Raw genomic sequence first — 127,297 nt, forward strand, 5'->3', positions numbered from 1 at the left:
ATCCACTGGAACAAAAGCAACATCTGCTATTGAATGACAGCTAAATCCTTTCTTAACAAAACCACACTCTTCCTGTAGGATGTTTTGAGCCAGGAAAACAAGATTGACAGAGACAGACAAGACTTGAATTGTAGAGGGCATGTCTGATATTGTGATAAAGTAGGGCGATGCGTGCCACTGTCCACACTGACTCACCAGCTACTCGAGGGTTTTATAGGTAAATGTGTTTCTGGGAATCAAATGCATGAATTACTTGACACCATTCTTTTCCTGCTTGTCGATGACACGTAAAAAAAAAAAAAAAAAAAAAAAATCCTGTCCTCTAAGATTTTTTTTTTATCCTCAGAATTGCAAAAAAAAGTTGCACTTGATTAAAAGTTGCAATTACCTTTTTACCTTTCCCTTACGTTTCGCAATTGCAAATCTCACAAGTATGACTTTTTCCTTGAGATTTTGAGTTTATATCATGCAATTGTTTTTTCTTTCACAAAATAAATATGAAATGTAAAATTAATAAATGTATCTGAATTTTCTTGCTTGCAGTTCTGAGCTTTGTCAGAAATGTCAGTTATGACTTTTTATCTCTAAATTCTGAATTTGCATCTTGCAATTTTTTTTTCACAAAATTGAAAAAAAAAGTAACAAACAATTCTGAATTTATATTTTGCAATTCAGAGATAAAAGGTTAGAATTGCAGAATTTCAAGGAAAAGTCAGCAAAAGTTGCAATTATCTTTTTACCTTAACCTTACCTTTTCACTTTTTCTCTAAATTCTGAGTTTACATTTTGCAAAAAAAAAAAAAAAAAAAGTTTTTTTTTGGTTGCAAATAAAACTAAAAAGGTTTTTTTTTTTCTTTTTTTTTCTTTTAAGATTATCTGAATTTAAGGGAAAATATTATTGTGAGATACCTTACCTTTTTGCAATTGAAAATATCACAGTTATGCCTTTTTCTCAAAATTCTGAGTTTGGATCTTGCAATTGTGTTTTTTGTCACAAAAAAGTAAAAAAAATATATATATAAAAATTATAAAAAAATAAAACTTTTGATCTGGTCAAACTTGTATCTTGCAATTTAGTTTTTTTTTTTTTGTTGTCACAAAATAAAAATAAATATATTAAGTTACAATTACTTTTTTACCTTAACCTTTCACAGGTATTACTTTTTATGTCTAAATTCTGAGTTTGCATCTTGCAGTTGTGTTTTTTGTCACAAAATTAAAAAAATAAATAAATAAAAAATCAGAATTTTGCAATTCAGAGGAAAAAAAAAAGGTTAGAATTGCAAGACAATAATGCAGGATTTCAAGGAAAAAAAATCTGAATTGTGAGACAAAACGTTGGAATTACCTTTTTACATTTACCTTTTTGCAATTGCAAATCTTACAGTTATGACTTTTTATCTTTAAATTCTGAGTTTGCATTTTGCAATTTTTTTCATCACAAAATAAATCTGAAACTAAAAACAACAATCAGAATTTTCTGGATTGTAGTTCTGAGTTTTGTCTTGCAATTCTGACAAAAAAAAAAGGATTTGCGAGACATTAACGCAGGGGAAAAAATTCAGAATTGTGAGATAAAAAGTTGCAATTACCTTTTTATCTTTAAATCTCACAGTTATGTCTTTTTCATTACATTTGCAGTTTACATCTTGCAATAGTTTTTTTTTCCTGCCTCAAAATAATAATAATAATTTTTTAAATCTTAATTTTCTTGCTTTCAGTTCTGAGTTTTTAACTTGCAATTCTGAGGAAAAAAAGGTCTGAATTGCAAGACATTAATGCAAAATTTTAAAGAAAAAAAAATCTGAATTGTGAGATAAAAAAGTTGCAATTACCTTTCTACCCTTACATTTTTGCAATTGCAAATCTCATAGGTATGACATTTTTTTCTCTAAATTCTGAGTTTGCATCTTTTAATTGTTTTTTGTCACAAAATAAAATTTAAATAGTAAAAAAAAATGAATAAATGTATCTCTTTTTTTCTTGCTTGCAGTTCTTAGTTCATATCTAGCAAATCTGAGAAAAAGGTCAGAATTGCAAGACATTAATGCAAATTCTTTAAGTAAAAAAATCTGAATAGTTTTTTTCTGTCACAAAATAAAAATTTAAAAATGTTTTATTTGAATTTTCTGAAAAGTTTATATCTTCTAATTCTGAGAAAAAAAGAGAAATGCAAGATATTAATGCAGCATTTCAGGTAAAAAAAAAAATCAGAACTGTGAGATAAAAAGTTGCAATTACCTTTTCACCCTTACCTTTTTGCAATTGCAAAATTCAGAGTTTTCATCTTGCAATTGTTTTTGTTGTTGCAAAGTTTTAAAACATGTAAATACATAAATAAACGTATCTGAATTTTCTGGCTTGCAGTTCTAAGTTTGCAATTCTGAGAAAAAGGGTCAGTCATTAATGCAGAGAAAAAAGGAGGGCGGAGAGGAAACTTTGTATCTGAATTGTCTTGCTTGGAAAAAAAGGGGAAAATTTATTTATTTTTATTTTTTTTGAGTTTGTATTTTGTGATTTTAAAAAGGTCAGAAAAGACATTAACACAAAATTAAAAAAAAAAAAAATCAAAATCGTGAGATAAAAAGTTGCAATTACCTTTTCACCCTTACCTTATCTTTTTGAAATCACAGAATTCAGTTTTTATCTTGCAATTTTTTTTTCCCGCAAAATAAAAATGTCAATAAATAAATATATATATATAAATGCATCTGTTTTTATCTTGCAATTCCAAGAAAAACAGTCATACGTTAATGCAGAACTTTTAAGGGAAAAAAAGGAGGGGGAAGATGAAACTTTTATCTGAATTTTCTTGATTGGGAAAAAAAAGGAAGATTTTTTTATGTAATATTTGTTTGCAGTACTGATTTTATATTTTGCAATTAAAAAAAAGTCAGAAATGCAAGACATTAACACAGAATTTCAAGGAGAAAAAAAAAATCTGAATCCTGAGATAAAAAGTTGCAATTACCTTTTCACCCTTACCTTACCTTTTTGCAATCACAAAATTCAGTTTTTATTTTGCAAATTTTTTGTTTTTTTGTCGCAAAAATAAATAAATAAATGTATCTGATTTTATCTTGCAATTCCAAGAAAAACAGTCAGACATTAATGCAGAACTTTTAAGGGAAAAAACGGAGGGGGAAGAGGAAACCTTCATCTGAATTTTCTTCCTTGGAAAAAAATTTGGTTGCAGTACTGAGTTTATATTTTGCAATTAATAAAAGGTCAGAAATGCAAGACATTAACACAGAATTTCAAGGAAAAAATCAGACTGTGAGATAAAAAAATAACAACTACCTTTTTTTTTTTAATCCGTGGTGGAAAAAAAAGCTTTTACACATGTGAAAACAACTTAAGCGTTAATAAAACACATGTGCACGATATGAACTGAGCTGAATAACAACACTATTGTCTTTTAGTGAGTTGCTTATAACTAAAATTGAGGTTAGTTTATAATTGAAGAACTTGTAGCACTAAACTAAACATTAAATGGAAGTTGATATTAATAAAGTCCTAAATGCAATCTGATCAAGAAGAGCATCATATCAGGTTCCAGTAGTTGATTCTGACCTTCAGTGCTAGTGAGGATGATGATGGTGGTGACGCAGACGAGCAGCAGGACAGACGTGGCTTTGAGCTCCATGGTTGAACAGCAGTGAGTGTGAATGAACACAGAAGAGCTGATTTAAGCCCACGCATGCCAGTCCCGTTACGCCCTCGTCGCCCGACCTGCCCGGACTCATCGGCAATCACACCAAAGAAAACTTTTACAAATCAGTTATGAAATCTCTTTTATAGCAGATGAACTCTTCCCCGCAGCGCCTCATTCAATTGAATGCGAGTGTAATTGCAGTGAGCCATTCGCTGCAGGTTATGCGTGACACGAGCCGTATGATGTCAGAAGGAGCGTTTCTCAGGTGTGTGTTGATTTATGTGGTTCGTTACGGTCAGTTGCGTGTCGAAGGGTGTGTTCAGTAATTGCATTGGATGTTCGTGCTTGTCTGTTTTACTTTCTTTTTTAGGATAATGTTACAATGTTTCACCTTTGGCCTTACAAGAAATTATTTCTTCATTATTAGAATAAGATATTCATATTTAGTGCAGAAAATGGCTTTTGACATAAAAGAGTTTCATTGCACAGAATGCACACCAATAAATCTGAATTTTAATGTTTTTTAAAGGGGTCATTGGATGCAAAACTCTTTTCCATGTTGTTTGAACATTAATGTGTGTTGGCAGTTTGTGTACACAACCACCCTACAATGATAAAAATCCATCTAGTGGTAATTTAATCTTTAAAAGTAATATCCCCTTTTTAAAATCAGGTCATTCTGAGCTTCTCGTCAGTGTGACGACACACAGACAGAGGCCCCTCCCACGATAGTTGATTGACATGAGCGCCTTACCTTAGCCCCGCCCTCACCGAGCTCAAACAGTCCGACTCCGATCGCCTTTGTGTGACTCAGGTGCAGAGGAAGACTCTAATTGAGGTTGGATGTAATAATGAACATAGCAGTCGTCATTTACTCCCGACATCTGAGCCGCTGAAGACGCAGAGGATAACATTACTTTAGTTTTTTAAAAGAAAAGCGCAGATCCCGATCTACATGCAAGTACGATGTCAGACTCTGTAATATGCTCTGGTCCACTCCCTGCTTATCGTGGTGACAAGATACACAGTAGATTGTCATCGTTAAACGGCTGGATGTCAAAGTGGTGCCCGCGAAATAACATAGGTTTCATAGACAATTGGACAAGCTTTTGGGGCAGAACTGACCTGTTGAAAAGAGATGGTCTTCATCTTTTGGTCCTCCGGATGTGGAGTATCTCTCCTATCTAGAAATATGGCACATAGTCTTAGCGTTTGCACTTGTCTAACTGGGGCCCAGGTCAGGAAGCAGACAGACTGGCTAAACTGACCGTCTGCTTGCCGCCTCACGTCACAGAAATCAGTTCATTCTCAGCACATAGAGACCCTTTCATTTAGATATCACACTATAGAGACTGTGTCTGTTCCCTGAGCAAGAAAATACAAAAAACGCCTGAAACAAATAAAAAAAATATATAATGCAGAGAAACAATTGATTAAGCTTGGCTTTTTGAATATCAGGTCCCTCTCTACGAAAGCACTTTTTGCAAATGATATGATCCCTGATCATAAGCTAGATGTGCTCTGTGTGACAGAAACCTGGCTAAAACCAGACGATTACATTATTTTAAACGAGTCCACCCCCCAAGATTACTGTTATAAACATGAACCGCGTCTAAATAGTAAAGGGGGAGGTGTTTCTACTATTTATAGCAATATTCTCAATGTCTCTCAGAGAACAGTCTTCAAATATAACCCGTTTGAAGTAATGGTGCTTCATATAGCATTATCCAGAGAAACAAGTACTAACAGCATTTATCTGAAATAGAGATACTTTGTAACATGTTTATCATCACTTTTGATCACTTTATGTCTAGAATTTCTTTTCTAAAAAAAGAATCCTGAAAACATTTACTAAACTGTTTTAAATATTGATTATAATAATGACTAGATAAAAAAATGTTTGTCAAGACAAACTTTGATGTTGGCTTAAGAAAGCATGTTTCTAACATCATTAGCAAGTTACTAGCAGGTTTGCTAGCATGATTAGCATGTTAGCATCATTAGCATGTAGTTAGCATGTTTCTAACATGATTAGCAAGTTACTAGCAGGTTGCTAGCATGATTAGCATGTTGTTAGCATTATTAACATGTAGTTAGCATGTTTCTAACATGATTAGCAAGTTACTAGCAGGTTGCTAGCATGATTAGCATGTTAGCATCATTAGCATGTAGTTAGCATGTTTCTAACATGATTAGCAAGTTACTAGCAGGTTGCTAGCATGATTAGCATGTTGTTAGCATTATTAACATGTAGTTAACATGTTTCTAACATGATTAGCAAGTTACTAGCAGGTTTGCTAGCATGATTAGCATGTTAGCATTATTGACATGTAGTTAACATGTTTCTAGCATGATTAGCATTTTTCTAACATGATTAACAAGTTACTAGCAGGTTGCTAGCATGATTAGCATGTTAGCATTATTACCATGTAGTTAACATGTTTCTAGAATGTTTAGCATGTTTCTAACATTATTAGCAAGTTACTAGCATGCTACTAACATGATTAGTATGTTGCAGCATGTTTATATAATGATTAGCATGTCGCTAACATAATAAGCATGTTGTTAGTGTGTTTCTACCATTATTAACAAGTTACTAACATGTTTTTAGCATGATTAGCATGTTTCTAGCATGATTACCAAGTAATTATTAGCATTAGTATATTACTAACTTGTTGCTAACTTGTTGCTAACACGATTAGTATGTTACTAATGTGTTGCTAGCATGATTAGCATGTTGCTAGCGTGTTGCAAGCATTATTAGCATGTTGCTAGCATGTTGCTGGCATGATTAGCATGTTGTTGGCATGATTAGCATGTAGTTAACATGTTTCTAGCAGGATTATATATAGCACTCAGATATAACACTCGCTCGGATCAGTCTGAAGATAACTCTAGGAGGAGTAGCAGTCAGAAAATGTAGTCCCAGAAGAAGAATATTTTTAAATTTAAACAGCATTTTAGTAAATAAAAATTTAAAATACTCAATAAAAATGTTTCTTGAGCAGCAAACCAGTATATTAGAATGATTTCTGAAGGATCATGTGACACTGAAGACTGCAGCAATGATGCTGACAATTCAGCTTTGATCACAGAAATAAATTACATTTTAAAACATATTCAAATAGAAAACAGTTATTTTAAATAGTAAAAATATTTACATTTTTTTCTGTTTTTGCTGTACTTTAGATCAAATAAATGCAGGCTTGGTGAGCAGAAGAGACCCTTACTGTTCAAAAAATTTACTATTAGTGAATATATTTATAGAAGTTATTAATTAAAACAATTTGTGAAATTTATTATCAATTTTTGAGGGAAGATTCTACACCAGCTTTTCATTGTATCATTTAGTTTTAAATAGTTTTAATGTTATATAATAATAATAAAGTTAAATCAGAAATTATCTATTTAAAAAAAAAAGTAAAACATTTTTTCCTGTAGTAATAATATTTATCAATATTATCATTATTATTATTATAGTTGTTTGCAATGGACCTATATCCTATCAAAATAAACAGGCGGCACGTGTTTGGCTTCAATTCATTCACGTGCTTCTGTCACTTACTTTCCTTTTCTTTTGTATCCAACTCTTTATTCTCCTTTTCTGACATCTGTGGTCAATCATCTGAATGACTTCGGTTGCCAGATTTTACAATGCGCACTTGATTCACCTTTAACAAAAGCATTTGAAACCTGCTCTGCAGGATCTGTCAGACTCAGAAATACAGTTAAAGGTTCGACAGGAGCTCCCAGAAAATTACATGTTAGAGTAATGATTGCTCTCAGAAATCTCTACACTATCATCAGACAAAAGCAGAAACAGGTCACGCAGCTTCCAAGATAATGAACTCAAACCAAAGCGCTTGGGAATAAGTAACGAGCCAAACGTTTTGACTTTCACGTCCGTTTACTACATACAGTATTTACACAGTGCTGAGGCAAAAACACGTGTGAATCAATCAGATATACAGACATTAATCGCATCAGAAGGGTCTTTGTCTTCGAGTGGCCAGATTGAGCAAACGCAGAAACATTTCTCCAGAAACGCCCTTCAGGCCTACACCGTCTTCACTCTGATGAGATCCAGCGTCTTCAGAACAATCCGGATCCAGAACACAGCTCTCTGAGAGACAGAAAGCATGCATTATTACAGGAGAAGTTCACTTTCAGAACTAGAATAGACATCCAAGATGTTCAGATCTTTCTTTCTTCAGTCGTAAAGAAATTATGTTTTTTGAGGAAAACATTTCTGGATTTCTCTCCATATAGTGGACTTCTATGCAGCTTTAAAGGACTCTAGCTAACACTTTACAATAAGGTTCATTAGTTAAACATTAGTTAATGTATTAACTAACATGAACTGACCATGAGCAGTACATTAGTTACTGTATTTACTAATCTTCATTAACGTTAGTTAACGGAAATAGAGTTGTTCATTGTTTGTTCATGTTAGTTCACACTGCATTAATGTTAACAAGATTTTAATAATGCATTAGTAAATGTTAACAAAGATTAATAAATGCTGTATAAGTGCAGTTCATTATTAGTTCATGTTAACTAATGTGGTTAACCAATGAACCTTATTGTAAAGTGTTACCGGACTCTAAATGATCCCAGCTGAGGATCGTTTAGAAAAAACAATAATTTTTTTTTTTTTATTAGGATCTTATCTAGTGAAACCATTGGTTATTTTCTAAAAACATATAAAACAACCTCAATGTGATTTAAAAAGTATATAAGTTTTAAGTGTAATGTATTATTTTGTATTATTGTCAAATAGGCCAAATTAAACCAAAAAAACAGACAAAATTAGAATTTTGTTCACTTTTTTGTTTGAAACTTGTATCATTTAGATACTAATAGTTTTTCTTATTTTGAATTAGCTGTTATTATTAGTTTTTTATTTGGATCTTATTTACTAAAACATTGGCTATTTTCTAAAAACTTTTACAACTTATATACTTTTTAATCATATTAAGGTTGTTTTATGTGTAATTAATTTTTTTAATTGTATTATTGTTAGTTAATTGTCAAATGGGCGCTAAATTAAACCAAAAAAATGTACAAAATTAGAATGTTGTTCACTTTTTTGTTTGAAACTTGTATCATTTAGATACTAATAGTTTTTCTTATTGTGAATTAGCTGTTATATTTTTTTATTAGGGTCTTATCTACTGAAACCATCGGTTATTTTCTAAAAACATTTACAGCTTATATGCTTTTTAATCTTTTTAATGCCGAGCTTGACAAGACGTGCATTCCAGGTTAAAAAGTATATCAATTCTGAAACATTTGGAGCTGGAGAAAATCAGATGGACCCTCAAAAAGAAAGAAGAAAAATTCTATAAAATTTGGCAAGCGTTTATAGATTATTTTAATGATACAAATGCTATTGGAAATGGATAAATTGACCCCCTGAAACAAATAAACATTTAAACTAAGAAGAAGATTAGATTTGAGGAATCATTATAACTAACCAATAATGACTCATATTTCTGAACCTGCAATAAAAATCCATTCTGTTAGATTTTGAAATATGCAGGCTATAAGATAATTTCAAACCGTTGCAAGCTTTTGAGGAAAAAACAGTGAAACTAATTGAAGGTTAAATGTTTTTTTTTTTTTTTTTTTTTTTTTTTTTTTTTGTATGTGTATGTTATTGTCAACATTGTTTATTGGACAATGGTATGTGAGTGAATATGTGTTTGTGTATGTTTTGTAAGTTTTGAATATAAAGAAAAAATCTAATAAATAAAGTAAAATAAAAAGTATATCAATTCTAAGTTTTTTTTTTTTTTTAGAAAATAACACATCGTTTTGTTAAATAAGACCCTTTTTTCCTCGTCGGTGATCGTTTGGAGCCCTTTGAAGCTGTATTTTGGAAGTTCAAACACAATAGAAGTCCACTATATGGAGAGAAATCCTGAAATGTTTTCCTCAAAAAACATAATTTCTTATGACTGAAGAATGAAAGACATGAATCATGGATGACAAGGGCGTGAGTACATTATCTGTACATTTTTGTTCTGAAAGTGAACTACTCCTTTGAGATGTTAAGAACTTGAGATGAAGTTGTAGGATCGTATGAGACATGATGAGATGTTTTGCTCACCCGAGTCGCAGCAGACGCCTGGAGCGGCGCATTGGCCTCCTTGGGCCCCGCAGGACGTCCCGCCCGTCTCACAGGGGCCCGGCAGCAGATTCTCCTGCATGCAGCTCAGTGTCTCTGGAGATCCCAGCAGACAACCCAGACCGGCCCCACAGCAGATACTGGGGCCGAAACAACGGCCCTGATTTCCTGGACCACACACCGGACACTACACACACACACACACACACACACACACACACACACACACACACACACACACACACACACACACACACACACACACACACACACGTGATCAGTACAGTCTATTCATTAGCCTATAGAGATGATTCATAATCAAAAGTAGAACACAGCTCCAGTTGATAAAGTGAGCGCAACTGTAACAATTTTTAACAAACATCTATAAGATGTTTAATAGAATTAATATTTTAAATTAAAATCAATATATATACATACAAAATATATAAATAATGTGTAGTAATTTATAATTTAAATTTTATTATTGTTTGCTCAAGTAGTCGCTAAATTAAACTGAAAAACTGGCAAAATTAAAATCTTGTTCACTTTTTTCAATTCAGTGCTTTATTAGTGTCATATAGATAGTTGTTAGTTTTTACTAATGTTTGGAATTATCTGTTGTCTTTTTTAGTCTGGTTTTTATTAATTTTTATTTTATTTTTGGTTAATCTAGATATCTGAAATGTGAAATTGCATTATTTATTTTAAATTGTGTTTTAATTGTTTTAGTACATTCAAATGAAATATGTTAAACTAAATGAAAATTAAGTAAGTGTAAGTTGTTTATTTTTCACTTCACAATGTTTATTTTATCTCAAGTAAAGAAAATATTTTTAATTGTTTAAGTTTTTTTATATTTTTAAATATTTCGAATTTTGTTTTAGTGTTTTTATCATTTCTATTCGTTTTTTTGTATATGTATGTATATATAGCTTTTAAATATTTTTTTAGAGAGATGAGTCAAACAATTCATAATAAAAATGCGACAGTTGATAAAATGAGCACAACTGCAACAATTTTTAATAAACATCTACTAGATTTAATAAAATTAATATTTTAAATTAAAATCTATAATATATATATATATATATATATATATATATACACATACACACACATATATATACATAAATAATATCATATTGAGGTGATATTTTAATAGTTGTTTCATGTATAGTAATTTATTAATTTATTTTATTATTAGTTTATAGTCAAATAGTCGCTGAATTATACTGAAAACTCAACCAAATTTAGATACTAATAGTTTTTACTAATATTTGGAATTATCTGTTGTCTTTTTTAGTTTTTTTTTTGTCTAGTTTTATTAATTTTTATTTTATTTTTAGTTAATCTAGATATCTGAAAATGTAATTAAGTGTCAGTTTTTTTTATTTTTCACTTAATGTTTATTTATCTCGAGTAATAAAAATATTTTTAATGGTTTAATTTTTTTTTTCCAGTTTTAGTTTTTTAATTAGTTTTATTTAGTGTTTTTGTCATTTGTATTAGTTTTTTTTAAATATGAGATATCTATCTATCTATCTATCTATCTATCTATCTATCTATATATATATATATATATATATATATATATATATATATAGATAGATACTAATATCTAATAATTTTTACTAATATTTGGAATAATCTGTTGTCTTTTTTATTAATTTTTATTTCAGTTTTAGCTTTTGAATTACTTTTCATCTAAATATATATTACAGACAAATTTCACTATTTTTCAAAATATATTTGTATATTCACATATACAAAAGAACTAATAAAAATGATAAAAACACTAAATAAAAAACAATTAAAAAACTTAAACTGAAAAAATAAAAACAAATAAAAATATATATAAGACAAATTTCTAACTAAATATTAGAAATGTTCCCTGTGCAGCTAGCTGAAATACAAAAAGTTTAAGGCTTTATTATTTATTCTATTTCGGTTTACATTTATTTTATTTCAAAGAAACAAAATGTTATTTTTGTAGTTTCAGTTTTAGTTTAACATACACATGAACACAGTAAAACATGAAACTACAACAAAACACAGTGCAATACTGAATCAACATGAAAACTTGATAAATATTTTCTTTTATGCAGTGATGAATATTATGAAAAGAAATTCTGAATTCTATCAAACTACTTAAAAAGATGCAGTTAATGTCCACAGTATTGATGATGATGATGATGATGACAACGAAGATGATAGTGATGATGAAGATGATAATGATGGTGATGAAGATGAAGATAATGATGGTGATGAAGATGAAGATAATGACGGTGATGAAGATGATAGTGATGATGAAGATGATAATGATGGTGATGATGAAGATGATGGTGATGAAGATGATAATGACGGTGATGAAGATGATAATGATGGTGATGAAGATGATAATGACGGTGATGAAGATGATAATGATGGTGATGAAGATGATAATGACAGTGATGAAGATGATAATGATGGTGATGAAGATGATAGTGATGAAGATGATGATGATAATGATGGTGATGAAGATGATGGTGATGATGAAGATGATAATGACAGTGATGAAGATGATAATGACAGTGATGAAGATGATAATGATGGTGATGAAGATGATAGTGATGATGAAGATGATGATGATAATGATGGTGATGATGATGATGAAGATGATAATGACAGTGATGAAGATGATAATGATGGTGATGAAGATGATAGTGATGATGAAGATGATAGTGATGATGAAGATGAAGATGATAATGATGGTGATGAAGATGATGGTGATGATGAAGATGATAATGACAGTGATGAAGATGATAATGATGGTGATGAAGATGATAATGATGGTGATGAAGATGATAGTGATGATGAAGATGATAGTGATGATGAAGATGATAATGACAGTGATGAAGATGATAATGATGTTGATGAAGATGATAGTGATGATGATGATAATGATGATGAAGATGATAGTGATGATGATGATAATGATGATGAAGATGATAGTGTTGATGAAGATGATAATGATGGTGATGATGATGAAGATGATGATGATGAAGATGATGTTGATGAAGATGATAATGATGGTAAAGGTGTTGAAGCTGATGCTGGTGGTGTCTGTACCTGTCTGAGGGGCTCTGGCTGGGATCTCTTGCCTCCTCTTGGGCAGTTCTGGATGTAGCAGGCGGAGGAGAGCGCTGAGAGCGCCAGCAGACAGAGGACACACGCGGACAGCAGAGAGTCGGACATCTCGACACACACTGATGCTCTCATGCTCTCAGACGCTTATATACGGCCGCAGCATCAGGACCAGCAGAGCTCCTCCTCATCCTCTTCAATCTCATTCAGACGCTCTTATACTTCTCATAATACTTCCAGGTTGTTAAGTTACATTTTTCTTGAATTTAGATAAAAGTTAATATTTAAAATTTTATTATGATGTTTTTAGTTCTTTTTGTTTAAGGGGAAACACTGTTTTTTCATGCACCTGTCAAATCTAAGACTTTTTTTTTTTTTTTTTTTTTCTCAGACTAGTGGAAAGAAAACATCCAAAAGACACTGTTAGGTCTTTCTTTTATAGCACTTCATCTATTTGTGTCCATACAATTACAATACACATATTTAAAGGCCATAGATCTCCACTTCAGTAGCACTTACACCAAACTTTACATTTTTATTCTTGTTTATATTCTGAATGTTTTTACAGAGGGATTTGTTCAGATATCATTTGCTTGATTTTTTTACAACATTTTATTCTCCCCAAAAAACTGCAAAAATATATTGTTTGTTTATATGTGACCCTGGACCACAAAACCAGTCTTAAGTCGCTGGGGTATATTTGTGGCAATAGCCAAAAATACATTGTATGGGTCAAAATTATTGATTTTTCTTTTATGCCAAAAATCATTAGGATATTATGTAAAAATCATGTTCCATGAAGATTTTTTGTAAAATACCTACTGTAAATATATCGAAATGTAATTTTTGATTAGTAATATGCATTGTTAAGAACCTAATTTGGACAACTTTAAAGGTGATTTTCTCAGTATTTTTTGCACCCTTATTTTCCAGATTTTCAAATAGTTGTATCTCGGCCAAATATTGTCCTATCATAACAAACAATATATCAATAGAAAGTTTAATTATTGAACTTTCATATGATGTATACATCTCAGTTTTGTAAAATTTAACCTTATGACTGGTTTTGTGGTCCAGGGTCACATATTGTCTGTTCTAAGTATTTTCTGAATTATGGAGTTATTTTATTTCCTTAAGGCAAGACACTGCAGGTGAATAGGGTAAAAAATGAACTAATAGTTATGACCTTACTTACAGTTTATGCAAACATTTTTTTGCATTAGAAGTTTGCTCAAATTTTAGGTTTAATATGCAAATGAGTCATTATTTAATGAAATATGCGGCAAGTCAGAATCAAAATTCTTGTTGAATTTTTTTTTTGACATATTAGAGTCAAATGTTTTTACAGACGGAACTCATTTTGTCACTCCATAATACATAAAACAATATATTTTCAGCAGTTTTTGGGGAATAAAATATATAAAATCAAGCAAATTCTATATGAACAAATCCCTCTGTAAAAACCTTCAGGATATAGACAGGAATACAAATGTAAAGTGTGGTGTGCAAGTGCTGCTGAAGTGGAGATTATGGCCTTTAAATGTATGTGTTGTAATTGTATTGACACAAATAGATAAAGTGCTATAAAAGAAAGACTTAACAGTGTCTTTTGGATGGTTTCTTTCCACAAAAAAAAAAAAAAAAACACTTTATGAAACACCAAAAAGCCCAAAATCTCAAACTTGACATGTGCATTAAAAAAAGTGTTTTTGCCTGCATTGTCTCCCCTTAATATGTCTATACAGTTTTTATTCATTTTTATTTCAGTTTGAGCTATTTTAGCACATCAAATGAAAATGAAAGCATGGGTGTATTTGTAGCAATAGCCAAAAATACATTGCATGGGATTCCTTTATGCCAAAAATCATTAGGATATTAAGTAAAAATCATGTTCCATGAAGACATTTTGTAAAGATCCTACTGTAAATATATTAAAACTTATTTTTTGATTACTAATATGCATTAACTTCATTTGGACAACTTCAAAGGCAATATTTTCAATATTTAGATTTTTTTTCAACATCAGATATTAAATATTGTCCTATCGTAACAAACCATACTTCAATGGAAAGCTTATTTATTATTTGAGTTCGAGTGGTTTTTTTTAATAATATGTCACGTAACAATTAATTTACTTCATAAAAACTTTTATGAATTAAAAAAAAATTACAAATATTTTGTATTTTCCATTTTCATTTTAGTTAAAGTTGTTTTCACTTTGTTGTGCATTTTTGTTAGTAATAGTTTTTTTTCTTTTTAAATATGTCTATATTTTTCATTTATTTTAATACATTGAGGTAAAATATTTTGATTTTATTTCAGGTACTAAAAAAGTTTTAATGGTTTAATTTAAAAAAAGATTTTGTATTTTTCCTATTTCCATTTTAATTTTGGTTAAAATTGTTGTGTGTTGACATTTTGTAATAATTTTTACTTGACTTTTTTCTATGTCTGTACAGTTTTAGTTATTTTAGCACATCAAGTTAAACAAAATTAAAATAATAAATGACAACTAACTAAAATAAGTATAGTAAGTGTTTTTCATTTGATTTTACTCAACATTTATTTTAAAACATTTTAATGGTTTTGGTTTTTTCATATTATGAATTTTTGTGTTTTCATTTTTACAGTAATTTTGTTGGGTTTTTGTCATTTTTTATTAGCAGTTGTTTTGTAATATGTATGTGTAGTTTTCATTTATTTTAGTACATCAAGGTAAAATATTTATTTCAGGTACTAAAAGGGTTTTAATGGTTTAATTAAAAAAAGGGTTTGTATTTTGCATTTTAATTTTAGTTAAAGTTGTATTCATTTTGTTGTGTGTTTTTCATAGTTTTTACTTTACTTTTTTATGTGTCTGTATAGTTTTAGTAATTTTAGCACATCAAGTTAAACTAAATAATAAATAATAAATGACAACTAGCTAAAATAAAATAAGTATAGTACGTGTTTTTCATTTGATTTCACTCAACATTTTTAAAAAACATTTTTAATGGTTAATGGTTTAATTTTTTATATTTTGAATTTATTTTTACATTTTTCATTTTAATTTGAGTTAAAGATACAGTAATTCTGTTGTGTTTTTGTCATTTTTATTAGTCATTTGTTTTTTATTTCAGTACATCAAGGTAAAATAAATGAAATTGAGAAATATTTTATTCATTTATTTTATTTCTGATACTGAAAATTAAAAAAAAAAAATTTAAAAATCTGAGAAAAAAGTAATTTTAGCATTTAGTAATTAAAGTTTTAGTAATTTTGTTGTGTTTTTTGTAATTTTTATTAGTTGTTTTTTTATTTGTCTGTGTAGTTGTAGTTATATTAAGTATGTTAAGTTTAACTAAATGAAAAAGAGAAATGTAAAATAACTTTTTTTGTTTTTATGTTTATGTATAATATTTTATTTCAAGTGTCATTTTTTATGCTTTTAGTTTTACTTTTAGTTAGTATAATAACCCTGTTTAAAATATGTTTCTGCTTGAGAACTTATAAAGACTGACGTTTAATGAAAATTCATCTGAACACCATCATTTGACGAAAACTGATGCTGACAGAATAAATTCTCCTTCACCTTTAAAAACATGTTTCAGCAAATATACATCAACCTTTTGATGCACGAGTCATTAAATCATTAAGTAAGTCTTGAATCTGTATTATTATCCATTATTACCTCTTCGTAGTTTTGTGCCAAAATGAGTTACACATCCATTCTCTCAACAGAAGACATTTCTTTTCTTACATAATTATAGAAAAACACAATGACATGGGTAAAGGTCAAAGGTCATGGTACCGCTGCTGTGAAAACGTTGTTTAAATATATTGCTGTTTTGAGTTTAAAAGGAAAATATTAAATAAATTTAATTAAAATTATATACACTGCTGCTCAAAAGTTTAGGATCAGTAAGTCTCTTCTGCTCATCAAGGCTGTGTTTATTTGATCAAAAATACAGAAAAAAGCAGTAATATTGCAAAATGTTATTACAATACAAAATAATAGTTTTTATTTTAATATACTTTAAAATGTAATTTATTTCTGTGATGCAAAGCTGATTTTTAGCATCATTACTGCAGTCTTCAGTGTCACACGATCCTTCAGAAATCATTGCAACATGCTGGTTTATTACTTTTATTATCAATGTTGGAACCTGTGATATTTTTTCGGAATTCTTTGAATGAATAACAAGTTAAAAAGAAGAGCATTTATTCAAAATATATATCTTTTCTAACAATTTAAATCTATGCTATCACTTTTTATCAATTTAACACATCCTTGGTGAATGAAAGTATTAATTTCTTTCAAAAAAGAAAGAATAAAAACGCACTGACCCCAAACTATTTCTATTTCAAATAAATGCTTTTCTTTTTAACCTTTTATTGATCATAGAATCCTTAAAAAATATCACAGGTTAAAAAAAAATACTAATAAGAATGATTTCTGAAGGATCATGTGACACTAAAGACTGCAGTAATGATGCTGAAAATTCAGCTTTGCATCACAGAAATAAATTACATTTTGAAACATATTCACATAGAAAACAGCTATTTCCAATTAAAATAATATTTCACAATATTACAGTTTTAAATAAATAAATGCAGCCTTGATGAGTAGAGGAAACGTTTTAAAAAACATTTACAATTTACAGACCGCAAACTTTTGAACAGTATTGACTATTGTTACAAAACCTTTCTATTTTAAATAAACACTGTTCTTTTTAATCTTTTTAATCTTTTTTGATCACAGGATCCAACAAAATATATAAATAAATAAATAAATAAATAAGAATAATTTCTGAAGGATCATGTGACACTGAAGACTGCAGTAATGATGCTGAAAATTCAGCTTTGATCACAGAAATAAATTACATTTTAAAATCTATTCACGTAGAAAACAGTTATTTTAAATTAAAATTATATTTCACAATTTTACAGTTTTTTCTGTATTTATGATCACATTAATGCACTCTTGATAAGCATAATAAAACGTCTTTAAAAGCCATTAAAATGTACTTTTAAACTGTTAGAAAACCTTTGTAATTTAAATAAATGCTGTTCTTTTTAACCTTTTATTGATCAAAGAATCCTGAAAAAAGTATCACAGGATCCCAAAAAAATAACACTAATAATAAGAGTGATTGAATGATTTCTGAAGGATCATGTGACACTGAAGACTGCAGTAATGATGCTGAAAATTCAGCTTTGCATCACAGAAATAAATTACATTTTAAAACATATTCACATAGAAAACAGTTATTTCAAATTAAAATAATATTTCACAATTTTACAGTTTTTTCTGTATTTATGATCACATTAATGCACTCTTGATAAGCATAATAAAATGTCTTTAAAAGCCATTAAAATGTACTTTTAAACAGCAGTATATATTGTTAGAAAACCTCTGTATTTTAAATAAATGCTGTTCTTTTTAACCTTTTATTAATCAAAGAATCCTGAAAAAAGTATCACAGGATCCAAAAAAATAAAAATAAAAACACTAATAATAAATCAGTATATTAGAATGATTTCTGAAGGATCATGTGACACTGAAGATTGCAGTAATGATGCTGAAAATTCAGCTTTGATCACAGAAACAAATTACAATTTAAAACATATTCACATAGAAAACAGTTATTTTGCATTAAAATAATATTTCACAATATTACAGTTTTTTTCTGTATTCTTGCTCTCATAAATGCACTCATGAAGAGCATAAGAAAAAATGTACAGAAAATTTACAGACCCCAAACAGCAGTATTTATTGTTCGAAAACCTTTCTATTTTAAATAAATGATGTTCTTTTGAACCTTTTATTGATCAAAGAATCCTGAAAAAAAGTATCACAGGATCCCAAAAAAATATTAAGCATTATTTTAGAATGATTTCTGAAGGACGTGACACTGAAGACTGCAGCAATGATGCTGAATATTCAGCTTTGCATCACAGAAATAAATTACACTTTAAAACATATTCACATAGAAAACAGTTATTTCAAATTAAAATAATATTTCACAATTTTACATTTTTTTCTGTATTTTTTGATCAAATAAACGCAGTCTTGATAAGCATAATAAAACGTCTTTAAAAGCCATTAAAATGTACTTTTGAACAGTAGTGCATATTGTTAGAACACCTTTCTATTTGAAATAAAAGCCGTCTCGTAAGCGAAGGGGTTAACGTGTTTGAGAGTTAAAGTGAGTGACAGAAGCGAGTAGAAGGTCAAAGCTGTGAAATGACAGATATGAGATTCATCCGAACGCGGGACTAAACAGCGGAAATGCCTGCTCAGTATTCAGAGCTCACAAACATTAATCTAATCCAGCATTTCCATATTGTTTGTGCGCAAGCAGACCAACAAAAGAACAATTTCATCAAATAACACCAGGAGAACTCAGACGTGCTTTGAGGAACATCTCTCGCCTGCCAATCGGAGAATATGAGCGATAATAAACTCATCAGCGTCCCGACGCAAACGAGGCCTAATGAGCGAGTGCTGAGTTCGCTCACCTTATTTGTCAGCGGCACAGGGATAATTGTCATAATGAAATGCTGCACATACAGTAAATGGAAATGTTGTTGATCACTTCAATCAGAGAACATCGTGTGTTTAGATTTCCTTCTATATTTGCTTCCAAATACTTCATGCCTCCTCGGAGTACGTTAAAGGTCGTGGAAGACAGTGGGCTGGATTGAAGTTTAGTATTCAGTCTGTTATGGGCTGGTATCCATGACGACAGCGTCTGTTCACGAGCTGCGCATCTGCAGGCCTGTGTTTAATGACTTAACACGTCAAAACTAGATAAAAAAGTTTGTCAAGATAAACTTCAAGTTGGCTTGAGAAAGCCGGACCAGAACGTTTGAAAGCCTTAAAAGTTTAAAAGTTTTGAGTTTGACGTTTTTTGTCTGAGATAGTTTGAAGTTTAAAGTAGTTATAAAAGCTGATAGGAAAAGTTTATAGATAGATAGATTTGCAAGTTGCTAGCATGTTTCTAACATGATTAGCAAATTGTTAACATGTTCCTAGCATGATTAGAATGTTTCTAACATGATTAACAAATTGTTAACATGTTCCTAGCATGATTAGCATGTTGTTAGCATGATTTGCAAGTTCTAACATGTTTCTAGCATGATTAGAATGTTTCTAACATGATTAGCAAATTGTTAACATGTTCCTAGCATGATTAGCATGTTGTTAGCATGATTTGCAAGTTCTAACATGTTCCTAGCATGATTAGCATGTTGTTAGCATGAGTCGAAAGTTCTAACATGTTTCTAGCATGATTGACAAATTGCTAACATGTTTCTAGCATGATTAACAAATTGCTAGCATTATGTGTGGTTACCGAGTTGCTAGCATGTTTCTAGCATGAATAACATATTGATAACATGTTTCTAGCACGTTTCTAACATGATTAACATGTTCCTAGCATGTTTCTAGCATGATTGTAACATAATTAGCAAGTTCTAACATGTTTCTAGCAAGATTAGCAAGTTGCTAGCATAATTGTAGCAGGATTAGGAAGTTTTAACATGTTTATAGCATGATTTGCAAGTTGCTAGCATGTTTCTAGCATGAACAACATATTGCTAGCATGTTTCTAGCATGATTTGCAAGTTGCTAGCATAATTGTAACATGATTAGCAAGTTCTAACATGTTTCTAGCATGATTAGCAAGTTGCTAACATGATGCGTGGTTACCATGTTGCTTGTATGTTGCTAGCATGATTAGCAAGTCGCTAGCATGTTTCTAAAATGATTAGCAAGTTGCTAGCATGATATGTGGTTACCAAGTTGCTTGTATGTTTCTAGCATGATTAGCAAGTCGCTAGCATGTTTCTAACATGATTAGCAAATAGTTAGCATGTTTCTAGCATGATTAGCAAGTTCTAACATGTTTCTAGCATGATTAGCAAGTCGCTAGCATGTTGCTAGCATGATTAGCAAGTCGCTAGCATGTTCCTATCATGTTTCTAGCATGATTATGAAGTTGCTAGCATAATTGTAACATAATTAGCAAGTTCTAACATGTTTCTAGCATGATTAGCATGTTAAAATGTTTCTAACATGATTTGCAAGTTGCTAGCATGTTTCTAGCATAAACAACATATTGCTAACATGTTTCTAGCAAGATTAGCAAATTGCTAGCATAATTGTAGCAGGATTAGGAAGTTCTAACATGTTTCTAGCATGATTTGCAAGTTGCTAGCATGTTTCTAGCATGAACAACATATTGCTAGCATGTTTCTAGCATAATTGTAACATGATTAGCAAGTTCTAACATGTTTCTAGAATGATTAGCAAGTTGCTAGCATGATATGTGGTTACCAAGTTGCTTGTATGTTTCTAACATGATTAGCAAATTGTTAGCATGTTTCTAGCATGATTAGCAAGTTCTAACATGTTTCTAGCATGATTAGCAAGTGGCTAGCATGTTGCTAGCATGATTAGCAAATTGTTAGCATGTTTCTAGCATGATTAGCAAGTTCTAACATGTTTCTAGCATGATTAGCAAGTCGCTAGCATGTTTCTAACTAGCATGATTAGCCAGTTGTTAGCGTGTCATTAGCATGTTTCTTGCATTATTAGCCAGTTGTTAGCGTATCATTAGCATGTTTCTAGCATGTTTAGCTAGTTGTTAATGTGTCATTAGCATGTTTCTAGCATGATTAGCCAGTTGTTAGCATGTCATTAGCATGTTTCTAGTGTAATAGTTAAGTTGTTATATGCGTTAATGAGTTTAGGTTTTCTTCTATATTTGCTCCCAAATACTTCATGACTGCTCAGAATAGATTAGTGGGCTGGCATTAAAGTGTATTATTTAGTGTATTATGGGCTGGTATCCATGACGACAGCATCAGTTGATGATAGGCCTGTGTTTGAGGAGTTAACACGTCTACAGGAGTCCGATGAGGCTGCTGTGTGTGTCCTTGTGGAGAACTTGTGTTCAGCGGGACAATAGACAGCAGAGGTCAGAGCTGTTCAAACACACACAAAGAGAGTTCAGCCTTGTGCCGCTTCATCAACCTCCTGCCATTCAGCTCCAGCAAACACAACGAGCTCAAGGATCCTTCATTCACTCCTGCAGACAACAGCAGGAACCAACCGCTGGACCAAACAACAGCCGCTTCATATGGAAAATGATTTTTAAAATCATCAAATTGATCAAAAATGAGGTCAAAAATAAATGTAAAATTGTGAAATATTATTAGAATTTAGAATAGATGTTTTCTGTGTGAATATCTGTTTAACTGTAATTTATTTCTGTGATCAAAGCTGTATTTTCAGCATCATTCTTCAGTGTCACATGATCCTTCAGAAATCATTCTAATATGCTGATTATTATCAATGTTGGAAACAGTTCATATTTATGTGGATAAACTGATAAATAACCTTTCAAAAACCAATCAAGGATGCATTAAATGGATCAAAAGTGCCAGATTTATAATGTTACAAAAAATATTACTGAAAAAAGACTGTTTTTAACATTGAAAATAATCTGAAAGCTGTAAATCAGCATATTAGAATGATTTCTGAAGGATCACGTGACACTGAAGACTGCAGTAATGATGCTGAAAATCAGCTTTGCATCAAAGAAATAAATTACATTTATATAAATTCACACAGAAAACAGCTATTTTAAATAGTAATAATATTTCTCAATTTTACAGTATTTTTGATCAAATAAATGCAGCTTTGGTGACTTAAAAACCTTCATTCAAAAATATATTACCCCAGACTTTTAAACAATATACAAAGATGCAAGTAGTTTGATCCTAAATTGCTCAAAAGTGACAGTAAAGACATTTATAATGTAGAAAAAGATTTCTGTTTCAAATAAATGCTGTTCTTTTGAACTTTTTATTCATGAAAGATTCAAGAAAAACAATTGTATCAGTTTTTTTTTTTAGAAAACACCTATTTTAAATTGTAATATTATTTTTTTTTACAATTTTTACTTCATTTTTGAATTAATGTTTTTGAAAGAAATGTCTTCTGCTCACCAAGGTTGCTTTTATTTAATCCAAAATACATAAAAAATTGTGAAATATTATTAGAATTTAGAATAGCTGTTTTCCATGTGAATCCATGTTAAATTGTAATTTATTTCTGTGATCAAAGCTGTATTTTCAGCATCATTACTGCAGTCTTCAGTGTCACATGATCCTTCAGAAATCATTCTAATATACTGATTTGCTGCTCAAGAAACATTTCTGATTATTATCAGTGTTGTAAACAGTTGCGCTGCTTCATTTTTATGTTGAAACTGTAGGGTTGGTACTATTTAAAAAATAAATAAATAATAGTTTTATTCATCAAGGATGCATTAAATTGCAGTAAAGACAGTAAAGACTTTTATAATGTTACAAAAGATTTCGACTTCAAATAAATGCTGTTCTTTTGAACTTTCTATTCACCTGTGAATCCTGAAAAATAAAAAGCAGTATGGTTTCCACAAAAAATGTAGTTTTTAACACTGATAATCAGAAATGTTTCTTGAGCAGCAAATCAGTATATTAGAATGATTTCTGAAGGATCATGTGACACTGAAGACTGCAGTAATGATGCTGAAAATCCAGCTTTGATCACAGAAATAAATTACAGTTTAACAGATATCCACTTAGAAAAGTTATTTTAAATTCTAAAAATATTTCACATTTTTACAGTATTTTTGATCAAATAAATGCAGCGTTGACAAGCAGAAGAGATCTGCTAATTATTCCAGATTCTGACCAATGTATATGCTGCATGTTTATTCGAAAAAGAAATCTTTCGTATTTTTACTCTAGAATGCATATTAGAATGATTTCTGAAGGATCATGTGACACTGAAGACTGCAGTAATAATGCTGATAAAATAAAATTCATCTTTGTACACAGAAATAAATGACAGTTTAACAGATATTCACATATAAAATGGCTGTTTTAAATTCTAAAAATATTTAACAATTTTTACTATATTTTAGATCAAATAAATGCATCTTTGATGAGCAGAAACCATTAAAAAACTTTTGAAGAGTAGTGTATATAAACAAAATCTACAATGTTGTAAAATAAAGATTACTGAAGCATTTTAGTGTCACTTGCCAATTCTTTGTGATTCTTTTTGAAATTTGCAAGCAATTTCTAATCGAAAATAGTTTCTTTCAGTGTAATATAGAATATTAACATTTACCAGACAAGGCTTAAACCTAGTCCCAGACTAAAATGTAAGTGTGAGCTGTTTCATCTGAAAGAAATTTGCACTGACTGATCTTAAAATATATCAGTGCCGTTGTTTAGTCTCAAGATGCACACCAGTAATTACTTAAAAAAATGACTTAAATGTCCTAATATGACCTAATTCTGGCTTAGTCTAAGCCCTGTCTGTGAAACCAGACTAATAATGACAGTCGTTCTCAAGCTTTTTCAAGAAGTTTTAATGAAAATGACACACAAAATCTGCAAACAAGTGTTCAGTGATGCACTCGTGTGACGTCTTTGCTAGACGCAGTCGTGCCGCAGACGGGACATTTAATCTTCAGTTTCTGAGAATCTGACGGCTGTTTCTGTCTCAAACACGCTCCACACATGAGATGAGAGCAAGGCAGAGAGTACGACGGCACGCTTGAGGAGTAAACCGTCAAAGAACAAGAGCAAAACGCACACGTGTGCTGACCTGGAAAAGACACACAGTTCAAACAGATCAACAAAAACAAGGGTTCATGAAAACAAGTCTTCATATCTTCATTTTGCATCTCGATTTGAAAATGTATTTTCAAAAAATCTTTTTTGCATGACTTTTAAGACCTTTTAACTCCTTCATTTGTGGAAATGAGACTTTTTAAGACTGTCAAAAACTGATTTAACTGATTAAACTAGTGTTTCGTAACTCTGACCCTCAAGATCAATTTTTCATTTAAGGGGAGACTGTTTTTTCATGCACCTGACAAGTTTGACATTTTGGGCTTTTTGGTGTTTCATAAAGTGTTTTTTTCAGACTAGTGGAAAAGAAAACATCCAAAAGACACTGTTAAAGGATTAGTTCACTTTCATAACAACAATGCACAGATCATGTACTCACCCCCTTGTCATCCAAGATGTTCATGTCTTTCTTTCCTCAGTCGTAAAGAAATTGTGTTTTTGAGGAAAACATTTCAGGATTTCTCTCTTTATAATGGATATGGATGGAGCCACGAAGTTTGAACTTCCGAAATGCAGTTTAAATGCAGCTTCAAAACGCTCTAAACGATCCCAGCCGATGAGGAAGGGTCTTATCTAGCGAAACGATCGGTTATTTTCGAAACAAATTGACAATTTATATACTTTTTAACCTCAAATGCTCGTCTTGTCTCATCTCTGCGCAGCGTATGCAAACTCAGTGAGGTAAATGCAGTTAGGGTACGTCTAAAAACTCCCATCTCGTTTATGTCTTCAACGTCAAAATTGTCCTATAATGCTGTTTTTACCTTTTTTTTGTAAAGGAAGTTTGAGTTTCTTTGTATGTTCACTTTGTAAACACTATGTCGGTACTTTTGCAGCGATCTAAGGTGATTTTGAAGTTAGGGAAGAAAACGAGATGGGAGTTTTTAGACGTACCCTAACTGTATTTACCCCAATCACACAGACTTCGCACGCGCTGCGTAGAGATGAGACAAGACGAGCATTCGAGGTTAAAAAGTATATAAATTGTCAATTTGTTTCGAAAATAACTGATCGTTTCGCTAGATAAGACCCTTCCTCCTCGACTGGGATCGTTTAGAGTCTTTTGAAGCAGCATTTAAACCGCATTTCGGAAGTTCAGACTTCGGGGCGCCATCCATTTCCATTATAAAGAGAGAAATCCTGAAATGTTTTCCTCAAAAAAAACACAATTTCTTTACAACTGAGGAAAGAAAGACATGAACATCTTGGATGACAAGGAGGTGAGTACATTATCTGTGCATTGTTGTTATGAAAGTGAACTAATCCTTTAAGTCTTTCTTTTATAGGACTTTATCTATTTGTGTCAATGCATTTCAATTATAATATATATTTTTAAAAGCCAAGAGTTTTTTATCCTACACTGAGAAGAAAAAGACAAATACAGCAAATTCATGATTTCATATCTTCTTTATGCATCTTCAGTGAATGCATCTTGATTGGAGAATGTTTAGGTGTTTGTACTAGAAAACCAGACAAAAATACTGAGAAACAAAATCTTTATTTGTATGCCTTTTAAGACTTTTTAAGTCCTTAATTTGTGAAAATGTGACTTTTTAAGACTGTCAAAACCTGATTTAACTGATTAAACTAGTGTTTCGTAACTCTGACCCTCAAGATCCATTTTTCATTTAAGGGGAAACACTGCAGGCAAAAACTGTGTTTTTTCATGCACCTGACAAGTTTGAGATTTTGGGCTTTTTGGTGTTTCATAAAGTGTTTTTTTTTTCAGATTAGTGGAAAGAAAACACCCAAAAGACACTGTTAAGTCTTTCTTTTATAGCACTATCTATTTGTGTCGATAGATTTCAATTACAATACAGATTTTTAAAGGCCATGAGTTGTTTCTCCTACACTGAGCCATAAATCTCCACTTCAGCAGCACTTACACACACCACACTTTACATTTTTATTCCCGTCTATATCCTGAAGGTTTTAACAGAAGGATTCGTTCATATATGATTTGCTTGATTTTTAAATAACATTTTATTCCGCCAAAATAGTAAAAAATACATTGTATTTTGTCTGTTGTAAGTTTCTTCTGAATTATGGAGTGACAAAATGAGTAAAAACATTGGACTCTAATATGTCAAAAATATTAAACAAGAATTTTGAAACTGACTTCATTCAGTGTTTAGATTTTTGTACTAGAAATGTATGCAAATTAGCACATATTTCATTAAATAATGCCTTAATGCGAGACACAGCAGGTAAATAGGGTAAAAAATAAATGAACTAATAGTTATCACCTTACTTACCCAGTTGATTGATTACATTGATAATTGCAAACATTTTTTGTATGACAAGTTTTCTAAAATGTTAGGTTTTAGTATGCAAATGATCATTATTTAATAAAATATGCACTAATTTGCACATTTCTAGTACAAAAATCTAAACACTGGATGAAGTCAGTTTCAAAATTCTTATTTCATTTTTTGACATATGTGACCCTGGACCACAAAACCAGTCATAAGGTTAAATTTGACAAAACTGAGATGTATACATCATATAAAAGCTCAATAAATAAGCTTTCTATTGATGTATGGTTTGTTAGGATAGGACAATATTTGGCCGAGATACATCTATTTGAAAATCTGGAATCTGAGGATGCAAAAAAATCAAAATACTGAGAAAATCACCTTTAAAGTTGTCCAAATTAAGATCTTAACAATGCATATTACTAATCAAAAATTACATTTTGATATATTTATAGTAGGAATTTTACAAAAAATCTTAATGGAACATAATCTTTACTTAATTTCCTAAAGATTTTTGGCATAAAAGAAAAATCAATAATTTTGACCCATACAATGTATTTTTGGCTATTGCTACAAATATACCCCAGCGACTTAAGACTGGTTTTGTGGTCCAGGGTCACATATTAGAATCAAATTCTTTTACAGAGGGGATTCTCATTTTTGTCACTCCATAATTCAGAAAAAAATTAGAACAGGCAGAAAAATGTTATATAATATCAAGCTAATTATATATGAACAAATCCCTCTGGAAAAACCTTCCGAATATAGGAAGGAATAAAAACGTAAAGTGTGGTGAGTGTAAGTACTAAAGTGGAGATTTATGGCGTAGGAAAAAAAAACTCTTGGCCTTTAAAAATCTGTATTGTAATTGAAATCTATTGACACAAATAGATAAAGTGCTATAAAAGAAAGACTTAACAGTGTCTTTTGGATGATATCTTTCCACTAGTCTGAAAAAACACATGCAACTTGACTTTTGCTTGTCTTCCCTTAAATCCAGGTCTAATCAAACACACCTGAACAAGCCAATCAAGGACGACTAGAAAGTTACAGGTGAGTTGCAGGTGATTGAGATCAAGATGCTAGAGCTGATAAACACTAAACTAGACTAAAGGAAAAACATTCAAATGCAACTCCCAGTAACAAACAAAAATGGCCATGCTTTATTTGCATATACGTTGATTTTAGTCTCATACCAGCGGAGGCGTCCACACAGGAAGTGGTTTTGCTCGATGAGGTGAACACTGGTAACCCGTGAAGAGCAGCGTTCAGCGCCTGATCCAAACTGTCTGCTAAACGTCTCTCATGTGAGTCCGACTCTGAAACACAACAGACTTAAACGTGAGCAAGAAATACATCAGAAAACATGTATAGAGGGGATATAATACCATTTTTCTGGAGGGTATTAAAGGAATTATAATGCTCAAAACACATCTCTTCCATCTTTATTTGACCCTCTAACTCTACTTCTAGTCTTAAAAAATAAACTTGCCCTTTTAGACTTATATTGTATTCATTCAATGTTTCTTGAGCAGAAAATCAACATATTGGAAGGATCATGTGACACTGAAGACTGAAGTAATGATGCTGAAAATTCAGCTTTGATCACAGGAATAAATTACATTATAACAGATATTGACAGAGAAAATGGCTATTTTAAAATCGAATAATATTTCACATTTTTTACTGTATTTTTGATCAAATAAATACAAGCCTGGTGAGCATTAGAAACTTAAAAAAAAAAAAAAAGTGGGATCCAAAACTATTTTTCAGGAGGGGATTAAATGAATTATAATGTAAAAACACAAATTATAATGACAAAATAATTATAATGCTAAAAACACACCGCTTTCATTTTTATTTGACCCTCTAACTCTAGCACCCTCTAGCTTTTTTATTCTATCTATTTTCTTTTTATTTGTTATATAATTAAAAAAAAAAACTAGGCTAAATGAGACTTGTCATAGCATTGGATTATTGCTCTTTTGTTGATTTTGATTGCTTCCATAGCCCTCTTTTGTAAGTCGCTTTGGATAAAAGCGTCTACTAAATGTCTAAATGTAATAATGTTGGGAATTATAAATGTTTCTTAAACAGCAAATCAGCATATTAGAATGATTTCTGAAGGATCATGTGACATTGAAGACTGAAGTAATGATGCTGAAAATTCAGATAACAGCCATTTTAAATTCTAATATTTTCACATTTTTACTGTATTTTTGATCAAATAAATGCAGCCTTGATGAGCAGAAGAATTTTTTTTTTTTTTTTTTTTTTTTTTTTTAATTTGGGATCCAAAACTATTTTTCAGGAGGGGATTAAAGGAATTAGAATGTTGGGAATTATAAATGTTTCTTCAGCAGCAAATTAGCATATTGGAATAATTTCTGAAGGATCATGTGACACTGAAGACTGCAGTAATGATGCTGAAAATTCAGCTTTGCATCACAGGAATAAATAAAATTGTAAGAGATATTCACAATGAAAACAGCTATTTTAAATTCTAATAATATTTCACATTTTTACTGTATTTTTGATCAAATAAATGCAGCCTTGGTGAGCAGAAAAAACTTAGTTAAAAAAAAAAACATGTGGGATCCAAAACGGTTTTCCAGGAAGGGATTAAACGAACTAGAATTTATTGTAAAATAATCGACGGCAATAGCAAATACTTTTATAAAAATAAAAAAAAACACACATTCACTCGTAATCATGTGCTTTATATGTCAAAATTGCTTTCTCAACTAAAACACAACACTAGTTATGTAATTTATTGACCTTCTTTGGTAATTTCATGACTTACTAAGATAATTACGATTATTCAGATAATTACGATAATTCGCATGCTTATGATTTCATAACCATCACACAATTTTGTCAGTAAGTACTCCTACATATCCAGCAATGCTCTGGCTACTTAGTATTTATGTAATACTTTGGTAATTTCATGATGTATTGGCAAAGTATCTGCACTGTCATGCTAAAAAAAAAACAAAAAAACAATAGAAACCATTACAGAAATCTTATGGTTTCCATTACATCCATTACAAACTATTAACTATTAGTCATTAAACCATTAAAAATGGTTTCCTGTATAGTGTGTTTTAGGACATATTCCATTAGGATATAGTGGTTTTCACAGGCCACAAATTAAAGGTGACAAAAAAAAAAAAAAAAAAACATTATGTGAGCAAAATTATCTTTCTTTCATGCCAAAAATCATTAGGATATTACGTAAAGGTCATGCTCCAATATATTTTGTAAAATTTCTACAATAAATATATTAAAACTTAGTGTTTGATTAGTATGTGCATTGCTAAAAAGATCATTTGGACAACTTTAAAGGCGATTTTCTCAATATTTAGATTTTTTTGGCACCATCAGATTCCAGATTTTCAAATAGTTGTATGTCAGCCAAATATTGCCCTATTGTAACAAATCATACATCAATGGAAAGCTTATTTAGATTTTAATGTCAATTTTCTCAAAAAATAAATAAATAAATAAATTAAAAAATAAATTCACAAATCAGAAAATACAGATATGTTCTTTGTATGCGCGCCTTCATATTTGAGCGCGCAATTGACGTCTGACAGGACAGGAAAGTTCGTTTTTTTCTGAGGTGAGAGGCTTAATACTTTACAATAACTTTATAATAAATGTATAAAGTCTATGCAAAGAGTACTTTTTCCTTGTGACGCTAAAACTTTTGTATTATAGGCTACTGGTGGAGATTGAGAGCTGCTGTTTGTTTCTTGTCTCGTCATTTTCGGTTATAAACGGCGAAAATGAACTTGAATTTGACTTTTTGTCAAAGCTCTTGAAAATAGCAATATCCCTGAAGAGGCTACTTGAAAAGCTCTTGAATTATTAAAAGACAATGTATCTGTGAAATAAGTGTTTAATTTTTTCGATAAGCACTTATCTTGATAATATAGATCGGAAAGTCAAAAAGCTGCATCTCAGCCAAATCCTAACAAATCATACATCAATGAAAAGCTTATTTATTCAGGTTTTAGATGAATAAATCTCAATTTTTTAAAAAACTGACCTTTATGACTGGTTTTGTGGTCCAGTGTCACGTCACAAATAAAATTATATTAAATTAAAAAATCCCAAATTAGTATATACAGCATGTACCTCCACATTTGATTTAAATCTCCCTTGAGATAAAACGCTTTTCTTTTCACAAATCAGAAAATATATTTGAAAATATTCTTTGCATATAACTTGATATACAGCGCGCGCCTTCATTTTTGAGCGCGCAATTCAAGTTCGCACGCATATTAACGTCTGACCGGAAAGTTCTGCTGCGTCCCAATTCGCCTACTTATACTATGCCCTAAAAGTATGTACTCTTTTTGTGAAGAAAAAGTGAAAACCAGTCATAAAGGTCAATTTGTTAAATAAAATCTCTGAATAAATAAGCTTTCCATCGATGTATGGCTTGTTAGATACAACTATTTGAAAATCTGGAATCTGAGTGTGAAAAAAAAAAATCAAAATACTGAGAAGATCGCCTTTAAAGTTGTCCAAATGAAGTTCTTAGCAATGCATATTACTAATCAAAAATTATGTTTTGATATATTTACGGTAGGAAATTTATCAAATATCTTCAAGGAACATGATCTTTACTTAATATCCTAATGATTTTTGCCATAAAAGAAAAATGTATCATTTTGACCCATACAATGTATTTTTGGCTATTGCTACAAATATTACCCATGCTGCTTAAGACTGGTTTTGTGCTCCAGGGTCACATATTATGTAGATCTATTGTTTAAATCAAATTTAGGCGTTAAAAGTAACGTAATCATAGCAGTTTTCATCCGTGGTATGTCCGTTTAAACATCTGCGTTTTCAGGGAATGCAAGAAAAAAGGTCTGAATTGTTTGATTTTAAACTAGTAATTAAAAAAAAAGGTCAGAACTGATTAGAATCAAAGACTATAGAATACCCAAGACATGTCATTCGTGTAGTTTTGAATGGGGAAAAATGCAACGCTCATTATGGCCGCGAAGCCCCGCCTTCTTAATGAAATAGCCAATTATTGATGAGTAAAGTCGGCGCGTCACCGCAGCTGCCGTTAGAAGTCCTGGTTGCTATAGAAACAATCGGCGCTCTGAGACGTGCGCTCAGTACTGCGCATGCGCACTGGCTCATCTTGCCTGAAAAATAAGCGTTTTTTAACGCTATAGGAGCACAAGGAACCATATTTATGGGGCAGTTCTTGTTGGATTTATTTGGTGATTTTAAAATATGAAATTTAATCGTAAGCTTGGTGAACAGTTTTGGAGAATTTGATGTTTCCCCATTCAAACAGATCGGAGCTGCACTTGAATGGCAAGCGTTTCAAAGATGGCCGCCGAGTGACATGACTTGCCTTAAAAAGGGACTTTGTTAGAATGTTTTAATTCTGTAGCAGTTTCCATACAAACCTAAGGGAGCTTCCTGCGCTTTCCTCAAAGGAGAACGATCAGGATCAGCGCTGGTGGAGGGAAAACTGCATTCGTACTTTCTTTTGGTGGAACGGCTCTGCGTCTGTTCTATTTTCCAGGCATCTGATTCCGTTTTAGTGTCTGAAACTGATGCAAAAGACTGTGTTTGTAAAATATCTCGGTTTCTACTCGAGTCTGTGACGCTTTTGGCCTCTACTGTGAGTCTGGAAGGTTGTGGTTTAGTCAAGAGGTTATTCTTGTTTCTGACTCCTGTGCATCCCGTCTGCAGAGCCAAGCGGTCAATGCGGCTTTTGAGGAGAGGGTTTGGAATTGGCTTTGATTCCTGTGTAAACGGGACGCCTGTAAACGGGTCATTGGGTAAACGACCCCATGTGGCTTCTCTCTTCTGGTACTCCTCTAGCGTGCTGTTATCAATCACCATTCCACTTGGCAAGATCATTGGGAAAACCATGAGCTCTTGTGTTAACGGATCAAGGAACTCCTCCGGAATCGCATCTTCGGGTAACACAGGATCTAGTTTGGGAGGTACGACGATGGCTGGATGGTTGGTTCTTTTCAGATTGTTTAAGTGCGCTTCTCGAATAATTTCTAGTTCAGATGCAGGACAGCGGCGAGAAGGCAAAGCCCAGACGGCGAGGGATTTAATGCCGAGCGCAGATGCGGCGCCGCTGTAGGGAATACTGACTCTAAGCTGAGCGATCGATTCGAGCGACCCACGTTTCCAAAGCTCCTGCGTTTTCACTCCAGACGCCACCTGCGGTGGAGGATTGGCAAACGGCGCTCGAGGTTTGAAACCTTGGTGGAGGAAACACACCTGCAGCTCCTCTTGCAAACCACAACGAGACACGAGTTCGAACTGATCGCCGTCTCGCTCCGAACTGGTTAGGATCTCCAGCTTTCGGAAAGTTCGTCCCTGGTCCATTCCCCAAGGCCAAAGCTCAATATCCAGCCGACACAACTCCATCTTGACCTGGAAGCTCAGCGTGACGTGGACAGGAGGCCGGAGGAAGTATTCCAGCTTGAACCCCTTCCGGCGTGCAGTCGGGTCAGCGGAAAGAAGGTTGGAGACGTCGTAACCGTCGGCACACAGCTGTCAGGACGACAAGAAAAGATGTTGAAGGACCAATGACAACATCAAAACGCATATCGATAGTCACAGACGTGCGTTCACGGTAGAGAACATTGCAAGGTCGGCTCAGACGCACACAAGACACAATGTCAGAGCTGAACCCGCTGTTACTCACCATCTGCTTATTTAAAGGAATTTCAGAGAAGGGCTTTAAAGAAAAGGTTCACCGAAAACTGAGAATATAAAGAAACACGTTCAAAACCTTTATGACTTATTTTCTTTCTTCCATGAAACATTCTGTGCTCTTTTTAATGCAAATAACAAATTAAATGTAGTTCTGAAGGGTTGTTTCAGGAGCAGCCAGACTTCGTAAAGATAAAATCAAATGTTTAGTTAAAAAAAAAAAAGTCATGAGTTGCACAGATAACGTTATAGCAATAGCCAAACGTACATAGTATGGGTCAAAATGATCTTTTATGCCAAAAATCATTGGGATATTAAGATCATGTTCCATAAAGATATTTTATAAATTTCCTACTGTAAATAGCAAAACTTTAATCATTTTTAATTGGTAATATGCATTGCTAAGAACTTCATTTGGACAATTTTAAAGGTGATTTTCTCAATATTTTGGTAATTTTTGCACTCTCAGATTACAGATTCTCAAATAGTTCAGCCAAATATTGTCCTATCCTAACAGGTAATAAGAAAGCAGTTAATTGCCAAAATCCAAACCAACATTTAGTTTAACTTGATGAACTAAAATGCCTAAAACAAAATAAGCTAGAAGTAATAATTAAAAAATAAATAGCTGTATGCACATGTGAACCTGGACCACTAAACCAGTCATAAGGGTACATTTGTTTGTATAAATGTGAATAAAAGAGCTTTCCATTGATGTATGGTTTGTTAAGATACAACTATTTAAGAAATCTTGAATCTGAGTGAAAAAATATCAAAATATTAAGAAAATCGCCTTTAAAGTTGCCCACATGAAGTTCTTAGCAATGCATATTACTATAGTAGGAAATGTATAAAATATCTTTATGGAACATGATCTTAATATCCTAATGATTTTTGGCATAAAAGATCATTTTGACCCATACTATGTATTTTTGGCATTATCTGTGCTACTCATGACTGGTTTTGTGCTCCAGGGTCACAAATCTGTAGAAAAACAATAAACAAAAATAAAACCTTAACTAAAATTAAGGTAAAAACAATATATACAAATAAAATCGAGTTCAAAATATTAACTAAGATTAAAATAGTACATCAGTGCTACTAAAATAACACTGGTAGCAACCTGTGTTGTTTAATTGTCAGTTTTATTTATTTATACAATATATACACTATTATATTTTTATATCGTATAGTACTTTTTTCCTTGCTTTAGCAAGTTTAATCTCATGATTGTGAGGTTTCATGGAATATTTGTCTCCCGAATAAGAGATAGGAAGATATATCTCAATTTTTAAAAAAGGTTTATTGGGATTTTGTTGTGTAGCCGTTTAATATAACAATACATGTTGCAATGCATCTGTGATAGACATATGCAATTAATAATAATCAAGCAATTAAGATTTTTTAATAAACCCTGCCCATTCATCAGCACTTTGTCTCCTGCTTTCTGCTTATCTCTGGCTTTCTCTCTCAGGCTGACAGTTTTAGGTGCCAGATAAAATACTGTTTTTTTGAGATTAGACAAACAGATACAGCATGATCTGGATTGAGTACCATTTAGATTACAAAGTCATCATATACACTACCAGTCAAAAGTTTTTACACAGTAGGATTTTAATGTGCTTCAGAAATTATACTAATATTCTGATTTGCTGCTCAAAAAACAAAAATAAAACCGGTTTCTTAGATGAATAGAAAGTTCAGTAGAACAGTATTTATCTGAAATGGAAATCTTTTGTGACATTTTAAATGTCTTTATCATCACTTTTGATCAATTCAAAGCATCTTTGCTAAATAAAAATATTAATTTATTAATTTCTATAGTTTATTTTCCAATAAAGACTCCATTCTTTTTAGTGGTATAATGTATAATGTTACAAAAGCTTTTTATTTCAGATAAATTCAATCTTTGGATCTTTCCATTCATCAAATAATCCTGAAAAATGTACTCAACTGTGTTAAATAGTGATAATAAATATTTCTTCAACAGCAAATCGGCATATTAGAATGATTTCTGAAGGATCATGTGACACTGAAGACTGGTGTAATGATGGTGAAAATTCAGCTTTGATCACAGAAATAAATTACATTTTCAAATCTATTCAAATAGAAAGCAGATATATAAATAGAGAAAAATATTTCACAATAATACGGCTTTTGCTGTACTTTGGATCAAATAAATGCAGGCTTGTTGAGCAGAAAATAATTCTTTAAAAACCAAAAATCTTACTTTTTAGAGACTCTGAATGAATCACATATCATATGATGCTTTTTGCTCTTTATTATTAATTATCCCAGTGATCTCCTATTGTGTTCAATGGAAGAAAGAAAACAGTAAAGGGTTGGAATGACTAAATTCTAACAGGATTTCTCTTTCCTTTTCTCAAAAATGGCAATGTTGCTAAAAACAAACACCATATTCATTGCAGCCGAATCACAGTATTGATATTCAGAACCGCTCTTGTTGATGTGATATTGTTAAATAAATGTATTTCAACAAAGTTGTATGAGTGTAATTTTAACCTAAGGTCAAACTGCATGAAAAGCATAATGGCTGTTATTTGTATGGTACCTTGTTGCATTGAATGGAGGTCTGAAAGTGTGGCAAGCACAGGTTGAGCACCATGGCCACTGCATCTACAGCTCTGAAAGACAATCTATTAATATCTGTGAGTCAGAGACATTTCAGCACTAGAGACAATCACAAATCATAATAGAACTCTGTGGAGCTTTCAATAGAGATCCTGAAACTAACATTTAAAGTAAAGAGTATATATATATATATATATATATATATATATATAATACGCAATAATACTAATTAACATTGATATACTACATAATTTACGCGATAGCATTGCAAAAATCGCTAGCATTTCCAGATGTGCAAAAAGTGCACATGTATAAAAAGTACAGTAATAACATTGATTTTATAATGTTGTGTTTGTTGCTGATCAAACTGATCTCAAACATGCCGATAGCTCATACAGACGCGTAAATAAAGCATATAACATTTCAACATCTCACACCGATCAAAACAAAACTCACCCACAGCAGAAGAAACGGAGGCGCTGACGTCACCGCTACTTCCGGGATCAAATGCGCGTGCGGCTCACCGCTGCCACCTGCTGGCGGGAAACCTGTATTGTTAAAATAGCTGTTTCCTGTGTGAATATCTGTTAGAATGTAATTGAGTGCTGTGATCAACTCTGAATTGTCAGCATCATTACTGCAGTCTTCAGTGTCACATGGTCCTTCCTAAATCATTCTAATATACTGATTTGCTGAAAACCGTGATGGATTTAATTTTTCATGATTCACTGATGAATAGAAAGTTCAGAAGAACTGCATTTCTTTGAAATAGAAATCATTTGTAATATTATAAATGTAGCCTATTTACTGTCACTTTGGAACAGTTTAATAAATATTTGATTAATACAAGTATAGTCAGCGTTTGAAGTCATTTGGGTCAGTTCACCAATCATTTGATTAGTTTGAGTTCGCGAATCATTTGATTCAATTCGCGAATCATTTGATTCAGTTCGGGACATCAGAGGGAGTTCGCGAATCATTTGATTCAGTTTGGGACATCAGAGGGAGTTCGTGAATCATTTGATTCAGTTCGGGACATCAGAGGGAGATCGCGAATCATTTGATTCAGTTCGCGAATCATTTGATTCAGTTCGGGACATCAGAGGGAGTTCGCAAATCATTTGACTCAGTTTGGGACACAGAGGGAGTTCGCGAATCATTTGATTCAGTTCGCGAATCATTTGATTCAGTTCGCGAATCATTTGATTCAGTTCGCGAATCATTTGATTCAGTTCGGGACATCAGAGGGAGTTCGCGAATCATTTGATTCAGTTTGGGACATCAGAGGGAGTTCGCGAATCATTTGATTCAGTTCGGGACATCAGAGGGAGATCGCGAATCATTTGATTCAGTTCGCGAATCATTTGATTCAGTTCGGGACATCAGAGGGAGTTCGCGAATCATTTGATTCAGTTCGGGACATCAGAGGGAGTTCGCGAATCATTTGATTCAGTTTGGGACATCAGAGGGAGTTCGCGGATCATTTGATTCAGTTAGTGAATCTTTTTTTTTTTTAGTTCAGGACTTAAAGAAGTCAGGTGTGATATTGACCTAAAGTGTATTGAATCATGATACCGAGTGTGAACTTACCTTTCATAGCTCATCTCGGCTTGTCCCCTGCACTCCGAAATATGGCACTAGTTAGCCGATGCTAACAACAGGTTGACGTTGAGGGTGCCTCGGGCATCGGACTAGCCATGTAAATAAATCACTGTTTCAAACCATTTACGAGGCACACAGTAGCTCCACACTTCATTGGTAGACTTCCAAGGGCCCTGACATTTCAAACGAGACATTGAGAACTTTGAAAAAGCACTGGTAGTTTATTTACAAGAAGATTTATACAGACAGTACCTTCAGGACATTTACCGTTTGTCGCCATCTTGAATTTAGTCACGATAAGTCGAGTGACGAGCAGGAAGGAAACTAAACTACTACTTCATAAAACTCAGTAGCTTCATCGTCCGACATCCTTGCAATTGCCAACTGTCTGCACTAACTCCAGTCCAAAAGTAACGCGAGTACTCACGTGACTTATCAGTTTGTAGTTTCCTTCCTGCTGTAAATAAACTACCAGTGCTTTTTCAAAGTTCTCAATGTCTCGTTTGAAATGTCAGGGCCCTTGGAAGTCTACCAATGAAGTGTGGAGCTACTGTGTGCCTCGTAAATGGTGTAAAACAGTGATTTATTTACATGGCTAGTCCGATGCCCGAGGAACCCTCAATGACAACCTGTTGTTAGCATCGGCTAACTAGTGCCATATTTCGGAGTGCAGGGGACAAGCCGAGATGAGCTGTGAAAGGTAAGTTCACACTATCATGATTCATTACACTTTAGGTCAATATCACACCGAACTTCTCCTTTAAGAGGGAGTTCGTGAATCATTTGATTCCGTTTCGTACTTAAGAGGGAGTTTGCGAATCACTTGATTCGGTTCGGGACACTGGGGGAAGTTTGCGAATCATTTGATTCAGTTCGGGACTTAAGAGAGGGTTTGCGAATTATTTGATTCAGTTTGGGACGTCGGAGGGAATTTGCGAATCATTTGATTCCGTTCGGGACTTAAGAGGAAGTTTGTGAATCATTTGATTAAGTTCAGGACTTAAGAGGGAGTTTGTGAATCATTTGATTCCGTTCGGGACTTAAGAGGAAGTTTGTGAATCATTTGATTAAGTTCGGGACTTAAGAGGGAGTTTGTGAATCATTTGATTAAGTTCAGGACTTAAGAGGGAGTTTGTGAATCATTTGATTCCGTTCGGGACTTAAGAGGGAGTTCGCGAATCATTTGATTCAGTTTGGGACGTCGGAGGGAATTTGCGAATCATTTGATTCCGTTCGGGACTTAAGAGGAAGTTTGTGAATCATTTGATTAATTTTGGGACTTAAGAGGGAGTTTGTGAATCATTTGATTCCGTTCAGGACTTAAGAGGGAGTTCGCGAATCATTTGATTCAGTTCGCAATCATTTGATTCAGTTCAGGACTCAAGAGGGAGTTTGCGAATCATTTGAGTCAGTATGCAAATCATTTGATTCAGTTCAGGACTTAAGAGGGAGTTTGCGAATCATTTGATTCAGTTTGGGACGTCGGAGGGAATTTGCGAATCATTTGATTCCGTTCGGGACTTAAGAGGAAGTTTGTGAATCATTTGATTAAGTTCAGGACTTAAGAGGAAGTTTGTGAATCATTTGATTCCGTTCGGGACTTAAGAGGAAGTTTGTGAATCATTTGATTAAGTTCAGGACTTAAGAGGGAGTTTGTGAATCATTTGATTCCGTTCGGGACTTAAGAGGAAGTTTGTGAATCATTTGATTAAGTTCGGGACTTAAGAGGGAGTTTGTGAATCATTTGATTAAGTTCAGGACTTAAGAGGGAGTTTGTGAATCATTTGATTCCGTTCGGGACTTAAGAGGGAGTTCGCGAATCATTTGATTAAGTTCGGGACTTAAGAGGGAGTTTGTGAATCATTTGATTAAGTTCAGGACTTAAGAGGGAGTTTGTGAATCATTTGATTCCGTTCGGGACTTAAGAGGAAGTTTGTGAATCATTTGATTCCGTTCGGGACTTAAGAGGAAGTTTGTGAATCATTTGATTAAGTTCAGGACTTAAGAGGGAGTTTGCGAATCATTTGATTCCGTTCGGGACTTAAGAGGAAGTTTGTGAATCATTTGATTAAGTTCAGGACTTAAGAGGGAGTTTGTGAATCATTTGATTCCGTTCGGGACTTAAGAGGAAGTTTGTGAATCATTTGATTAAGTTCGGGACTTAAGAGGGAGTTTGTGAATCATTTGATTAAGTTCAGGACTTAAGAGGGAGTTTGTGAATCATTTGATTCCGTTCGGGACTTAAGAGGGAGTTCGCGAATCATTTGATTCAGTTTGGGACGTCGGAGGGAATTTGCGAATCATTTGATTCCGTTCGGGACTTAAGAGGAAGTTTGTGAATCATTTGATTAATTTTGGGACTTAAGAGGGAGTTTGTGAATCATTTGATTCCGTTCAGGACTTAAGAGGGAGTTCGCGAATCATTTGATTCAGTTCGCAATCATTTGATTCAGTTCAGGACTCAAGAGGGAGTTTGCGAATCATTTGAGTCAGTATGCAAATCATTTGATTCAGTTCAGGACTTAAGAGGGAGTTTGCGAATCATTTGATTCAGTTTGGGACGTCGGAGGGAATTTGCGAATCATTTGATTCCGTTCGGGGCTTAAGAGCGAGTTCGCGAATCATTTGATTCAGTTCAGGACTTCAGAGGGAGTTCGCGAATCATTTGATTCAGTTCGGGACTTCAGAGGGAGTTTGCGAATCATTTGATTAAGTGCACAAATCATTTGATTCAGTTCGGGACATCAGAGGAAGTTTGTGAATCATTTGATTAATTTTGGGACTTAAGAGGGAGTTCACGAATAATTTGATTCACTTAAGGACTTAAGAGGGAGCTCGCGAATCATTTGATTCAGTTCGCGGATCATTTGATTCACTTAGGGACTTAAGAGGGAGTTCGCGAATCATTTGATTCAGTTCGCGAATCATTTGATTCAGTTCAAGACTTAAGAGGGAGTTCGCAAATCATTTGATTCAGTTCAGGACTTAAAAGGGAGTTCGCAAATCATTTGATTCAGTTCGGGACTTCAGAGGGAGTTTGCGAATCATTTGATTAAGTGCACAAATCATTTGATTCAGTTCGGGACATCAGAGGAAGTTTGTGAATCATTTGATTAATTTTGGGACTTAAGAGGGAGTTCACGAATAATTTGATTCACTTAAGGACTTAAGAGGGAGCTCGCGAATCATTTGATTCAGTTCGCGGATCATTTGATTCACTTAGGGACTTAAGAGGGAGTTCGCGAATCATTTGATTCAGTTCGCGAATCATTTGATTCAGTTCAAGACTTAAGAGGGAGTTCGCAAATCATTTGATTCAGTTCAGGACTTAAAAGGGAGTTCGCAAATCATTTGATTCAGTTCGCGAATAATTTGATTCAGTTCGCGAATCACTTGATTGAGTTCGCGAATCATTTGATTCAGTTCGCGAATCACTTGATTCAGTTCGCGAATGATTCAGTTCGGGACGTCAGAGGGAGTTCGCGAATCACTTGATTCAGTTCGCGAATGATTCAGTTCGGGACATCGGAGGGAGTTCGCGAATCATTTGATTCAGTTCGTGAATGATTTGACTCAGTTCGCGAATCATTTGATTCAGTTCGTGAATTATTTGATTCACTTAGGGACTTAAGTGGGAGTTCGTGAATCATTTGATCCAGTTCGCAAATCATTTGATTCAGTTCGCGAGTCATTTGATTCAGTTGGGGACTTAAGAGGGAGTTCGTAAATCATTTGATTCAGTTCGCAAATCATTTGATTCAGTTCGCGAATCATTTGGTTCAGTTCAGCAACACTCTTGATACACAGAATGTTTTTTTTTTCTCAAACATCTCAAAGAGGACTGCGCTGTTTGATTTGTGTCTTTTATCATTTAATGTGTTTTTGATCGGATATGCTTTTACGCAAGTCATTACAGTAACATAAATACAAACAATAGTATAAAAACATAGCATTTGATCTCTAAATCAAGTACTTACATCATCAAATCAAATAATTACACCAGAACTACATCGAAAGGAACATGGTTTTGGAAACTGTTGATGCATGTCATGTTACAGGAAAAACAAAGCTAAAATATCGGCTTTATTCACAATAATCAGAACGATGAAATAACAATAATTTTTCATCTTTTTCAAAATATTCACACGTAATATGTTGGTATACTGGAAATAACGATTTCACATAAATAACCATCATATTCACAGCCTGCCTGTCTACCCACAACACACCGCGACGTCACATCAGAACATAGCAGCAACTCTCAGAGTCTCTCCAATGACCGCTAGAACTTTCCAGAAACATCAATATAGAATAAGGAAAGCAAGTTCGGTTCGGGTTTTAATTTCCGCCAAATTAAAAAACTCAGACAGAAACAGCTTCTCTTTTTTTCAAGTAATTGTACCTGCAGATAGGAGCCCTCTGTTTGTCGTCTAATGACCCCTGGTGTTCACATTTAGTCACTGCAGACCATCCCTGAAACATTAAAACATCACTGAACCAACACCAGATCCCTTCAGATACAAAACACACCCCTCTTTGATTCACTCCGCCGGTCAGAAGTAAGGAATAATTCAAATGTTTTAAAACAAGTCTCTTTTGCTCATCTAGGATGCATTTATTTGATCAAAAATACAGTAAAATGTGAAATATTATTAGAATTTACAGTAGCTGGTTTTCTATGTCAATATCTGTTCAAATGTAATTTATTTCTGCGATCAAAGCTGATTTTTCAATGTCACATGATCCTTCAGAAATCATTCTAATATGCTGATTTGCTGCTTAAGAAAAAAACTGTAATTATTCAAAATTAAAAATAAATTTCTAAATGGTTGTGCTGGCCAATATTTTTGTGGGAACTGTCTTACAATTGATTTTTCATGGTTCACAGATGAATAGAAAGTTCAAAAGAACAGCATTTAATTGAAATAGAAATCTTTTGTTACATTATAAATGCACTTTTGAGCACTTTAATTCATCCTTGATGAATAAAATATATTTAGATCAAATAAAGTTATGTTAAATTGTAATAATATTTCAGAATTTCTACTGTATTTACTGTTTTTATTAAATAAATGCAGCCTAACTGACTAAAAAGTACCATGTTTTTACAGTAAAAACAGACAATATAATATAACTAAAATTACATTTTTTTTCCAAAAGCTAATAAAAAATGATAGACCAAAATAACCTAATATAAATGACAAAAACACTACAAATTTATTTTCAGAATTCTGTGAAAATAATGCAATAGAAATATGTGTTGCCTTTGTAAAAAATAAATAAATAAATATTTTTATTTAGCAAGGGCACATTAAATTGGTCCAAAGTGACAGTAAAGACATTTATATAATGTTACAAAATATTTCTGTGTCACTTAAATGCTGTTCCTTTGAACTTTCTGTTAATCTGTGAATGTTTGTTGAGCAGCAAATCAGTATATTAGAATGATTTCTGAAGCATCATGTGACTGAAGACTGGAGTAAAGATGCTGAAAATTCAGCTTTGGTCACAAAAAATAAATTACATTTAAAAAAATAAATGCATAGAACATGTCTATTTAAAATTCTAAAAATATTTAATCTTTTTTGAAAAGATTGTATTTTTGATCAAAGAAATGCAGCCTTGGTGAGCAGAAGAGACTTCTTTTAAAAACATAAATTAAAAATTGTGAAATATTATTATAATTTAAAATATCTGTTCTATATGTGAATATCTGTTAAAATGTAATGTAATTTATTTCTGTGATCAAAGCTGAATTTTCAGCATCATTACCGCAGTCTTCAGTGTCACATGATGCTTCAAAAATCCTTCTAATATGCTGATTTGCTGCTCAAGAAACATTTCTGATTATTATCAATGTTAAAAACAGTTCATATTTGTGTAAAAACCACAAAGGACATTCAACTGATCAAAAGTGTCAGTAAAGACATTTGCAATGTTACAAAAGATTTCTATTACAAATAAATGCTGTCATTTTGAACTTTCTATTCATCTGTAAATCGTAAAAAATAAAATTGAACTGTTTTTAACATTGATAATTAGTAATGTTTCTTGAGGAGCAAATCAGCATATGTGACCCTGGACCACAAAACCAGCCATAAGGTTAAATTTTACAAAACTGAGATGTATACATCATATGAAAGCTCAATAAATAAGCTTTCTATTGATGTATAGTTTGTTAGGTTAGGACAATATTTGGCTGAGATACATCTATTTGAAAATCTGGAATCTGAGGATGCAAATAAATCAAAATACTGAGAAAATCACCTTTAAAGTTGTCCAAATTAAGTACTTAACAATGCATATTACTAATCAAAAATTACATTTTGATATATTTACAGCAGGAATTTTACAAAAAATCTTAATGGATCATCTTTACTTAATTTACTAATGATTTTTGGCATAAAAGAAAAATCTATCATTTTGACCCATACAATGTGTTTTTGGCTATTGCTACAAATATACCCCAGCGACTTAAGACTGGTTTTGTGGTCCAGGGTCACATATATGAATGATTTCTGAAGCATCATGTGACATTGAAGACTGCAGTAATGATGCTGAAAATTAAGGTTTGATCACAAAAATAAATTACATTTTAACATAGATTCACGTAGAAGACATTTTTTTTTTAATTCTAAAAATATTTCAGATTTTTACAGCATAATAAAACGATTCCAAACTTTTGACCATCACCATACGGCCAACACAGACCATAGAAGGTTTAAAAGCGGCAGAAATGTGCACCGCTTTTGATTCCTAACTGCATTTTCTTTCATCTGTTGCAGTGTCGCAGGCTCAGCCCTCTTCGGTGCATTTGCCTCTTCATCAGAACAGTCTCCTGTCGATTGTCTCACGTCTAAATCTCCGTGGACTCGATCCGCTCTAAGCGAGAAGGTCCCGGCCACGGAGGCGCCAGCTGATGCAGGCCGGGCGGTTTGGGATCGTCCGGGGGGGACAGAGTGACTGTCACAGGGACGGGGATGGAGAGGCTGATGGGCGGCGGCGATCCGGGCGTCGTGACCCGTTTGGCTCCCAGCTGGCCGACCCGCTCCTCCAGCGCCTGGTTCCTCTGCAGCGTCTCCACGTAGCTGAGCTGCAGCTGCGCCTGGTATTTCAGCACACGCTCTTTCTCGTCCTGCCAGGTGTGGCGCTCCTGAGCGAAGGTGAGCGCCTGCCGTTCTCTCTGCTGCCGCTCCAGGTGCAGCTCGCCCTGCAGTCGCTCCAGCTGCCGCCGCAGCTCTCCGGCCTCCTGCCGCTGCGCTTTGGCCTCGTCGCTCTGCAGGCTGAGGAAGCTGTCCACGGTGGCGCTGAGCGGCGTGAGGGCGCTCAGGGGTTCGGGCGTCCGGGGCGAGTGCAGACCGGCCCACGGTAGGCTGCTGCTGCCGCTGATGCCGCTCAGACACACGGTGTGATCGTTCCTGCAGCTCAGCTCGCTCAGAGCCCGCTTGAGACCCAGAACCTCGGCCTCGAACACCACCAGCTTGTCACGCAACATCGACACCTGCAGAAACAAACCAGTGCTGAAATAATTGTTTCTTGAGCGGCAAATCAGCATATTAGAATGATTTCTGAAATATCATGTGATACTTTTCTGATTGTGAGTGTTAAAAACCGTTGTGCTGCCTAATGTTTTTTTTTTTTAAACAATGTTTTACACAAATAAATTCATGCTTTTATTAATCGAGGATGCATTTTATCAATCAAAAGTGACAGTAAAGGCATTTTGAATTCTGAAAAATAAAATGCATCACGGTTTTCACAAAAATATTGTGCAGCACAATTGTTTTCAACATTGTTAATAATCAGACACATGTTTCTTGAGCAAATCAGCATATTAGAATGATTTCTGAAATATCATGTGATACTTTTCTGATTATCAGTGTTAAAAACCGTTGTGCTGCCTAATGTTTTTTTTAAACAATGTTTTACACAAAGAAATTCATGCTTTTATTAATCGAGGATGCATTATATCAATCAAAAGTGACAGTAAAGGCATTTTATGCTGCAAAAATATTGTGCAGCACAACTGTTTTCAACATTGTTAATAATCAGACACACGTTTCTTGAGCAAATCAGCATATTAGAATGATTTCTGAAATATCATGTGATACTTTTCTGATTGTGAGTGTTAAAAACCGTTGTGCTGCCTAATGTTTTTTTTTTTAAACAATGTTTTACACAAAGATATTCATGCTTTTATTAATCGAGGATGCATTTTATCAATCAAAAGAGACAGTAAAGGCATTTTATAATGTTCTAAAAGATTTCTGTTTCAAACAAATGCTCTTCTTTTGAACTTTCTATTCACCTATGAATCCTGAAAAATAAAACGCATCACGGTTTTCACAAAAAAAAACTGTTCCCCTTCAGTCGAATCACTTCGACGTTACATGGGAATTCGCTTAGAATCCAATCATCTCTGAGCCTTATACAAAAGGCCAATGAAAATTGGCGAGTGGCATTTGCATGACGCGCCACGCCCCGTACATACGGGTATAAATAGCGACGTCATGCGCCAGTCAGACAGCTTCTTCGCTTCAGATCCGGTCTGATGTTGAGCTTGTTGTCTCTCTACAAGAGCCGATTTTCTTCAAGAAATTCTTCCAGAATCTTCAAAGAGTTCCTGCTCTCTCTCCTGACGTGCTGCTTTACTAAAAGAGATTCTTTGGCAGCCGTCAGCGATCTCCTGCGGGCTGCCGTTTTCACGGCCATACAGCCGCTCTGCTTTCCAGCGATAAAAGTCCCGTTGAGTGCACAGCCGCCCCGCGGCTTTTTCCCTGGGCAGACCGGGAGCTAAAAGAGCAATTTCTCGCGGCCGTAAGACGTTCTTTTCAGAATGGCTTTTCGGCCGTGCGCTTCAGGATGCGGTAGTTTCCTCCCTCCTGCGGACGGACATGATCACTGCCTCACGTGTTTGGGGAGTGAGCACGCTGAGGCAGCGTTCATGGATGGTGAATGCATTCATTGCGAATGCATGACCATGACCATGCTGAAGTCCCGCCGCTCGTTCGCGAGGCGGCTCCCCCCGTCTTCCTCCCGTGGTCCGTCGTTAAGCCGCCAATGCTTTTCGGCCACCGCGGCGAGACGCGGGGGGGACTTAACAGTCACCGTGCAGAACGCACCGCCGGCCCAGAAAGCCCTGCGGTCTTCTGTCACACAGCATGGTCCCGTCGAGTTCCCGGAGCAGTACGCTTCCCCGCCCAGCGGGCTGAGCGTCTCCTTCGGTGCTCCTGCGGAGGATGAGATGTCGACCGCAGCATCAGAGGGAGAGTCGGTCGGTGAGGCGGACGCTTCGGCGGCGCGACCCCCTGCAGAGGTGGCCGCTCCGTCTGAGGTGGACGTCGAGCTGTCGACTATGCTTCTCCGGGCCGCCAGGGGGATCGGTTTGGAGGTGCCCCAGGCGCCCCCGGCCGATCCTTCTAGGCTGGATGATTGGTTCCTAGGGAGGGCCCCCGCGGCTCCACCTCGCCCTCCCTCGGTCCCATTCTTCCCGGAGGTGCACGAGGAGCTGACAAGATCTTGGCGGGCCCCTTTTTCATCACGGCCCCGCCCCAGCTCCTCTCCCCTCACCACCCTCGATGGCGGGGCGGCCAGGGGGTATGCAGCGATTCCCCGGGTCGAGCGCGCTGTAGCGGTGCACTTGTGCCCGCGCGGCGCTGCCACCTGGCGGGATCGTCCGCATCTCCCGTCCAGGGCGTGTGAGCGTTCGTCCGCTCTTGCGGGCCGCGTTTATCACGCCGCTGGACAGGCCGCCACCGCCCTGCACGCTATGGCGATCTTACAAGTGTATCAGGCCCAGGCCCTGAAACAGCTGCACGAGGGTGGTCCCGACCAGGGAGTTATGGAAGAACTCCGCGCCGCCACCGACTTCGCCCTACGGGCAACGAAGGTCACGGCGCGTTCCCTTGGTCAGGTGATGTCCACAGCCGTGGTCCAGGAGCGACACCTATGGCTCACTCTGGCCCAGATGGCAGACGTCGACAAGGCTCGCTTTCTTGACGCTCCTGTCTCCCAGAGTGGCCTGTTCGGCGACACTGTCGAGGACTTTGCCCAGCAGTTCTCGGCAGTCCAGAAGCAGAGGGAGGCCATCCAACACATCCTGCCCCGCCGCGAGTCCAAACCCATCCCGCCGCCGGTGGCTCAGCCTTCCTCCGCTCGTCGCCGAGGGCGCCCCCCCGCGGCCCCCACCAAACCTGCTCCGTCGCCTGCTGAACCCAAGAAGGAGACGGCCCGACGTCGAGCCGGCCGCGGGGGTGGGGCGCCGCCCGCCTCTCAGGGACCTGCAAAGAACACCCGCAAAAGAGCCGCGAAACGTCCCTGACGCGGGCAACCCGGAGGTGGAGAAGTTTGTTCTTCAGGGGACGAGAACATCTACGTCCCCGCTCCCGGTGGAGGGCCGGGGGTTGTTGTGCACTTTAACGCTGCCGCCGGCCCACGGGTCGGCGGTACCCACAACTTCAATAAAAGAGCAATTTCCTTCACCTCCGGGGCCTCGGCCCCGTGTTCCCGTTCCGGGCGGCACCAGGATGCCCTCTCGGAGCCGGACACGGAGCTGTCTGTCGCCAGCGCGGGAACCTGGGAAGAAGGTAGGCCCTGCTCAGAGCAGCTTGTCTCCCCTCCCCGTTCCCCCCCCAGGCTGCCCCACCACGGTCACGTCGGTCAACGTTCCCTTGACACCCCTGTCGAGGCGCTTGGGAGCTTGGCTTCAGCTTCCCAGCCCCTCGCGGTGGTTGATACGGACGGTACGTCTCGGCTATGCGATTCAGTTCGCCAAAGCTCCGCCCAGGTACAGAGGTGTCCTTCACACCCGTGTCCACTCAGACACCCACGCCGCTGTCCTGCGTGCAGAGGTCGCAGTCCTACTGGCGAAGGATGCGATCGAGCTTGTCCCTCCAGCCGAGATGAGGTCAGGGTTTTACAGTCCCTACTTCATCGTGCCCAAAAAGAGTGGTGGGTTAAGACCCATCCTGGATCTCAGAGTCCTGAATCGGTCCCTTCTCAGGCTGCCGTTCAAGATGCTTACGACGAAGCGCATGCTCTCATGCATTCGTCCCCAGGATTGGTTTGCAGCCATCGACCTGAAGGACGCGTACTTTCATGTCTCGATTCTTCCTCGCCACAGGCCCTTTCTTCGGTTTGCGTTCGAGGGTCGAGCATACCAGTACAAAGTTCTCCCATTCGGCCTGTCCCTCTCTCCTCGCGTTTTCACCAAAGTTGCAGAAGCGGCCCTGGCCCCTCTTTGGCTGTCAGGCTTCCGCATCCTCAACTATCTCGACGATTGGCTTCTTTTAGCCCACTCTCGAGAGGCGCTATGCGACCAGAGGGACCTGGTGCTTCAGCACCTCAGCCGCCTGGGCCTTCAGGTCAACCGAGAAAAGAGCAAACTCTCCCCAGTGCAGAGGATCTCTTTTCTCGGTGTGGAGCTGGACTCGGTCTCCATGACAGCCCGTCTCACCAACGAGCGCGCTCAATCAGTGCTGAGATGTCTAGATTTATTCAGGCACAAGACAGCGGTTCCTCTAAAAACTTTTCAGAGGCTCCTGGGGCATATGGCAGCTGCGGCCGCGGTCACGCCGCTGGGCTTGCTTCATATGAGACCGCTTCAGCACTGGCTACACGACCGAGTCCCGAGACGGGCATGGCACCGTGGCACACTCCGGATTGGCGTTTCCCCGCAGTGTCGCCGCCTATTCAGCCCGTGGTCAGACCCTGCCTTTCTCCAGGCCGGAGTACCCCTGGGGCAGGTGTCCAGGCACATCGTGGTTTACACGGATGCCTCCACCACGGGTTGGGGTGCTGTGTGCAACGGGCAAGCAGCTTCGGGCTCCTGGACAGGACCTCGACTGCAGTGGCACATCAATTGCCTCGAGTTGCTGGCTGTGCTTCTGGCCCTTCGTCGCTTCCGACCGACGTTGCGTCAGAAGCACGTACTTGTGCGTACCGACAGCACTGCGACTGTGGCTTATATCAACCACCAGGGCGGCCTCCGCTCCCGTCGCATGTCACAACTCGCCCGCCGTCTGCTCCTCTGGAGTCAAACGTGGCTGAAATCGCTACGAGCCATTCACATTCCGGGGGAACTCAACCGTGCAGCCGATCAGCTCTCACGGCAGTCCACCCTCCCTGGAGAATGGCGACTCCACCCCGAGACAGTCCAGCTGATTTGGAGGCATTTCGGGGAGGCCCAGATAGATCTGTTTGCCTCCCCCGAATCCTCCCACTGCCAGCAGTTCTTCTCCCTCAACGAGGTATCCCTCGGCAGGGACGCTCTGGCCCACAGCTGGCCTCCGGGGCCCAAGTACGCCTTTCCCCCAGTGAGCCTCCTTGCACAGACCCTGTGCAAGATCAGGGAGGACGAGGAGCAGGTTCTCCTGGTCGCCCCATACTGGCCTGCCAGGACCTGGTTCCCAGAACTCATTTCCCTCGCGGCAGCCCCTCCCTGGAAAATCCCCTTGAGGAAGGACCTTCTTTCTCAGGGGATGGGCACTATCTGGCACCCACGTCCCGATCTATGGAACTTGCACGTCTGGCTCCTGGACGGGACGCTTCAGACCTCGCCGGCCTTCCACAGGCCGTGGTAGAAACCATCACTCAGTCCCGAGCCCCCTCTACAAGGCAGGCGTACGCACTGAGGTGGGGTCTATTCGTCGACTGGTGTTCCTCACGAGAACAGGACCCACAGAGATGCACGATTGCTGTAGTGCTTTCCTTCCTGCAAGAGAAGTTGGAGCGCAGGCTGTCCCCTTCGACTCTCAAAGTGTATGTTGCCGCTATTGCCGCACATCACGATGCAGTGGATGGATCATCCCTAGGTAAGCACCCTCTGGTCGTGAGATTCCTCAGAGGCGCTAGGAGGATCAATCCTCCCAGACCGCGCCTCGTACCCTCTTGGGACCTCTCCGTCGCCCTCCAGGGCCTGCGGGGACCTCCCTTCGAGCCCCTCGCCTCAGTTGAGCTTAAGTTTCTGTCATTAAAGACAGCGCTCCTGACTGCGTTGGCCTCCATCAAGAGGGTGGGGGATCTGCAAGCTTTCTCTGTCGACGAAGCGTGCCTGGAGTTCGGGCCCGGCGATTCTCACGTCATCCTGAGACCCCGGCCCGGCTATGTGCCCAAGGTTCCCACCACGCCTTTCCGCGATCAGGTGGTGAGCCTGCAAGCTCTGCCCTTGGAGGAGGCAGACCCAGCTATTGCGTCTCTGTGCCCAGTCCGTGCTCTGCGCACTTACGTAGACCGCACTCGGCACTTCAGACGCACCGAGCAGCTCTTTGTCTGCTTCGGAGGTCAGCAGAAAGGGAATGCTGTCTCCAAACAGTGGTTGGCGCATTGGGTGGTAGAAGCCATCTCCCTGTCTTACTTATATCAGGGAGAGCCTTGCCCCTTAGGCTTGCATGCCCACTCCACACGGAGTGTTGCATCTTCCTACGCATTGGCACATGGCGCCTCATTAGCAGACATTTGCAGAGCTGCCGGCTGGGCGACACCGAATACCTTTGCCAGGTTTTACAACCTTCGCTTAGAGGCCGTCTCCTCCCGAGTTCTGACAGGTGACCGGGAGGACGGCTAGTGTCGGCTTGCTGCGCCATTCCCACGTGGATCCGTGCGCTATTTCCAGTTGTTCCCTCCGGCGAACCTGGGTCCTCCATGCCCCACAGTCCGGGCTAGACGCGGAGTAGTTCTTGACTGTGCTCCTGCCGGGTCTCCTTCGCCCCGCAGGTTGTGGCTATTTTTCTTTATATTTTTCCAGGGGTCAACCAGAAGGCCTCTGTTTTCCTCGTATATCCCTAAAACCCCTTATGGATATATTGAATTTCTTATTTTCACATGGACAGAATTCATGTCTCCGCCCCCCCCAACCCCTGCTTCAGTTTCTGGCATCCCTGGGGACCCCCCCTTCTCGGGCCCCAGGGCGTTGGGAAGGTTACGTTAACGTCCGCCTGTTGACACGTCCGCCTGCCGGCACGTGGTCGTTGCGTAACGCGGCGCAGGGACGTGGCTTGTTCCATAGGGTCAGTTCCCATGTAACGTCGAAGTGATTCGACTGAAGGGGAACGTCTAGGTTACGTAGGTAACCCTCGTTCCCTGAAGGAGGGAACGGAGACGTTACATCCCCTGCCACGTCCCTGTCGTCGCGCTGACGCCGGCTCATCCCGGCTCCTCAGCGAAGAACCTGTCTGACTGGCGCATGACGTCGCTATTTATACCCGTATGTACGGGGCGTGGCGCGTCATGCAAATGCCACTCGCCAATTTTCATTGGCCTTTTGTATAAGGCTCAGAGATGATTGGATTCTAAGCGAATTCCCATGTAACGTCTCCGTTCCCTCCTTCAGGGAACGAGGGTTACCTACGTAACCTAGACGTTTTCAACATTGTAAATAATCAGACACACGTTTCTTGAGCAAATCAGCATATTAGAATGATTTCTGAAATATCATGTGATACTTTTCTGATTATCAGTGTTAAAAACCGTTGTGCTGCCTAATGTTTTTTTTTTTTAAACAAAATGTTTTACACAAAGAAATTCATGCTTTTATTAATCGAGGATGCATTATAACGATCAAAAGTGACAGTAAAGACATTTTATAATGTTCTAAAAGATTTCTGTTTCAAACAAATGCTGTTCTTTTGAACTTTCTATTCACCTATGAATCCTGAAAAATAAAACGCATCACGGTTTTCACAAAAATATTGTGCAGCACAACTGTTTTCAACATTGTTAATAATCAGACACATGTTTCTTGAGCAAATCAGCATATTAGAATGATTTCTGAAGATTCTGAAAATTCAGCTTTGAGCACAGAAATAAATTATTTACATAGAACAGCTATTTTAAAATATAACATTTGTTTTCCTTTTTTTTATACCTGAAGAGTTGACAGTTTTCCTTCTGCGGTCTACTGTACAGACGTCAATTTACTTTTCTCTAAGCCTGAGGCTTTTGCTGTGAACAGGCTTTTACATTTGCCAAAAATAGAACTTTTTATATTAAAAACAAACAAGCAAGCCCTGCCCAGATTTAAAAAGTAATGCAAAAGTAACGTAACGCATTGCTTTCCATAAAAAGCATCTAAGCAACGTAATTAGTTACTTTTTTTAGGGAGTAACTCAATATTGTAACGCATTACTTTTAAAAGTAACTGTCCCCAACACAGCTATGGATCATTCAGGTAACAGTATTAAGACTCAAGGGGGTGTAAACTTTTGAACGAGGTCAACTATTATTTTCTCTTGTGGACTATACATCTTCTATGTGAAATATCTTATTCAGATCAGTACTAAACAAACAATAACATGTATTTTGCATGATCCCTCTTATTTTGGTAAAATAATTTACATTTTGCAAATTCTGAAAGTAAAATAGAAGTGATTTTACCTTTAGAACCCAACTGTTGTGCTCTATATCAACCAAAATGCTCCATTAATAGACTTGCATTAAAATTAGACTTTGTGTGTGTTTGTGTTCCAGATGTGCGCACCTCTGTCAGCGTTCTCTTCAGTTCTCCTTCACATCTCTCCAGCTCGCGGCTCTTGTTGGTGTACGAGTCCTTCAGGCCGATTATGGTCTCCTCGCGCTCCTTCAGCTGGGCGTTGAGCTCCTTCAGCTGACCCCTGAGGGCCACCATCTCTCCGGCCCGCTGTGTCACTTCGTTCTGGCTCTCACGCAGCTGCTGCTTCAGCAGAGAGATCTCGCCCGCCTTCTGACACAGCTGATCAACACAAAGCAGAGAAAAGCTGGGTTTAGTCTAAAGCTGTCTGATTTTTAAAAATCCTCGATTTCATTTTGCCCGCGTCGAGTAACCGGCAAAATACCGGAAGTGGACAAAAATTGAGATGTTTTTGTAAAAAAAAAAAAAAAAATGTTTTTGCACAAAATCTTAAATATTTTTTGAATTTAAAAAAGTTATTTTCTATGTGAATATCTGTTAAACTGTAATTTATTTCTGTGATCAAAGCTGCATTTTCAGCATCATTACTGCAGTCTTCAGTGTCACATGATCCTTCAGAAATCATTCTAATATACGGATTTGCTGCTCAAAAAACATTTCTGATTACCGTTGTGCTGCCTAATGTTTTTGTTTATGTTTTAAACAAAGAAATTCATACTTTTATTAATCGAGGACGCACTATATCGATCAAAAGTGACAGTAAAGACATTTTATAATGTTCCAAAAGATTTCTGTTTCAAACAAATGCTGTTCTTTTGAACTTTCTATTCATCTGTGAATCCTGAAAAATAAAATGCATCACGGTTTTCACAAAAATATTGTGCAGCACAACTGTTTTCAACATTGTTAATAATCAAATAATGTTTCTTGAGCAAATCAGCATATTAGAATGATTTCTGAACAATCATGTGGCTCTGAAGACTACTGTAATGATGCTGAAAATTCAGCTTTGATAACAGAAATAAATTACAATTTAACAGATATCCACATAGAAAACAACTTTTTTGATTTCTGAAAATATTTCAAAATATTACTGTTTTTTAATTTATTTAATCAAATAAATTCAGCCTCTGTTATGTTAGTCTAAATCAGTTCATGAACTTAAATTGTTTACTTGAAATGCTCTCAAATTTCAGTCAATATAATGAATAATATACACTGCCACAATGTTGAAAAAATTAAGATGTTTTTGGAAAAAAGCTGCATTTATTTGATCAAAAATTGAGTAAAAATCTGAAATATTTTTAGAATTTAAAATAGCTGTTTTCTATGTGAGTATCTGTTAAAATGTAATTTATTTCTGTGATCAAAGCTGAATTTTCAGCATCATTACCGCAGTCTTCAGTGTCACATGATTGTTCAGAAATCATTCTAATATGCCGATTTGCTGCTCAAGAAACATTTCTGATTATTATCAATGTTGAAGACCATTGTGCTGCCCTATATTTTTTAAAAACAATGTTTTCAACAAAGAAATTCACACTTTTATTAATCGAGGATGCATTTTATCAATCAAAAGTGACAGTAAAGACATTTTATAATGTTCCAAAAGATTTTTGTTTCAAACAAATGCTGTTCTTTTGAACTTTCTATTCATCTAAGAATCCTGAAAAATAAAATGCATCACGGTTTTCACAAAAATATTGTGCAGCACAACTGTTTTCAACATTGTTAATAATCAGATAATGTTTCTTGAGCAAATCAGCATATTAGAATGATTTCTGAACAATCATGTGGCTCTGAAGACTGCAGTAATGATGCTGAAAATTCAGCTTTGATCACAAAAATAAATTACAATTTAACAGATATCCACATAGAAAACAAATTTTTTGATTTCTGAAAATATTTCAAAATATTACAGTTTTTTAATTTATTTAATCAAATAAATTCAGCCTCTGTTTATGTTAGTCTAAATCAGTTCATGAACTTAAATTGTTTACTTGAAATGCTCTCAAATTTCAGTCAATATAGTGAATAATATACACTGCCACAATGTTGAAAAAATTAAGATGTTTTTGGAAAAAAGCTGCATTTATTTGATCAAAAATAGAGTAAAAATAGTAAATATTTTTTTAATTTAAAATAGCTGTTTTCTATGTGAATATCTGTTAAAATGTAATTTATTTCTGTGATCAAAGCTGAATTTTCAGCATCATTACTGCAGTCTTCAGTGTCACATGATCCTTCAGAAATCATTCTAATATACCGATTTGCTGCTCAACAAACATTTCTGATTATTATCAATGTTGAAGACCATTGTGCTGCCCTATATTTTTTAAAAACAATGTTTTCAACAAAGAAATTCATGCTTTTATTAATTGAGGATGCATTATATCAATCAAAAGTGACAGTAAAGACATTTTATATTGTTCCAAAAGATTTCTGTTTCAAACAAATGCTGTTCTTTTGAACTTTCTATTCATCTAAGAAAACTGTTTTCAACATTGTTAATAATCAGCCACATGTTTCTTGAGCAAATCAGCATATTAGAATGATTTCTGACGGATCATGTGACACTAAAGTCTGCTGTAATGATACTGAAAATTCAGCTTTGATCACAGAAATAAATTACATTTTAACAGATATTCACATAGAAAATAACTTTTTAAAATTCTAAAAATATTTCACAATATTAGTTTTTTTTATCAATTAAATTCAGCTGTAACAACTATTTATTATTCCAAACTTCACCAGAAATGTTTATATAAAATATATTTTTATCTGTAAAGCAGGGATTTAAAAAAAAATTAAATTTAAATCTAAAATATTTTCCTAAAGCCTCGTAAGATTTTAAGTTAATATTTAAATAATTGAATAACACATTTGCATCTTTTTTATTTCATCTTTTGTCTGTTAAGAGTTGGTGTCAGTGTTGCATTATGCTCAAAAATAAAGGTTCTTCATCGCCATCGGTGGTTTCATAAAGAAAATGTTTTCACCAGATTCAACTTAAAAACTTAAGTTTAGCAGCTGGCTTAAGATTTTAAGTTAAATCAACTTAAGCCATTTAAATTTACAAGTTGTATCAACTAATTTTGTATTGTAATATGTTAAAATGATTTAACTTAAAAACTTAAGGCAGCTGCTGAAATTAGGTTTTTAAGTTGAATCTGGTGAAACCTTTTTACAGTGTACATTTTAGAAGATTTGGTTCTTTTATGAACTGATCATTGAAAGGTGTTTTGAGGAACCACAAATGTGACCCTGGACCACAAAAGTTAAGTCCTAAGTCACACAGGTATTTTGTAGCAATAGCCAAAAATCCATTGTATGGGTCAGAATTATCGATCTTATGCCAAAAATCTTTAGGATATTAAGTAAAGATCATGTTCAAGACATTTCCTGCCCTAAATATATCAAAACGTAATTTTTGATTAGTGATATGCATTGCTAAGAAGTTCATTTGGACAACTTTAAAGGCAATTTTCTCAACATTTAGATTTTTTTGCACACTCAGATTGCAGATTTTCAAATATTGTTTTATCCTAACTTAAACCACACATCAATGGAAACCTTATTTATTCAAAAAATTGACCCTGGTTCTTCTTTGGCATCACTTTGCTGATTTATTTGTGCTTGTCTCACCTCCCACTTGGTCTCCTCCAGGCGGGGCAGGATGTCCGCCTGCTCCTTGCGGTAATCCAGGCACTTCCTCTCCAGCTCCTCTCTCTGGGCGAGCAGGGTGCTGATCTCCTCCTGTAGTCGGCCCTTGTCCTGCTGCAGACGGGCGATGTGGGCCTGCAGGGCCTGCTGTGTGCGCTGGGCTCGGTGCGTGACCTGCTGCAGACGCCCGGCGTAGTTCTGCCTCAGCTCCTCCATCTCACGCTCCCAAACACGCTGCTTCTCCTCGAACACCTGCGCGATGGCCGCCTCGCTCTGGTCCAGGTTACGGCGCATGTGGATCACCTGAGGAACAATCACAGGTATTCATAATGCAAAGAATTCGCAAATATTCACACTTGTTTTCAGCCAAAATATCTAAAAATTCTTAAATCAAGAAGGATTTTTTAGACGAGTAAAAATTGTTTTGTTTTCTGAAAAAACAAGTCAAAATGAAGTGAGTTTTTGCTTGAAAAAAGCAAAATAATCTGCCAATGGGGTGAGAAAAATAAGATTGTTTTCTGTTTGAAATAAGATTTTTTTTCTTACCCCATTGGCAGATTATTTATCAAAACAATAATTTTTACTCGTCTAGAAAATCCTTCCTGATTTAAGAATTTTTAGATATTTTGGCTTGAAACAAGACAAAAGTAAGAAAAGCATTTTTTTTTGCAGTGAAAGCATAATATTGTACCTTTTCACTGCAAAAAAATGCTTTTCTTACTTTTTTTTATCTTGTTTCCAACTAAAATATCTAAATTCTTAAATCAAGAAGTATTTTCTAGACAACTAAAAATTGTCTCATTTTCAGAAAAACAAGTCAAAATTAAGAGTGTTTTTGCTTGAAACAAGCAAAATAATCTGCCAATGGGGAAAGAAAAATTTATTGATTATTTTTCTTAGCCCATTGTTTCAAGCAAAAACTTGACATGTTTTTTTCTGAAAACAAGACAATTTTTACTTGTCTTAAAAAATCCTTCTTGATTTAAGAATTTTTAGATATTTTGGCTTGAAACAAGACAAAAGTAAGAAAAGCATTTTTTTTGCAGTGAAAGCATAATATTGTACCTTTTTACTGCAAAAAATGCTTTTCTTACTTTTTTTGTCTTGTTTCCAACTAAAATATCAAAATATTCTTAAATCAAGAAGTATTTTCTAGACAACTAAAAATTATTGTCTTGTTTTCAGAATAAAAATAGTCAAAAAATGCATTTTTGCTTGAAACAAGCAAAATAATCTACCAATGGGGTAAGAAAAATGTATTGTTGATTTTTTTTTCTTAGCCCATTGTTCCAAGCAAAACACACTTAATTTTGACTTGTTTTTTCTGAAATCAAGACAATACTTTTTACTCGTCTAAAAAAAATCCTTCTTCATTTAAGAATTTTTAGATATTTCGGCTGGAAACAAGACAAAAAATCTAAGTAAGTCATTTTATAAGTGCATTTCTATCTTGAAATTTGACCCCGGGATGTACTCCTCACCTCCTGCTCTTTCTCCCAGAGTCGGTCCTCCAGGTCTTGGATGATATCGTCGGTGGAGGGCGACGGCTGGACGGTGGTGCTCGTGTCCGTCAGATGATGACAGAGTCTCTGATACGATAAGCAGCTCTTCCCGGAGGAGGACTGTCCGCTGTCGGACACGCTCAGGCCGTTCTGATAGTTGGGTTTGTCCGCTTTGTCCATGGGCGCCGCTGTGCTGCTCAGTCTGTTGATGTGGCTGGTCGAGGCGCTGAGAGGACCGAGCGCTTGAGCGGGACCGTAGCCCATGCCGGGCCCCGCGTAGGTGGGCAGGCTGGTCAGAGAGTTCCTCCCGGAGTCGGACATGCCGCCCTGGCCGTCGTTTCCCCCCGAAGGGTCCCGATCGGGACTGTCCTGCTCACAGAGGGACTGTGGGGCGTCCGATCCTCCGCCGCTTCCAGCAGATCGTCCTCCGCTTCCAGACTGACCCACCAGGTTCTGCATGGAGTGAAAACTTTTGGGGACGACGGGTTTGAAGGCGGACGGCCGGACCAGAGCAGAATTATTCTGAACGAGGAGAACAAAGCAGTTTTTACTTTTTTTTTTTTTTTTTTTATAGTTTACACCCTTTCAGAATCTGCAAAATGTTAATTATTTGACCAAAAACATAAGAGGGATTATAGAAAATGCATGTTATTGTTTGTTTAGTACTGACCTATATGTTCACATATAGTCCACAAGAGAAAATAATAGTTTACATCCCCTTGATTCTTAATACTGTGTTGTTACCTGAATGATCCACAGCTGTGTTTTTATGTTTAGTGATAGTTAATCATGAGTCCCTTGTTTGTCCTGAACAGTTAAACCGCCTGCTGTTCTTCAGAAAAATCCTTCAGGTTCCATAAATTCTTTGGTTTTCCAATTTTTGTGCATTTTTGTGTATTTGAACCCTTTCCAACATGACTGTATGATTCTGAGATCCATCTTTTCTCACTGAGGACAACTACGGGACTCATATGCAACTATTACAGAAGGTTTAAACGCTCTCTGATGCGCTTTTTTAGGGGGTGCCTTTAGCTCCATTCTGTTTAAAAAGTTTTCACCCCCCAGCTCTTAATGCTTGGTTTTTCCTTCTGGAGCATCAGTGAGCGTTTGAACCTTCTGTAATAGTTGCATGTGAGTCCCTCAGTTGTTCTTAGTGTGAAAAGATGGATCTCAAAATCATACAGTCATTGTTGGAAAAGGGTTCAACTTTACACTATCAACAAAGTCCATTAAAGGATTAGTTCACTTCCAGAACAAAACTTTACAGATAATGTACTAACCCCCTTGTCATCCAAGATGTTCAAGTCTTTCTTTCTTCAGTCGATAAGAAATTATGTTTGCGGAAAACATTCCAGGATTTCTCTCCAGATAATAGACTTTGCGAGTTTGAATTTCTAAAATGCAGCTTCAAAGGACTCTAAAAAATCCCAGCCGAGGAAGAAGGGTCTTATCTAGCGAAACTATTGGTTATTTTCTTAAAATAATGACAATTTATATACTTTTTAACCTCAAATGCTGGTCTTATCTAGCTCTGTGGTTCAAGACAGTTAGGGTATGTCAAAAAATCCCATATCATTTTCCTCCTCCAACTTCAAAATCATCCTACATCACTGCAAAAGTGTTTACAAAGTGAATGTGCAAAGAAGATTAAACGCCCTTTACAAAAAAAGGTAAAACAGCGATGTAGGACGATGTTGAAGTTGGAGGAGAAAATGAGACGGGAGTTTCTCGACATACCCTAACTATCTTGAACCGGAATACACAGAGTACATGCAGAGCTAGACGAGACCAGCATTTGAGGTTAAAAAGTATATAAATCGTAATTTTATTTAGAAAATAACCAATTGTTTCGCTAGATAAGACCCTTATTCCTCGGCTGGGGTCGTTTAAAACCCTTTTAAAGCTGCATTTTGGAAGTTCAAACTCCGAGCACCATAGACGTCCACTATATTGAGAGAAATCCTGAAATGTTTTCCCTCAAAAAACAATTTCGTCCTACATCGCTGTTTTACCTATTTTTGGAAAGGGCATTTGACCTTTGCACGTTCACTTTGTAAACACTGGGTCTGTATTTTTGCAGTGATGTAGAACGATTTAAAAGTTGGAGGAGAAAATGAGATGGGAGTTTTTAGACATACCCTAACTATCGTGAACCAGAATACACAGAGTACATGCAGAGCTAGACGAGACCAGCATCTGAGGTTAAAAACTATAAAAATTGTAATTTTATTGTTTCACTAGATAAGACCCTTATTCCTCGGCTGGGGTCGTTTAAAACCCTTTTAAAGCTGCATTTTGGAAGTTCAAACTCCGAGCACCATAGAAGTCCACTATATTTGGAGAAATCCTGAAATGTTTTCCCTCAAAAAACAATTTCGTCCTACATCGCTGTTTTACTTATTTTTGGAAAGGGCGTTTGACCTTTGCACATTCACTTTGTAAACACTGGGTCTGTATTTTTGCAGTGATGTAAGACGATGTTGAAGTAGGAGGAGAAAATGAGATGGGAGTTTTTAGACATACCCTAACTATCTTGAACCGGAATACACAGAGTACATGCAGAGCTAGACGAGACCAGCATCTGAGGTTAAAAACTATATAAATTGTAATTTTATTGTTTCACTAGATAAGACCCTTATTCCTCGGCTGGAGTCGTTTAAAACCCTTTTAAAGCTGCATTTTGGAAGTTCAGACTCGCGAGCACCATAGAAGTCCACTATATTTGGAGAAATCCTGAAATGTTTTCCCTCAAAAAACAATTTCGTCCTACATCGCTGTTTTACCTATTTTTGGAAAGGGCGTTTGACCTTTGCACATTCACTTTGTAAACACTGGGTCTGTATTTTTGCAGCGATGTAGAACGATTTAAAAGTTGGAGGAGAAAATGAGATGGGAGTTTTTAGACATACCCTAACTATCTTGAACCGGAATACACAGAGTACATGCAGAGCTAGACGAGACCAGCATCTGAGGTTAAAAACTATAAAAATTGTAATTTAATTGCTTCACTAGATAAGACCCTTATTCCTCGGCTGGGGTCGTTTAAAACCCTTTTAAAGCTGCATTTTGGAAGTTCAAACTCGCGAGCACCATAGACGTCCACTATATTTGGAGAAATCCTGAAATGTTTTCCCTCAAAAAACAATTTCGTCCTACATCGCTGTTTTACCTATTTTTGGAAAGGGCGTTTGACCTTTGCACATTCACTTTGTAAACACTGGGTCTGTATTTTTGCAGTGATGTAGAACGATTTAAAAGTTGGAGGAGAAAATGAGATGGGAGTTTTTAGACATACCCTAACTGTCTTGAACCGGAATACACAGAGTACATGCAGAGCTAGACGAGACAAGCATTTGAGGTTAAAAAGTATATAAATCGTAATTTTATTTTGAATATAACCAATCGTTTCGCTAGGTAAGACCCTTATTCCTCGGCTGGGATCATTTAGAGTCCTTTGAAGCTACATATTGGAAGTTCAAACTCACGAGCACCATAGACGTCCACTATATTGAGAGAAATCCTGAAATGTTTTCCCTCAAAAAACAATTTCGTCCTACATCACTGTTTTACCTTTTTTTGGAAAGGGCATTTGACCTTTGCACATTCACTTTGTAAACACTGGGTCTGTATTTTTCCAGCAATGTAGGACGATGTTGAAGTTGGAGGAGAAAATAAGATGGGAGTTTTTAGACATACCCTAACTGTCTTGAGCCAGAATACACAGAGTACATGCAGAGCTAGACGAGACCAGCATCTGAGGTTAAAAACTATATAAATTGTAATTTTATTGTTTCACTAGATAAGACCCTTATTCCTCGGCTGGGGTCGTTTAAAACCCTTTTAAAGCTGCATTTTGGAAGTTCAAACTCCGAGCACCATAGACGTCCACTATATTTGGAGAAATCCTGAATTTTTTTCCCCAAGTAACATGATTTCTGTACGACTGAAGAAAGAAAGACATGAACATCTTGGATGACAAGGGGGTGAGTAGGAAGTATTAGGAAGGAACCACATCAGTCGTACCTGCTCTAGTTTCCCAGATACAGTGAGGATCTTGGGCGGCGTGCGACTGTCTCTTTTGCTGTTGTTCCCGTCTCTCCCCTTCACCGCCGCCGCACCATCGTGGTTCTTCTCAGCGCCGTGACCCACCACGTTACCGCAAGCGTCCAGAGTTCTGTGTGCGTCCCGACGGCCTGAGGGGTTCCCCTCCGGCCCGGCCCCGTTGATGGGGCGAGATGCAGCGATGTTGATCTGGCCTCGGTCCGTGGTGGTGCTGCTCCCGCCCCGTTCGTCGCTGGAGCCCTCCGAGGTGGAGGGAGGCGCGTGGAGGCGCTCGGCGCTGCAGCTGCGGTCGGAGGGGCCGCGGCGGGACAGGGGAGGGCCACGAGGGAGGGTGGTGCGCGTGCCCACGCTCTTCATGGCAAACTCCTGCTCACCGGCCACCCCGCTGCCTACACTGCCCATGCTGGGGAACCAGAGCGTCACTCAACGCCGCAACCCTCCGCATGGGCCATCGCAGCGGCCGGACCTCCAGACAGACACTGCGGTCAGAACAGAGGTTAGAGATTTAGTCATATTATTCAGAAACATAGATTTAGAACCTTGTTTCAAATATATGATGTTATTTTGAACTTATTCATTGATGTATGGTTTGTTAGGATAGGACAACATTTATCTAAAAAGTACATATGTGACCCTGGACCACAAAACTTAAGTCTTAAGTAGCACAGGTATATTTGTAGCAATAGCCAAAAATGCATTGGAGATTTTATGCCAAAAATCATTAGGATATTAAGTAAAGATCATGTTCCATGAAGATATTTTGTAAATTTTCTACCATAAATATATAAAAACTTGATTTTTGATTAGTAATATGCATTGCTAAGAACTTCATTTGGATAACTTTTAAGGCGATTTTCTCAATATTTAGATTTTTTTGCACCCTCAGATTCCAGGTTTTCAAATAGTTGCATCTCAGCCAAACATTGTCCTATTTTAACAAACAATATATCAATGGAAAGCTTATTTACACTTATGACTGGTTTTGTGGTCCAGGGTCACATATTTCAAAAACACAGTAACAAAAAGTTTTTACATTTCTTTTTAATAATTATTTATGTTATTTAATTTTTTGTTTAATTCAACACACAATAAAAGTGAATCTGGTTGAATATAATTTTACATTTTAAGAAAATTAATAAATAAAACCTTATTGTAAAGTGTTACCATATTTTTCTTATTTGATCTCCACTGATTTCTTCTACAAAAAAACAAAACAGAACAGAATTTTTGCTGTTTATTTGCCTTTATGTTTAACCCCAGAAGCCCAGACCAGTTACAAAATGTTGTAACATTTGTTGTTTTATGTTTTCATTGCAATCAGTCAATTTAATTAAAACAATTCTAAAAAGTACTTATTTTTAAAAAACACAATATCAAAAAGTTACTTTTTTAATAATTATTTGGTTATTATTAATGTAATTACCTTTTTTGTTTAATTCAAGAAATCAAGTGAATCTGGTTAAAAATAAGGTAAAGTATACATTTTAATAATAAAAATAGTATAATTGGATAAAATGCAAAATTCTATTTTGGTCCGTGGTCAAAGTTTTTGAATCACTTTTGGCCCTTCGCATTAAAAACTAATATTTTTACTCAAAAATAAAGAATCTGGTGTTTTTACTTTCTACCAAAAGCCAGTCATAAGGGTCTATTTATTACATCATCTGAATAAATAATCTATCCATAGATGTATGGTTTGTTAGGATAGGACAATATTTATCCAAGATACAACTATTTGAAAATCTGGAATCTGAGGGTGCAAAAAAATCGAAATATTGGGAAAATTGCCTTTAAAGTTGTTCAAGTTCTTGGTAATGCATATTACAAATCAAAAATGACATTTTAATATATTTACGGTTGGAAATTTACAATATATCTTTATTGAACATGGTCTTCACTTAATATCCTAATGATTTTTGCCATAAAAGAAAAATGTATAATTTTGACCCATACAACATATTTTTGGCTAATGCTTATGAATGTTTTTTTGTGCTCCAGGGTCACAAATCATCAATAAAATACTGATTTTCAATATTATTAAAGTTGTTAATACAGTTGTTGTGCTTTACATTTTTGTGAAAATTGTGATACAGTTGTTTTTGATGAATAGAAAGCTCAAAAGAACAGCATTTATTCAAATAGAAATCTTTTCTAATATTCTAATATTAAAAATTATATTAGCTGTTTTCTATGTGAATATCTGTTCAAATGTAATTTATTTCTGTGATGCGCAGCTGAATTTTAAGCATCATTACTGCAGTCTTCAGTGTCACATGATCCTTCAGAAATCATTTTAATATACTGATTTGCTGCTCAAGAAACATTTCTGATTATTATCAATGTTAAAAACAGTTAAAAACATTTTTGTGGAAACTGTGGGGTTAGTACTGTTTAAAAAGAAAAAAAGAACAACATACAATACTTTTATTCATCAAGGATGCATTAAATTGTTAAAAAGTGACATTAAAGACATTTACAATGTTACAAAATATTTCTATTTCAAATAAATGCTGTTCTTTTGAACTGTCTATTTCTCTGTGAATCCTGAAAAACAAAATGTATGACGATTTCCACAAAAATATTGGTCAGCAAAATGTTTCTTGAGCAGCAAATCAGCATTTTAGTATGATTTCTGAAAGATCATGTGACACTGAAGACTGGAGTAATGATGCTGAAAATTCAGCTTTGATCATAAAAATAAATTATATATCAACATATACTCACATAGAAAACAGCTATATTACATTGTAATAATATTTACCATTTTTACAGTATTTTTGATCAAATAAGTGCATCTTTGGTTTGGTGAGCAGAATCAACCTCAAACTTTTAAGTGGTAGTGTACAAATTTCACATAGTCTAATAGTAGCCTAATAGGAACAATTTGTGACCATGGACCACAATCATAAGGGTACATTTTTTTTTTTAATTGAGTTTTATACATCTTAAATTTGATAAACAAGCTTTCCATTGGTGTATGGTTTGTTTAGAATAGGACAATATTTGGCTCATGGCTGAGATACAACTATTTGAAAATCAAAAAAATCTAAATACTGGGAAAATCACCTTTTAAAGTTGTCCAAATGAACTTCTTAGCAATGCATATTACTAATCAAAAATTAGGTTTTGATATATTTACAGTAGAAAATGTACAAAATATCTTCATGAAACAAGATCTTAACATCCTAAAAGAAAAAATGATAATTTTGACCCATACAATGTGCTTCGGGGTCACATTTGATTATTAAAACGCTTTAACAGTAGCATGAGAAATGCTCCAGTACATGTGTAAAATCCTCAGACAGGTTCAAGAGATATAAGACAACAACAAAACAATGGACACCTTCAGTGCATTACCAGTAGTGAATTTCGCATGATCCCCTACATAAACAAACACACTCACTACACCCAGACCCTAACTGTGTGTTACAGCATCAGCCAGATTGATCCAGGCTCGTGTTTGACACCGGTAACGTGCATGAAAACACACCATGAAAGACAGAAGCTGTTAGATCTCACAATGAGCTGCAGCACCATGACCGGCCAACAGGGGGTTCACACTCCAGTGCTTTGCCATTACCTCATCTGTTCTCGCACTTAAATCTCACACTCACACACACACACACATACATTTGCATTGGCACCTCGGCTTGTTATGGGCCACGAGGTGAGTGTGTGTGGCTTTGTGTGTGAAGAGAGATCCGGTTCAACTTTTACGGGCTCCGTAAGGCCTTGACACAACAAGTTGCACAATCATGTGAAACCTCCGATTAGCAACTCTCAGTGCCCGCACAAAAGATTGCATCGCCTTTCATGTGCTGTTGTTATCTAACAGCTGAATTCTGAGAGCGCGAATCCCTTTGAGCATCAAAACACTGCATCTATTCTCCATTTTCTCCTCTCCACAGAAACAAAGACGCACCATGAAGATGGAAACCAGGAGATGGGTTGCTTTTGCCCTCCTTGCCACTATCAGTGCATTACATAATGCGTGCTCGCTGGCTTTATCTGCGAGGGAGAATGGAGGTCCGTTCAGTGGTTTACTTCCAGTCGAGTGAGTCTCTCTCTTTCTATCTCTCTATCTCTCTCTATTCTTCTATAATCAGTCGCTTTACACATCGACAGCGCTCCGCGTATGAAATCCACATGACTGCGATCGTACTCACTGTTTCAGCACCGCGGACAGCGACGCGCGTCACATCAGCCGCGTTCATTCACCGAGCCGGTCGCGTCGCGTCCATAAAACCGAGCGGTGTGTATCTTGACAGGAGCAGGTCTCTGGCGACGATGAGGAGGATGATGATGATAGTCAGCGGATGCGTGTATCAGCTGAGCCACACACCCACCTCCGCCCCGCCCCTCTGCCGCACGCCAGCAACGCCCCCCGAAACGCCGACGGCACCGCGCATGCGCGTAGTATATGTCACTAGTCAGTCAGGAGGACGCGTTTGTACTACGCGCATGCGTACTTCGTGATCCTCCTGAGGGAGATCCAAACGGATGTGGGATGTTTTATCAGTAAGAGCATTTGTTTTCCCTCAACTTGGGGTGTTTCACTACCCCAAGTTTTCGTAAATAGGTTTTTGCTTACAAAATATTTTCTTAATAATTAATTGACGTAGCTATTGTTCAAAACAGACATGTAACTACCCTAAAAAGTAATCCATTACTGATTCCAAATTACACGTCAAAAATAGTAATCTTTAGGCTAATGTAATCCGTTACATTATACATTTTATGTAATATAATCAGATTACTTTTGACCACATCACATTGATTTAAACAGGAAAACATTGTACTATAATGAGTGAGAAAATATATTCCTTTCATTGTAATTGACCAGCGTTCTTTAGAACTTCCGCATAATGAGAAGCAGCTCGTAAACTTCCGTTGAAGCTCATTTTATATGTGCTATATATAGATGGACAGTCTTGAGACTCATGTACTGCCTTGTTCTCATCAGAAACTGAGAAAAATAATAGTAACATTGTAAATAATGATAGCGGCATGAACATTCAGTTTCATATTGTTTAACAACATATTATTTAAACCTGCATAGTTATGCATTTAAATGCTGACAGCTAAACACTATCATTACGTTAGCGATACTTCTCTTCAACCACATCTTAATCTTATTCTTGATAATCAGTAACTTGCCTTCATAGTCATGAACGCATTTTTAAAATCTTGTAATATTTTAAAGCCTTGATTATTTTTCAACTCCACAGCTGTGCAATAAAATTCACTTTAAAGATTCACTTTCCATTCATAAAAATGTCTTTTCACAGAAAATGTCTTTTTAAGATGAAAATGACATGAAATGACCCATATAGCCAGTAGATGGCAGCAGAGGATCAATCATTGGCTGACATTTTAACGCCATAGTTTTTCAAGATGTCTTGCTCTGCGATTTATAATAAATTGAAGTATATAGTATAGCAAGTGCAGAAAGTCATCAAGCTCAGACAAACAGCCTATAAGGGTGAATTATTTAAATACTTATATATATAGTTCTCTACAAATTAAATAAGTTAAATATTAATGGTATAAGAATTAAATAATACACTCAATATTAATTTGAAATATTTTCTATAATTTAATATCTACATCTTTTATGCTTTATCTTGAATGTAAAAGCTATTAAATAGCCTATATTTAACCAACACAAACGTGTTACTGCTGTAGTTTAGTTACTCTGAATTTATTCTGAATCTGTTTTTGACATCGGCTTGTCAGATGTTTTGTCTGGTTATTACTGTCAATCATAGCAACGACTGGCGCATATTTAGCTGATTTACTCATATATTTTTTTTAAACTCGAGTTTGTCATTCTTCAAACGGTATGGATGTTTGGTCCTCTTAGAAAAACTAAACTTTACTTTGACTGTGAATGGATTATGTAGAGAAAACAAGCAAAATACACTTCTATTACAGCACAGTACAGTTGACTGGAAATTACTGAGCTGGCTTGACTAAAACAAGGAATTAATCCATGCATATGGTCAATGAACATGAAATGCATTAAACATTATATTACATCAAGGTTTCCCAAACAGGTTCTTAAAGGAGCTGCAGGGGGTTTGTGAGTTTAATGAAAGGCTAACAAGTAATTAAATCACCAAAATGTAAAATTAAAATAAATCATTTTAAATTAGCAATCAAAATAATTAACTTACTAAAAAATAAGAAATATGACAATTAACCAGAGAACCGTGAACATGCAAATGTGATGCTTAGTAATTAAAATATTTATTTTAAAATCTCAGGGGTACTTAAAGGGATCATTGATTATGATTTCACTTTAACTTTAGTTAGTGTGTAATGTTAGTGTTACATCTGCAAAGTTACGATGCTCAAAGTTCAATGCAAAGGGCGATATTGTCTTTAACAGAATTGACCAAATGCACAGATTACTTCCTTGTTTTAGACGAGCCAGTTTAGTAATTTCTGGTAAACTGTAGTGAGCCGTAATAGGAGTGTACTTTTCTCGTTTTCTCTACATAATGCATTCACAATCAAAGAAAAGGTTAGTTTGTCTAAGGGGACCAAACATCCATGTATACCGTTTCCAGAATGACAAACTTGAGTTTAAACAAAATATATGAGTAAATCGGCTAAATATGCGCCAGTCATTGCTATGATTGACAGTAATAACCGAACCAATCATCTAACAAACTGATATCAAAAACAGAGCTGTGCATGAAATGATTCAGACTAAATTCAGAGTAACTAAACTACAGCAGTAACAGGTCTGTGTTAAATATAGGCTATTTAATAGCTTTTAAACTTCAAGATAAAGCATAAAAGATGTAGTTATTAAATTATAGAAAATATTTCAAATTCATATTGAGTGCATTATTTGATTCTTATACCATAAATATTTACCATAACTTACTTCATTTGTAGTGAACAATACTGTAAGTATTTAAATAATTCACCCTTATAGGATGTTTGTGTCTGAACTTAATGACTTTCTGCACTTGCTATACTATATACTTCAGTGCGATAAAAGTAATACAATTTATTATACTAGTAATTTTATAATAAATCGAAAAGCAAGACCTCTTGAAAAAAAACCCCAAAAACTATCGAGTTGAAGCTGCAGCCAATGATTGATCCTCTGCTGCCATCTGCTGGTTATATGCGTCATTTCATGTCATTTTCAGCTAAAAAAAAGACGTTTTCTGTGAAAAGACATTTTTCCATGTCGTCTTTATGAATGAAAAGTGAATCTTTGAAGTGAATTTTATTGCACAGCTGTAGAGTTGAAAAATAATAAAGGCTTTAAAATATTACAAGATTTTAAAAAAAGTGTTCATGACTATGACTTGCCTTGAGTTATTGATTAACAAGAATACGATTAAGATGTCCTTGAAGAGAAGCAACCTAGCTAATGTTAGTCTAAACACGTTATGATAGTCTTTAGCTATCAACTTTTAAATGTTCAACTATGCAGGTTCTCTCCTGGGATTTAAATGATATGTTGTTAAATATTATGAAACTGAACGTTCATGCCGCTATCATTTTATTATTTTCTCAGTTTCTGATAAGAACGAGCCAGTAGAGGAGTCTCAAGAGTGTCCATCTATATATAGCACATATAAAATGAGCTTCAGCTGAAGTTTAAGAGCTGTTTATCATCATGCGGAAGTTTTAAAGGATTATGTGCAGTTTCACATGATTAGTGCAAATTGTCACATGACCAGAGCAGTTTATTTCCTGTTTGCACCATAAGACAATGATGGTTGCAGGAAAGCTCAGAAACTTAACGCTAAAAGTATGTTAACATAAAGATATGACAAAGATTTTTGGTACATATTATCTCTAAGGTGTCTAGTATTAATATATAAATTCACAAATGTGACCCGGGACCACAAAACCAGTCTTAAGTCGCTGGGGTTTATTTGTAGCAATAGCCAAAAATACATTGTATGGGTCAAAATTATAGATTTTTCTTTTATGCCAAAATCATTAGGAAATAAAGTAAAGATCATGTTACATTAAGATTTTTTGTAAAGTTCCTACTGTAAATATATGAAAATGTAATTTTTGATTAGTAATATGCATTGTTTAGAACTTAATTTGGACAACTTTAAAGGTGATTTTCTCAGTATTGTGATTTTTTTTTTTGCATCCACAGATTCCAGATTTTCAAATAGATGCATCTCGGCCAAATATTGGCCCATCTTAACAAACCATACATCAATAGGAAGCTTATTTATTATAGCTTTCATATGACGTATACATCTCAGTTTTGTAAAATTTAACCTTATGACTGGTTTTGTGGTCCAGGGTCAGATGTATTCAGTTTTGTTGAGTGTGGTCATAGGATGAGTAAACATGTTGACGGTGGGATAAATCTAATGCAGTTGTTTGTGAAGATTGCACTCAAATGTTGCAATGACAAAATATTGCAATAAATAAAAAGTTCAAATGTTACAAATAAATGACAATATTGATGTTGCAAAACTGGTAGCACTAATATAACAATTTGATGATATATGTTACAATAAAGTAACTATTTTAACCTTTTATCAGTCAAAGAATCAACATTGATTTCTGAACTGATTTCTGAAGGATCATTACTGAAGACTGCAGTAATGATGCTGAAAAATGTAACATTGCATCACACGAATAAATTATATTTTAAAGTATATTAAAATAGAAAAACACTATTTAAAATTGCATTAACATTTCACAATATTACACTTTTTTTTGCATTTTTAATCAAATAAACACAGCCCTGATGAGCAGAAAAGTCTGCATTGAAAATTACTGATCCCAAACTTTTGAGCAGCAGTGTACATCTTTCAATTCTCATAGAATTAGTCTTGATTGAATCACAGAAACAGAAACGAATCTTGTGCATCTCTCATAAAGACATGGCAAAGTTCACTTTGGTTTTTGTCCTCCAGGAGAGCCCTAAGCTCAGCGCAGGTTATTTCAGCTCTTGGTGTCCATTCACAAATTCAGCGATGACATCACCACGCAGCTGTTACCATGGGAACCGCCTCCATCAAAGAGACGCGCGTCATGTGACGGGAAACAGTCTGTAAGTGTTAATGTCAGATCATATTAGTCAGATCAGTATGATCAGGGGATAAAAGCACAGAAAATCTGCTCTTAACATATAGTGTATAACAGAAAAATAATATATATATTTTTTTTGTTTAAAAATCATACATTTATGAGGTGGCAAGGCAATATCGATACAAATACTTCAGCTTGAATAATATGTTTGTGTGATATTTAAATGAATACTTGTTTAAAACAAGCACTTTAGGAATGTTTGTACCATTTTCTGTTTATTTTAATATGTAAAGTAATTCTATGCACTTTAGATATGCTGTAATGTGTTTATTTTAAAATGCCGAAAACACACAATACCAATATATTTTATATATTTTATTAATTACTATCATCGTAATATATAATTATATATTATTTATAATATATTATTAATACCATGTTTTGAAAAAATATTTATATTATAAATATGGTGATTATGTATATTTTATTATACAAAAATAAAACACCCCAAATTAATACATTAAATTAACTCTAACCATTTCCAGTAAATTAAAAAATGAAATACTTTAACATGTTTAACATTTTTATTTTGCATTTGTTTTTCAATTATTTGTTTATTTTACATGTTTATGGTTTAAGTTCAAGTGTTTTTAGTTTTCATGTTTTAATTAAAAAAATTATTTAATTTAATTGATATTGATGGCTTTTTAAGTATTTATTTTTAAATATTTTTTATATTTTTGTAAGTGATTTATTTAATGTTATATTTTAATTGTTCTTTTTCATTGTTTTTATTTTAAAATGATTTATTTTTTTTTGCAAGTGGTTTATTTTAATGTATATTTTTTAATTATTTATTAATTATTTATTTTTATAATTATTTATTATTTACATATATATTAAAATTAGTAAATTATCTTAACTCTAACGATTTCAAGTTAATAAAAACTAAATATTTTAACATGTTTAACATCTTTATTTTGTATTTATCTTTTAAGTGTTTTTTTATGTTTTTTAATTTTAAAAAATTATTTATTTAAAATTTTTATGACATTTTTATGATTTCATATAATTTTATATCAAGTGTTTTATATATATATATATCTCTTTATATCTCTTTTAAATTATTTTTATATTTATATTTAAAATTTTTATATATTTTTGTTGATTTATTTAATATAATATTTTTGATGGGTAAATTTCAAGTGTTTAATTTTAGTTGTCTTTATTTTAAAAATATTTTTATTTTTTAATTATTTAATTTTTAGCAAGTGTTATTTTTAATAGTTTTTTATTTTAAAATGATTTAATTTGACATTTTTATGATTTTTTTATTTTAATAATGTAAATTTTACAATTATTAATTTATTTCATTTTTTCTGTTTATTTCGATATATGAAGTAACTGCATGCACTTTTTTCAATAAATATGCTGTAATGTGTTTAAAACATTTAAAACATTTGGTGATTATGTATATTTTATTATACTAAATGAAACTTCAAAATTAATATAAATACAGTAAACATTTCAGTCAATAAAAAAACTAAATACTTTAACATGTGTTCAACATAAAGCATAATTTTCAGTTACTGAATGAACTGTTGATTTATTTCAATTTAATAATAATTGAAATGCATTTATTCAATAAAGCTGTTTTGTTTTGTTGTGTTTGTCTGTATTTGTCCAGGAGCTCCACTAGATGTCCTCAGCTGCTTTTATCAAACTCCACACAATAAAAGAGAAAATATCCATGAACATTTATGCATCTATTCTCTTTATAAAAACACTATGTATTTCTAAACGCATTTACAGATTTTTAAGAGCTAAAAAGAACATCAATCTATGAACAGCATGGTATAAGGTATGTACAGTGAGCGCGGTTAGAGCATTAGAGCTCATAGAAGTCCAGATGAGCGCCGGACGGATAGTCGTCGTCCAGCAGGAGTTTGATGAGTTTGGCTCCGGACTCGTCGCAGGAGAGCAGCTGGCCCTCGGAGAACATGGAGGAGAAGGAGCGCCGCAGCTGCGGATCTCCAGAGAGACAACGGGCCTGCAGCTGCATGTCTGTGTCCAGAGGACCTGCGGCACACGGTCAGTCATTTCATCATTATACTCTTTATACTTTTTTATTTTTATTTTGATTGTCACCTTTGAGCTACAATTTTAATAGTTTTTAAAATTGAACTATAAATATGTCATATATATATATATGTGACCCTGGACCACAAAACCAGTCATAAGGTTAAATTTTACAAAACTGATATGTATGCATCATATGAATACTCAATAAATAAGCTTTCTATTGATGTATGGTTTGTTAGGATAGGACAATATTTGACCGAGATACATCAATTTGAAAATCTGGAATCTGAGGGTGCAAAAAAATCAAAATACTGAGAAAATCACCTTTAAATTTGACCAAATTAGGTTCTTAACAATGCATATTACTAATCAAAAATTACATTTTGATATATTTATAGTAGGAACTTTACAAAGAATCTTCATGGAACATGATCTTTACTTAATTTCCTAATGATTTTTGGCATAAAAGAAAAATCAATAATTTTGACCCATACAATGTATTTTTGGCTATTGCTACAAATATACCCCAGCGACTTAAGACTGGTTTTGTGGTCCAGGGTCACATATATATGACATGTTTATAGTTTAATTTTAAAAACTATTAAAATAAAAACAACAAAAATAAAACATTTACTTGAAATTACATCAAAAAAGGTAAAATAGCTGAAATAACTTGAAATAACATGTTAAAATAAAATAAATCACTTAAAAATAAACAAAATAAAAAGGTAAAATAAATTAATAATTCAAAAAAGATAATTCAAGTTAATTTTTCCTGTTTTACTTTAATTGCTTTTTTATGCTTGCATTTTTAATAAGTGTTTTATTTTTGTTGTTTTTATTTAATTTTATAATTTTTGTTTTTAGTTAGTTTTTAAATACTTTTTTGAACTTACATTTTTTTATGATTTAATTTTCCTGTTTTATTTTAATTGCTTTTTTAAAATCTTTATTTTAATTTGAACTACTTATGATTTAATTTCAAGTAAATAATTTTTTTGTTGTTTTTATTTTAATATTTTTTAATTATTTAATTTGTATATTTTTTGCGAGTGAATTTTTAGTAAATGTTCATTTTAATTGTTTTCATTTTTAATTATTTTTTTAGCTTACATTTTTATGATTTTTCCTGTTTTAATTCTTTATTTTAATTTAGCATTTTTATGCTTGCATTTTTAATAATTTAAGTGTTTTGTTTTTATTTTAAAATTACATGTTTTATATTAATATTTTTTTAATTATTTATATTTATTTTTTAAGCAATTTTTTGAGCGATTTATTAAATTTTTTACATATTGTAAATTTTAACTTTTTATTTCAAGTGTTTAATTTTAGTTGTTTTTTTATTTTTAGTATGTTTTATATTAATAATCTTTTAATTATTTATTTTTAAAATTTTATTTAATTAAATTTTTTATTTTGTGAGCAATTGATTTATAATTTATTTAACTTTTTAAAATGTTTGACTTTACAAATTTTTTTTTTTTTTTTTTTTTTTTAACGAAACAGTGTTACTCTCCTTAATGACAGTGTATTTTGTGCATGTGTGTTTGTGATAAACAAGAGCGATCTTCAGCACTCACCGGGGGCGTAGCTGAGCACTCGTACGTCCGGCTCCTCCTCGGCTAAAACCCGAAACATCATGTCACGAGCGGCTTTACCGGCGCAGTAAAGGACCCACGACGGGAAGGGCTTGAGCGCACACAGAGAGCTGATGTTCACTACCGTACGCCGCAAGCCCAGACCGCGAGGAAATGCTTGCAGGACGCCGGCCGTCAAACTGAGCGCGCCACTGACGTTCAGCGACAGGTAACGGTTCACCTCCGCCGGATCCGTGAACGTCACAGCAAAGCGAGACACGTCTCCCAGAGAGCCTGAAACCAAACAAGACAAAAAAAATATTAAACTTAAGCAAATCTATTTGAATTGTTTATTTTTAAAAAATAACATTTAAATGAAATAATTAAAAAAAAGTATATTAAATAAAATTAATTAAAATAAATACAAATTAATACAAAAACATTTTTTTTTAAAACGATTAAAATTTTAATTGTTTAAATAAATTTAAATGCCAAATTATATATTTAATATATAATTATATTTAATTAATATTCTTGATTTAAAAATATTTAGATATTTGGACTGGAAAACAAGACAAAAATACATATATAAAAAAATCTTTTTATATATATTTTTACAATTTTTAACTTTGTTTATTTAAAGTGTATTATTTTAGCTGTTTTTATTTTAAAAATGTAAATATTTTAATTTATTTAACATTTATTTTTTTATTTTGTAAGTGATTTATTTAATTTTTTAACTTTAAAAAATATATATAAATAATCTTTTAATTTATTTTACACTGTTATTTTATTATTTTATTTTGTAAGCGATTTATTTAATTTTTTACCTTTTTTATTTGTTACTTTTCATTTCAAGTGTTTTATTTTAGTTGTTTTTATTTAAAAATTATCTATTTTAATTTTACTTAAGATTTAATTTCAAATATTTTATTTTTATTTATTTCATTTTGAAGTGATTATATTTTTAATTTGATCTTTTTTATGATTTAATTTCAAATATTTTTTATTTTAGTTGTTTTTATTTAAAAAATTGTTATTTTAATTTGACCTTTTTATGATTTTAATTTCAAGTAAATGTTTCGTTTTAGTTGTTTTTATTTAAAAAATTGTAATCTTTTAATTATTTATTTTACTTTTTTATTTTTTATTTTGTAATATTTGTAATTTTGTATATATATATTAATAATCTTTTAATTTATTTAACATTTATTTTTTTATTTTGTAAGTGATTTATTTAATTTTTAACTTTAAAAATATATATATAAATAATCTTTTAATTTATTTTACACTGTTATTTTATTCTTTTATTTTGTAAGCGATTTATTTAAATTTTTACCTTTTTTATTTGTTACTTTTCATTTCAAGTGTTTTATTTTAGTTGTTTTTATTTAAAAATTATCTATTTTAATTTTACTTACGATTTAATTTCAAATATTTTATTTTTATTTATTTATTTTTGAAGTGACTTTATTTTTCATTTTTATTTTTAACTTTTTTATGATTTAATTTCAAATATTTTTTTATTTTAGTTGTTTTTATTTAAAAAATAGTTATTTTAATTTGACCTTTTTATGATTTTAATTTCAAGTAAATGTTTCATTTTAGTTGTTTTTATTTAAAAAATTGTAATCTTTTAATTATTTATTTTACTTTTTTATTTTTAATTTTGTAATATTTGTAATTTTGTATATAAATATGAATAATCGTTTAATTTATTTTACATTGCTATTTTATTATTTTATTTTGTAAGCGATTCATTTCATTTTCTACCTTTTTTATTCGTAACTTCATTTCAAGTGTTTTATTTAAGTTGTTTTTATTAAAAAATTATCTATTTTAATTTGACTTATGATTTAATTAAAAAACAAATGTTTTATTTTTATTTATTTATTTTTGAAGCGATTTTTTTAAATTGGAACTTTATGATTTAATTTCGAATATATATTTTTAGATGTTTTAATAAAAAAATATTAATAATTGTTTATTTAGTTGTTTTTATTTAAATATTTGCTATTTTAATTGAACCTTTTTTTTTTAGGATTTTTTAAGTAAATGCTTAGTTTTAGTTGTCTTTATTTAAAAAATATATATATATTATTACTCTTTTTTTTATTATAATTTTTTTCTTTATTACATAAAATAAATGAATAAATAATTTAATTAAAAAATAAAAAATAAATTATACTTACTGTATTATATTATACTGAATAAGATAATAATTTTTCGCAGCGCACCTGCGTTGTTGATCAGAAGTAAGTGGTCCATTTCAGTGACTGGCGTCTCTTTAACAGCTTGCACCGTTTTTTCCACGCCTTCCTTCTTCTCCAGATCTGCTTGCACGCAGCGGACGTCCAGTTTGTTCTGTCCTCCATAAAGGGTTACGATGTCCTCCTTGACCTGGTTCAGCTGGTCTGCGGTTCGGGCGACTAACATCAGGACGGATCTGGGCTTCAGCAGGCAGCTCATCTGCATCGCCAGTGTCCGACCGTAGCCTTTAGACGCTCCTGTAATGATGCACACAGCTCTTCCCAAATCCCTGGACTCTGGAGAGATCACGTCTTCCATGGTAGGATGCTGCAGAAGGCCTTCAGAAACGCTGGATGTTGAACTATGATGCATCTCAGCAGCATGTGGTGCTTTATATCAAGTGACTTCGAGAGAAACCAATCTATTTCATGCACAGAGTCACCCAAGTTCATTGAAAAAGAAAACCATACGTGAGGCCGGAAAACATAATGAGTTCTGCGTGATAGAAGAAAGTACAGGATGTGATGGAACAACTTGTGATAGAAGTCTCTTCTGCTCACTAAAGCTGCGTTTAATTAATCAGACATGCAGTAAAAATGTGAAATATTATTAGTATTTAAACTAGCTGTTTTCTATGTGCATATCTATTAAAATATAAGTTGTTTCTGTGATCAAAGCTGGATTTTCAGCATCATTACTGCAGTCTTTCAGTGCCACATGATTTACTTGAAGTCCCTTTGAGATGTATTGACATTTAAGTATTTTATTTTAATATTTTTCCAAAATTATTTTATTTTTTATATATATATTTTTAAATTTGTATATTTATTTATTGTTTACGTAATGCATTTCTTTTTTCTTTTTAAATTTAAAAATAAATAAATGCATAAAGAAGTCTCTTCTGCTCACCAAGGCATTATTTAATTGATCAGAAATGCAGTAAAAATGTGAAATATTATTATTATTTAAACTAGCTGCTTTCTATGTGAATATCTGTTAAAATGTAATTTATTTCTGTGATCAAAGCTGGATTTTCAGCATCATTACTGCAGTCTTTCAGTGCCACATGATTTACTGGAAGTCCCTTTGAGATGTATTGAGATTTATTTTTAAGTATTTTATTTTAATATTTTTCCAAAATTATTTTATTTTATTTTTTACATTTTTTATACATATTTTTTAAATTTGTATATTTATTTATTGTTTACGTAATGCATTTCTTTTTTTCTTTTTAAATTAAAAAATAAATAAATGCATAAAGAAGTCTCTTCTGCTCACCAAGGCAGCATTTAATTAATCAGACATGCAGTAAAAATGTGAAATATTATTATTATTTAAACTAGCTGCTTTCTATGTGAATATCTATTAAAATATAATTTATTTCTGTGATCATAGCTGCATTTTCAGCATCATTACTGCAGTCTTCAGTGCCACATGATCCTTCAGAAATCATTAATCATTCAAGTATTTTAATTTAATAGCTTTCCGAAATTATTTTATTTATTATTATTTATGTATTTTCAAATTTGTATGTTTCATTTATTTTTTACGTAATGTATTTATTTCATATGATTATGGATTAATTTCAAGTGTTCTATTTTAGTTGTTTAGCATGTTTTATTTTTGTTGTAAAAATAGCAAAATAAATAACGAACAAAAATAAATAAATACATAAAGAAGTTTAATTGATTATAAATGCAGTAAAAAATGTGAAATATTATTATTATTATTATTATTTAAAATAGCTGTTTTCTATGTGAATATCTCTTAAAATGTAATTTGTTTCTGTGATCAAAGCTGGATTTTCAGCATCATTACTGCAGTCTTCAGTGCCACATGATTTACTTGAAGTTAATTAATTATTTAATTTAATTATTATTATATTTATTTATTTATAGAATATTTTTACATTTTTATATTCCAAGTGTTTTTTTTAGTTTTTATTTTAAAATGAGCTATTTTAATTGTACATTTTTATGATTTAATTTCAAGCAAATAGCTGTAAAAATATCTACAAAAATAAAGATACAAAAATAAATAAAGAAGTCTTTTCTGCTCACCAAGGCAGCATTTAATTATTAATAAATACAGTAAAAATTAATAAAATAGGTGTTTTCTATGTGAATATATTGTAAACAGTAATTTATTTGTTTTATTTATTCTATTAAGGATTCACAGTTTAAAAAAAGTCCACTTTTGTTTTGAATAATTTTTCTGAGTATAGTATTTAATTTTTTCGAAATATTTGATTTTCATTTTACTTATTTTACTTTTTGTATGATTTAATAATTAAGTATTATATTTAATTTTATTATGGTTTAATTTCAAGTGTTCTATTTTAGTTGTTTTTATTTTAATATTAGTTATTTTAATTTTACATTATGATTTTTGTCAAATGTTTTATATTAAAATGTTTAAATTATTTTTTCTTATATTTATTTATTTATAGATTTTCTTACATGTTTTTATTTCAAACGTTTTATGTTGTTTTTATTTGAAAATTAGCTATTTTAATTGTACATTTATTGTTTTATTTTTGTTGTAAAAATAGCACAAATTAATAGAAAGTTCACAAGAACAGCATTCATTTAACATTTTAATGCTTGCTTGATAAATAAAAGTATTAATTTCTTCCTTTTTTTAAATCTCTTTTCCTCGAAACTGTTTTCAACACTGATAATACTCAGAAATGTTTCTTGAGCAGAAAATCAGTATATTAGAATGATTTCTGAAGGATCATGTGACACTGAAGACTGCAGTAATGATGCTGAAAATCCAGCTTTGATCACAGAAATAAATTACATTTTAACAGATATTCACATAGAAAACAGATATTTTAAATGATAATAATATTTCAAATTTTTACAGTTTTTGATCAAATACGTAAATGCAGTCTTGATAAGCAGTATAGAGACTTTTTTCCGAAACTTTTGACCAGCACAGAATGAAAAATGAGATGTAAAAGTTTCACCCGAAACACTTTCAAACGAGAAAGACAAACATTTTATTATACAGGAACCCACAAAAAGAGTGAAGCAGAATAACAGCCAGAGCAGAAGTGTAAAAGCGGAACAGGACAGAAAAGAGATTCTCTTTCATCAGATACACAAGCAGAACTATAGTAATTATGATTTATGAAATCCATCATCTGTCCAAACCAGCATAACATGCACTGAAGACAGCAGTGTGTGCCGTATATTTAATGTCCATCACTAATCAGACGTGCACATCTTCTCATGCGATGGTCAGGAGGACACAGAATATAGCTGTTCATCTTCCTTATGGTTTTTATCCAAGTTTGGGATCAGATTTTTTTATATTTAAAAAGAAATGCTCATTAAAGTTCCTTTTTTAAAATTAAAAATACAGGAAAAAGTAATAACATGAAATATCGTTGCAATTCAAAATATTTTTTTTTTATATATATATACTTTAAAATTTGATTTATTTCTGTGATGCAAAGCTGAATTTTCCTCAGCCATTACTTCAGTCTTCAGTGTCACGTCTTTCAGAAATCATTGATACCTGTGATAGTTTTTTCAGGATTCTTTGATGAATAAAAAGTTAAAAAGAACAGCCGTTATTCAAAGTAGAAATCTTTTCCAACAATATAATGCTTTACTATTACTTTTTTTCAATTTAACTAACCCTTGGTGAATAAAAGTATTCATTTCTTTCAAAGAGAAAGAAAGAAAAATTGTACTGACCCCAAACTTGTGTTTATTGTTAGTTTTCTATTTTAAATGATCAAGAAGAAGAATTTCAAATTATTATCAATGTTGAAAACACCAAACGAAAGTTGTGATGCACAATATTTTTCATGGAAGCTGTCATAAAAATTTAATTTTTCAGGATTCACAGATGATTTATTTGTTTATTTAAAGTTCCCTTGAGATATTTTTACAACAAAAATAAAACATGCTAAACAAATAAAATGGAACGCTTAAAATACTTACTAAAAATTAAATCATAAAATTTAAAAAAAATTATTTTTAAATTGAAAAAAAATAAATAAATAATAATAATAATATATATATATATATATATATATATATATATAAATTTAAAAATTATTTATTTTAATTTTTATGATTTAATTTTTAGTAAGTATTTTAAGCGTTCTATTTTAGTTGTTTAGCATGTTTTATTTTTGTTGTAAAAATGGCAAAAAAATAAATAAAAATAAATAATGAAGTCTGTTCTGCTCACAAAGGCAGCATTTAATTGATCACAAATGCAGTAAAAATGTGAAATATTATAATTAACAATGGCTGTTTTCTGTGAGAATATCTATATCTATATGATCAAAAATACAAAAAAGAGCAATATTATGAAATATTGTAATTCAAAATAACTGTTTTTTTGTTTTAATATACTTTAAAATATAATTCAGTAGTAAAAATTTCTCTTATATTGTATATTTCTATAGTTTGAAATCAGTAAGATTTTAATGCTTTTTAAAGGAGATTTTTCTGCTCATCAAGGCTGTGTAACACTAAAAACAGTAAAAACAGTTATATTGTAAAATGTTAATGCAATTTAAAATAGTTGTTTTCTTTTTTAATATACTTTAAAATGTAATTTATTTCTGTGATCAAAGCTGAATTTTCAGCATCATTACTGCAGTCTTCAGTGTCACACGATCCTTCAGAAATCATTCTAATATACTATTTTTATTTTTTTTTTTGAAACCTGTGATACTTTTTTCAGGATCCCTTTTCAGCATTTATTTAAAACATAAATCTTCTAAAGTTCAAAGTTTGGGGTCAACGCTTTTTTTCCATCCTCTCTTTGAAATAAATAAATACTTTTATTTAGCAAGGATGTGTTTAATTGATCAAAAGTGATAGTAAAGACTTGTATTATTAGAAAAGATTTATATTTTGAATAAATGCTGTTCTTTTTAACTTTTTAATGATCAAAGAATCTTGAAAAAAGCATCACAGGTTCCAAAAAATATTTTTGATCGAATAAACGGAACTTTGATGAGCGTAAAAGACTTTTTTTTTTTTTTAAACCATTACAAATCTTACTGATTCCAAACGTTCAACTACACTCTTAAAAATAAAGGTGCTTCACGATGCCATAGAGGAACTTTTTGGTCTAAATGGTTCCATTAAGAACGTTTAACATCTGATGAGCCTTCATGTTTCGCAAAAGGTTCTTTATGACAAAAGAGAGTTCTTCAGATTAAAAAAAGATGGTTCTTTAAAGAACCTTTGACTGAATGGTTCTTTGTGGAACCAAAAATGGTTCTTCAATCTCATTGCTGTGAAGAACCTCTTGAAGCACCTTTATTTTTAAGATTGTAGTTGTGTTTTTAGACTCATCAGTGTTTGTAAACTGATTGAGTCAACTCCTTAAGTGCTTTTCACATTTTTCTTCTTCTAGATTTGCACTGGAAGGAGCCAGAACGTGTCGAGGGGGAAGGAAAGTGCTGGAACACATGCGGTCCGCCGGCCGTCCAGCTGTCTTTTCTCCTCTCTTGACTGGCGGCTCCAACTGGAGACAAAAATATCCTGCGGGATCCCAAAAGAGGCTTTTACTCCGAGGTAAATAAGCACATTTATATCAAAAGCCTGCAAATGTTTGATACCTGTAAGAGTGTTAAATCTCATCCAGTTGTGAGTGTTACATGCCATACTTCTTGCTCTCTTCACAAAGCTCAGGGCCCATTGATACGCGTCCCGTTTGCAGTCTCGAACCGACACCTCCGCACCCCCCTGCCGAACCCTGACATGGTACAGCTGGAGGACTGGGCTATTTTAGTAAGTGCTGGTGAATCCCAGCTGCCATACAGAAGCTCATTGGCATCGCTGAAGACAGAAGACATGGAGTTTGTGGAAGTGTTCGACTCTCCAGGGAAAGGCCGGGGTCTGCGGGCCATCAAAGAGGTTTGGGCCGGAGATGTTCTGTTCGCTGAACCACCTTTCGCTTCAGTTGTCTTTGACAAGTAAGAGTTCAATGAAACATTTTAAAAGAGAAAAAGCAACAATTTGCTGCTCAAACTTTAAAACTGTTATACTAGTGTTCAATCAGTTTATTTTAAGCTTTGGTCATTTTGTTTTGGGCCTTTGCCAGTAGTTTAGTTTTTAAATGTCTGTATAGTTTTTATTAATTTTTATTTTATTTTAAAAACGCTTAGTCTAAATTAACTTGAGAAATGTTGTCCTAGCAATGAACTGTAGTAAAATAATTTCAGTTTAATTCATTTAATTTTCTTTTAGTAAATGTTTTGTGGCTAGAATATAGAAAGAAAAAAGTTTTCTCTTATATACAGTAGTATATTTCTACACTGCTGCTCAAAAGGTTTGGGATCAGATTTTTAATGCTTTTTAAAGTCTTTTCTGCTCACCAAGGTTGTGTTTATTTGATTAAAAATACAGAAAAATCTGTAATATTGTGAAATGTTAATGCGATTTAAAATAGTGGTTTTCTATTTTAATGTACTTTAAAATATAATTTATTCTTGTGATGCAAAGCTGAATTTTCAGCATCAATTTGTGTTATGATCATAATATCATTAGCTAAAAGTAAAAAAAAAAAAAAAAGATTTTTATTATGTGAAATAACTGGAATTAAAAAATAGAATTACTTAGAATAACTGAAATGTAAATAAACAAACCTAAAACCATATAAATAAAGATTTCTATTGCTCGAAATAACTGAAAAAAGACTAAAGTTAAAACCTAAAAGAAATTAATCAAATTAAATTAAATTAAAAATAAAATAGAACTTTTTTATTTCAGCTAGTTGTAGAGGCAAAATTTCTTATTTTTGGTTAAATTAACTTTAAGTGCTAGAATAATTAGAAGTAAAACTGCATTAAGTATTAAAAAAACAAAACAAAATAAACATAAAAATAAACAAAATTACTACAAATTTCACTGGAATTTAAAAAAATAAAAAATAAAAATAAATAAATAAATACAACTTAAACCATATAAATAAAGATTTATATGACTTAAAATAACTGACATTTAAATATACAAATAAATTAATAAACAAACCTAAAATAAAAATAAATATAAATAAAGATTTATATATAACTTGAAATAACTGAAATAAAATATGAAAAAATAAACTGAAACCTTAAAAAAAATCAAGTAAACGGAACGGAAATAAAATAAAATAAAATAAAATGTACAAGAACTTATTTTTTTTCATTTAGTTGGTTAAACAACTAGAATAACTAGAAGTAAAACTGAACTGAATATTTAAAAAAAAAATACACAAAATTACTACAAATTTAACTAAAACTAAATTAAGAATGGAAAATATTAAAATAAAAATTATCTATTATAACTAATATATCTATGATTTAAGTTGGACACTGCAAAAAATGATTTTCTTCCTATTTTTGTCTTGTCTTCTAATATAAATATCCAAGCAAAATTATCTGTCAATGGGGCAAGAAAGATAATATTATTTAGCCTTTGAAAAAATTTCTTACCCCATTGGCAGATAAGTTTGCTTGTTTAAAACAAAACCTAAAAAAAATTTGGATAATTTTTTCAGAAAACAAGACATGTTATCCTAAGTCATTTTACGTGTCAAGTAAACACATCCTGGTTTAATTTTTAGATATTTATACTAGAAAACAGTCATAAACAAAAATACTAAAGAAGAAAATCATTTTTTTTTACAGTGTACAACTTAATAGATTTTTTACAGTGTAGTTTTATTTTAATATTTTCCATTCTTAATTTAGTTTTAGTTAAATTTGTAGTAATTTTGTGCATTTTTGTTTTTATGTTTTTGTTTGTTGTTTTTATATATTCAATTCAGTTTTACTTCTAGTTATTCTAGCATTTTTTGCAGTGTAAATAAACATTTTTGTAATGCGTACACTGTAAAAAGTTTTCACCAGTTTCAACTTAAAAACTTAAGTTTAGCAGCTGCCTTAAAATTTTAAGTTAAATCAACTTAAGTCATTTAAACTCACAAGTTATATCAACTCATTTTTTCTTGTAGTTTTAAGATGATTTAAATTAAAAACTATAGTTTAGCAGCTGCCTTAAAATTTTAAGTTAAATCAACTTAAGTCATTTAAACACACAAGTTAAATCAACTCATTTGTTTCTTGTAGTTTTAAGATGATTTAAAATTTTAAGTTAGATCAACTTAAGTCATTTAAACTCAAGTTATATCAACTCATTTTTTCTTGTAGTTTTAAGATGATTTAACTTAAAAACTTAAGTTTAGCAGCTGCCTTAAATTTTAAGTTAAATCAACGTAAGTCATTTAAACTCACAAGTTATATCAACTCATTTTTTTCTTGTAGTTTTAAGATGATTTAACTTAAAAACTTAAGTTTAGCAGCTGCCTTAAATTTTAAGTTAAATCAACTTAAGTCATTTAAACTCAAGTTATATCAACTCATTTTTTTCTTGTAGTTTTAAGATGATTTAACTTAAAAACTTAAGGCAGCTGTCGAACTTAGGTTTTAAAGTTGAATTCGGTGAAAACTTTTTACAGTGTACATTTTACAAGAAAGTATTAATTCAGTGTGTTTCTTTGTAATTATTTCTACAATTATGCAAGCAATTTCTAAGTGAAGTGCTTTCTAAAATCCTAATTTTTCTGAGTGTAATTGAAAACATTACTAAAATTCAACAGTAGAGCACTGTTTATAATTGATCTTCAGATGATCTGTGGGGTCACTTCAGTTGAGTCATATGCTCTTAGCTGCTGATAATCTATATATAACTTTAAGATAATAAATGTGGCATTTCCAGACACAAACTTGTCTAAAAACAGCCTGTAAAATCAAGATTAGATTCAAGCAGCTCCCAAGTGAAGAATCTCACTGGCTCACCATGACGAACTGGTTTTCCCATTTGAACTTACTATATGAAAAACAGGATTGCATGATGATTCAGCATCAAAGACTAAGATGAATAGGTCACCAGTTACAAACGAGAGCCTGAAATGCTACTGGAATATTGAGTGAATGAACTTATAAGACTTTACTGTCTCTGTTCTCTCGGCTCCAGTTACGCCGCCAGCATCTGTCACGGTTGTTTCCGGCGGCAGGAGAAGCTGCAGCGCTGCGGTCAGTGCAGGTTTGCGCAGTATTGTGATAAAACATGTCAGCGCGCCGCCTGGGAAGAGCACAAACTGGAGTGCGGTGCTGTCAAGAGCTACGGCAAAGTGCCCAATGAAAACGTCCGGTAGGAGCCTAAACACTCACCAATGCACATTCATTATGTTTATGTCTAAAAGCATGAGTTGCACGACCTACACTCTTAAAAATAAAGGTGCTTTCACGATGCCATAGAAGAACCTTTTTTTTGTCTAAACGGTTGTATAAAGAACCTTTAACATTTGAAGAACCTTTCTGTTTCACAAAATTCTCTTTGTGGCAAAAGAAGGTTCTTCAGATTATAAAAAGATAAGAGAGAGATGGTTCTTTGAAGAACCTTTGACTGAATGGTTTTTCATGAAACCAAAATTGGTTCTTCTAATCTATGGCATCGCTTTCAAAGCACCTTTATTTTTAAGCACTGCAAAAAATGCCTTTCTTGCTTTGATTTTTTTGTCTTGTTTCCAGCCCAAAAAAATCTGAAAATTCTTAAATCAAGACTTTCTAGACGAGTAAAAATTATTTTCGTTTTCAGAAAAAAACAAGCCAAAATTAAATGATTTTTTGCTTAGAACAAGCAAAATAATCTGCTAATGGGGTAAGAAAAATAATCTTGTTTTCTGATTTAAATAAGTATCTAAAAATATTTAAAAAAAATTCTTAAATCAAGAATTACGAGTAAAAATGGTCTTCTTTTCAGAAAAACAATTAACTTAAAGTGTGTTTTGCTTAGAACAAGCAAAATAATCTGCCAATGAGGTAAGCAAAAAAATCTTATTTACTGTAAATCAGAAAACAAGATTATTTTTCTTATCCCATGAACAGATGATTTGCTTGTTCTAAGCAAAAAATCACTTAATTTTGGCTTGTTTTTTTCTGAAAACGAAAATAATTTTTACTCGTCTAGAAAATCCATCTTAATTTAAGAATTTTCCGATATTTTGTCTGGAAACAAGACACAAAAAAAAAAAAGAGTGCCCAATGAAAACTTCCAGTAGGAGCCTAAACACTTGTCAATGCACATTCAGTATATTTATGTCTAAAAGCATGAGTTGCACGACCTATATAAAAATAAAGGCGGTTCATGATGCCATAGAAAAACCTTTTTTATCTAAATAGTTGCATAAAGAACCTTTAACATCTGAAGAACCTTTTTGTTTCACAGAAGGTTATTCAGATTATGAAAAGGTAAGAAAGAGATGGTTCTTTAAAGAACCTTTGACTGAATGGTTCTTTGTGGAAGCAAAAATGGTTCTTCTGTGGCATCGCTGTGAAGAACCTTTCAAAGCACCTTTATTTTAAGGAGTGTAGTGGCTTCTGACCAGTATAAGGCCACATTGCAAAAAATATTTCTTTGCTTAATATATCTGTTGTTTTCCATTAAAATATCCATTAAAATGTTGTTTTGTGAGGATTATGAGTTCATGTTACTTTGCTCACAAACAATTTTCAATTTTTTGTGCCCTTTTCCCCCACCTTCTCTGCAAAAAATGCTTTTCTTAGATCTTTTTGTCTTGTTTCCAGCCAAAATATCTAAAAATTCTTAAATCAAGAAGGATTTTCTAGATGAGTAAAAATTATTGTCTTGTTTTCAGAAAAAAGCAAGTCAAAATTAAATGCATTTTTGCTTGAAACAAGCAAAATAATCTGCCAATGGGGTAAGAAAAATTATCTAGTTTTCTGATTAAAATAAGATTTTTTTTTACCCCATTGGCAGATTATTTAGCTTGTTCTAAGCAAAAAAGCACTTCATTTTGACTTGCTTTTTCTAAAAACAAGACTTTTTTACTAGTCTAGAAAATCCTTATTGATTTAAGAATTTTTAGATTTTTTGGCTGGAAACAAGACCAAAAAAAGTGCCCAATGAAAACGTTCGGTAGGAGCCTTAACACCAATGCACATACGATATTTATGTCTAAATGCATGAGTTGCACGACCTACCCCTTAAAAATAAAGGTGCTTCACGATGCCATAAAGAACCGTTTTTGTCTGAATGGTTCCATAAAGAAACTTTAACATCTGAAGAACCTTTCTGTTTCACAAAAGGTAAGAAAGAGATGGTTCTTTAAAGAACCTTTGACTGAATGGTTCTTTGTGGAACCAAAAAATGTTCTTCTGTGGCATCGCTGTGAATAACCTTTTAAAGCACCTTTATTTTTATGAATGTAGTTGCTTCTGACCAGAATCAGGCCACACTGCAAATGTTTCTCTGCTTTGTTTTCCATTAAAATATTTATTAAAATTTTGTTTTCGGCTCATTTTGACATGCAGAGGATTATGAGTTCATGTTACTTTGCTTTCCCCAAAACATATTCGCTACTTACTACAAAATAGCCAGAAGTCAGGGTCTCAGTCAGAATTGCGAGATGTAGATTCACAACTGTGAGAATTTGTTTTTCTTAATTTTGTAAAACTGTTTAAAACATGATCTCACAAAAGTTGTGTTCTATCTAGAAAGTGTTTGCTCTCAAAAATATTGCCTTTCCCTCAAAAAAGAATTTGCATTTGCATTGAAATTTAGTTTTCTTTCGTTCACCTCTTTATTTCCGTCACAAAAGTTTTTGTGAGCAAACACAGTTTATAAACTCATAATAATTTTATCTCACAATTCTGACTTTTTTCCTCGCAAATGCAACTTTGTATCTCGCAATTCTGACTTCTTTTCAGGAAATTCTGCCTTTTTTTCCAGAATTGCATGATAAAAAAAACAAAATTCTGACTTTTTTTTCCAAATTAGGTGATATAAAGTTGCAATTGCGAGGAATAACGTCAGAATTGCAATATATAAACTCAGAATACTGACCTTTTTTTCTCAGAAATTGATGATATAATCTCGCAACTGTGAGAACTTTCCTCGCAATTGCAATTCTCACTACTATTTTTCTCAGATATGGATGATATAAACACACAATTTTGAGTAATACAGTCAGAATTGCAATAGAAACTCATAATTCAGTTTTTTCTCAAAAATTGATGATATTAACTCGCAATTGCAAAAAAAAAAGTGCTTTTACTTGTACTTTAATTTTCAATGCTTAAGTACTAAAAGTATCTTAAATGTACTTAAGTACAAAATAAGTAAGTAATATTCTAAATAGTGACTTCTAACTTCTACCAAAGTCTTTTTCTGGTAAGATATCTGTACTTTTACTTAAGTATGGCTTTCAGGTACTTTATACACCACTGGTTGTCAATGTTCCCTTCACGGTACAGTCTCATGATTGATCGTCCGCATGCAACATTCATGTTGATAAGTGACAGAAATGATGTGAAATCTGATGTTCCGTGCTTTAGTCTTGCCGCTCGTATCTTGTGGCGTATGGATAAGGAAGGAAGCGTGGTCTCTGACATGCAGCTGACCCCCCTGGAGGAGCTGGAGGACCACATCTATGACATCTCCGAAGAAGACATCAAGGACTTCAAAGTCGACATACACAACTTTCTAGACTACTGGCCTCGTTCCAGCAAACCGCACACAGTGGACAGCGTCTCCCACATCCTTGGAGTGGTACGTGAATGTACAATCACCATTTATAGGTGTTCAACAGGGCTTTATGCTTACTTTTATAGCCATTTCTCCTGACCACTAGGTGGCACTGAGCCGAAACACTGCAGGTAGACTCGAGTCGTGCTTGTTATAACACACACCAAGTTTGGTCTCAATACACCAAAACGTTGCAGAGATATAGGCTCACGTCCATTTAGCGTGCTTTTCGTCAAATTTGTTTGAGCGTTATTCAAGAACAGTTTGACTAATCAACTTGAACTCCATAACTTTTTGCCAGCATGGTCTGAAGATGATCGGAGCCAAATTTGGTGAAAATCAGACAAACTATCTAGGATTGAGTTAAAAAAAGTAGGTTTTATGAACTATAAAAAAATAAAAATTAAACTTAAATTTAGGTGTCCATTTGACTCGGTATGAGCCAAGGATTCAGAGGAAAAAATCATTTCCTTCTGTGCCTTACGGTTCAAAAGTTATAAGCATTAAATTATTAAAACTTTGGACAAGTGGTGGCGCTAGGGAGTTTAAGTTAGAGACTCCAAATTTGCTATGGTTAATGTTGAGACTGTCCTCTATCAGTGTGCCAAATTTCATAACTTTCCCGCAAGCGGTTCTATGGGCTGCCATAGACTCAAGAGCGGAAGAATGCTGTTTTGTTGCAGCATTATGTTAAACACTGCAAAAAATGCTTTTCTTACTTAGATTTTTTGTCTTGTTTCCAGCCAAAATATCTACAAATTCTTAAATCAGGAAGGATTTTCTAGATGAGTAAAAATTATTATCTTGTGTTTAGTACAAACAAGTCAAAATTAAGTGTGTTTTTGCTTAAAACGAGCAAAATAATCTGCCAATGGGGTAAGAAAAAAAATCTTATTTTCAAGCAGACAACTAGATTATTTTTCTTACCCCATTGGCAGATTATTTTGCTTGTTTTAAGCAAAAACTCACCTAATTTTGACTTGTTTTTACTGAAAACAAGACACAAATTTTTACTTGTCTAGAAAATCCTTCCTGATTCAAGAATTTTTAGATATTTTGGCTGGAAACAAGACAAAAAATCTAAGTAAGAAAAGCATTTTTTGCAGTGTATTTCTTTTCAGCTGTGTTCCAATGAACAAAAATGTTTTTAATATATTTAGTTGCCGATGATAAATAAATAAAAATGTTAAAAATAATTAAAAAATAATATTTAAAAAACACTTTTTAACTTTAGAAATTTTAAATTATTAAAAAAATTATTTGCAGACAATCTAAACATAAAATACTAATATAAAAACTGTGTAAAAAAAACAAATAATACTAAAACAATGAACAACGATTTATTACAATGTAAAAAAAAAACCATCTTTTAGTTTTTATATTCAGGTAGTCCAATTATATGGAGATAATTCCTGAAATGTTTTCCTCAAAAAACAATTTCCTATCGACTGAAGAAAGAAAGACATGATCTCCTCTTTCAAGCAGACAACTAGATTATTTTTCTTACCCCATTGGCAGATTATTTTGCTTGTTTTAAGCAAAAACTCACCTAATTTTGACTTGTTTTTACTGAAAAGCATTTTTTGCAGTGAACTGGTTTAAATTAGTTTCCCCCCCACATCAATTTACACTCCATAGAGCATAATAATGTCAAAACAAGAACCAGATTTGCAAATGTTACAAATGTATTAAAAATAAAACACTGAAATAAGTAGATTGCATAAGTATTCATCCCCTTAACTCAGTACATAGTTGAAGCAGCTTTACAGCCTCAAGTGTTTTTGGGTCTGATGTGAGCATCTTTGCACATCTGCATTTGGCAATTATCTGCCATTCTTTGCCTCACCTTTTCACCTCTCCATCTCTGTCAGCTTGGATGGACATTTTCTAGAGTCCTAGTTGTTCCAGTCGTCTTCCATTATGGAGAATGCTTCTGTCAACCTTCAATGCAGCAGATTTGTTTCTGAACTCTTCTCTAGATCATCGCCTTAACGCAAGTCTGTCACTGAGCTCTACAGGCAGTTATCTTGGTTTTTGCTCTGATCTGCATTTTCAGCTGTTAGACCTTTTCTGAGAGGTGTGTGTCTTTCTAAATCAGACTCATTCAAATGAATTTGCCACAGTTTAACTCCACTCCAAGTGTAGGAACATCTAGAAGCAATATGAATGCTCCTGAGATACATTTCGAGTGTCCCAGAAAAGGGTGTGAATACTTATGCATCGGGATCTTTTCAGTTTTTTATTTCTAATAAATTTGCAAAGTTGTTACAAACCTGTTTTGTGCTTTGTCATTATGGTGTATGAGATGTAGATTGATGTGGAAAAAAAACGAAGGGGTATGAATACTTTTGCAAGGCACTGTACATGTGAGTTAAGTCTTGTTTGATGTTTGTCAGATCAACTGTAACGGGTTCATGGTGAGCGATCAGCGAGGTCTGCAGGCCGTCGGCGTGGGTTTGTTCCCGAACCTGTGTCTGGTGAACCACGACTGCTGGCCCAACTGCACCGTCATCCTCAACAACGGCAAGTAAGTCGAGAAGCGCCCGTCTTCACATCCTCTGGAGGAGCGTGAGAGCAGACAGGTGAAAGTAAACGTGGGTGGGCGAGGAATCAGAGAGAAGATGGCAGGAGGAAGTGAGAGTCTGAACTGAAAGAGGAGGGAAGGGAATAACCATGCAGCTCATGTGATTCAGGGTTTCCATGAAAAGCGTGCACTGACCGAAATACTGCGGTTTGTGTGTGGCGTACGGTAATAAGATTGTTAGTGTTTGCTATGTACATGCATTTTTGTCTAATCACGTTTGTGAAATTGAAATTTCACGTTCATCTCATGATTTGAAGAAAAGAGTTTCAAAAAGAGGATTCAACTGAAAGAGCACAGAGAACACTTTTTTTTCAAAATTTCAAAAGATTCTTAAATCAAGAAGGATTTTCTAGACAAGTGAGAATTATTGTCTTGTTTTAGAAACAAAAAGTCAAAATTAAGAGAGTTTTTGCTTAAAACAAGCAAAATGATCTGCCAATAGGGTAATTTCAAGCAGAAAACAAGATTATTTTTCTTACCCCATTGGCAGATTATTTTGCTTGTTTCAGGCAAAAATTCCTTTAATTTTGATTTATTTTTTTCTGAAAACAAGACAATATTTTTACTTGTCTAGAAAATCCTACTTGATTTAGGATTTTTTAGATATTTTGGCTGGAAACAAGACAAACTATTTAAGTAAGAAAAGCATTTTTTTGCAATGAACTTCTGGTGCAAGGAAACCAACTACTTTTAGTGTAGTTTTTAATTTTATCAATAAGTGATTCACATCAGATACACTAGTATTTAAAAGTTTTGGGGTCAGTGATTTTATTTTAAAGAAATTAGTATTTTTGTTTTTTTTAAACAAGGGTGCGTTAAATTAATCAAAAGTAACAGGAAAAACGTTTATAATGTTAAAAAAGGTTATAATGTACAAAATATGTGACTCTGGACTACAAAAACAGTCATAAGGGTCATTTTTTTAAAATTGAGATTTATACATTATCAGAAAGCTGAATAATTAATTAAGAAAAGGACAATATTTGGCTGAGATACAACATCTGGAATCTGAGGGTGCAAAAAAAAAAATCTAAATATTGAGAAAGTTGCTTTTAAAGTTGTCCAAATTAAGTTCTTGGCAATGCATATTACTAATCAAAAATTAAGTTTTGATATATTTATGTTAGGAAATTAACAAAATAATATATGGAGTAATGATGCTGCTTTAATTTACTAGTTTTTAAAAGCTAAAACCCAGGTAGAACCAGCTAACTGAAGCAGAACAAAACAAAACAAAACAACAACAACAAAAAACAGCTAAAACCATCTGATTTAGCAACAAAAGCTAAAAAACAGCTAAAAAAAAGGTAACATCATCTAAACCCAGCCAAGTTGTTTTAACAAAAAGTCAGCTAATAAACAGCTAAAACCAGTTGATTTAAAAAAAAAAAGACTGAAACCAGCTGATTTTGCAAAAACCAACTTAAAACTAGCTGATTCAGTAAAAAAATCCAGCTAAAACCAGGTCATGAAGTGAAAACCAGCTAAAACCAGATCATTTAGCAAAAAAAGAACTAAAAGCAGGTAAAAAACCATCTAATCCAACAAAAAAGCCAGCTAAAAACCAAACTAAAATCATTTGATCAAGTAAACAACAGTGAATTAACGGCAAAAAAGTTAAAAATCAACTAAAACCAGTTAATCCAGTTTAAAACCATCTGATACAGTAAAAAAAACCCTGTTAAACCCAGCTACAACCAGGTGATTTAAAAATCTGGCTAAAAACAGCTTAAAACCGGCTGATTTTGCCAACGAACAAACAAATACTGTTTAAAAGCAGCTAAAACCAGTTGATTTATTAAACCCCACCAGCTAATAACCAGTTAAAAACAGCTAAAACTATCTTATTTAGCAAAAAAAAAAAAAAAAAAGATAAAAAATACACTAAAAATAGTTCATTTAACAAAAAAGTTGATTGAAAGTTAATTAAGCTTAAAACCATCGGATTCAGTTAAAACTTGTTAAACCCAACTAAAAACCACCTGATTTAACAGAAATTCAGCTTAAAACAGCTTAAAACCAGCTAATTTAGCAAAAAAAAGAAAAAAGAAAAAGAAAAAACAGCTTAAAACCATCTTCAGTAAAAAAAAAACCCTGTTAAACCCAGCTAAAAACCAGGTGATTTAACAAAAATCTGGCTAAAAACAGCTTAAAACCGACTGATTTCACCAACAAACAAACAAATACTGTTTAAAAGCAGCTAAAACCAGTTGATTCATTAAACCCCACCAGTTAATAACCAGTTAAAAACAGCTAAAACTATCTTATTTAGCAAAAAAAAAAGATGAAAAAAAAAACTAAAAATAGTTAATTTAACAAAAAAGTTGATTAAAAGTTAATTAAGCTTAAAACCATCGGATTCAGTTAAAACTAGTTAAATCCAACTAAAAAGCACCTGATTTAATAGAAATTCAGCTAAAAACAGCTTAAAACCAGCTAATTTAGCAAAAAAAAAAGAGAGAGAAAAAACAGCTTAAAACCATCTTCAGTAAAAAAAAACCCCTGTTAAACCCAGCTAAAAACCAGTTGATTTAACAAAAATCTGGCTAAAAACAGCTTAAAACCGACTGATTTCACCAACAAACAAACAAACAAACAAATACTGTTTAAAAGCAGCTAAAGCCAGTTGATTCATTAAACCCCACCAGCTAATAACCAGTTAAAACCAGCTAAAACTATCTTATTTAGCAAAAAAAAAAAAGATAAAAAAAAAACTAAAAATAGCTAATTTAACAAAAAAGTTGATTAAAGTTAATTAAGCTTAAAACCATCGGATTCAGTTAAAACTAGTTAACCACCTAAAAACCAACTAAAACCACCTGATTTAACAGAAATTCAGCTTAAAACCAGCTTAAAAAAAAAAAACAAAAAAAAAAAACAGCTGAAACCAGTTAATCCATCTTAAAACCATCTTCAGTTACAAACCAGTTAAACCCAGCTAAAAAGTCTACTTAAAACTGGCTGGTTTAGCTAGAAAAAAAAAACAAAAAAACAGAAAAAATAGCTCATAAACCATAAACTCAGCTAAAACCAGCCAGGGAGACCAGCCAAAGCAGGCAGTTGGATGGATGGATAGATAGATAGATAGATAGATAGATAGATAGATAGATAGACAGACAGACAGACAGACAGACAGACAGACAGACAGACAGACAGACAGACAGACAGACAGACAGACAAGTTTAAGTTTTAATAATATTTTACATTTTTACAACATTTTGAATTTAATAAAAGCAGCTTTGGTGAGCAGAAAGAGACTATTTCTTAAAAACATTAAAAAAAAAAAAGAATCTTCCCAATCTCAAAGTTTTAAATGCTAGTGTATGCTGTATATATAACACAATAAAGCTCCACCTCCAGACGTAGCATGCATCATGAAGTTCAGTGAATTGTCATGCAGTTATTCATACTTTAATGTGAAAACGACAGCAGGATTTGATTGATAAGAGTATCTTGAGATTCGGTGGCTTGCAAACGGCTTCTTGCTTTGTGTTTCAGTCAGTCGGCTGTCGATACTATGTATCACTCTCAGACGAGGTGGGTCCGTTCAGCTCTAGCTCTCTTTATCAGATCTTCATCTCTCCGCTTTCTATCATCACATCCATCACTTCAGATAATCAACTACCCAAACACAGCCAAAAAAAAAAAAAATATATATATATATATATATGACATGAGAGTTCGCTTTTACAAATTATAACCTGGGCTAAACCCACAATCAAATACTGATATTATATAAAAATATACACAGAGGTGGATTATTGTAAAAATGGTGTCATCATTTACTCGTGCTCATGTTTTTATTCTAAGTCCTAGAAGTGTGGAATGACATGAGAGTGAATAAAAGATGACTGTAGAGTGCTGTAATGGCGAGTGCTGATGGGTGGTTGGTCCTTTTGTGCTCTCTTCTAATCTCTTTCACACCTAATAGCAGATTGTTCCAGCACATTTCTGTCTTGACAGCTGCCACCACTAATTAACCTTTAATATGCAAATATATGTTAGTTTACCACTTCCTGCACTCGTCTCAAACAACATTTGTCAGGTTTGTCTGTGTGTGGCATTGGGTCTCATTCACTATATGCGCATACACAAAAGCCGCAAGAAAAGTTTTTTTTTTTTTTCCAAATACAAATATCTAAACATTCTTAAATCAAATTAAACTCAAATTTAATTTGTTACGTTTTTATCTGATTTGTAATTAATTATTTATGTGAATAATGTATGTATATATGTGTATGTGTATATAAGATTAATATAAATAAATAATGAATTAAAAATCAGATGAAAACAAAATGTATTAGAATTAAATAAATACATCTAACAGTACATGTATTTTGAAAAATGTTCTGAAAAATGGCTAAAAATTAAGCAAATTTATTTTTAAACATAAGAAAAATATCAAGATACATTTACATTACAGTCCTGTAAATGTAGTATATTTAATCTTATTTATATCTATATCTATATCTATATCTATCTATCTATCTATCTATCTATCTATATATATATATATATATATATATATATATATATATATATATATATATATATGTATATATAATTAATCTTTATTTAACTTTTAGCTAATTTAGTACTTCAACTTTTTAATTACATATATTTTAAAAATTTTTATTTAATGAATTGATTTTTATTATACTTTTAGTTCTTTTAACACTTCAACTTAAAGTAATATATATATATATATATATATATATTTGTAATTTTTTTTAGTATTTTTTATATATTTATTATTTTTTATTATACTTAATATATATTTTTTAAATGTTTTTTTTTTTTTACTTTGTTATTTTAGTATTTAAACCTTAACTAACAAAAAGAGAAATATCAATGGCAAGTAGATGAAATATTGTGTTTTTGTCATAATATATTTAAAAAATATATATTTTTTCATGAACAAATTCAAAACTTTTATGAAATTTATTCAAAATTTACAAAAAAAAAAAAGTAGGAACAACTGTAGCTGTTTTACTTTTTCTGTTTTAAATATATTTAAATGTTTAAATGTAAAAAAATACATATATTTGAAAATAGATTTCAAATATCTTTTTAAATTGATTTCTATTTTACTTTTAGTTATTTTAACACTTCAACTTCAACTAAAATAAAAGAGAAATATCAATGGCAAGTAGATGAAATACTTTGTGTTTTTATATTTTTTTATTAGTTTTTCATTTTTTAAAATATATTAATTTTACAATTTTAATTACATTTTTTAAAAATATATTTACATTTTTTTTTTATTGATTTCTATTTAAAATCTTCAACTTAAACAAACAAACAAACAAAAAAGAAATATCAATGGCAAGTAGATGAAATATTATGTTTTTGTAATTTTGTAAATGTAATTTTAATAGTTTTGCTGTTTTAAATATATTTAAATGTTTAAATTTTAAAAAATATATTTAAAAATCGATTTCAAATATCTTTTTTAATTGATTTATATTTTACTTTTAGTTATTTTAACACTTCAACTAAAACTAAAATAAAAGAGAAATATCAAAGGCGAGTAAAATAAATACTTTATTTTTATAATTTTTATTAGTTTTTCATTTTTTAAAAAATATATTAATTTTTACAATTTTAATTACATTTTTTAAAATATATTTAAAATTTTTTATTTTTAATTGATTTCTATTTAAAATCTTCAACTTAAACAAACAATCAAAAAAGAAATATCAATGGCAAGTAGATGAAATATAATGTTTTTGTACTTTTGTAAATGTAATTTTAATAGTTTTGCTGTTTTAAATATATTTAATTTTTACATTTTAAAAAATATATATTTAAAAATCGATTTCAAATATCTTTTTTAATTGATTTCTATTTTACTTTTAGTTATTTTAACACTTCAACTTCAACTAAAATAAAAGAGAAATATCAATGGCGAGTAAATTAAATACTTTGTGTTTTTATAATTTTTATTAGTTTTTCATTTTTTTTAAATATATTAATTTTTACAATTTTAAGTGCATTTTTTAAAATTTATTTAAAATGTTTTTTTTTATTGATTTCTATTTAAAATCTTCAACTTAAACAAACAAACAAAAAAGAAATATCGATGGCAAGTAGATGAAATATAATGTTTTTGTAATTTTGTAAATGTAATTTTAATAGTTTTGCTGTTTTAAATATATTTAAATGTTTAAATTTTAAAAAATATATATTTAAAAATCGATTTCAAATATCTTTTTTAATTGATTTCTATTTTACTTTTAGTTATTTTAACACTTCAACTTCAACTAAAATAAAAGAGAAATATCAATGGCAAGTAGATGAAATACTTTGTGTTTTTATATTTTTTTATTAGTTTTTCATTTTTTAAAATATATTAATTTTACAATTTTAATTACATTTTTTAAAAATATATTTACATTTTTTTTTATTGATTTCTATTTAAAATCTTCAACTTAAACAAACAAACAAACAAAAAAGAAATATCAATGGCAAGTAGATGAAATATTATGTTTTTGTAATTTTGTAAATGTAATTTTAATAGTTTTGCTGTTTTAAATATATTTAAATGTTTAAATTTTAAAAAATATATATTTAAAAATCGATTTCAAATATCTTTTTTAATTGATTTATATTTTACTTTTAGTTATTTTAGCACTTCAACTAAAACTAAAATAAAAGAGAAATATCAATGGCGAGTAAAATAAATACTTTGTTTTTATAATTTTTATTAGTTTTTCATTTTTTAAAAAATATATTAATTTTTACAATTTTAATTACATTTTTTAAAATATATTTAAAATGTTTTATTTTTAATTGATTTCTATTTAAAATCTTCAACTTAAACAAACAATCAAAAAAGAAATATCAATGGCAAGTAGATGAAATATAATGTTTTTGTACTTTTGTAAATGTAATTTTAATAGTTTTGCTGTTTTAAATATATTTAAATGTTTAAATTTTAAAAAATATATATTTAAAAATCGATTTCAAATATCTTTTTTAATTGATTTCTATTTTACTTTTAGTTATTTTAACACTTCAACTTCAACTAAAATAAAAGAGAAATATCAATGGCGAGTAAATTAAATACTTTGTGTTTTTATAATTTTTATTAGTTTTTCATTTTTTTTTAAATATATTAATTTTTACAATTTTAAGTGCATTTTTTAAAATTTATTTAAAATGTTTTTTTAAATTGATTTCTATTTAAAATCTTCAACTTAAACAAACAAACAAAAAAGAAATATCAATGGCAAATAGATGAAATATTATGTTTTTGTAATTTTGTAAATGTAATTTTAATAGTTTTGCTGTTTTAAATATATTTAAATGTTTAAATGTTAAAAAATATATATTTAAAAATCGATTTCAAATATCTTTTTTAATTGATTTCTATTTTACTTTTAGTTATTTTAACACTTCAACTAAAACTAAAATAAATGAGAAATATCAAAGGCGAGTAAATTAAATACTTTGTGTTTTTATAATTTTTATTAGTTTTTCATTTTTTTAAAAATGTATTAATTTTTACATTTTTAATTACATTTTTTAAAATATATTTAAAATGTTTTATTTTTAATTGATTTCTATTTAAAATCTTCAACTTAAACAAACAAACAAAAAAGAAATATCAATGGCAAGTAGATGAAATCATAATATTTCATCTACTTGCCATCGATATTTCTTTTTTGTTTGTTTGTTTGTTTAAGTTTTAAATAGAAATCAATAAAAAAACATTTTAAATATATTTAAACAAATTAATTAAAACTGTAAAATTAATATATTTAAAAAAAATGAAAAACTAATAAAAAAGTATAAAAACACAAAGTATTTAATTTACTTGCCATTGATATTTCTCTTTTATTTTAGTTTAAGTTGAAGTGTTAAAATAAAAGTAAAATAGAAATCAATTAAAAAAGATATTTGAAATCGATTTTTAAATATACATTTTAAAATTTAAACATTTAAATATATTTAAAACAGCAAAACTATTAAAATTACATTTACAAAATTACAAAAAATTATGTTTTTGTAATTTTGTAAATGTAATTTTAATAGTTTTGCTGTTTTAAATATATTTAATTTTTACATTTTAATTACATATTTAAAAAATATATTTAAAATATATATATTTTTCATAAATTAAAAACTTTCATGAAATATATTCTAAACTTACAACAAAATGTAGGAACAGCTGAAACCACAAAAAACACATATTCAAGAAATTTCATGTTAAAGTAAAAAAAAGCTGTATTATATCTTGAGCTGTGCATTTTCCCTGAATAACAACGCAAATACGCATATATACAGTTGCAACCTGACTCTGCACTAAAGGTTTTTATTGTATTTGAACTGGTTTTGAGGACGACAAACGAAAACGTATTTGCAGGAAGCCCTTATATGGAGATATCTGGGCGTGGTTTATGCAAATGACTAACATGCTCATTTAAAATATGCATGTGGAATTTTTTCCTTTCAAGTTTTTCTGCGTATGAATATGAATAATCCACATAATTATTAGTGAATGAGACCCATTGTTTTTGTGTCTGCTGTCAGATCAAGTTAAGATGCTGTATATGATCATCATGTGGGTCTATATACAAAACCACTCTGGTTTCACCGAAGTCTTTTGTGTTTTTGCCTAGTTAGTATTTCCATGTTACTTACTTGATCTGGAGGGCCTGTTGAGGCAGGATCTGGTTGCAAGATCTGCTGAAGGACTAGCAGACTGTCATCTGTTGGGTTTCCAAACTCATCTTAAACTCCTGATGGTGTCTAAAGCCCACTGATCCTGTCTTTGTCACAGAATTGAGCTGCGAGCGCTGGGAAAGATCGAACCCGGAGAAGAAGTGACCGTGTCGTATGTGGATTTTCTGAACCTGTCTGAAGATCGCAGGCGTTTGCTGAAGCAGCAGTATTTCTTTGACTGCACCTGCGAGCACTGCACCAACAAAACCAAAGACGACCTGAAGATGGCCGGAGCGGAGGTGGAGGGAGTGAAGGTGATTTGAATCACTCTTAGCACTGGGTCTGTCAGTTTAACATGTGTTAGTGGCCTAAAATAGCAAGTTTTAAAAAACTTTATCTAAATTGCATTCTTTGCATTTTATTTCCCCTTAGAATTGCACATTTATATCAGAATTACAAGTTATAGATTTTAAAAACTTAAAATGAAGTGAATTTTTGCTTAAAACAAGCAAAATAATCTGCCAAAAAAAAACTTATTTCAAACAGAAAACAAGATTATTTTATTTACCCCATTGGCAGATTATTTAACTTGTTTCAAGCCAAAATACACTTCATTTTGACTTGTTTTTATGAAAACAAGTCCATAATTTTTTACTTGTCTAGAAAATCCTTCTTGAATTTTAGATATTTTGTCTTGAAACTAGAGAAAAAAATCTAAGTACAAAAGCATTTTAAAATTCACAAGTTAGTAATTTAGTTGGTTTTGACATTTTTATTAGTTTTTTAATATTTTAAATATTATTTTATAATTTTGTAAAATATATTTAAAATGTATTTTGTGTGTTTTTTATTTATTTTGTACTTCTATGTTTTTTATGGTTTCATTTTTAGCTTTAGCAAGAAAATTATAGACAGGAAATTTAATTAATCACTCTTATTTCAGGGTTTACTTTATGTAAAATTTTGTATGGATAGAAAAAGATTTATTTTTTATTTTATATATATATATATATATATATTATATTGCTTATTTATGGATGGAATTTTTTGTTTAATTTATTTATTTATATTTATATATTTTATAGAAAAATAAATATATACAAATTTAAAATGGATCAAGATTTCTCCACTCTTTCACATCTTACAATTCTGACTTCTTACTCAGAATTGTAAATATAGAATTCTAAAGAAAAAAAAAACAGATTTACACAATATTTTTTTTATTACAATTATTTATAATTTGTTGTGATTGTAAGATATTAACTAACAAATTAAGATAAAAGTGCTATTGTTGAAATATCTTTATTTCATTCACATCTTTAATAAGGTTCCATTACATCTTTGTCTAAAAAATACCACAAAAATCCCAGTACCGCATCAGATTTCAAGGCATAGTTCAACCTATAAATCATCATTCTGTCGTCATTTACTCGCCGAACCTGCATGACGTCTGAAAAACACAAAAAGACGCTGTTCATGATAACAGTGAAAGCAGACAGCAGCAGCCATAAAAAGAACAAGAAATCTTATAAAAGCATCATAAAAGCAGATACGCTGCTAAATGTCATACAGGTTTGGTACATCATGATTGTGAATAATGCTGACAGTTAGTGAAGCGTATAAGTGCACATAAATGAATGTTTGAGATATGATGATCACATATACAGTGCCTTGCAAAAGTCATTCACGTTTTGTTGCAGCATTATGTTAAACTGCTTTAAATTACTTTACTTTCCATAATGACAAAGCACAAAACAGGTTTGTAACAACTTTGCAAATTTACTAGAAATAAAAAACTGAAAAGATCCCGTTGCATAAGTATTCATACCCTTTTCTGGGACACTCGAAATTATCTCAGGAGCATTCATATTGCTTCTAGATGTTACTACACTTGGAGTGGAGTTAAACTGTGGCAAATTCATCTGAATGAGTCTGATTTAGAAAGACACACACCTCTCAGAAAAGGTCTAACAGCTGAAAATGCAGATCAGAGCAAAAACCAAGATAACTGCCTGTAGAGCTCAGTGACAGACTTGCGTTAAGGCGATGATCTAGAGAAGAGTTCAGAAACAAATCTGCTGCATTGAAGGTTGACAGAAGCATTCTCCATAATGGAAGACGACTGGAACAACTAGGACTCTAGAAAATGTCCAAGCTGACAGAGATGGAGAGGTGAAAAGGTGAGGCAAAGAATGGCAGATAATTGCCAAATGCAGATGTGCAAAGATGCTCACATCAGACCCAAAAACACTTGAGGCTGTAAAGCTGCTTCAACTATGGACTGAGTTAAGGGTATGAATACTTATGCAATCTACTTATTTCAGTGTTTTATTTTTAATACATTTGTAAAATGTGCAAATCTGGTTTTGTGCTTTGTCATTATTATGCTGTATGGAGTGTAAATTGATGTGGGGGAAAACTAATTTAAAGCAGTTTAACGTAATGCTGCAACAAAATCAAAATGAAGGGGTATGAATACTTTTGCAAGGCACTGTAGGTCTGCTGTCCTGCGGGTCTGGAGAGATTAGTGCTGTTAAATATAGCAGTCCTTCAGTCAGTCCACTAGATAAGGAGCAGAATTCCAGTCTGAGACGCAGGATCGTATTACCGACCCACAGAGGAACATTATAACAAGACACAAGAGAACAGGACATTTATTTATCTTTCGCTTGTAGATTATATTCCATTCAGAAAGAAACTGAGACAGTACTCCTGTCATAATGGTTAAATGCTAGTTAGAGTGATTTAATAAATTATATAATATCTAGAAATACATACACAGATTTAATAATAAATTATTATTCTTAAATATTAATTAAATAAATAAACATTATATATATACACACCCACACGCAGTTTTAATAATAAATTAATATTCTATAACATTTATATATATATATATATATATATATATATATATATATATAGATTATAAATTACATTTATATATATATATATATATATATAAATATATAGAATATAAATGTAATTTATACATTTGTAATGAAATATTAATATTCAAAAATATACATTTATTATTAAATATTTAATAAAATATTCATATTTATGCATGCTATCTAAGAATATAATTAATAATTTATTTTGCATTAGGTAAATAAAATACGAGTGATTAACTTTCCATTTCTTGTTTATCAACTCTCGTACATATTACCTCATTAAAATACAGCACAAACCATTAAAATAACTCGTTATATTGTTCATTTCATCTCAATTATGTTGAGGTAATTGCAGCATTACATTAAGGTAAATATACAATAAATGCAACAATAAAACTAAATAACTCTAATTTATAAAACATCAGATAAAAAAGCAGCATTTATATATTTTATAAATATAATACATTTTTAAACTAATATAAAAATAGCATACTAAGCTGAAATATTTTAAAAACTATAACCAATTGTTAGCTATAATTTACTTAATGCACAAAAAAAAAAAAAATATATATATATATATATATATATATATATATATATATATGTATATGTGTGTGTATAATTTTAGGATATTAATTTATTTTAAAATTTACTTTAGATTTTAGAATATTAATTTATTATTAAATTAAGGTAATATGTAGAGTTTCTAAACAAGAGTTAATTACTCATATTTTATGGTTTTCTTAATGCAAAATAAATTATTTCCTAAGATGCCATATTAATGTTTTATTAAATATTTAATATAATTATATAAAATAAATTATAAAAATTATTTTCTAACATACCATGCATAAATACTAATATTTTATTAAATATATAATATTAAATTCATATTGTAGAATATATTTTTTTAAATATTTAATAATTAATATTTTAGATTATTAATGTATTATAAACAAACAAAAACATGACATTCTCATTATTTTGCTCTAATGGCAAAAATACTTGTGTGATATTTGTTTTAAGTAAATATCATCCCCTTGACTTTAATGTATTTACATACATTTTTATCAAGTAACTTCTAGTCTTGCTACTTTTTGAGAGGATTTCTAAAAAGTACAAAACACTTTGTTTGCATTGACTATTAACCAGTATCAGGTTTGATGTTATATTTTATTTTCTGCTCTGAAGGTCCCAGAAGAAAAGGTGAAAGAAGTCACAGAATACAGCCGGACGATGCTGGAAAAGATGGAAAAGGCCCGGATAGAAGCCAATTACAACGAGGTATTGATTAGTTTCCACACAGACGATGTGCAGCGCTGAAGACCGAAGCGCAGGTGTTTAACGTGAGCGTTTGCGCAGGTGGTGAAGATCTGCCGCGAGTGTGTGGAGAAGCAGGAGAACGTTCTGGCCGACACACACATCTATCAGCTGCGCATTTGGTGCACGCTCAGCGAGGTTCTGTCCTACCTGCAGTTCTTCGAAGAAGCGTCGACATACGCACGGAAAATGGTGGAGGGATACATGTAAGTGACATGGACTGCGTCCCAATTCGCATACTATCCGTCCTAAATAGTATTCGAAAATAGAATTAGTATGTCTCAAATCGTAGTATGTTCAAAAAAGTATTCCAAAGATTCCCGGATGGTCTACTACTTAACTTCAGAATTCGAAGTGCGGATCAACGCACACTCTAACGGCTCATATTGCCCACAACACATTGCGCGGTGAACGAGGATTCGATTAGAACTACAAACACGCATAAAAAGTGTTAAAAAACTACAAACATGGAGGATATGCGCGACCAACAGACAGGTAGAGAAAGGGGTTTGAGTGATTAATAATCAGTGTGTAACCTGATAAAAAAAAAAAAAAATTTAAATGTTATCCTCGTTATATTTCATGTGCAGCAACATTATGAACTTTTATAATGATAGGTTTGGTCATTAACGTTTAAATGCATAATTATGCAAACACGAGCAGAGTTCTCGGCATGAAAGACTCCTGAAAGAACGTGCCTCTTCATTTCTCTCTAATAGGCTTCATGCCCAACAGGCTTCCGTTTTCTGCTAAACAGGTCTCGTTGCTTCCGGTTCACGCGTTTTGCATATCCCTCTTTAAATATGAACATGATTTACTCAAGATTCATTCAAAGTAGACACTAAAAATGATCATAACCAATGTCCATCACATATGTGCATTGATATATAAAAGTTTTAAATTTTTATTCTTTTCACTAACATTTATATATAAATATCGAATGAAACGTCCACAATAAACAGCTGGCTTGTTTAACTGATTACCTTAAAAGTCCGTCGATATCGCCATTATTTATTACGGCTATTAACACGTTCTCCGACAAGCGGAAGCAATGAGACCTGTTTTCCGGGGTTGGTCATGTGACGTTCGGCATAAAGCCTATACGGTAGCAAAATAAATTAAACGAAATGTAGATAATGTTAACTGTGATGATTGACAGGGCAGTTTAAACAGTGACAGGATCAAGGGGCAACCTTCCGGTCTCCCTCGTGAAACCAACACGGAAGTGACTGAAACTGCAATTCATCGACTGGCCGCTTGAGGCTGGCTGCAAAAGGGAGTCAATCCCATTGACACTCCATGTTAAAATGCCCAACTTTACAGCAGAAAAAAGTATGTTTACAGCCTGGTTCAAAAAATGGTTTTGGTCTATAAAGCTAGTTTTGCCCTTCATGTCAACTGTGAGGGGGGTGAATTTTTTTTATAACTCATCGGTTTAAGTTATATTAAGCCTTAAAGTTCAGCATAATTAAGGGCGTGGTCACTTGAGTGACAGGGGGATTGCCGCTGCTGTCACCACTGTCGCTCTAGGCGGGCGTGGTTTCAGCAACCAGCTCCACCTACATCCCGCCTTTTTGCCCATTTTTGATTATCCGGGAGTGACGCGCGATGACGCGATTCCAAGATGGCGACGGCCGAATCCCGCCCACTATGAGCTTCAAATTAGCGCTTCAGAATCCTACGGGTGACGTCACGGACACTACGTCCATATTTTTTACAGTCTATGGACAGGATTCAGGTAACTAAGCAACAGAGCGTCCGTTAAAGACGCAGTTATGACGAAGTAGTATGTCCCAAAGCTCGCCTACTATTCTGCTACATACTCAAAAGTATGTACTTTTTCTTCACAAAAAGAGTACATACTTTTAGGGCGTAGTATAAGTAGGCGAATTGGGACGCAGCAATGCATTGAGAAACAGCTTTATTCAACCATGCACAGTTAAAGAAGATCATGTCTTTCTTTCTTCAGTCGATAGGAAATTGTTTTTTGAGGAAAACATTTCAGGAATTATCTCCATATAATTGGACTACCTGAATATAAAAACTAAAGTCAAAACTAAAAGATGTTTTTTTTTTACATTGTAATAAATCGTTGTTCATTGTTTTAGTATTATTTGTTTTTTTTACACAGTTTTTATATTAGTATTTTATGTTTAGATTGTCTGCAAATATTTTTTTTAATAATTTAAAATTTCTAAAGTTAAAAAGTATTTTTTAAATATTATTTTTAAATTATTTTTAACATTTTTATTTATCATCGGCAACTAAAACATTTTTGTTCATTGGAACACAGCTGAAAAGAAATATAGATTACAAAAATATTTTTAACGAGTTTGGTTTGCATAAAAATTATTACCTGAAAATAAAACTGAGCCAGTTTAAGGTTTAAGGCTGGTTTAAGGCAGTTAGCTTGTGTCAAAAAAAAAATCTCATCTTATTTTTTCCCCCAACTTTGAAATCATCTTGCATTGCTGTTTTACCTTTTTTGTAAAAGGCGTTTGATCTTCTTTGCACGTTCAGTTTGTAAACACTGGGTTTGTACTTCTGCAGCGATGTAGGACGAATAAATGAGATGGGAGTTTTTTGCTATGCCCTTACTGACTTGAACTAGACGACACAGAGTTGATGCAGAGCTAGACTAGATGAGCATTCGAGGTTAAAAAGGAAGTAAATTGTCTTTTTTTCCCTTTTTTTTTTTATAAAATAACCAATTGTTTGTCTAGATAAGACCCTTCTTCCTCGACTGAGATCGTTTAGAGCCCTTTGAAGCTGCATTAAAAAAAAAAAATCCTGAAATCTTTTCCTCAAAAGACATGAACATCTTGGATGACAAGGGGCAGAGTAACTTTCAAAAGTAATGCATTAAGATATTGAGTTACTCCCTAAAATGTAACTAATTACGTTAGTTACTTTTCATGAAAAGTAATGCGTTACTTTACTTTTGCGTTACTTTTTAAATCTGGGCACAGGGCTTGCTTGTTTGGTTTTTAATATAAAGAGGTCAATTTTTGGCAAATGTAGAAGCCTTTTCACACCAAAAGCCTCAGGCTTAGAGAAACTGTTCACTGTTTTTATTCATTTTGAGGAATACTGTCTTTTAGTTACTGTTTTTTAGTGAGTGAGATGAATTAATGCATGTTCACATTTATTCTGGAACTAAAGTAACATCTTACTCACAATTTGTATTTGAAAAAGTAACTCAGATATTTTCTTGTCAATTAAAAATTAATATGTTACTTTACTAGTTACTTGGGAAAAATTAATATTACGTAACTTGCATTACTTGTAAGGCATAATTTTTGTTCTGGAAGTGAACTTCTCCTTTAAGAACACCTTCATATATATGTGCTTTGGATATTTATATCCATCAAAGAATCCTGAAAAATCAACTGTTTTAAATATTTATAATAATAATAATAATAATAATAATAAATGTTTCTTGAGCAGCATATCAGCATATTAGAATGATTTCTGAAGGATCATGTGACACTGAAGACTGCAGTAATGATGCTGAAAATTCAGCTTTACATCACAGAAATAAATTACATTTTAAAATATATTCAAACAGAAAGCAGTCATTTGAAATAGTAAAAATATTTCACAATATTACTTATTTTCAAATATCAAATAACTGCAGGCTTGGTGAGCAGAAGAGACTTCTTTAAACATTAAAAATCTTACTGTTCAAAACTTTTGACTGGTAGTGTACTATTACAGTTTTTATTAAGTTTTATTAACTAGTTATATTTTAGTTAAATTTTTGTTACTTTTTTGCAATTTTCCCCAACTCTGCCCCCCTTGTCATCCAAGATGTTCATGTCTTTTGACATGATGTTTTTTGAGGAAAAGATTTCAGGATTTTTTTTTTTAAATGCAGCTTCAAAGGGTTCTAAACGATCTCAGTCGAGGAAGAAGGGTCTTATCTAGACAAACAATTGGCTATTTTCTAAAAAAAAAAAAAAAAAAAAGACAATTTATTTCCTTTTTAACCTCGAATGCTCATCTAGTCTAGCTCTGCATCAACTTTGTGTCCTTTAGTTCAAGTCAGTAAGGGCATAGCAAAAAACTCCCATCTCATTTATTCGTCCTACATCGCTGCAGAAGTACAAACCCAGTGTTTACAAACTGAACGTGCAAAGAAGATCAAACGCCTTTTACAAAAAACACCTTCATATATATATGTGTGTGTGTGTGTGTGTGTGTTGAATTAGGAAGCTGTACCATCCCAATAACGCTCAGCTGGGAATGGCCACGATGAGGGCGGGCGTGACGCACTGGCAGGCCGGATACATAGAGGTCGCTCACGGCATGATCTGCAAGGCCTACGCCATCCTCATGATCACCCACGGCCCAATACACCCCATCACCAAAGATCTGGAGGTAAACATGATACTAACTCTAACTAAAGACTGTGAAAGTCCTGTCTTCATTTACTCCCCCTCATGTCAGTAACAAACCAGTTTTAAATTGATTTGGCCTTCAGTGGAGTCGGAAATGTTTAGAACAATGTTATTAATATACACTACCAGTCAAAAGTTTTTAAATGTTGTTTTAAGTCTCTTCTGCTCTCCAAGCCTGCATTTATTTCATCCAAAGTACAGCTAAAACGGTAAAATTTTGAAATATTTTTACTATTTAAAATAACTGTTTTCTATTTGAATATATTTTAAAATGTAATTTATTTTTGTGATTTCAAAGCTGAATTTTCAGCATCATTGCTCCAGTCTTCAGTGTCACACGATCCTTCAGAAATCATTCTAATATTTTTAATTTGCTGCTCAAGAAACATTTATTATTATTATGTTGAAAACAGCTGAGTAGAACAGCATTTATTTGAAATAGAAATCTCTTGTAACACTAGAAATGTCTTTATCATCACTTTTGATCAATTTAAGGCATCCTTGCTAAATAGAAGTATTAATTTCTATCATTTTTTTCTCTATTAAAAAATTCAAAAGCTTTTTATTTCAGATAGTAAATGCTGAGCTTTGGATATTTATATCCATCAAAGAATCCTGAAAAATCAGGAAAATTATAATAATAATTATAATAATAATAAATGTTTCTTGAACAGCATATCAGCAGTATTAGAATGATTTCTGAAGGATCATGTGACACTGAAGACTGCAGTAATGATGCTGAAAATTAAGCTTTGCATCACATAAAATAAATTACATTTTAAAATATATTCAAACAGAAAGCAGTCATTTGAAATAGTAAAAATATTTCACAATATTACTTATTTTCAAATATCAAATAACTGCAGGCTTGGTGAGCAGAAGAGACTTCTTTAAACATTAAAAATCTTACTGTTCAAAACTTTTGACTGGTAGTGTACTATTACAGTTTTTATTAAGTTTTATTAATATTTTTATTAAGATTTTAATTAATAGTTTTAGTTAAATTTTTGTTACTTTTTTGCAATTTTGTTGTGCCTTTGTCATTTTGTTTATTAGAAGAGAAAACTATATAAAAATATTAGAATGTTAAACATTTGTATTTAATAACAAAATAAAAAATATAATGGGAAAATGGGGAAAAAAAGATTTTTAAACTTGAATTCATGATGTTGTAATCTATCCTTTATATATGCATTTAGATACCATGCAGAAATGTAAAAAATATATAACAATAATATAATATTAGGTATATAATGTATTTTTAATTAATAAAACATAAACCATAAAATGTGGTGCAAAGTTTATTCCAATGCATGATATGGCAAAATAACGAACACCTAATTCAAGCATCCCAGGTGCATTTCAAAACAAAATATGCATGATTTTTTAAGCTCAAGAAAAGGACTTGTTAAGCGTGTCACCAAAAAAATAACAGCATTTGTGACCCTGGAGCTCAAATGCCAAAATGTGACCAATAGCCAAAAATACATTGCATGGGTCAAAATTATCGGTTTTTAAAGTAAAGATCATGTTCCATGAAGACATTCTGTAAATTTCCTACCGTAAATATATCAAAACTTAATTTTTGATTAGTAATATGCATTGCTAAGAACTTCATTTGGACAACTTTAAAGGCGATTTTCTCAATATTTGGATTTTTTGCACCCTCAGATTGCAGATTTTCAAATAGTTGTATCTCAGCCAAATGTCCTATTCTAACATACCATACATCAATAGAAAAGCTTATTTGTTCAACTTTTAGACATATAAATTGCCTCTTATGACTGGTTTTATGATCCAGGGTCACATATGTGTTTAGAAGGGTATGTGTTTGTATGTTAGTGTTTGAATGTGTCTGTCTCTTCCCATCAGGCCATGCGCATGCAGACAGAGATGGAGCTGCGCATGTTCAAGCAGAACGAGTACGTCTACCACTCCATGCGTGAGGCGGCGCTCAAGAACCAGCCCATGAGGATGATGGCAGAACCGGCCACCGACAGCATCAAGAACCTCTTCCGCAGGAAGTGACCGATCCGCTGTGACCAACACGCTCAGGTCAACGCTACACTCACAGACACAACGACTGTGTGCATTTAGTGGACGCTTTCATACTGAAAGAGGAACAAAAGCAGCAGTATATGCAGTTAGAACTGTAGATTAGGAAACTTCATGCATTTTTTAGATTAATTTCTCTACATGATGATTGTGTGATGACACTAATACAATTTTTTTAGACTCTTCTGTGTTTTTGAGTGTCATTTTGAATTGTAAAGATTTTGTAATTAAAATTTTATGAGGTATAAAGGATGATGTTTGTGCTTTGACTCTAATTTCTCGTTGCTCTTTCCGTTCTCATAAGAATGAGTTATACTCATTAACTGATCAACTTTGTCACAGTTTTCTTTCTAAATACACCCAAATGAGTCAAACGAAAATCTGTACACACATGTAACACACCAATACCTACAAAAAAGTCCCCTGGTACCAAATCCATAACCCAACACGAAGTCAGTTATTTTTAATTTTCTCAGCAAATTTTATGTCATTTTTGCCATTTTCAGGCGTCGTACTTGTACGAACTCCTCCTAGAGATTTATTCAGATCAACGCCAAATTTGGTGAGTCTAATCTAAAGCCCTTTGTGACGTTAAATTGCTAAGATCAAGAGTTTTCGTCAGAGGGCGTGTCCGTGGCGGCCTGACAAATTTGGATGTTTCGCCATGAAACAGGAAGTTGCTATAACTTAGGCATACAATGTCTGATCTGCCCCAAAGCAAGGCATATAATGTGCATTGAATTGGACATATAACCTATGTTAGGGAATAACTGCACGATATAACAATTTTCCTACTCAGCTGTACGCACGCAAACGTTGCAAGACAGAACCAATCAATCACAGAGAGCATTCACTCACTCCAGACAGTGCATTCGAACAGGGCTGCGTTTCCCAAAAGTATCATAAGAAAGCATTGATGCTTTTGGGAACGGCAGCCCAGAACAATGTTTATCAGAGGACAGAAAATAAAAACTATTTCACAATAAACAAACTGAAATTGTAGCCTACATAATTTGTGCAATTACATTTCTTTAAATTAACAATTAAAGTTCATTGATAATGTTTTGTAGTAATGTTAAAATAAATTATACACTGTCAGAATAAAAATGTTGCATTTTATGTGTGCAACAGCCTGTCACTGGCAGCCCCTTATGAAACTATGTATTTTAAACTATAGGTTTTGTAGTTACCACTACAGTAAACATATTTTAACCACATTTAAAAAATAAAAGTTAATTAGTTGCAATTAAGGCATATTAAATTTTTAAATGCATTTCAAATATAAAGTTAAGGGTATACTTACATATTTTACTCTTATTAATTTAATAAATGTAATAATTTAAAAGTTAAGTTTAGAAGTATCGTATCGGTATCGATATTGATGCTACTGGCCTTAAAAGTATCAGTATCGTATCGAAAACAAAATAAGTGGTATCGCCGTGTGGCGAAGTGATATAGAGAGGTCAAAAGCTGCCTGGAACTACGTTCGCCGTGCGTTTCCCTGAAAATAATGCACACCGCTAGAACGTTCCTCAGCCAATCAGATTCAAGCATTCAACGGCCCTGTAGTATAATAAGTTTTATTTTTTTTTCTTGTTATTTTACTACCTCAAATAAGTTAAACAAAAATTGGAAAGTTGCCCTTAAAATATTTTAGATTTGAATAATTTATTACATTTATTTACATTTCAATTTTAGTTAAAGTTTTAGTAATTTTGTTGTGTGTTTTTGTCATTTTTATTAGTTTTGGTCATTTATTAAATATGTTTGTGTGGTATTTATTAAATGTTATTTATTAGTTTTAGTTTATTCAGTTTTAGTTATTTTCATACTTTAAAATATTGTAAGGGCAACATTTCTGATTAAAATGATTCATTTTCTTTTTTTATTATAATTGTAGTTAAAATGTTTTTTTTTTAACCTTTTAAGTTAATGTTTATTTCAAGTAACGAAAGTGAGATTTTTAGTTTTAGCTGAACACATGCATGCAGAACACAAACATCTTTCAAATAATACAAATAAATACACAGATCTGATTTTGAAAATCTTTAATAAAAAAAAACTATCATGTTGTTGTTCTTCTCAGATCATTACGAGTGCGGTCTGTTTTAAGCCACACGTTTGCTGATCCTCTTGTAGACGAGGTTGCCACGAGTCAGAGTCTGAAACACAACATCAATCAAATCAGTTTAAGAGGAAATACTGCAGATAAAAAACAGTTTTTCATGCACATTTCAAGTTTGAGATTTAAGGCTTTCATAAAGTGTTTTTTCAGACTAGTGGAAAGAAAACATCCAAAATACACTGTTAAGTCTTTCTTTTATAGCACTTTATCTATTTGTGTCGATAGATTTCAATTACAATACATATTTTTAAAGGCCAAAAGTTTTTTTCTCCTACACTGAGCCATAAATCTCCACTTCAGCAGCACTTACACACACCACACTTTACATTTTTATTCCTGTCTATAATCTGGAGGTTTTTACAGAGGGATTTATTCATATATAGTTTGCTTGATTTTATACAACATTTTATTCTTCCAAAAATTGTAAAAAATTAAAAAAGTTTTCCAACTGTTCTATGTATTTTCTGAATTATGGAGAGACAAAATGAGATACACAAAATCTGAAAAACGTTTGACTCTAATATGTCAAAACAATTAAGAATTTTGAACCTGACTTCATCCAGTATTTAGATTTTTGTACTAGAAATGTATGCAAATTAACACGTTTAATTATTTGCGTATTAAATTTAACATTTTAGACAACTTGTAATGCAAAAAATGTTTTATATTTAAATAATTCATTTTCTGTTTTCATTTTAATTTTAGTTAAAGTTTTAGTAATTTTGTTGTGTATTTTTGTCATTTTTATTAATTTTGCTCACTTTTAAATGTTTATATATTATTTATTCAATGGTATTTATTAGTTTTCGTTTATTTAGTTTTAGTTATTTTACTACTTTAAATTAAACAAAAACTGGAAAATACTATTTTAGATTTAAATGATTCATTTTCTGTTTTCATTTTAATTTTAGTTAAAGTTTTAGTACTTTTGATGTGTATTTTTGTCATTTTCATTAGTTTTGGTCATTTTTAAATGTTTATATATTATTTATTCAATGGTATTTATTAGTTTTAGTTTATTTAGTTTTAGTTATTTTACTACTTCAAATTAAATTAAACAAAACCTGGAAATACTAGATTTAAACTATTAATTATCTCTTTTCATTTTAATTTTTAAAATTAAATTTTGTTGTGTGTTTGTCATTTTTATTAGTTTTGCTCACTTTTAAATGTCTATATATTATTTATTCAATGGTATTAGTTTTGGTCATTTTTTAATATTTTTCATTTTTAAATAGTATTTATTAAATGTTATTTATTAGTTTTAGTTTATTTAGTTTTAGTTATTTTACCACTTCAAATTAAACTAAACTAAATATCGGGAATGTTGCCCTTATATTATTTTAGTTATTTAGATTTTACTTATTTTCTGTTTTTATTTAAATTTTAGTTCAAGTTTTAGTCATTTTGTTGTGTATTTTTGTAATTTGTATTAGTTTTGGCCATTTATTAAACATGTTAATATAAAAGAAAAACTTGTAATGCAAAAAATGTTTTATATTTAAATGATTCATTTTCTGTTTTCATTTTTAATTTTAGTTAAAGTTTTTGTAATTTTGTTGTGTATTTTTGTCATTTTTATTAGTTTTGCTCATTTTTAAACGTTTTTATATTATTTATTCAATGGTATTTATTAGTTTTAGTTTATTTAGTTTTAGTTATTTTACTACTTCAAATTAAACAAAAACTGGAAATACTAGATTTAAACTATTAATTATCTCTTTTCATTTTAATTTTTTAAATTAAATTTTGTTGTGTGTTTGTCATTTTTATTAGTTTTGCTCACTTTTAAATGTCTATATATTATTTATTCAATGGTATTAGTTTTGGTCATTTTTTAATATTTTTCATTTTTAAATAGTATTTATTAAATGTTATTTATTAGTTTTAGTTTATTTAGTTTTAGTTATTTTACCACTTCAAATTAAACTAAACTAAATATCGGGAATGTTGCCCTTATATTATTTTAGTTATTTAGATTTTACTTATTCATTTTCTGTTTTTATTTAAAATTTTAGTTCAAGTTTTAGTCATTTTGTTGTGTATTTTTGTAATTTGTATTAGTTTTGGCCATTTATTAAACATGTTAATATAAAAGAAAAACTTGTAATGCAAAAAATATTTTAGATTTAAATGATTCATTTTCTGTTTTCATTTTAATTTTAGTTAACGTTTTAGTAATTTTGTTGTGTATTTTTGTCATTTTTATTAGTTTTGCTAATTTTTAAATGTTTATATATTATTTATTCAATGGTATTTATTAGTTTTAGTTTATTTAGTTTTAGTTATTTTACTACTTCAAATTAAACAAAAACTGGAAATACTAGATTTAAACTATTAATTATCTCTTTTCATTTTAATTTTTAAAATTAAATTTTGTTGTGTGTTTGTCATTTTTATTAGTTTTGCTCACTTTTAAATGTCTATATATTATTTATTCAATGGTATTAGTTTTGGTCATTTTTTAATATTTTTCATTTTTAAATAGTATTTATTAAATGTTATTTATTAGTTTTAGTTTATTTAGTTTTAGTTATTTTACTACTTCAAATTAAACTAAACAAAATATCGGGAATGTTGCCCTTATATTATTTTAGCTATTTAGATTTTACTTATTTTTTTTGTTTGTTTTTATTAAAATTTTAGTTCAAGTTTTAGTCATTTTGTTGCGTATATTTTTGTAATTTGTATTAGTTTTGGTCATTTATTAAACATGTTAATATAAAAGAAAACTTGTAATGCAAATTTTTTTTGCAATTATCAGTAATAATTAGTTCATTTTTTTACCCTACTCTCCTGCAGTGCCTCACCTTAATTGAATTTAATTTGCAATGTGCTGATGATAAACGCTGATTTACTTACATTGACCAGCGTGTTTTCATCCACCAGCTCTGTGATTGACGTGATTGTGTTCAGAACCACCTTCAGCTTGTTTCCTTCTTTATTCACAACAGCCTAAAACCAGCATAATTAATATCAATGCACTTATTATACAAAGCAATCAAATGCATGAGAGCAGCCTCACCTTGACTTTGTCTCCGGTCAGGGTTTCAATCTCAGTCTCTTGTCCGATGGTGAAGACGTTGGTCAAAACTTTGGCTCCGGTCGTGATGACCACCTTAAACTGATCTCCATTCTGCTCGATCTCAGACACGCTCTTGATGTCTTTGCCTTTCTCAATCAATTCATCAGGAAGACCTGAAATGGTAATCAAGGGATGAGCAATGCAATGCAATGCATGCAGTTTATCAGCAGTTGATTCAGATCCATGCATTGGTTTGAGATTTGGACTCACCGACGGCCTTCATGAACTCCACGAATCCCTCCTGACTCTCCAGCTGATATTTGCCACTGAACGACATGATGAGCGCTGAATGCAGAGTAACTCCAGAGGGTCTAAAAGACTCTTTTATATCATAAAACATGCAGATGAATAATTATTAACCTGACTGGATGATCCTGATTGGCTGATTACTGCGAAATCAGGTTAAATGTCATGTGGGGTAAATCAGTTCAGTCTGATCAGATCACAGCCTTCACCTTTGCCCTCAGCAGCATGACATCATCACTAGTCTTATTTAGTGGCAGGAGTACACTATTTGTAACTATTTTAGTTAAAAAATATATTTTCTGCTTTCGCTTTAATTTTAGAGCTTTTTTTTTTAAATACATTTTTATTTTATTTAAAAAAAAATTGTATTTCTTTTTTTTTTGTCTGTATTTTTTGTAATTTATTAGTTTTAGTTTATTTTGCTACTTTATTACTTCGGTTTAAAGTTTCATTTTATTTCAGGTTTTTTAATTTATTTATTTTACTGCAGTTAATTTTTGTTGTTTTTGCCAGTTTTATATATATAAGAAATATAACGGTGAAATAAATTATATATATATATATATATATATATATATATATATATATATATATATATATATATATATATATAATATAAAATTAACTGCAATAAAAAAAAAAAAAAAAAAAAATATATATATATATATATATATATATATATATATATATATATAATTATTGCAGTTAATTTTTGTTGTTTTTGCCAGTTTTTTAATAAAAATAAATATATAAAAAATAAATAAATGCCAGTTTTTTTTATAAAAATAAATATAAAATATAAAAAATAAATAAAAAGATTTTTCTAAATAATTTATTTTAGTTTGGTTAACATTAATTTTTGTTGTTTTTGCCAGTTGTATTAATTTCATTATTTCTTTAGTGTCTATAGTTTTATTCAGTTTTTATTAGCTGAAATAAAATAAGTTTATTTTGGAAACTATCTGAATTTTTTTTATAATTTATTTTATTTCAATTAATTTGATTTGTTTTTGCCAGTTTTGATAGTTTTATTAATATTTTTACAGTTTTTTTACAGACGCTAGGACACATTTCTCAATACTTAGGTCACTTTTGCAAAATTCTTCACACAATTCTCCTAATATTTTATGTTGTTTATTTATTTTTATTTATTTTTTTGCACTAAGTAATTCCAAAATACAAGAATTTGTAAACACACCATCCACTGATACAGATACAATAGTAATGCTAATCTACTGCATTTTTAGATTTGAAATATGTTTCAATAAAACATTGCTGTTGAATTTTGCTGTCTTATTCAGTTTTGCGTTATGTTATTGTTTTGAACATAAGTTTAACAGTTTTGAAAACAGTATGTAAGCACGTGCAAAATGTCCTGTACGTACACAGATTTTTGGCAGTTGTTGTGTCTGAGTGAGAAAAGAATTCATGATATTTGAGAGATGTAGTCATTGAATGCATTTTGTGCCAAAACAATGATAATTGATCCTCAGTTTAGCCCACATAGACTTCTGTTGTGCTCACTGTGTCAAGAGTTTTGCAAAAGTGACCTAAGTATTGAGAAATGTGTCCTAGCGTCTGTAAAAAACTGTAATGCCTATAGTTTTATTCATTTTTATGTAAATTATGTAAATAAAATCAGTTTTTAAAAATAATTTATTTTAGTTCAGTAAAAATTTAATTTTTGTTGTTTTTGCAAGTTTTATTAATTTTATTATTTTTTTTATCTAGTTTTATTCATTTTTATTAGCTGAAATAAAATGTTTTTATATAATTTTATTTCAGTTAACATTTATTTATTTTTTGTTGTTTTTGCCAGTTTTATTAGTTTTAGTTTAATTTTTTTTAAATGTCTATAGTTTTAATTAATTTTTATATCAGTTTTAGTTTTAATTGTTTTAGTACTTGAAGTTAAACTAATCAAAAATGTAAATATAAAATGTTTGGCTTGGCAACTAGCTGAAATACTTTTTTAAATAATTTATTTTACTGCTGTTAATTTTTGTTGTTTTTGTTTAATTATTATTATTTTTAATGCCCATAGTCTGATTAATTTTTAGTTGTTGAAATAAAATCATTTTTGAAATTTATTTTAGTTTAATTAAAATTGAATTTTTATAGTTTTTGCCAGTTTTATTTATTTTATTAATTTTTAATATCTAGTTTTATTAATTTTTATTAGCTGAAATAAAATGTTTTATTTTTATAGTTAACATTTATTTAATTTGTGTTGTTTTTGCAAGTTTTATTAGTTTTAGTTTAAATGTTTTTTATGTTTATTTAATTTTTATTTTTTGTCTGTTTTTTGTCTTATTATTAGTTTATTTTGCTATTTTATTACTACAGTTTAAGTAAATGAAAATTTGTTTAAATGTTTTTTTTTTTTTTTTTTTTGCTGGTTTATTAGTTTAGTTTGGGTTAGGTACATTTTATTAATTGAAATAAAAATGAATAAAACAACAAAACTAAAACTAATAAAACTGGCAAAAAAAAAAAAAAAAAAAATGTTACCTGAACTAAAATAAATAATTAAAACTTTAATTTTAGCAAATAAAAATGAATAAAACTATAAAAATAGTAAAATAGAAAAAACAATTCAACTAAAATAATAAAACTGACAAAAACAACAAATATTAAATAAATGTTAACCAAAATAAAATAACTAAAACATAATAAATATTTTTTTTCATATATATATATATATTTTTTTTTTCTTCTTCTTTTTTTCAGATAGTTTGCAACATTTGTCTGTTAAATTTTTGATTAGTTTAACTTTAACATTTATTTCATTTCAAGTGACAAATTTATTTTTATTTTTGTAATAGTTTTAGTTTTAAACTAATAACCCTGATCATCACTCCCAACAAAAATAGAAACTGTTGTAATCGTCAGCTCCGGATGTTTCAGTCAATTCATTTAAACTGCTGTCCTCTTCATGTGTAATTATCTGTTCTTTCATCAGGTCATGAGTCCAATATAAATAGCACATCCTTCACACTAACATTATATAGACAGAGTTGCATTTCTGTGACTGCTTTGACAAATAACCAGCATGACAAACATCATGCAAATAATTCATTTATGCAGCATAAACCAGTCTTTGAGTGGCTTTGATACAGATCAGAAAACAGGATTGTGGGGTTTTCCACGGTACAAAAAATTCATGCCACATCAGAGAAAATATAGAGCAGAACAAATGCATGGTAAGCTTGATTTCTAAGCAGTGTAAGTGATTTCTGGAGGTCTGTGTGTCTCATTAGCAGCATCACGAACGATGCACTCAGCACAGTTGATCTGTACTCTGGACTGCATCTTTCAGAGCTGATTGATTATCAGTGTTTTATCAGGACGCTCTGACTCTCATCAGCGTCTGTGTGAGTGGCACAACACTTCAAACACCCATGCAGATAACGGCACGCTCACAATAAAACCATAAACCCCCTTTCACAGACTGTGTTTTACACAGCTTATCTTTTGAAACCACTATGATGTCAACTTTGAAATATCCTTTTTTTAGTGTGCATTTTATTTTGAGTAATGAACGTTTTTATTGGTTTTAGTTAATGATAATAACTCTTCTTAGAATGTGATGTGGCATCCATGTCACTTTGTTGACCTTTGACTCTTACCTATAATTATAAATAGTAACATACTTGATTTACTGCTAGTGCTGTGAACGGATGAACTTTATCACTATTAATAAAAACAAAAGATGGTAAATCTCGGTTATTTTAGTATCATTAATAAACAAATTCAGTTCAGTCTGATCAGATCACGGCCTTCACCTTTGCCCTCAGCAGCATAGCATCATCACTAGTCTTATTTAGTGGCAGGAGATAATTTAGATAATTTTAGAGATTTTTTATTTTTTTAAATTACATTTTTATTTTATTTTTACAAATTTTGTATTTCTTTTTTTTGTCTATATTTTTTATAATTTATTAGTTTTAGTTTATTTTGCTACTTTATTACTTCGGTTTAAAGTTTCATTTTATTTCAGGTTTTTTTAATTAATTTATTTTACTGCAGTTAATTTTTGTTGTTTTTGCCAGTTTTATATATATATAAAAAATATAACGGTGAAATCATTTTTTTTTTAAATAATTTATTTTAGTTTAGGCAACTAACTGAAATAAATAAATAAATAAATAAATATATATATATATATATATATATATATATTGTTGTTTTTGCCAGTTTTTTAATAAAAAAAATAAAACGGAGAAATACGATTTTTTTAAAATAAATATTAAATCTCGGTTATTTTAGTATCATTAATAAACAAATGATTGCTTTTATTATCTTCACAGTATGCATGTTTCATAAGGATTGCATAATCTGAGAATATTTGTTTTCTATTTGACGTTTCATGCTCAAGTTTAAAGAGAGACATGATGCAGAATTCGTCAACATTTTATGCTATTTATTTTTATTTTTTTGTACTAAGTAATTCCAAAATACAAGAATTTGTAAACACACCATCCACTGATACAGATACAATAGTAATGCTAATCTACTGCATTTTTAGATTTGAAATATGTTTCAATAAAACATTGCTGTTGAATTTTGCTGTTTTATTTAGTTTTGCGTTATGTTATTGTTTTGAACATAAGTTTAACAGTTTTGAAAACAGTATAAGCATGTGCAAAATGTCCTGGACGTACAAAGATTTTTGCAGTTGTTGTGTCTGAGTGAGAAAAGAATTCATGAAATTTGAGAGATGTAGTCATTGAATGCATTTTGTGCCAAAACAATGATAATTGATCCTCAGTTTAGCCCACATAGACTTCTTTTGTGCCTACTGTGTCAAGAGTTTTGCAAAAGTGACCTAAGTATTGAGAAATGTGTCCTAGCGTCTGTAAAAAACTGTATACATCAGTGATGTCAAGCAGCCAAATGTAAGTCAATTTGATTTATTGACTGAGTATTAATGAACTCAGACAGTGTTGATACACAAAACAGAATGTTTCTGTCACTGTTCTGTTCTTCAGCCAAACGGCTGTCTGTTCATCATCATCATCATCATCACAATCACATTACAGCATAATGAGTGAAAGTCTCATCAGATAATGAGTTGCAGTATCAAAGACGCCATAAACCGCTTCTGTTCTCACCTAAGTCGCATTTTTATATTTGATGCTTTAATTGTATTTGTTTTTGTTTTTTTCAGTTAGAGTTTTAAATTACAGTTCACATTTGTTTTACAATTGTAAAAAGTAACAAGATTGTTTTGTAGTTAACAATAGTAGGATATTCTGTAACAGTGTAACACATTTAGGATACAGTGTATCAGCCAAACAACCTTGGTGACCTTTGATCTCTACTTTTTCCAGTTTTAGTTACTTTAGTACAAATATAAGAAATATTTCTGAACCAAAATACTTATTTTTCAGTTAACCTTTATTTTAAGCAATAAAAATGTTTTAATGGTTTTAGTAGGGCTGCCCTCGACTAAAGATTTTTTTCTGGTCAACTAGTAGTCATTCATTTTAAGCATTAGTCGACTATTAGTTATTAATAAACCCTGTAGATCATTAGAATGAGACTTTAATTGCCCACATAGTCTAATAAGCACTCAAGTGCATATGAAAAAAGTCAGGGAAAACATCAAGAAAAATGCATTCACCACTTGTATTTTTTTTTTTTTTTTTTTGCAACTAAGATGACTAATGCAATTTTGGTCAAACAAGCCTCTTTTCATCGACTAACAATTAGTCAACTATTAGGGGGCAGCCCTAGGTTTTTAGTTTAGTTTAACCCAGTTTAGATGTCCTTTGATGTCCTTTGACCTATAATTCTACATTGTGACATAATAATTTAGCATTTAGTGTTGTGAACAGATGTACAACTGTAAAAAAACAAAAAGAAGAAGAAAAGAAAAAAACTTGTAAATCAATGCTATTTTAGTAGTTTTTATTTATATTTATTTATATAATGAGTAATTTTGTTATATCTTTAAAGTGCAGCTTCCAAACACTTCAAATCTTTTTACATACAGAGAACAAGTCTTTCCGAGGAAATATGGATAGTTTCATCAATATACAAAGCTCCTTGAATAAAAGAAAATTAAAAAACGATTAGACATCTAATTTACTCTGCTTCTATGTGTATGTGGGGTTTGTGTGTGTTATGGGTGAGTTCATACACATATAGACCTCATTAGGCAGAACAACTTTTGTTCTCAGGAAGTTGGTTATTCAAGGTTTTTTGAAAAACGCTAAAGAATTAGCCACCAAACTCGGTCAACATGATCTCAAGACATTAGGAATGCAAAATGGCCAAAGTTGCTATCAGGATGGAGATTGCGCTGATGGCTTGGGCCCGTCATCACTGCTTGCAGCTACAGTGCCTTCCAAAAGTATTCATACCCCTTCATTTTTTTTCACATTTTGTTTTGTTGCAGCATTATGTTAAACTGCGTTAAATTAGTTTTCCCCCACATCAATTTACACTCCATACAGCATAATAATGACAAAACAAAAAACAGATTTGCAAATTTTACAAATAAAAATATAAACGTATATACTGCATTTTACGGTGAACGCAGAGTAGGCTAGTAAGCACACGCCCTCACGTCTGTTTACGGCTGCCAATTTGGCCAAAAATGAGGATAATATAATAATTGATGAACAAGATGCCTGGTCCTGGTAAGAGACATCAACAGCAGGCACGTGCAGAGGGGGGGGGGGCGGAGGGTGCTCGAGCACACGCCCCTTTTGCTTAGATGCCCAAAGTGCCCTTCTGTCAGAGGGCACCTGCAGGTCCTAAAAACTCCAAAATTTAGTTGTACCAAATTTGAGGCCATAAAAAGTTTGAAATATGTTAAATAGTATAAGAAGATACTTAATTATAATTTAGGAGGTCGTACATTTGGGACGATATCGCGAAAGGGCTGGATTAAACTTCAGTCAAATTTAAAGCGCCCCCTTGTGACAGAGAAGGACTTTTTCTTTTCCACATTTTTTCAGCTCTTTATGGTCAAATTATTGCAATTATCGACCTACGTTGTTATGCAGCAAACACAGAGTTGTAAATGTGAAAGAAGTGAATGTGCCTTCTAAGAATATAAACAAATAAGACAGTAATATTTATGTTTTAAATAAATATAATAAATTAAAAACTCGATTTATCCCTTTTAATGGAATAAAGGCTGAAATTCCATTGTATAAGATATTTTGTTTTGTTTTGTGTGAAGCTGTATCTGAAATTATAAATCATGCCATTTTATGCCTTAATATTCTACTGTACATTGTCAAATCCTACTCATACTGTTCATTTTACGTCTGCGGCTCTTAAAAAGGGTCACAATTTGCCTTAAATTGATATTTAAAATATTTTAAACAGTGAAATTATATTCCTTCCTTAATATGTTTGTTTTATTTCTATACTCTGCAGTAAAGCCTGTTGTCTACAATCTTACAATACAATACAATACAATACAAAGTGAAAATATTACTGATTCTGTTGTTTGAGTCCTGAAACGCAATTTAAACTTCAAATAATGCATAATTTGTCTTATTAATGACATTGTTACTTGTTACATAAGTAACTGGATGCCTACAATGAGGTGATGGACCCTAGGGGCTCTTTAATGCCTTGTTTCAGATGCCCTTTTTATACTTTGAGCACCTGCCCCTTTAAAGGTCTCTGCACGGCCCTGATCAACAGTCCAGCACCGAGAAACGAAAGAAAAAAAAAGCCCAAGATGAAGCCCGTGCATAACTTTCGGGTGCGTTCATAATCCTGTGAAACTTTATTATATTCTGTCTTGTCGAATAATGTGCTTTAATGTCCGTAATAATCTCACGACTAACGCCTCCTTCTTAAAATGAATACACGCAGATCTAAGTAAACAAAACGACTTAAAATGCATTATATTAAAACACAGAGGCAATTATGATTATTGATTAATAATGACCATATGGTGTCATTAAATAACAGTGTTAAAATACATAATCTAATACTAAATTAACAGTTTACATTACAATTTTAATAGAAATGCCTGAAAAGGGCACCAAAGGCCTGGTAAATGCAGTTGTTACACTTACATGATGATCGAATTCCTTGTTTAATATTGACCAAACATTTAATTAAAATATCCACATAGTCTTTCCTATCATTTCCTCAACAAAAATATGTGGCCATCATAACCCTTGTCTGCTTTATTGTCAAAACTGCCACAGGTACAATGCATACAAGAGTTTTGAAGTTTCGTTTCTCTCACACCCTTGGTGCAAACAGGTAAAAACACAGAATAAAAATATATTTAAAAAATACAGACAAATACAAATATTATATATTCTATAAAACACAATTTAAAAGCATGGATATGATAGATAGATAGACAAAAAGGCAGATAACCACGGTTTTATGGTTTTACGACTTTGCCTCAAGAAAAAGTAGAAGTGTGCCTTTGTAAGTTTTGAACTTTGGAAAGCTCCAGCAGATGATAGTGTTGTTTTATTTCAGTTTATTATTGTTTATTTTATTAAGATTTCACATTTTTAAATGTTTTATTTAAAGTGTAATTTTTATTTTTTTATTTTTTTTTTGCTGTAGAGCTACAATTGTAATTTATAAATGATACAGTTTATTTATGTATTTACTTTTATTTGAATAAAGTTCTATTTTGGCCCCTATAGTAGGTGTTTTTTTTTTTTTTTTTTTTTTTTTTTTTTTTTTTACTTCCGTAATATTTGGGGAAGGGGCCACAAAAGTAAATTTCTGCTTAGGGCACCCACTGGAAGTGTAGTAACATCTAGAAGCAATATGAATGCTCCTGAGCTAAATGTTGTGTGTCCCAGAAAAGGGTATGAATACTTATGCAACGGGATCTTTTCAGTTTTTTATTTCTAATAAATTTGCAAAGTTGTTACAAACCTGTTTTGTGCTTTGTCATCATGGTGTATGGAGTGTAGATTGATGTGGAAAAAAGGTAATTTAAAGCAGTTTAACATAATGCTGCAACAAAACAAAATGCACAGTATATTTTAAATTTGTTTTTATTTTACATTTTGCATATTTTATCCAGATATTTTTTGTGTGTTTTTGTTATTAGATTTATAATTTTTAGTGTCTAAAAGTTTTTATCAACTTTTATTTAATTAAATTATTATGTCTTTTTGATTTATTACAAATCAAATGTAACGGAAATGTTTTTAATGGTTTTAGCTTTAATTATGTATTAATTAAATGTCTTTATTCTTTAGTGATTTAATAATGAATGCATCATTTAAATGACTCATGTCTTTATCTGTATTCAGTTTCTTGCCTCGCAGGCCAGAGCTGAGGGTTTGTTTGCCCCTACAGGACACTAGGAGATATAGCAGGAACTCAGCAATTAAGTTACAGATTGTCTATAAGCTTTTTTTATGAATGTAGAATGTTGCCAGATATTGCTACGAAAAACAAGCAATTACAAAAAGAAAGAAAACAGTATCCGAAATAAGTTCAAAGCTTGTGTTTTGTAAATAAGATGAATATATCTCTAACACTAACGTTAAACTTTCCACTTTATAAACGTCCCAAAGTGTCACACTTACTTGGACAAACGAATCAAAAAACACGTATAATAAGTGGATCTGGCAACCTGCGCTCTCAAGCCCCGTTCACTGCGCTAGCTTCTCGCAGCAACATGAATTGCAAACACTCCTGTGATATGAGGTGGTTTAAACGGCTAAATAATCATTCAAAGAGCTTGACATTTTATTTTTGAATATAAAAAATGACCTTGGTGACCTCATAGCTGGCTACGGCCATGAGCAGAAGTGTCAGTATCAGCAGACCAGAGGTTTTATATTCTCACCTGATGCATGCCTTCATCTGTACTGCTTAACACTAATCAGACTAATTAATCAGTGTGTGATTTGGTCACATATATCTAATGATCGGACACATTGGCACAGATGAACTGGGGTCATGATGTGAAAGAGGAACACTAAAGGTCACTGGAGGCTAAAGCTGCTCTTCTTCTCTCCCTCAATCCACAAACTAAAGGGTAATTATTGTTTTACACCTTTATTAATGGTGATTATAGTCACACATCTTTACA

At 32.4% G+C, this 127,297-nt stretch overlaps 7 protein-coding genes across 9 annotated transcripts in view; 1 reads left to right on the top strand and 6 right to left on the bottom strand.

Moving 5' to 3' along the window:
* Positions 1-3,743, bottom strand: part of ccl27a (chemokine (C-C motif) ligand 27a) — a 4,181-nt gene extending 438 nt beyond the window's left edge. Inside the window, exons 1-2 of the mRNA XM_073819572.1 lie at positions 3,574-3,743; positions 1-5 (exon numbers count right to left, since the gene is read on the bottom strand). The exon at positions 1-5 is cut by the window's left edge and continues 116 nt beyond it. Of these exons, the coding sequence (XP_073675673.1) occupies positions 1-5; positions 3,574-3,646 (78 nt within the window). The 5' untranslated portion in view covers positions 3,647-3,743. The remainder of the gene's footprint in view (positions 6-3,573) is intronic.
* A 3,812-nt stretch (positions 3,744-7,555) lies between these two features.
* Positions 7,556-13,019, bottom strand: avp (arginine vasopressin). The gene is made up of 3 exons (XM_073819056.1): positions 12,894-13,019; positions 9,768-9,972; positions 7,556-7,778 (listed from the first exon to the last, which is right to left on the bottom strand). Exons 1-3 carry the CDS (start codon positions 13,017-13,019, stop codon positions 7,639-7,641), a joined length of 471 nt encoding a protein of 156 aa, XP_073675157.1. The 3' UTR covers positions 7,556-7,638.
* Positions 13,020-24,295: 11,276 nt separating this feature from the next.
* ubox5 (U-box domain containing 5) lies at positions 24,296-36,525 on the bottom strand. Of its 2 annotated transcripts, none has more exons than XM_073818599.1 (4): positions 36,123-36,525; positions 32,278-33,388; positions 28,036-28,158; positions 24,296-24,558 (listed from the first exon to the last, which is right to left on the bottom strand). In XM_073818599.1, exons 1-4 carry the CDS (start codon positions 36,174-36,176, stop codon positions 24,356-24,358), a joined length of 1,491 nt encoding a protein of 496 aa, XP_073674700.1. In that variant the 5' UTR covers positions 36,177-36,525; the 3' UTR covers positions 24,296-24,355. The 2 variants fall into 2 exon arrangements, with proteins under 2 accessions (XP_073674700.1, XP_073674699.1); XM_073818598.1 differs by having other exon boundaries at positions 28,036-28,173.
* A 7,968-nt stretch (positions 36,526-44,493) lies between these two features.
* On the bottom strand, positions 44,494-66,692 carry lzts3b (leucine zipper, putative tumor suppressor family member 3b). The gene is made up of 6 exons (XM_073819612.1): positions 66,523-66,692; positions 62,318-62,835; positions 58,274-58,816; positions 56,775-57,095; positions 53,220-53,450; positions 44,494-45,245 (listed from the first exon to the last, which is right to left on the bottom strand). Exons 2-6 carry the CDS (start codon positions 62,756-62,758, stop codon positions 44,601-44,603), a joined length of 2,181 nt encoding a protein of 726 aa, XP_073675713.1. The 5' UTR covers positions 62,759-62,835; positions 66,523-66,692; the 3' UTR covers positions 44,494-44,600.
* Positions 66,693-73,139: 6,447 nt separating this feature from the next.
* Positions 73,140-77,636, bottom strand: sprb (sepiapterin reductase b). Its single transcript, XM_073819616.1, has 3 exons — positions 77,286-77,636; positions 75,052-75,342; positions 73,140-73,465 (listed from the first exon to the last, which is right to left on the bottom strand). The coding sequence occupies exons 1-3, from the start codon at positions 77,614-77,616 to the stop codon at positions 73,275-73,277; spliced, it is 813 nt and encodes a 270-aa protein (XP_073675717.1). The 5' UTR covers positions 77,617-77,636; the 3' UTR covers positions 73,140-73,274.
* A 5,470-nt stretch (positions 77,637-83,106) lies between these two features.
* smyd1b (SET and MYND domain containing 1b) lies at positions 83,107-111,869 on the top strand. Of its 2 annotated transcripts, XM_073818940.1 has the most exons (10): positions 83,107-83,251; positions 86,295-86,471; positions 89,678-89,891; positions 92,264-92,394; positions 95,950-95,988; positions 101,237-101,432; positions 105,207-105,299; positions 105,378-105,541; positions 109,547-109,715; positions 111,608-111,869. In XM_073818940.1, the coding sequence occupies exons 1-10, from the start codon at positions 83,130-83,132 to the stop codon at positions 111,761-111,763; spliced, it is 1,461 nt and encodes a 486-aa protein (XP_073675041.1). In that variant the 5' UTR covers positions 83,107-83,129; the 3' UTR covers positions 111,764-111,869. The 2 variants fall into 2 exon arrangements, with proteins under 2 accessions (XP_073675041.1, XP_073675042.1); XM_073818941.1 differs by lacking the exon at positions 95,950-95,988.
* Positions 111,870-113,823: 1,954 nt separating this feature from the next.
* LOC141287318 (fatty acid binding protein 1-B.1) lies at positions 113,824-117,295 on the bottom strand. The gene is made up of 4 exons (XM_073819447.1): positions 117,211-117,295; positions 116,941-117,113; positions 116,778-116,870; positions 113,824-113,952 (listed from the first exon to the last, which is right to left on the bottom strand). The coding sequence occupies exons 1-4, from the start codon at positions 117,275-117,277 to the stop codon at positions 113,899-113,901; spliced, it is 387 nt and encodes a 128-aa protein (XP_073675548.1). The 5' UTR covers positions 117,278-117,295; the 3' UTR covers positions 113,824-113,898.
* Positions 117,296-127,297: the final 10,002 nt, after the last annotated feature.

The sequence above is a fragment of the Garra rufa genome, chromosome 15, assembly GCF_049309525.1.
Source record: "Garra rufa chromosome 15, GarRuf1.0, whole genome shotgun sequence".
Taxonomy (NCBI): Eukaryota; Metazoa; Chordata; class Actinopteri; order Cypriniformes; family Cyprinidae; genus Garra; species Garra rufa.

Excerpts from the sequence above, each read along its gene's own strand:
- avp (XM_073819056.1), bottom strand. The coding sequence starts at position 13,019 with ATGTCCGACTCTCTGCTGTCCGCGTGTGTCCTCTGTCTGCTGGCGCTC. Across the intron at positions 9,973-12,893 it reads AGCCAGAGCCCCTCAGACAG|TGTCCGGTGTGTGGTCCAGG; the intron begins GTACAGACACCA and ends GTGTGTGTGTAG. Across the intron at positions 7,779-9,767 it reads AGGCGTCTGCTGCGACTCGG|AGAGCTGTGTTCTGGATCCG; the intron begins GTGAGCAAAACA and ends TCTGTCTCTCAG.
- ubox5 (XM_073818598.1), bottom strand. The coding sequence starts at position 36,176 with ATGGTGCTCAACCTGTGCTTGCCACACTTTCAGACCTCCATTCAATGC. Across the intron at positions 33,389-36,122 it reads CCTCCATTCAATGCAACAAG|CTGTGTGCCGACGGTTACGA; the intron begins GTACCATACAAA and ends TCGTCCTGACAG. Across the intron at positions 24,559-28,035 it reads CTGTGTGGACGCCTCCGCTG|GTCAGCACACGTGTGCGTTT; the intron begins GTATGAGACTAA and ends TGTCTTTTCCAG.
- lzts3b (XM_073819612.1), bottom strand. The coding sequence starts at position 62,758 with ATGGGCAGTGTAGGCAGCGGGGTGGCCGGTGAGCAGGAGTTTGCCATG. Across the intron at positions 53,451-56,774 it reads TGGAGGAGACCAAGTGGGAG|CTGTGTCAGAAGGCGGGCGA; the intron begins GTGAGACAAGCA and ends TGTGTTGATCAG. Across the intron at positions 45,246-53,219 it reads TGAAGAGAACGCTGACAGAG|GTGTCGATGTTGCGTGACAA; the intron begins GTGCGCACATCT and ends TTGTTTCTGCAG.
- sprb (XM_073819616.1), bottom strand. The coding sequence starts at position 77,616 with ATGGAAGACGTGATCTCTCCAGAGTCCAGGGATTTGGGAAGAGCTGTG. Across the intron at positions 75,343-77,285 it reads ACTTCTGATCAACAACGCAG|GCTCTCTGGGAGACGTGTCT; the intron begins GTGCGCTGCGAA and ends GTTTGGTTTCAG. Across the intron at positions 73,466-75,051 it reads AGTGCTCAGCTACGCCCCCG|GTCCTCTGGACACAGACATG; the intron begins GTGAGTGCTGAA and ends CGTGTGCCGCAG.
- smyd1b (XM_073818940.1), top strand. The coding sequence starts at position 83,130 with ATGGAGTTTGTGGAAGTGTTCGACTCTCCAGGGAAAGGCCGGGGTCTG. Across the intron at positions 83,252-86,294 it reads GCTTCAGTTGTCTTTGACAA|TTACGCCGCCAGCATCTGTC; the intron begins GTAAGAGTTCAA and ends TCTCGGCTCCAG. Across the intron at positions 105,542-109,546 it reads AAAATGGTGGAGGGATACAT|GAAGCTGTACCATCCCAATA; the intron begins GTAAGTGACATG and ends GTGTTGAATTAG.
- LOC141287318 (XM_073819447.1), bottom strand. The coding sequence starts at position 117,277 with ATGTCGTTCAGTGGCAAATATCAGCTGGAGAGTCAGGAGGGATTCGTG. Across the intron at positions 116,871-116,940 it reads TGACCGGAGACAAAGTCAAG|GCTGTTGTGAATAAAGAAGG; the intron begins GTGAGGCTGCTC and ends TGCTGGTTTTAG. Across the intron at positions 113,953-116,777 it reads ATGAAAACACGCTGGTCAAT|ACTCTGACTCGTGGCAACCT; the intron begins GTAAGTAAATCA and ends GTTGTGTTTCAG.